At 39.1% G+C, this 143332-nt stretch overlaps 10 protein-coding genes across 21 annotated transcripts in view; 6 read left to right on the forward strand and 4 right to left on the reverse strand.

Moving 5' to 3' along the window:
- Window positions 1-34579: 34579 nt before the first annotated feature.
- LOC130913289 (cytotoxic granule associated RNA binding protein TIA1-like) lies at window positions 34580-52340 on the reverse strand. Its single transcript, XM_057831771.1, has 12 exons — window positions 52106-52340; window positions 51334-51430; window positions 51028-51126; window positions 47732-47786; window positions 44627-44714; window positions 44379-44454; window positions 41900-42008; window positions 41719-41817; window positions 40845-40929; window positions 40467-40605; window positions 38040-38188; window positions 34580-36381 (listed from the first exon to the last, which is right to left on the reverse strand). The coding sequence occupies exons 1-12, from the start codon at window positions 52132-52134 to the stop codon at window positions 36243-36245; spliced, it is 1164 nt and encodes a 387-aa protein (XP_057687754.1). The 5' UTR covers window positions 52135-52340; the 3' UTR covers window positions 34580-36242.
- Window positions 52341-52680: 340 nt separating this feature from the next.
- Window positions 52681-61465, forward strand: rchy1 (ring finger and CHY zinc finger domain containing 1). Its single transcript, XM_057831780.1, has 9 exons — window positions 52681-52845; window positions 55828-55947; window positions 56885-57000; window positions 58525-58603; window positions 58701-58745; window positions 58850-58908; window positions 59012-59041; window positions 59460-59580; window positions 59740-61465. Exons 1-9 carry the CDS (start codon window positions 52795-52797, stop codon window positions 59935-59937), a joined length of 819 nt encoding a protein of 272 aa, XP_057687763.1. The 5' UTR covers window positions 52681-52794; the 3' UTR covers window positions 59938-61465.
- A 664-nt stretch (window positions 61466-62129) lies between these two features.
- lrp13 (low-density lipoprotein receptor related-protein 13) lies at window positions 62130-69873 on the reverse strand. The gene is made up of 21 exons (XM_057831748.1): window positions 69728-69873; window positions 69451-69597; window positions 68063-68275; window positions 67769-67963; window positions 67092-67307; window positions 66786-67012; window positions 66574-66706; window positions 66307-66497; window positions 65959-66145; window positions 65475-65684; window positions 65181-65352; window positions 64896-65097; window positions 64576-64740; window positions 64265-64465; window positions 63607-64156; window positions 63375-63494; window positions 63167-63274; window positions 62859-63092; window positions 62435-62789; window positions 62252-62357; window positions 62130-62192 (listed from the first exon to the last, which is right to left on the reverse strand). Exons 1-21 carry the CDS (start codon window positions 69786-69788, stop codon window positions 62172-62174), a joined length of 4014 nt encoding a protein of 1337 aa, XP_057687731.1. The 5' UTR covers window positions 69789-69873; the 3' UTR covers window positions 62130-62171.
- A 783-nt stretch (window positions 69874-70656) lies between these two features.
- LOC130913286 (mothers against decapentaplegic homolog 2) lies at window positions 70657-81487 on the forward strand. Its single transcript, XM_057831768.1, has 11 exons — window positions 70657-70832; window positions 71526-71887; window positions 72317-72406; window positions 72563-72756; window positions 73883-74017; window positions 74306-74380; window positions 74590-74643; window positions 74754-74966; window positions 75559-75696; window positions 75934-76078; window positions 79555-81487. The coding sequence occupies exons 2-11, from the start codon at window positions 71652-71654 to the stop codon at window positions 79676-79678; spliced, it is 1404 nt and encodes a 467-aa protein (XP_057687751.1). The 5' UTR covers window positions 70657-70832; window positions 71526-71651; the 3' UTR covers window positions 79679-81487.
- Window positions 81488-83076: 1589 nt separating this feature from the next.
- si:ch211-12e13.1 (uncharacterized) lies at window positions 83077-93181 on the forward strand. Of its 7 annotated transcripts, XR_009062749.1 has the most exons (8): window positions 83077-83240; window positions 83400-83501; window positions 83567-84198; window positions 84263-84426; window positions 86752-86994; window positions 87089-87283; window positions 87382-87571; window positions 92005-93171. XR_009062749.1 is itself a non-coding variant. In XM_057831776.1 (7 exons), exons 1-6 carry the CDS (start codon window positions 83954-83956, stop codon window positions 87561-87563), a joined length of 912 nt encoding a protein of 303 aa, XP_057687759.1. In that variant the 5' UTR covers window positions 83633-83953; the 3' UTR covers window positions 87564-87571; window positions 92005-93181. The 7 variants fall into 7 exon arrangements, 5 of the variants coding, with proteins under 5 accessions (XP_057687759.1, XP_057687761.1, XP_057687756.1 ...); XR_009062748.1 differs by lacking the exons at window positions 83077-83240; window positions 83400-83501 and adding an exon at window positions 89895-89951 and having other exon boundaries at window positions 83633-84198; window positions 87086-87283; window positions 92005-93181; XM_057831776.1 differs by lacking the exons at window positions 83077-83240; window positions 83400-83501 and having other exon boundaries at window positions 83633-84012; window positions 84133-84198; window positions 87086-87283; window positions 92005-93181.
- Window positions 93182-96401: 3220 nt separating this feature from the next.
- On the forward strand, window positions 96402-105432 carry susd1 (sushi domain containing 1). Of its 6 annotated transcripts, none has more exons than XM_057831753.1 (19): window positions 96403-96603; window positions 96718-96794; window positions 96902-97102; window positions 97214-97354; window positions 98939-99094; window positions 99206-99358; window positions 99430-99609; window positions 101477-101656; window positions 101748-101927; window positions 102022-102201; window positions 102416-102562; window positions 102963-103127; window positions 103244-103338; window positions 103422-103608; window positions 103847-103940; window positions 104045-104300; window positions 104374-104413; window positions 104727-104820; window positions 105100-105428. In XM_057831753.1, exons 3-19 carry the CDS (start codon window positions 97054-97056, stop codon window positions 105113-105115), a joined length of 2313 nt encoding a protein of 770 aa, XP_057687736.1. In that variant the 5' UTR covers window positions 96403-96603; window positions 96718-96794; window positions 96902-97053; the 3' UTR covers window positions 105116-105428. The 6 variants fall into 6 exon arrangements, with proteins under 6 accessions (XP_057687738.1, XP_057687736.1, XP_057687737.1 ...); XM_057831751.1 differs by having other exon boundaries at window positions 96404-96603; window positions 96669-96794; window positions 102416-102595; window positions 105100-105427; XM_057831750.1 differs by having other exon boundaries at window positions 96404-96603; window positions 102416-102595; window positions 105100-105427.
- A 91-nt stretch (window positions 105433-105523) lies between these two features.
- On the forward strand, window positions 105524-112453 carry zbtb26 (zinc finger and BTB domain containing 26). The gene is made up of 3 exons (XM_057831770.1): window positions 105524-105601; window positions 108199-109778; window positions 109873-112453. Exon 2 carries the CDS (start codon window positions 108226-108228, stop codon window positions 109525-109527), a length of 1302 nt encoding a protein of 433 aa, XP_057687753.1. The 5' UTR covers window positions 105524-105601; window positions 108199-108225; the 3' UTR covers window positions 109528-109778; window positions 109873-112453.
- A 1250-nt stretch (window positions 112454-113703) lies between these two features.
- Window positions 113704-122486, forward strand: gucd1 (guanylyl cyclase domain containing 1). Its single transcript, XM_057831782.1, has 6 exons — window positions 113704-114120; window positions 114202-114286; window positions 117563-117728; window positions 117807-117898; window positions 117976-118217; window positions 121962-122486. Exons 1-6 carry the CDS (start codon window positions 114114-114116, stop codon window positions 122051-122053), a joined length of 684 nt encoding a protein of 227 aa, XP_057687765.1. The 5' UTR covers window positions 113704-114113; the 3' UTR covers window positions 122054-122486.
- A 1802-nt stretch (window positions 122487-124288) lies between these two features.
- Window positions 124289-143332, reverse strand: part of upb1 (ureidopropionase, beta) — a 19811-nt gene continuing 767 nt past the window's right edge. The window contains exons 2-10 of the mRNA XM_057831772.1: window positions 139599-139770; window positions 139435-139522; window positions 139266-139360; window positions 138969-139127; window positions 138720-138889; window positions 126385-126466; window positions 126274-126316; window positions 124591-124745; window positions 124289-124526 (exon numbers count right to left, since the gene is read on the reverse strand). Coding sequence (XP_057687755.1) covers window positions 124443-124526; window positions 124591-124745; window positions 126274-126316; window positions 126385-126466; window positions 138720-138889; window positions 138969-139127; window positions 139266-139360; window positions 139435-139522; window positions 139599-139770 — 1048 coding nt within the window. The 3' untranslated portion in view covers window positions 124289-124442. The remainder of the gene's footprint in view (window positions 124527-124590; window positions 124746-126273; window positions 126317-126384; window positions 126467-138719; window positions 138890-138968; window positions 139128-139265; window positions 139361-139434; window positions 139523-139598; window positions 139771-143332) is intronic.
- Window positions 126635-136897, reverse strand: LOC130913275 (uncharacterized). Its single transcript, XM_057831747.1, has one exon. The coding sequence runs from the start codon at window positions 136413-136415 to the stop codon at window positions 129966-129968; it is 6450 nt and encodes a 2149-aa protein (XP_057687730.1). The 5' UTR covers window positions 136416-136897; the 3' UTR covers window positions 126635-129965.

The raw sequence follows: 143332 nt of genomic DNA on the forward strand, positions 1-143332 counted from the left end.
CATTAATAACAGAGACGTTTAGCCTTTTCTATTCTTTTTCGGTGACTAAAAGTTGGCCAAAAATGATCCACCCGCTGTAGAAAAATATCAAGTTTCTAAGAGGCCCTGCTTAACTGTGCTTTTTTATTACCAAGCTTGTTTCTTTTTAAACCTTGTCTTTGTATGTTGATAATATTCATGTTGTGCACTGTTATGGTCATAGTACTTTATGTATGTGACAGGAAAATAAATGACTGTGAAAAAAAAAGTTAATGATATAACAACCAGTAATAAAAAGGGAATGTTTTGTCTGAATATTTGAGTGAACAACACAAATATCAGTGTCATAGTAGCCAACAAAACCAACCCACGTATGCATTCCTGGCATATACAGTAGTTGGCAAATTGAAGAAACACATATTAGTCTTATCCGTAACGCGTCATACATACTGTATGTGTTGATAGTGTTGAATAGGTGACACTCTTTGGCATATGCTATATCTGGTAATTCAGCATAGACTTATCTATGTTTTCCGTATGTACATATAAGCAGAGTAATTTCTATTATAATAAGGTTTTCAAAGAAATACTAATCTGTTTTCCATCAGATAACTCATGTTTCATGTAGAGTACTGCAATTTTCAAGGCCACGAATGCGTTACACGGTTCCCTCGGGCCAAGAGGGTACTGCAGTTTGAAACCTTCATAAAATACAAAATATTTGGTTTGAAGATTGAAGTGTACATGAGTTCATGTCCATATAAAATCGTGACGATGAGTGCTAATTTTGGACATTAGGCTACATGCATTTTCACTTTGATGAGGACCAACAGGAAAATATTTATCTTGAAATTAGAAATACTGGCAAAATTGTGGTACTTTCAGAGGTTGACATATGCATAAGTACATATGTCCACATAGACTTTGGTGAGGATTAATTGCTGTTTTCAAATATTAGGTGATGATGAACAAACATGGAAAATGATTACCGAAATTTAGGACTAGACATACTTCCTCATGTGTCACAGCCCTACGTGGGGTGGACGGGTGTGTTTTTTTTTTTGTTTTTTTTAAACAACGAGACGCAGGCGTCGTAAAGTCAAAATCGCGTTAGTTGGGTCCGTCATAACCAGGGAGACCTGTACTTGTTTTGTTTCCAAATTTGTCATCGATTATTTGGGATGAGTTTTTTTTTTGTTTGTTTGTTTTTTGTTTTTTTGCTCTATTGGTAGACGACATTGTTAATTCTGACTGTGAAAATTCTAGCAACCTTAACTTATTCACTCCCAGCCATTTTCATCGGTGCAACCCCTTCGCTCCCGGCCGTTTTACTGGATTTAAACTGATTTTGCATGGCCCACAGAAAATTCTGTTCTATTGCTATATAAACATGGAACCCACCAGAAGAAAGATTAGACTCTCTTCTTTCAGCAGGAAAAAAATAGCTCATATCTTTTTCCATGCTTTAGAAATCAGCATTAGAAAATAGCTTAGTTTGAGCAATTTTCCTATTTCTGATGAAACAATAGAGAAATTGAGCTTTTTGTGAAAGAATACATTTAAAAAATAACTGTGACTTTAACACAGCTATTTTTTGCTTTAGTTACATCCCAAACATCTGAATAATGTTTTCCTTTTAAAAAATAACATAAAAAACAAGACAAATAGAGGTTTTAATAGCAAATTAACAATTTATTTACTCATAACAAACAGAGATAACGCTGTTGTGGCCACGACAGCCAGGGTAAACTTTTCCCTCATCGCCGCCTGTCTCTGCTTGGCGAGCAGCACAGACTAAACGGCATCGTCCGCTGCACTGGTGGTCCCGGTCGTTCTGCTTGGTCGTCCAACGCCTGGCATCCTGGACATTCGGTCGTCCCGGCCGTTCGTTCCGTTGAATCGAATTGCGGGTCTTACCAAATGAGCTACTGCCCTCCAATGGCCAGTTTTATTGCTTTCAAATGGATTTTCAGCCTTGTGCTTTGGAGCTAAGCTGAATCAGAACACAGAAATGTCTCTTGTGGAAAAAAAAACGTAAGAGACGTATCAATACGTCGCTTACGTTTTTGGGGTTTTTTTTCAGTGTCAGTTTCATTGGGGTTTTTTTTCAGGGTTTTTTTCAGTGTCCGAAAGACGTATAAATACGTCTTTGGGACACTGAAACAATTAAAAATAGAACGTATTTATACGTTTTTGGGAGCAAATGAGTTAATACAACATTGCTCGCCACAAACCCTGTTAGTCTGCTCTGGCAACCTGGGCGAACACCTGATTAATTGGCTGATTGGTGGAGGGCAAGACATGCATTGTAAACACAGAATCAAAACAATAACAACTAACACGGGCCAAGTATCAACTTTTAAAATGGGAAAATCTTGTCTTAAACATTGAGAACTGCGTTAGAATTATTCCCAAAAAACATGTTTCTTTAATGTCTTATGAAATATTGGCAGGAACTAATGAAAAATTGAAGTATAACTCTGACTTATAGAATAGAATTGAATAGCCCTTTAATGTCATTAGTTGTACAATGAAATTGTGGAGCATCTCCCTTTTGAGTGCAGGACAAGTAAAAATCTCAAAAGTGACTTGCAAAAACAAAAGTATAAAATATAAATAAATCTAAAAAGTTTGTATGAGGTAGTCCTATGTTCAGACAGTGCAAATAATCAAAGTGAAGTAGCAGCAGTTGACAATGAAGGCATTGAATATTACACATTAATATTGCACGTAAATAAGTATTGCACATAGGATATGTGTGAATAGAAGTAGCAGCAGTTTCACAGTGAGGCATTGAATATTGCACATAAGTATGGCTCCTTTAAAAAGAAAAATCATTCTTACATTCATTAAAATGTATAATTTTCGAGTATTTGGAATAAAAGGCAAATGGTCGGCAATGTGTCACTCAGTGTGTGTGTGTGCATGTGTGAACAGAGACAAAAGAATGAGTGACACCCATGCCTCATATGTGTATGTGTGTGTGTTTGTGTATTCTCATGGGGTGGGGTTGTGTGCCTCTGACCCTGTGATCATTAATCTCACTTGCTGTCAGGGTAATGGACACTGATGGACAGGATTATGTTTGCTCGTTCACACACTCTCCCACACACACACACACACACCAACATGTAAGGAGTGACAAACCGACCCAAAACTAGATACATTTTAACACTGTCTGGTGGTCATCTCTGAAATAGTTCTCGTTCCATTTTGGCATGCAGTATGTGCCATACATGTGTCGTGTACGTTAGTGTGTTGTAAATCTCCTTGTAGATCAGTCAGTTATTTTCCAATTACAGGAGTTTTAACTCAGAGGTACCACCAGGCTTTTACCTGACTTTTCCATTGGTTTTTCACAAGTCTTAAATCTGTATGTTCCATTTACAAAGTCACAGTGAGGTTGGCTACATAACCCTCTCTGACCACACAGATTCATCCAGCCTGCCAGCACACTTCCTCCACATTTCAAAGCAATTACTCCATGTTGATTTAGCTGTCACTGAGGGCATGTGTTCCAACGTGATTTATAGAGCACCCGCCTGGTGCCAGTTGACTTGCGATAAATTGCACAATATTCTGAAAGGCTCATTTGCTTAGCGCTACATTAGGGGGCCGATGATTGCTACACAAAGCCATGTAAATGAGTTCTGAGAGGGGCCCCATCACTCAACATGTCATGTAGCCAATCCCATTATTATTTATGACTGGAGCTCGGCCGTGTTTCCTCTGAGGCCAGGCCACACTCATATGTGTGCTTTGACAGCTCTGCTCCAGCTCCGCTCTGTGTGCGCGTGTGTGATATAGGACCCATTTGAGTGCAGAGCAGGAAGGAGCCAGACAGTCTATGTTATCTCCTGAAGGAGGAAGATTAAATGATGGAAAGATGATCTGCTAACTTGTTAAATCTTTCTGCCATCGCCCCTCATATTTTTGTCTCTCTTATACAGCATAGTGCACACACACACGTACACACAAGTCTGTAAATCCAGAGATGTCCCCGAACAAAAGCCTCTTCAGTTATCAGACAATGAAGGCATACAGTTCATTGCCTTTATTCCCTCTTATCTGCAGGGCCTACACTAGTTGGCCTTTTTCACAGTGGCTCAGACATGTCATAACACAGCGACTGACAGTCACTACTGTCAAACATGTCAGCTCTTCAAACCCAAAAACGATAAGAGAGACTTTGCTCTCAAATCCATCGCTGAGCAAGTGAATGTACATGGGTGTGTGTGTTTGTGAATGTGCCTCTGTTGTCCATATCTGAGTTGTTATTTGATCAGAGTGATGTTTTAAGTGTCTGTGGTTATATGCATAATGCTTTTTATTAGAGATGTCCCGATCGAACAGCATCCTGATCGATCGGGTCCGATCACGTCATTTTCAAAGTATTGGAATCGGCAAAAAAATATCGGACATGCCTTTTTTGAATTTTTTTTTTTTTTTTAATTAAATCGTTTTCTAATTGTATTTAACGTTACAAACATAATATGTTACACTCATCCAGAGTCTTTAGTTTAGGCTTAAGGTAGGGTTATCAAATTTATCCCGATAGCGGCTGTAATTAATTTTTTTAAAAAATGCATCGAGTTAAAATATTTAACGCAATTAATGCATGCGCTGTACGACCCACAAGTGGACATTACACTGTGCTGTTATTTTAATCTGTTTGAGCGGGGCATGTGCGTTAAATGCATCAAATATTTTAACGTGATTAATTTTAAAAAATAATTACCGTCCGTTAACGCGATAATTCTGACAGCCCAAGTTAAGACACTTGCAAACTGTTTAAAATTCATGAAACCCACAAAAAAACCCAAAAGGATTCTCTTAAAGCAAGCATGTGATTAGCAGAATTTACCATTTTTATCTTGCTTCGGTTCATTGTTTTCACCTACATTTACACATTTCTTTTTTTTGCCCTTATTCTGTGTCCTTCATCGCCTCATCTCAACTCCCTCCACTCTTGCTCCTCATGCTCACCACTGGAGCTTTTTGTTTTTTAACGGATGAGTTATTGACTTAAGCAGGCCCAATTAATCAGGGTGTAATGGGGCTGCAGGGAGGCCCAGGGAAGCAATGCATCATAGGCCAAAGATGAGTACTGTCAGGCCTCTTATACAGCCCTCTTCCATCACTCCCACATTAATACAGGCAGAGATGATGAAATAGAAGGAGAGTAGAAAGAGGGTGTTGGAGGGAGAAAAAGCAAGATGGAAAACGGCATAAGAAATTATTTAGTTTAAATGTGTGCAACAAAGTATCTACATAAAGATGGCCTATAACTGCATGCGAGAGTATGCCCGAGTCAATGATGATGAGTGTGAATGGGTTTTAGCTTGTTGTGTCTGGGTCAGATGAGATCAACATGACTGTAATTTATACCCAAACACCACATACCAGAGGACCACATGCAAACAAATGACATATCTGTGCAATCAGATCCACCAGGTACAAAAACATAACCAGACAGGTTTGTTCTCTAATTTAAAAAAAAAAAAAAAAAAAAGATCTTCAATGGTACGAGCAAACATCCAATGAGACGCAGGAGGTTTTTTTTGTGTGACTTATTTATTTATTTTAAAGCCTGGTGACTGAATGTGCAATTTGTCGCGACCAAAATATGCTTTTCATTTTCAAGCAGTTCGTTCCAACTTTTTCAGTATGCAGCTTGTATAATAGAGTTGATTTTAGGCAAATATTAGTGGGGTATTTTACAAATAGGTTTGCCTTCCAGCTTTCCCATCTACAGTACTTATGCTCAAGAGAAGTGATTGCACACTAATTGCACACTTGCATCATTAACTTGAATATTTTCAAATTATGAATGTTTATACTCTACTTCCATATTTCATCAGGCTCACATTGATAGGATACACTGTATCTGATTTGACCATTGACTCTCTAACATCAGATTTGCATCCAAATTTTGAAAAGCCCTGATTAAAACCTGATGTTATACTAAACAATTCCTTTGTGTTGTTCTCTCTTCACTTTGCCATTTACCCATTTCCGAATTGAGCAATGAATCTCAAAAACCGTATGAGTCTACCGTATAACCGGACCATACAGAACGTCGCTCCGGAGTTTAAGTTGTGAAGGGAATAGTTACCTTTCTCGCACACACCATATAACTGTTTGCATTACTCTAACACACGTAATATAATCAATCAGGGAGTAATATCATTTCTCATACAGTATTTACTGTAGGACTGTTTGTATTACTCTAACACAGGGGTCCCCAAACTTTTTCCTGTGAGGTGTGAAGTGTGACGATTGCAGGAGTGCCTAAATGTAAAAATGTATTGTTTTTCAGAAAGCCAGAATCAAATAACCCTTTCTGGATTCTTCATGGAACCAAAGTAAATAAAATAAAAATGATATAATATAATATAGTATAATATAATATAATTAGAGCTGTCAAACGATTAAAATTTTTAAGCGAGTTAATCACAGCTTAAAAATTAATCGTAATTAATCGCAATTCAAACATCTCTAAAATATGCCTTATTTTTCTGTAAATTATTGTTGGAATGGAAAGATAAGACACAAGACGGATATATACATTCAACATACTGTACATAAGTACTGTATTTGTTTATTATAACAATAAATCAACAAAATGGCATTAACATTAATATTCTGTCAAAGCAATCCCTGGATAGAACGACTTGTAGTTCTTAAAAGATAGATTTTAGTACAAATTATAGAAATTTTATGTTAAAACCCCTCTTAATGTTTTCGTTTTAATAAAATTGGTAAAATTTTCAATCAAAAAAATTAACTAGTAGCTCACCATTGTTGATGTCAAGAATTACACAATGCTCATGGTGCATAAAATCAGTCGCACCCAAGCGCCAGCAGAGGGAGACAAAAAACACAAGTAACAAGTGGACATGACACTGCTGTCATTTTAATCTGTTTGAGCGGGGCATATGCGTTAATTGCGTCAAATATTTTAACGTGATTAATGAAAAAAATTAATTACCGCCCGTTAACGCGATAACTTTGACAGCCCTTAATATAATATAATATAATATAATACAATATAATATAATCAGGGGTGCACATAATTTTTTTGCCCAGGTTCTCAGAGGAGGACCTGGAGATGTGACTTGGTCCTCATTGAGCTTGAGAGCCGACCCACCTGATGCGATAAATTTATGACAAGCTTTACTTAGAGCCAATTAACTTTGATTAATTATATTAACAGTTAATGCTTGATTAACATCAACTGGCACAACAAAATTGCCATTACTTTGAAGTGAAATGTAAAGAAATAAACATAAAAGCACCAATTCAAAATAAAGGGCATTATGCGGCTCCCACATTAACTCCAAGCCTTTTTAAAAGTGGGATGTCCTCCTCATAAGACCTCATTGAACGTGTATGTTTAGCTTTGTAAAATGCGAGCAAAAACACGTTTGTCAGTGCATGTCGCTGTTCATTACCTTTATTCCGCCCTATTCCGCCACATGTCCATAGGGCGAGTGGGGTCCTGTTTGACATCGATAGTTTGCTTAATTGCCACATGCTCTCTGTTTTTTTCGTGCTTTTCAAAGTTTGGATGGCTGAAATTCTTTGACCCTACATAAAATGCGTTGCTCTAATCGGCGACATTGGGATTCTCACGGCACATTTTGTACCGCATTTCCGTGCGAGCATCATTCACTTCTAGCCATGGTACCTCCTGTAGCCACTTTTCAGCAAAAGTCCTTTTTTTCGGTAGCTCCGGTGACGTCTCTGTCGTCTGTCTGTCTTTTGACGGGGGTGGGGGAACACGGAAGTAATTACTCAGTGTGGCCTGCCTCATCGACATTTTGAGAAGTTATTTTCTCGTGTCCGCCGCAAATAGTGGTCAGCCATCGGTACGCAAAAGCGTATGGAAGCAGTTGAGGGCCAGCGCGTTTGTCTACGTCCAGTACGCATGTGCGGACCACTTATGTGCACCCCTGAATATAATATAATATAATATAATATCATGTAATGTAATATAATGTAATAATACTGTATTAATTAAATAGATAATAACCAAATAACCATTGCTCAGTTCTTCACAGAAAAAAGCCAGGACATAAATAACTCTATTGGGGAAAAAAAAAAAAAAAAAAAATTTTTTTTTTTACAAATTTTTTTTTTTTTTTTTTTTAGAATTTTTTTTTTTTTTTTTTGTTCAGGGGGCAGGACCAAATGTGGCTGCGGGCCGTAGTTTGGGGACCCCTGCTCTAACACATCTAATACAAAATAAATAGCACTTACACCATAGTTTAATGAAAAGAAGCAGAATAGAGGGCCTAAAAGATACACAACGCCATATTATCACAGAAGCCCAACGCGTCATGAGCAAGATTGACGCACCAACTCTTGCAATCAGTTCTCCCGGGCACTCCAGGACAAAGAGCAGGGCGCTCTGTCCTAAAATAAGTAGCATCGGCCACCAAACCAGGATAACAAGTTGATAGCGCGGGTGCCTTGGCCGTCAAGACCTGCGTCGGTCGCCGTGGCAACCACATCCCAGCCAAGGATGATGCACAAACCTGACCTGCCACAGAGGGATGATCCCAAGACAACACCCAGCCATGCCTTCGGCCCGGCCCACTCCACCACAGCTTTCAAAAAGAACTGAACATTTAGATAAAACAGTCGACGCCGATATGGGCAAAAAAATGCGCATCAGTATTAGATCGGCCAACACGGAAAAATTCTGATCCAGACTTCCGATCCAGTTTTTTTTTTTTTAATTCCGGTCCGGGTTTTCCAGCGCACCGATTTACATAATCCATTCCAGTTTTTGCTTCGGTTTCCCTAAAATCCAGTCCGCATTTTACGGCACACCTTCAACACACTACATTTACATTACCGTCTCACAATTTACTGAGACTTTATCGGTAAAAATGTCAGCTGTGCTGGATCATTTCACCTTAAAGGACGACAAAGACGAAGAGACAGAGTGCAACATATGCCACAATAAAGTCAAGCATGGTGGTAAAGCTGTAAGTTTTAATACAACCAATCTAATCAAGCATTTAGCGAAATACCACCACAAACAATATAAGAAGTATGTTAAGAAAACCGAAGACAAAAAGAAAGGTCCTACGCAACTAACACTGGCAGAAACTTTTGCTATGCGTGACAAACTGGCACTCGACAGTCCCAAAGCCCAGGGAATAACAAGAGTCATTGCCGAAGAATTCATTCTGGATGATGAGCCATTATCTCTCGTGAGTAAAGACGCACCATCCAACACTTAGAACCACGGTACAACATGCCCAGCCGTCATTACATCCTTGAGCAATTCGGCCACGGAAGATTCGAGAACGATTCACAAACATCCAAATTCCGATTATTGAAATATGTCAAGTAAAGCGGAACTAATACACAGCGTGGTCTTCGGGACGCAATGAGAAACGGACCGCATTGCTTCCCGAGAGTAAACATCATAATTTGTCATAGACCCGGGTGATGCCAATGCTCAACTCACGGCTTTAGCTCAACTGCTGCTGACAGCCGCTACAAACTACGCCAACATCGTTTTACTGTAGATAATAGATATCATATGTATATAGAACTAGATGCAAAATGACAGACTCGACGGCGTTAGCAACATTGAAGTATGGAAAACTAGATGCGTTAGTAAACGGCCGCCATCTTAAAGCAGGAGACTTCCCTAGTAGGCTGTTGTGAACCTTCCAAGCAAACCTAATTAACGTTTTAACTAAAATAATCCTAAATCGGCAAAATCATGACTTGAATCTATCTTCAAAACAGTTTTAAAACTTTCACTTGTCGAAAGTAGACAGAAGGGAAATTATGGAATAACGGGAGCAATTTTAACAACTTTAACAGTTGATTCGCAAAATTAAATGAATTGAATGTAGTTTAAAGCTGCTGATACAGAATGGGGACTTGAGTATTTTATTTACTGTTTTAAAATGTTAACTTGATACTGAAATAGTCGTTTATTTAAACCTGAGAGGCTTTTTATACAATTTTTGTAACTAATGCACGAAACATTAAAAGCATCTAATAGCTGGGGGGGATTGTGGGATTTTCCACTGAGGTTGTTCGTGTGTTTTGCATTTTTAAGACAGTTTACAATATTATTTGCACGTTTTACTGACTGACTATGCCATTTCTGTTTGTTATTTATAATGTTTTGTGTTTGTCACTGAATAAACAGGTCAGTTTCTTGTTACCATCCGTTGTGTGTTATTCAAACTCACCTAATTCAGCTGGCTAGTTGTTATCAAGAGTACTAAAACCTTTTTCAAAATGAGTTTGACAACTAAGTAAGGAGGCTAAATAACTTTAAACTTTAACACATGCTCAGCTAGGCCGGTATCGGTATCGGCCAGTATCGGTATTGGATCGGAAGTGCAAAACAATATCGGTATCGGATCGGAAGTGCAAAATCCTGGATCGGGACATCCCTAAGTCTAACACATTCATCATAGTAAAGCACTTAACCATAGTTTAAAGAAACAAGCTCCATGGCCTTTGACACAGTAAAGTGGACTAGTTTATCAGCCCTCGTCTGATAGGCGAAGAAAAAGCGTCATCAGTGCTCCGGTAGGGGTCAGGACGCTCCTGCCCTACCAACAACTTGATAGTTGACGCAAATTTCATTGTGATCCGTCAACAAATACCGGAAGAGTAGTAATTTGATCTCTGAAATTAATTAATCTAAGTAATCATACCTGAGATATTTTTTTACACCCTGCTCTGAGGATCGATATCGATACATCCCAAGAAAATACCTACCAAAATTCATTCTGATCTGTCCATGAATAACTGAGGTGTAGCAATTTTAGTTTGTGTTCTCCCCCCAAGTACAACAAAGCAGTTTCTGAAGAACTCCTGCTAGATGGTCTAAAAACTATATATAGGTCGCACCTGAGCAGGGTTGTTTATGGCAGCACTTTTAATTTTTGTCTTAGTCAGTCATTTGGACAAAAATACTTTCTAGTCTTAGTCATATTTTAGTCATTTCAAAATGTCATCGTCTTCGTTAGTTTTAGTCGACGAAATCTCATACAAATTTCGTCTAGTTTTGGTCGACAGTTACAATATTCAAATTCAAAGTTTTAGTCCAAAAATAAATAAAGGTTTCCAACGATTTGCAATGAACATAGACAGGTGAGCACAAATTGTAGCGGCTACAAGGACGATGCCGACTTTGTGATGATGATACACAGTCAGCAGGAAAAGCAGTACAATATTTTCAATTAAACCCACCGACAAGCCACGAATGGTATGTAAAAACAAATGTGTCTGAGCGTTTAACATCCGCTAGACATACTGACCAGAAGAGCCAAGTGGCTCTGGTTTAGACTGGCCAGTGTTTTAAGGACTCTCTTCATTCTGAAGCTAATGCTAATGCTAATGTTGATGCGAACGCAAATGTTAGGATTACATTTAGCGTCTGATGATCACTCAGCACAGACTTTCAAAGGCTAAAGCAACATTGCATATTTTCTCTTGCCATTATAAGAAAACAAGTCTTACAGTTTCCAAACAAGCAAGATGGAGCGCAGCTTAGCTTGAGAGGCGCAGCACATCTCACATGAGTGACACGACCCAAACACTGCCACGATGCAAGCTGACATACTCCACGTACAATATGTAAATGTCACGCATTGGGAACATATGACAGAAACGATGCCGCATTTTCGTCTTGTCGTCGTCTCATCAGACAATAACTGGCATTCGTCTCGTTATGTTCTAGTCTCCTGAGCCACGTTCTCGGCTTCTCATTGTATCGTCATCGTCATGATAAAAATTAATTGTTGGCGAAATATTTTCGTTATCATCATTGTTGACGAAAAACAACACTGCAGCTGAGTATAAGTCCCAGGCTTAGCCAAACAATGGACAAAAAGTGCCCAGATAACACGGTACAGCCAGTAAATCATCTAGTGCAGTGCCCACTGAGTTTTATTTAAAGCAATTGAATAGACTACACCATGACAGAGTTAGCAATTCTACCACAAATGTGAATATGATTGCCCAGTTTGTATTTTTTCTTCCATTTTGTAACATCAATCAGTTTATTGAAAAATAAATGAATACATTTCCAACAGAAATATGGATCAGCGTGTTCTTGCAATTATTCAAGTGAACACCTGAGTATTCAGCAGTCACAGTGGAGCTGACATCTTTACCCTCATAATGCTCAGACCTCAGACTTGTCTTGTGAGTTCACCGAAGAGCTTTTCGAACGCGTCTACCTCTGTAGCTTTGTTCAGGCACGTCTTTCTATCATATGCGACATGTAGCTACTTAAAGCAGAAATGTGAAGTAATTTGATAACATGCCAAATAGGGTCACAATTAAATTAATTAAACATTGTCCAACAAATAAAGCATGAAAAAATAATTTATATGTTGTATATTTTACAAAATAATTGCGTTCGAGCCTGAAAGGGGACGAACCCGGAAGTGATACGTCACACTGGGAACAGCAATGGCAGCTCCATACATACGGCCGCCATACAAAGCCCTTCAAACAATGATTCAAACAGCGATATAAGCGATAGATCGAGCGCAAGGGAGGAGATCCAAGTTTTTGAAGAGTTGGAGGAAGAGGTGGAGGTTGGAATTTTATGTTGGACCTAATATGTATTAGCCAGACGCTAATCAGGATGCAAACAATGTGCCTAGACTACCTGACATGGAATGGATACAAGACCCATCGAGATTACAAGATTGGTAAGATATAGGCTGTTATTATTTTCATGATTTGAAGATGCAGGCATTTGCACATAATTTTATGTTTTTGTCTATCTGATGACATTGTTGAAAATAATAATAATCAGACTTCATGTTCATTTTGGCAGATCCGGCAGCTCTCGTGCATATAAAATAATATATAAAAATGTTGGGGGGAAAGAAGGAGATGAGTCGTTGATGGCTTTCTCCACTTTATTGTGGCAACAATAAGAAAACAAAATAATAGCGGACTGCCGCCACATTCGACCGCAAAGTTTTGCTTCTCGCTGATCTCCTCGCCTCCTACTACTCCAGCATCTCTTTCGTGCATAGTGTCTTGTTATGAGCTTTTTGTTTACAAATGTATTGAACACACGATGTGCTGACAACTTTGTTTCTTTATTAACACATGGAGCTAACAGTAAGAACACAGCTTGGGGCTCTCGGCAGAAGTGGCGTCTAATGGCGTGAGGAAATGTAGTTTTTCCACACAACCAAACAGATTACAAAGCACCACTTCAGTGTTGTCCCGAGACTACATTTCCCATGATTCACTGCGTGACCTGCACGCTCGCTGAATTGCTGCCAGACATTAACCCAGTGCTTCTCAATTATTTTCTGCGACGCCCCCCCAAGCAAGACGTAAATGTTTCGCGCCCCCCCCAAACTCTCTGCCGCCACTGTAAATAGTATTATTTGTCTATAAAATTACTATCATAAATACGCATCTGCCTAATATTGTGTCCCTTTTTTCTAATAAAGAAAAAAAGTAACATAGATCAACTTATAATAAAGTATAACTTTATTAACATTGTTTTGTTTGTAACAGAAGACTTGACATGCATCAATTTGCCTGAATTAAAAAAAAGTCACATTCAAACTGTAAAAATACACTCAAGGTACATTTTTGACCATTTGATACTGAAAAATAAAATGTAATAAAATCAGTAAATAATAACAAATTCAAATTGATTAGAAACATTCACTCATGAGGACAATATGCCAAAAAATTTGACCGAAAAAACAAAAATGAATAAAGGAAAAAAAGAGTGTCCTTCTGTCCAAGGACAGTTTTTATTTTTGCTGCTCACACTCAGTATTACCTCCTTTGCAATGGTGTGGAGTCATTTTGCAATGAGTATGCTAACAATGCTCACTGGTTTACTGATATAACACTGACAAAGCAGGACGATTGTTGGCAATATTCGGCACGTTTTCGCTGAAAAACAATCAAGCGGCTTATCAATGAGATTGGGGTCGAATGTCTTTAAGTGGCGTCTTAATTGATTTGGCTTCTGGCGGTCCGCTATAATTATTTTTAGACACAGTAAACAGTCTTTCCTCATCACCCACAGTATTAAAAGTCAAAGCTAAAAGGCAAACGGCACGAACAAAGTGCATTCTCGGCGGCCGAGGTAGAACCGTAGGTGAGGGCGGTCGTCGTGACGATCCCAAGCCGAAAATGGCACTTATCGGGCGGCAGCGTGAGAACCGGACAAGACAGTGGGTCGCTGCGTGACTGAGTCCGGTCGGAAAACGGCTTTCGAAAACGGCGGCGGCGCACTGCTCTTCATATTTGTTTTCTGTGTGATGAGTGCTCTTCCTTAGTTCAAAAATACTGCACGCACTCTGAAAATGAGAGCGCCACTGCCACCCACTGAGTGGCTGCGCAAGTACACTTTATTCCAGTACGGCAGAAAAGAAAAAAAAAAAAAAAAGCATGTTCCCCGAGGTCACATGCGCCTCCCCTGGCATCGCTCTGCGCCCCCCCAGGGGGGCGCGCCCCACTATTTGAGAAGTACTGCATTAACCCAACACGCTTGTTGTTGTCACCTGTCAGCGGCTCTCGTACGTAAAACACAAACTAGAAGGCTATCAAGCGATCACCGTGAAAGAAACGCCGAACCGTACAAATGCAATGCAATGCTAGAAGCATGAAGGTGGAAATACATAATACAAATACAAATAAATGTGCACAAACTCACCGATGGTGTGTGTCTCTTACTGCAACGTGACCGTGAATTACCGCGACGCCGACCCGCTTATATGCACATCCACACCCCTTTCCCGATTGACAGTGGATTAACCCTTTCGGACAAGATCGTAGATGACGCACAATTTAAACACGCTTAACCTAGCGAACGCAACAACAACTATGATCGAGGATTGCCACGAGTTAACTTTCGGCTAACGTCGCTAGCTTATACTGTTCATTCCACAACAGTTGGCAGCTCTGCTTTGACAAAGTCATCAGTCATCTATCCAAAAATCACACTTACTTTTTGGCAAATCCTTGATCATAAGCAGACCGGTTAAGGAAGCAGGCATCTTCGAAATGTTTGCAGCAGAGAACACTACTCGATGATGGCGTGAAATTCATTCGCTTCGTGCGAACAAAAGATGTCCATTTACGTGCCCTGCTATCTTTTGGCCATTCATACAACTTTTCGTTTGAGTGAGAACAAAACATCGCCACACACTGCCATGTCATCTTACCGAGGAGCAATGCAACAAACAATCCTGTTCTATGGCGGATTTCCCTCGCACTTCCCGGTGTGACGTAATTTCCGAAGATTCCTGAAGAAAAGCATTTTCGTTGTCAAGGGCGTTGCTATGGGTTAAACAAAGAATCTGGAAGGGTTGCGTTAAAAAAAATCATGAAAATATGCTTATAATTGTTTAGCCATTGATATTATTCAAAAACATGGTTGGCCAACCTTAGTTCACATTTCCGCTTTAAAGAGGGAATGATTCATTCAGCCTTGAACTGCACTGCATTAGTGTTAGGAACAAAAGGTAATATGACATGTGAAAAGAAGCTCCACCCTGATGCACCTTGCCCCTTTTTGGATTGGAGTATGAGTGATCGATATCAATTAGATTAAAAAGAAAAATATTATGCAGGGATTTTTATTTACCACTGATTTGAAACCATTTTAAAATAAACAGCATCAGTCAGAGTCAATAAATGGCAACCAGAGCACTCCCCCTACGACTGTAGCAAGGGTTCATGTAAAATTCATCGTGACAGTGTCAGACACATGTTTCTTCACTCAGCCTGATTGACTTATCTGACTTCTAATGGTTGAGGCTCTCCAAATATCACAGACGTGTGCCAGTCAGTGATTTTCCGTGCACTAAGTAGCTGTGCGTCACATTATAATCCTCAGAATCACGAACAGTCCAAGTGCTATCAAATATCCACTTAATGTGCTGTCTATCAACTATATCAATTCATCCCTTTATTTTCTGTCTTCTATCTTTCACAATGGAAGTTGAAGTATTCCTTCCTAGACTACGATATTTTCCATGTTTAATCAAGAACAGCATGTGAGATGGGAACATAATATCTGTCATTTGTGTCCAAAGGGCCTCCCAAAGCAATTAAAGCATACATTTTTAATGTGAGTGTTGTTCCGCGACCTTTGGCAATGTTAATGACATTCCTTGGTTGTTGCCAGAGAAGCAGCTTCACTACTTGTGCTGTAAAACTATACGTATTAAATTTCTTATTCAAATACTTAAAATCTTAAGACGTATTTTGCATAAGGGGGGCCAGGGGGGTGGCATCCTGGTGGTCGAAAAGTGTCATTGACTGAAATTGACTTTCCAATATATATATAAGTTGTGAAGCAATAAAACTGCAACAAAAATGAATGAAATGAACAAAAAATATTCTTTTATAATAGCGTCAAAAAAAATTTGGGGAACAGATCATGTGAATAGCACCTTAGATGGTCATTTGCTTTGCATATAATTTTAAAAAATAAAATAAAAATTAGGGGAGGGCATTTTTATTTTTTAAATGATTTTTTTTCCTTTGATTGATTGTTTTTTTTTTTTTTTTAAATAGAAGCACCTTATTTTGGGATTGAATGATTTAGACACAAATTTCCTACCCATAATATGGCCCAAACACAAAAAGGATTGCTTCAATCAAATAAAACTTTTTCAATGAAAAATTAAGTGTTTAAATGCAAATTTTTCAATCTCAAATATTTTTTCGCACTCAAAAATGTTTTCTATGATTGAAATTTTTCTTTTTTTTTTTTTTTTTTTGATTGAACTGATTTTTCTTTTTGAAAATATATATTTTTTGAAGCAACTTGTTTTTTGATTGGATAAGACAAAAACATCCTAGCCAAAATGTGGCCCAAACACAAATCAACATTACTTCATTCAAAAAATTTGCTTCAATCCCCCCAAAAATTCAAAGAAAAATAGCTTTCACATGCATTCTTTTGAGTTTCAAATTTATTTTAACACGTTTTTTTTTTTTTTGCTTTGTTTTTGTTTTGATTGAAGAGACTTTTTCATTGAAAAAATATATTTTGATTAAAGTAACTTTTTTTATTAAACGAACGTTTTTTGGGATTGAATAATAAAGACACAAATCTACCTCCATACGGCTCCGCCCAGGGGATACAATTTTTGACTGGGCTAACTACATTGGCACAACACCGGCAGGCGTACCATATTCAATGGTTGACGATCTTGGCGAAAAGTATTGCCTAAGCATCCTGATTTAGAATTACCTTTAAGAATGATGGGAAACAAAAAAACGTTCATTGTCAACTTATTATTATAAATATTCTTGTAAGTTAATTTTATTGCTGACACTGTGTTTCGGGGTCATCAACATGTTGTGCCCCCCTGCCCAAAAAGTCAAACTCTGCCTATGTCAAATACATACATTCACACATTTCACAGCCATTTAGACTTAGTCTTAAAAAAGTCAACTGATCTTACAATTAAGAAAAATATATTGTATTGTAATTATATTTTGTCATAAAAAACAGCTAATATTATTTTCGCTTACTGAACAGCTGTGACTGCTTCTATGTAAAGCTATGTCCCTTACTATATGATGCCCCCAGGTGGGTGAGATGTGTGCAACAGAAGAAGGAGCAGTACAATGTCCATTAAACTGAAGCAAAAAAATATGTTTTTAAAAAAAAAACTGTCTTTTTACAGTCTATTTGTCATTTCTGCACGAGGCATTTGGAACAGACTAACGGAGTTTCCATCAGCTTTCAACTTAAAGAATAAAATAGAATAAAATGAACATGCAATGCTGGACTGTTTATGCAAAAAGATCAAGCTCTTCCACATTTCTTTAGTATTGACAATCCGTTTCTGCCTACAATGACTTTTTTTCTCTCTCTGTCGTGTTTGTTCACTCATTGTCATTCGTTGTTAGCTTTTTGTGCCCTTCAACTCGTTGCCAGCCCTTGCTGTCTCTCATCTACATGATGTGTTTAGTGTCCTGCTTCATTTATGTCTCACTGAGACTTTTTGACAATTCCTAACCGTTAATGATTTCCATGGTCCACCACGTAGCCATAACATTTTTCTAAAAACTCTACTGCATCCCAGTTAGGTTGAGCCTTGAATTAAATATTTTTAGCATGACTACAAAACCCCAAAGTGCTGTAGTTATGTTTAAAAAAAAAAAAAAAAAAAACTCCTTGTTAAGAAAATGTAGTGCCTGGAGATTTCTGTTGTGTTTTTGCCTGGGGCTCATATGAAAAAACAAAAACAAGTACATGTTTGTTGACATTTATATGCCCTGCTTACGGGTATTTTAAGTCAGGAATATATATTTGAAATGTTAAAACTCAAGGTATGTTAATTTTAAAAGCATCAACACAACATCAATATGTTGTGTAACAAGTAAGCTATGCATTATGCAGTAGAAGTATGTGTCTATGAGTTTTTAAGTATAAAATTCATATTTAAAGAAAGCATCATGGCTTTGTGGAGCCACCTGCTACGATTTAGAATCTCGACTGAACCCTCCGTTGTGGGTTATGCACACTCTCCAACACGGTACTCTGCCTTCCTCCCACATTCCATAAACATGCATGTAAGACTGATAAAAGACTCCAAATTGTTTTTAGGTGTGACCATAAGTGCAAATTGCTGTCTATAAACTACATACCCCGCAACTAAATCAAAGTGTCCAGTATCCTGCCTCTTGCCAGTAGGAACAGACTTAATGGTTCTAATTAGGACAATAGCCATTTGAAATGGATGGAAGGAAGATGCATGTTTTAATGGGTTTTTTTTACTATAATGGTCAGCAATACCGTACAGTGCATCACAAAAGTGAGTACACCCCTCACATTTCTGCAGATATTTAAATATATTTTTTCATGGGACAACACTGACAAAATGACACTTTAACACAATGAAAAGTAGTCTGTGTGCAGCTTATATAATAGAGTTAATTTATTTTCCCCTCAAAATAACTCAAATATAGCCATTAATATCCAAACCCTTGGCAACAAAAGTGAGTACAGCCCATAGAAACTACGTACATCCCTAAATGTCCAAATTGAGTACTTGTCATTTTCCCTCCAGAATGTCATGTGACTCGTTACAGGAATGCTGTCAGCATTGTTGTAGAGATTGAAGAGGTGGGGGGGTCAGCCTGTTAGTGCGCAGATCATACGTGGCACTCTACATCAAATTGGTGTGCATGGCTGTCACCCAAGGAGGAGGCCTCTTCTGATGACAGTACACAAGAAAGCCCGTAAACACTTTGCTGAAGACATGTCAACCAGGCACATGGATTACTGGAACCATGTCCTATGGTCTGATGAGACGGGCTGATGTGTCAAAGTGTCATTTTGTCAATAGCCACGTTTACATGCTGACTTTTATTCATACCAATTCAAATCATTCCGAATGGAAATTTCACATCAGCTGTTTACATGTCACTTCATCTATTCCGATCCAGCGTTTACATGTGACTGCCTTTATTCCGAAAGGACGTTTTACAACTGCCGTCTGACATGCGCAGATTAATCAAAACAAAGCGTCACGTTGCAAAACATGGAGATCGATCGTCAGATCAGCTGCTGTTTTAACTTTTCGAGTGTAAACAAAACTTCAGAATGATACGACGTTCATTTAAAAAGTTGTGTGGGTGCGCTGTGCGTGTGCTTGGAAGCCATGTTGCAAGTGACGTTACTTACGTCACCAAGTGACGTCACCACGTCAGTACGGAGCATGCGCAGAAAGAACGCAACCAGACACCATTCCGCTTCCCTGTTTACATTATATAATTTTCTTCTAATCGGTTTGGGAAAAGGAATATTCCACCCCTATGAATCGGAATGAAATTCCATTCGGTTTGGGCCTGTTCATTCCGAATGAGGTGTTTATATGGAACACATTTATTCGGTTTGAACAAATATTCCGATTGTAATTGGAATATTTGGCTCCATGTAAACGTGGCAAGTGTTGTCCCATGAAAAGATATACATAAATACAGTGGGGAGAACAAGTATTTGATACACTGCCAATGGCCATTGGCAGTGTATCAAATACTTGTTCTCCCCACTGTACAGTTGTGGTCAAAAGTTTACATACACTTGTGAAGAACATAATGTCATGGCGCTCTTGAGTTTCCAGTTATTTCTACAACTCTGATTTTTCTCTGATAGAGTGATTGGAACAGATACTTCTTTGTCACAAAAAACATTCATGAAGTTTGGTTCTTTTATGACTTTATTATGGGTGAACAGAAAAAAGTGATCAAATCTGCTGGGTCAAAAATATACATACAGCAGCGCTAATATTTAGTAACATGTCCCTTGGCCATTTTCACTTCAATTAGGCGCTTTTGGTAGCCATCCACAAGCTTCTGGCAAGCTTCTGGTTGAATCTTTGACCACTCCTCTTGACAGAATTGGTGCAGTTCAGTTAAATTTGATGGCTTTTTGACATGGACTTGTTTCTTCAGCATTGTCCACAAGTTCTCAATGGGGTTTAGGTCAGGACTTTGGGAAGGCCAATCGAAAACCTTAATTCTAGCCTGATTTAGCCATTCCATTACCACTTTTGATGTGTGTTTGGGGTCATTGTCCTGTTGGAACACCCAACTGCGCCCAAGACCCAATCTTCGGGCTGATGACGTTAGGTTATCTTGAAGAATTTGAAGGTAATCCTCCTTCTTCATTATCCCATTTACTCTCTGTAAAGCACCAGTTCCATTGGCAGCAAAACAGCCCCACAGCATAATACTACCACCACCGTGCTTGACGGTAGGCATGGTGTATCTGGGGTTAAAGGCCTCACCTTTTCTCCTCCAAACATATTGCTGGGCATTGTGGCCAAACAGCTCGATATTTGTTTCGTCTGACCACAGAACTTTCCTCCAGAGGGTCTTATCTTTGTCCATGTGATCAGCAGCAAACTTCAGTCGAGCCTTAAGGTGTCGCTTTTGGAGCAAGGGCTTCCATCTTGCACGGGAGCCTCTCAGTCCATGGAGATGCAAAACACGCTTGACTGTGGACACTGACACCTGTGTTCCAGCAGCTTCTAATTCTTGGCAGATCTGCTTTTTGGTGATTCTCGGTTGAATCTTCACCCTCCTGACCAATTTTCTCTCAGCAGCAGGTGATAGCTTGCGTTTTCTTCCTGATCGTGGCAGTGACAAAACGGTGCCATGCACTTTATACTTACAAACAATTGTTTGCACTGTTGCTCTTGGGACCTGCAGCTGCTTTGAAATGGCTCCAAGTGACTTTCCTGACTTGTTCAAGTCAATGATTGTTCAAGTCAATAATCACTCACATGAAATTGCTAATTCGTGTTGCTGTATGTATATTTTTGACGCAGCAGATTTGATCACTTATTCTGTTAACCCATAATAAAGTCATAAAAGAACCAAACTTCATGAATGTTTTTTGTGACAAAGAAGTATCTGTTCCAATCACTCTATCGGAGAAAAATCAGAGTTGTAGAAATAACTGGAAACTCAAGAGAGCCATGACATTATGTTCTTCACAAGTATATGTAAACTTTTGACCACAACTGTATCTCCAGAAATGCAAGGGGCGTACTCACTTTGTGATACACTGTATATTGAGGCTGTAACAATACCAGGGTCGGAATTACACAGTTCAATATCATCATGTTCATCATCACATCAATGTTGTTATGATACTTATTATCATGGGAAAGCTCACTGTTAATGCTGTAAGTTTGAAGGCATGGGTGGATGCTATAGGAGGCGGTCTACCTTCAAAACACTATTGTTAGAGCCTTCCTAAACTTGTGATGATGTAGATTATCCAAAACTAACTTTTTTAGTAACAACAGATCATATTGAGACACTTTAGTAATTGTGCGATTTTGTGAATGTTGTGACATCCCTGATTAAAAATCTTTTTAAATTCAGAGGTTACACTAATTACAAAATCAACATTGAGTTAATTACACTTATAATCACCAAGGGAAAAAATATGCTGTCCATTTGACTGGCAGGGGAAAAAAAGCACACACACACACACCTACTAAATGTAACGTTGCATGTTTTGAGTCACTGCAAATGACTGATACAACCTTTTGTTCACAAGTTGTTATGCATAGCTGAGTCTCTGTTTGGTATGCACATTGTCGGGAAATTGAGGTAGGTTTGTTGATTGTGCCTCTAGATTGGAATTGAGTGACAAGAGAAGAATGGTGCTGATTGGACTTTCAAGCAGCAGTTTTTGTTATTACAGCGCTCTAGAGCAGGTTGAAAGATATGTTTTGACGTGTGGCCCTTACCTCTAATAATACAATATGGTCTGATGTACTAAACATCAACTGTATGTTTCAATATACCGTGACAAAAAACAAGATTAAATCAATCTGACCTTTCCTTTTTCTCCTGTCATGAGATAAGGGAACACATTGAGAGGTGACCTAGGTTCAGACGATCCGTACAGGGTATGAGAAAAAAAAATCACACAATCACAAACAGTACATAATTTACATCATGCACTGTTGCCAACAAGACATTTAATGAACAACCAGCCACCTCAGAATAGAAGCTACCACCCTCAAGACACTGAGCAGAGTCAACTGAAAAACAAAGAAAATCATGACTGTGCAATACAATAGCCACATACCATTAAACTGTGTTTTAATTACACAACTAAGATGATTGGTCATAGCATGAAGAGAAAAAAAGCTTCACAAACAATGCACCAAATTTTACTTACAACACAAGCACCACATTTTTCATTGTGTCACCTTTAACCCTTGAGAGTCGAAGGACGCGCCAGCGCGTCCTCAGCGCACGTCGTCTTTGAAGCGCCCTCGCGTTTTAATTACGTCAGCCACATGCCGTTGGTTGGTCTCGTTTTAAAGTGTGGAAGTTGCGGTTTACTCTCGTTGTTATTTGAAGTCAATCGACCAACTAAAACGTGAGATATTGTCATTTAAGTTTTATTGTCCTCTCAAAAAAACATTAAAACGCTGCATGGATCATTTGTTTATGTCTATATTTCCATCATTTCTTGTCCTTTTTCAAAACGGAAGCTCCATGAAAAAAACACAAATCAAACGAACCCTTTCGAAGTCACAGTGGAAGCACAACATGCGTTTTTTTTTTTAAATAAATATAACTGCCGTGCGAGGTTCCACCGAACGAGAGGGAGGAGTGTTCTGAAGCAGCGAGGTGGCGACCGACGGCCGTTTGAATCGAGCGAGCGAGCGACTTTGTGTGACTTTGAGAATGAACGGATAACTAAATTTAGCGCAAGCAATTGTGCTTTTTGATCAACATGAGGAAGAGGATGGTCCAAATTCGTCATCATCGTCTTCTTCGGAAGAGTCCTCGAGTGAAGATAGTGACGGATTTGAACACGTGGGTGACGCCATCGACGAGCAGAGGTAAGCCAACCCACTTTTTTTTTTTTTATGCTGCTGAAAAAGTTTCTTTTGAAAGTTTCTTTTGATATTGCAAGACAAAGTTAATTTTGATGCAATATAAGTGTGTGTTTGTGTATATAATAATAAAATGTGCATATCGGATCAAAGTATAATTTGTGGTCTTCTTTCTATATGAAGATTAGGGATGTAGCACATATTCAGCTATGGTATTCTTTCTATTGTCATACATATAGATTTCCATTATTATTTATTTCTGTATATATTTTTATTTTATACTTTATTATTTTCATAAATACTGACTTTTTTTTCATGTACATTTATAGTGACAATGAAAGTAAAGTGAAATGAAAATGGAAGGGTGGAAAGAGGACCGACACCCCATGGAAGTGTGGGCTGTGTGATGTAGCCCTGTGTCTAATTCCAGGACGAAACTGCTTTTCGGAGTGGCATGCCTGAAAAAAATTTAACTTATTTATTGTAAATATTTTTGAAAATACTTTTTTCCCCAATGTTATATATATATTTTTTTTTTTCCCCACAATCAGTCTTCTCAATTTGCGTATATAAATGTGTGTTCAAGAAGCTTGATTGTGTGTACATAGTTTTCATCAGGTGATGGGCCGCAATACCTAAACTCATATAGAGATGGCCTCTAAACACTTTTTGTGTTAGATGGTATATTTTTTCACTGTTCTTCATTGTTTGGTCTGCTGTATTTAACCTGTTTTGACTAGAGCATGTATAAAGGCAAAAAACGCCTATGGCTATACCTGTTGTTTATGTTGAATTGTCAAATATAAGACTATTTATTCTAAGTTTTTTTGGTTGAATGTTCATCCTAACATGTTGAATAAATATTACAAGGTTTCAAAACGGTTCGTTACGCATGTTTGGTTGTCAATTGGACATCAATATTAAAAATTTTGACAAAACGATTTTGGAATTTTTGGTCTTTTTGGGCCCAAAATGATGATTTATAATTGGTCAGTGAAGGAAACAACAGTTTGGACATGAAGTTCAAGGTGTCACAAAAAAAGGGACCAAACCAGGCCATCGTAAACAATTCTTTCTTTGAAATATAAAGGCAACTTCAAAGGCATGCAAAATAAGACAAAATAGGCCCAGACCTTAAAGGGTTAAAGCCATACTTTTAATCAATCTGCATAACATTCATATAATTCCTTCATTCATTCATCTTCTGAACCGCGTATCCTCACGAGAGTCGTGGGGGTGCTGGAGCTTATCACAGCTAACTCCAGGCAGAAGGCAGGGTACACAGGGCACATATAGACAACTATTCATGCACACACTCACACCTACGGACAATTTGGAGTGTTCAATCAGAATACATTGCACGGTTTTTGGTGATCTGGCAGGAACCAGAAGAAAACCCACCCAGGCATGGGAAGAACATGCAAACTCCACACAGGAAGGACGGAGCCAGAATTGCACCCACGATACCAGAAATGTGAAGTGGACGTGGTAACCACTGTGCCACCGTGCCGCCTTCATACTGTGAATTATTTTTAAACAAGAATAACAGAAAAAGGCTTGTCTTTATTAAATGCTTCATTGAGTGAGTCCACTCAAATTCACTCACACTTTGTCACTCATACTGCCGAGAACAGCCTCTCACTTACACAATGAATGAGATGGCACAGCAAACTTCAGACTGGGCTGCAAGTTTAACAATGATTAACACATTTGTGCCTTTGATCGTAGAGCTACAGAGGATTCTCAGGTCAGATCAAAGCTACAAACCTGCCAATCATCATTAACGTTCAGTACCAAACAGCAACTGCACTGGTGACCAAGAAAAACAGAGAGGCTGTGGCACTTTAGGAGCATAAAGCAGAAAAACATTAATATATTTTTTTCAATTAATAACACGATCCTTTTCACCCGATTCCGAACCTCTGAAAAATGATACAATCTGCCGGATTTCCGATCACGTGATCAGATCGGGACATCCCTGATTTATATAATGCTGTTTAAACCAGGCTTTCTGTATATAAAAGGGATCCAGGATCTGCACACTTGCTGCTTCTATGAAGTAAAATAAAAGCTAACATGTTTTTAAAAAAAAAAATTTTTTAAACACTATTGCGCATGCACACTTTGCGATGGCAATGTTCAAACGATATATTGTGCAGGCCTAATTCCAATGCTCTACTACTACATCTTCTGGATTTTTTATTACTCCAGTATTTAATCTGACCAGCTGGGTCCACACTTAGTCTTTTCTGTTACGCTTCTGTGTATCTTTCTACTTCAGGCTACATGCAGTGTATTAAGTGCGGGTAAAAATATCAATGAATGATGCATTGCAGTAGTCCTCCCTCCAAATTGATATTCATTCACTAGATAGGTTCACCTTTTGGCCACCGGAGGACGCCAAAAATCGACATTGGCGCACTTACTACAGCAGCCAGAAATGCAACGCTTGTAATACTGTATTGCATAAAAAACGGTTTGCTGATGTTTGTGACAAAGTGCAAAAGATACGAAAGTTAACATGAACTTTAATATATTCCATGTGCACAAATAACTTGTAAATTTTCAGATATTTATTTCAAACCGGGTCGTGAAAATAAGTGGTACTCAATTCCTTTGTGAATTTCTACATTTTTCTGAGTCACCATCAAAGCATTCAAACAATTTACATTATCAGAATTGGATCAAAGTCAAAAGAATAGAAATCGAATTGTAAAATCCTTACCACTCACAATTTGTGGAACATCATGGGTAAGTAATATACTGAACAATTACTCCTACTTTCTAGTTTTTTTGTCATAAGTTCCCAGCGAATAGCCAATTTTCGTATAGGAATGTATTGAAATTCTGTAAATTTGAACAGAACAAAGCTAGTGGTAGCCCTTTGCACAGTAATCTACTGTATGTGCATTTTTTGTGGAATATTACTTAAACTTACAGTTCACAAGTTCATTTCCATTGCTAAATTTGTGTACTTAATGCCAGAGAATATTGAAATAAGGCAACTGACCTGACTTATTTCTCTCTCTGCTGCTTGCTTGCCAGTTGCCCTTCCTCCACTGAGTCCCTCCCTTCCCCAATATCTGTCTGTGTTGTAATGTCGAGTGACATATTTAAGCGGGGGCTGTCAGCTCTGTGGATGTGCAAGTGGATGGCACAGCCACTGAGTGCTGGTGACAGATAAAAACACACAGGCCACATACATATCCTACCCTCTATTACCATCTCACTCCAGCATTGCCTTGGTTTGGTTATCCACATTTATTACTGTCCTCTGTCCTTATATGTCTAAATGTTTATCTACTGTATTTCTAAAACCGTTGCCCTTCTTACTTCTCATTTCATCAATGCTCAGCTCTTCAGTCATTCTTCTGTATTTGCCATGAATCTGTCAGTGATGAAGCCAGGAGACCAAAGTTTATGTGGAGAAAAAGAAAAAGAAGGGGGTAAAATGGGAACATGATGCTCTGTCCTGTCAAAAATGTCCTTTTCTTTGCTGACATTTGGATTTACACGTTTCATTTCCCTGAGTGACAAAGTACATAAACATGCTTCAAGTCTAGGATCTTGGCAAGCTTCTCCCACCCAATACACAGTGCACACACAACCCTGGCTCTGGCACTTTTTTCATAAATTTAGGCAAGGGGTGGGAATGTGACACACGGTCTTTGATCCATAGAGCTTTCCTTAGTCTGTGCTGTTGATGAGAGATGATTCAAGTCAGATGGAGGACTTTTTTTTTTTTTTTTTTACATTTGGAGTATTACAGACAGTAGTAATATGATGAGTTAGCCGCAGGCTGCCTTTGTCCTACATAAGACTTCTCTGAGAGACTGCAAACTATGCGTCTGTGCACACGGGAAGTGATATTAGCTTAAGAGGAGCCGAGCAGCTTCTCTGATCAAAGACTCATCTCCTCATGTCCATCTGCAGCACTGACAGCTTCAATAATGAGTTGACACACATCTGTCAGCACAGGATTTGATGCCCATAGAAAGCCAAGGTAGCAAAATTACTCACATTCTGTTCTTAACTAATAGTAGTGTTACAAAAAAGTTTGAGTACAACTACTAATTAAACCAATTTTCTATTTACATTTTTCAATTAGGCAATGTCCTCAGTCATTTGCGTCTTAAAATCTTGACAGGTGGACATAGTAGGCAGATTGACAGTACACAATTCTGTATATAGACAAGTTTCGTGAGCGAAACATGGGCAGCGCCATCTTTGATCATTTCTGTTCCGAACTTAGGGTTTAGACAGAACAACAGTTGAAGTAAGCAGTGTGTTGAAAAAGTTAAAACTGCAAAATCAAACCAGAGGAACCCATGAAATTTCCAAAAATGGATTCAGCACGATGTAAATGAGACTCGGAGACATTCTGTGCTGTGCATGACCTCCTGGAAGCACCTAGATATGAGGTTGGAAGTGGAATATTTTGAACAGCGGCCAGCTTCAAAGCCCCAGTGTGGATCTACCTCGCCATACACCTTAAATCGAAACCGGCTGCAGACAGTAAGGCATGGTTCATAACGCAGGTCTTAATGCATTGTTCCGATTTTTTGTCATATGTTTTTTGGTGTGCCGTTCAGACTCCCTTTGTCCATTGAGCATGCTCAAGTATCATGCATGCGCACTAATTCGCAGTCCGAGATTCGCGAGCCCGCTGACAGCAAAATGACCCTCATGCCCTGGAGAATCAAAACAAATGACCACATGACGCACACAAACACATAGACAGTTTGCCCAGACTCCCAGTGTTCTGCCGAATACGTATCCCAGTCAAATTGATATCCAAAGCGCTACTGAGCATGCACACGACAACCACGCCTCTCCATTTTATAGTGGCTTTTGACCACTAAACTCTGTAAGCAATTACGTACATGCACCAAAGACTACAATAGAATATTGATGATATTGCGAGATAATACCGTTAAGACGTTGTCTGATAAGCAGTAAATATGTGGATCGCCTGGGTTTTAATAGTGCTTATTGTTCAAGAAAGAATATTGACATTATAGTGGGAGTCTAAATATTTAATAGAATATTTTTTCTATAATATATCTAAATAGACGTGTCAAAGCGTAAAGTAGATTTGTTCAACATTAAGCTGCTATCAAAAACGGGGATACTACTTCGACAAAGGATACCCTTGAAATGTTGCTCATTTGGAGCAGAGAGAAAACCGAGCATTCTCAGGCTTATCCTCAACTCATTTTATTTTTTTATGACTGTTGTCAAGCCTGTCCCTTCCCCAAAAGCAGCGTTCCAGCAAAGCGCCAACGCTAATGCACAGCTGCACCGCTACCGTAGCGCCCTGTTTCTCGCTCTTTGCTGATGTAATTGCTGCATGAATTCCGATTTGGAAGACTTGACAGTTTAGACCGCTGCCACATTCTGGAAAAATATGGCGCAGATCGGATTTGAAATGGTCCACTCCTATACGACTTGTCCCGATCAGACCGTCAAGTTAATGCCTCACTCAAGTCAGAAAAACACCAAAAAAATCTGATTCGTGCATTAAGATCTGCGGTATGAATCTAGCCTATGTTAAGGATGTGCTTTAAAACTAAGGATCTACATAAAAGATTGTATGTTTGTTCTTATCACTTTGTTGATTATTCTTGGACAAAATTCTAACAACCTGTCAGCCTGTGTTGATGTGAGGTGTAGATTGATACTTGAGTGACCAAAATGAGGTGAAAATTGCAAATAATATTACAGTTGCAGAATGCAGAAGGGCTGACACATATTTTGTTGTAACAAGGAAATACTACAAGGTATGTACATAAAAACAAAAATGTCATTCTTTTTATTGCTGATATTGATCGCAATAAAACATTTGGACAACATGATTCCATTTCTTGTTTTATATAAAATGATTGGTGCATGTGCAAATCAGGTCAATAAATCAGAATTTATAAAAATTATTAGAAAAATATGAACGAAGGTGGAGCATAAGTCATCAAAGTACAACGCACGCAGTCTCGATATATGTCCATCAACGTTGTTAGTGTTGTTGTGAGGCACATTAATTTGTTTTCCCTTGCTTAACAGCGTTTTCCACCTGTAAACAAATGAACACAAAACTTTTAACAACTCTTGCTTATAAAGTACATATACTTCCTTATGTAAAATATACGTTTACGTAATTGTGCCATCCTACACGTACTGATTAGCAACAGGCTAGGGGCAGATAGCATGTGCTGCAGCCACAGTAGTACAGTAGTTGTAGTAAATAATATTTACGATCATCATACTTATAACCATCATCATAATAACAATTTTAAAGACAACAAATCATTTCATGCGCAAGATTTTAGCTTTAGTATTTTAGGTAGATGGCGAGATAGTGTAAAGCGCTTTGGGCGCCTTGAAAGGTGGAAAAGCGCTATATAAGTATAACACCATTTACCATTTAGCACCGTACACATGAAAATGCAGGGATAGGAACAACATACTTTCCATAACATTAGCAGCAACATGGCTACATAAACACCTGGTGTTTGTGGTGGCACGGGCTTGGGTCCACATCTGCTTTCATGAACATATGGATCTCCCATGGCATTATGATGGCAGATGGATGCGGTATTTCCAAATGTCTTTTTGTGAGGGATTTTGATGAGTAATGTTACTCCAGCTTCACCGTTGTTTTGGATGGAGAAAGTCTAAAACGGAAGTCGGGAGCAGAAATGTGTAAATGCAGAAGTACCTCGGAAACTTGTCTATATGTTTGCTGTCTATTAATGACTTACATATTCAAACTCCAGAAAGCGCAATATTTAAACCTGAATTATGCATCAATACATTTTCTTTACTGCTTCTCACTGGGGTGCACTAGAGCTGATCTCAGCTTACTTTATTATCAGTTAAAAGTCAGCTGAGATGAGTTCGAGCTCGAACACAAACAATGAATCCAATATTGTTTTGTTTTTTAATCCAGAAGTCTTTGCAAACAATTAGCAACATCAATAAACATGCATTAAATTAGCTTGTTCTACTACATCCAAGAAGTGAATTTTAGGCGTCTCTACCAGGAGTTACCACAGAAAATCGCTAGCAAGATTTGGTACCATTTTGAAGCCAATTACTGTTCCTGACTGAAAAGATTTTTATTCTGGCCTGGGAACCAATGAAAACATGTCCCAAGCAACTTAAACTCATTTTTAAGATGTTTGCACACAGTATTACCAGGTCAAAATAACAGCAAGAGCTCAAAAATTAGAGTTTGTCAGAACGAACTGAAACTGTTGTAGCCCATAGACCTTAGGTTTGACAAACATGTCAGAACAAGATTATCATGAAAACAAAACTACAAATGGGTGGAAGCTGTTTGCAAAGTTTTTAAACAAGACTTTAGTGTATAACTCTGGATTATGATATTTTTTTTGGTCCATTCATTCAGGAGAATTTTCTGAGGTCACATTTATTTTGCTTTCACAAATGTTCACCTCTTTAAATGCTCCTCCTTCTGACGTGTGCACACAAAATGTTCGGTGACTGCATGGCTTTAGTGTGACAGGACGCCTTAATCATGGATTAATTGTGTCATTAGCAGGTTTCCGCTGTTGGCACCACATTGGGTCTGTCAAGGTTAATTACTGGAACATGTATATTTGCTGTCAGCTGCTGTAGCGAGCTGTCACTTCAAGTAGAAACAGAAAACACACAAGTGTTGTTGAATAGCAATTCATTGGGTACGCGGTACATTGTGTTCCTAAAATGTTCAATACTTTGTCTCTGCATCAATCAACTTGTTGCACTCAGTCAGCCATCTTAGAATTAGTTACTAACATGGTGATTTATCGTTTTATCATTGGCCCTTCCACCAAAAACTCAAAAGTGTTTTAATAACTGGAGAAGGCCACATGTCCCCTTTAAACAGATTAAAATTATCTCAACGTGACGTGAAGAAAACACTAAATAAGCCATTGTCTCTAAATTGGTTGAGTTACACCAAATCAGATATTGCCATGTACATCCAAGCATTATTTAGCCGTGAACACGTCACTGCAAAATAACCAATTCCCACCAGACCAATAATATACCGATTGACCGATCAGAGCAGTTCACGGCAAAAGAAAAATAATGCTTTGCGAGTTGTCGGTTACGGTAATTATAATCACTGCCTAGTCTATTTAATGTTAGCAGCTAATTGGGGCAAAAAAAAAAAAAAAAATCGATCAAAGTTCACTCGCCACCAGTGTTGGGAGTAACGCCGTTATAAATAACGCCGTTACGTAACGGCGTTATTTTTTCAGTAATGGGGTAATCTAACTACTTTTTCCGCCGTTACCATTACTGACGGTCAAAAGAGGTGCGTTACTTACTCTGAATAAATTGAAGAAACTACCAGCCGTGTCGAGTCGACTCTCTGCTCTGTTGATTTGTCATCCAAGACTTGGGGTGCATTCAGGTTCGAGAATAGCGCACGTACTTCTGACTCCAAGCTGTTTGTCCCTTCTCATTCAATTAGACAATGCTTTCCAAAGTTTGGTAACGTTTCTGTGTTTGCTACACCTGATGCTAGCTTCGTTCCCATCTCCCACTGTCAGCCAGCAATAATTCTGCTTCCATCTTGAGGATGGCAGACGCTTTGAAGGTGACGTGAATTGTCGGGAAACTAGCCTACCTGAATGCAGCCCCTCGAGAGATGCAATGGAAGTGATTGTGACTGGCTGAGGGTTAGAGTCATGTGTCGTGGTAAGCCAATCAGAGCCGGTGATTTCACAAGCAAACCGGAACAGCGCGTGCGGCAAACAGACACGCAAAACAGATGCACAGGGTCGGGATGGCAGAGCAGTCAGAAGAAAAATTGTCCTTTAAGAGGTGGAGATATAAACACTATTTCAAGTTTGTCGAAAATTAAAGGAGAGAACCTGCATGTAATGTGTAATTTATGTCCCGGGGCAAAGCTTTTGTCGACATCTGTGGTAAGCAATTCAAATCTGCTGAAGCACCTAACAAGTTAACTACCTATCTTTTCTTCTCTATTCCACTGACTCGAATACTGCTCAGAAAATGTCAAATTCTTTGACATACAACAAGTTCTTTTTAAAGTAACGGAAATATGTAATTTCCCTGGTAACTAGTTACTTTTACTATAGAGTAGTAATTCAGTTACTCACTTTTTGGAAGAAGTAGTAATGTAACTAATTACTTTTTTAAAGTAACGTGCCCAACACTGCTCACCAGTAATAAAATGTCGACTGCAAACGTAAACGTACCTGGATTTAGGTTCCCACTGGCGAGAATGGTCCACGGAACAGTCTTCTTTTACTGTTCCTCGATTGATTGCTTTCAGCCATTTGCTTGTCCTCTTCCTCTCACGAGGAAGAATGAACTTCAAATGCGGCTCCGAACTCTCCCTTGTGTTACAACCCGCAACACGGCAACTTTTAGTCATTCCGACGGAAAAAAGGACCGCAAATAAGACAAAAGTTCAACGTGTTTGTACTACGATGCACGACAGAGCAACTGCTTGTGACTTATGTTTTGCCCCCATTTCAATATGGTGACGCTTTGTTGTGGCTGGTGATGTCATTAATGCCCATATGTCCGACTGCGAGAATAGGCCTACATGACGTCAACAGAAGCTGCAGACTATCTAAGATACTCTCCTTTGATTGGTAGGGCTGGCTTTTTATTAAAAACATCTGCTCACAATTGTGTCTACTTCTCGGAAATAATGGCTTTTTTGACGTTTTTCTTCACTACTAAACATTTTTTTTTTTTTTTTTTTTTTTTTTTAATAATCAAGATCCTTTCTGTCGAGATACACGTTAATAAAATCTTATCGTCCATTTAAATTATTTTCATTTCATAACTGGAAGCTCAAGTTGAGGGTCTGTGCAATACTGAGATAATGTCATGTTTGTTTGTTAGGTTTACCCCACACCCCCAGAAGAGATGAAGGATGACATAACATAAGTCAAAGACAGCAAACCTCACTACTTCAATTGATTCCTCTTATAACGTGCTCATCCTTCACTCTGACAGATTCAGTGAAGCATGAGCCAGTCCAGTCCTGGCTAAGAAGCCATCAAGAGACAAACCATTTATCAGCCTGTCAAACTTTTTTAGGCCAGCCAGATTGCTAGACTGTCCTAAACCGAATATTATATATGGAGTGTTGAGGCCGTTGTGTATACCAAGTCGTTTTCCTGACACAACACATGAATATCCATTCATGTCCAACAAAAAATGTTTTTGAGTTTTCAAATTCGTCTTGAATCGGTGTTAAGAATCTGCACCGCTCAGGTTGAGGAAATAGGCTAAGGGCGCCACCTGGTGTCTAAAAGTGCATGAATGAGTCAACCGATAATATACAAACTCACATATGTAAGGGAAATGTCAGTTCCGATTCAGTGTTTTAACACTGCCCTACAGTTAAAATCATACCGGTCAACCCAAGGCCGTTGGCAATCTTACAAGTGGTGACGTATGGCCTTACAAATTGCTGACTAATCTTACAACGTTATATATAGCGTGCAATATGAAACAAAAAATGTTTTAAATATTAATTTATTGGTAATATTGTAACATATAACCTAGTGCAATTAAATAACAACCAATATCTTCAGCTACAGTGGGGAGAACAAGTATTTGATTTTCCCATTGGCAGTGTATCAAATACTTGTTCTCCCCACTGTACATCATGATTACTAAAATTTAACAGTGACTTGTTATAATTGTATGTAGCACTTTTGGCAATTTCAATCATGTCTTGATGGTTGCACTTCAGCCGGCAATTCAGTTTGACTTGAGGGTATTTAGTTAGTGTGCCCAATTATAAATTAAAAAGGTCAATTGATAAAATTAACTTACCGATGCAATCTTTGAGTCAGGTAACATTTCTTTTGCTAATTTTGAGAAGTGATCAGCAATGGTTGCAGGCAAACTGTGTCCGGCAACAAATTGGCAGAATAAAATCTCTTTCGTCACTTTTCATTCTGAAGACTTCATCTTTATGACCAGTGTTGTTAAGCTTACTTTTTTAAAAAAAGTTACAAATTACTTCTCTCAAAAAGTAATTGAGTTAGTAACTCAGTTACCTGAATGTAAGAGAAATTAGTACTTGGCAAAGTAACTGGTGTTGCCTTTCATGTTTTGTTTTGTTTAAAAAAAAAAAAAAAAAAACATAGTAACCTTTGCAATGTTTGGAAGTCATTTAATGTTGTGAATCAACTGTTAAAGTTGTTAAAATTGCTCCCGTTTTACATGAGTTCCCTTCAGTCTACTTTCGACATGTGAAAGTTTTAAACTGTTTCATCATTTAAAGAAAGATTCAAGTCAAGATTTTGCCGATTTGGGAGTATTTTAGATACTTAGGTTCACTAGGAAGGTTCACTACAAGAGCCTTTCTGAGAAGTCTACTGCTTTAAGATGGCGGCTCTTTACTAACGCCGTCATGTGATATCTAGGCGTAGATTGTAGGCTGTCGGCTACAGTCAGGAAATATTGAAGCCATCTAGCCTAGCATTGCGTTTGCTACAGCATCACCGCAAACTCTTCTCTCTCAGAGTTTTTCTCGCGTCATTCAACCAACGTAGTAACGGATAGTAACCCACATTGTCTCGTTGCCGAAACGGTGACAAAACCCGGAGAAAAAAAAACGTAATGCACGAAAAATGTAGATTTTGAACGTACGGCATACACATTTAAAAATCAGTGCTCACTTGTACAAATTACACCGAGACCGTACAACTTGACAGGTACGATAGAAACACATTGTAATTTGTGTTCATGAGCATTTTAATAAGACAAAAGCAAGAAAAGATTTATTACAGTAGCAGAGTCATCGGTTCTCAGGGCTAACACCTCTCTAGACAAAAGGGTCTGAAAACAACTGTAGGCACTGCCTAAAATTGAATAGTATCTTATCAACTAAAACATACGCGCTTCATAAGGCAACAGCAATGTAGGCCTCCCTGTCTCTGGCAAACAGAGCAAGTGTAAAGGTTGAATTCACTCGAGTTTTGTACATATAAAAAAACTGGCATCCCAACAGATCTTTTAAAAAAAAAAAAAAAAAAAAAAAAGTAATATTTCTTTACATCAGGATTGTGTCAAACTTTTAGGTGTGCACTGCATGGCAATGCTGTCGTTTTCCCTGCATGAAAGAATCATGTCACACTGTGCCAGTGTCACATTTGGCAGTACAACTTTGCTGCTCACGCACTGAGTTAACCATAAGGTTGTTGAAACAAAATGAAAGCAATCAAGTTAACAGTAGCTTTTTACATTTCAAATGGTGAGTTATATACATGGCTAAAATATTTGAGGCTGTCCAAAAGATATGAATAAAAAATGGAATGCAAAAAAAAAAAAAAAAAATCTTTGTCAAGTACAAGCTGGGCAGGGAATTGTGCAATTTTAATCTGCAGAGAAGCAGTAGTGGAAAATGAATCCCTGCATTAGATCAGAACTTTTGTAAAAATTAAGAATTCCATTCCTCAAAAAAAGTTATAATTTAGCTGAAATAAATGACTTTTTGCAACAAACAAAAAAATCAAAAACAATTTTGAGGATTTACAATGGAAGCCATTTGTAAAATCTGGAAAGAAGTTTCTCCTTTACAGTTTTGTCATTTACAGTTCACCAAAAAAGGTACAAGCCCAGGATCTCAAGACAGTTTTGGCTACCACACAGGGTGTAAATACCAGTGTGGGTCAAATAGTTCCACCCCTGGTCTCATGACCTCAAACCCTCCCACCCCCACCAAAGAAACCCCATTTACACCATCAGAAGTCAATCCCTCCAATCAAGATCCACGTCCAAGTAAAAGTCATAGTCCTGCCAAAACAAGAAGTGGTGTCCCACTGCCCCACTGAGAAAGTTTAAGCCAAAAAGGCATATTGTTGACATAAAACCTGCCCTTCCCCTTTATCAGTGTGTAGGGTATCCTGCGGCTCCCATACCAGGCTGGTTGGCTAGCATACTCCCATTCAATCCCTGTGTGGGCTCCATAACCCCACCGTTACTGATGGCGCTCATGCCAGTCCATCCAGCATTGGCCGGTAAGTGACTGCAAAAAGGAGGTAGAGAGAAAAGACAAACAAAATGCCAGCAGGTTAGAAGTGATTAGGCGAAAAGGGAGCCAAGGAGCTAATAAACATTAGAGCTATTAGAAATTGGACAAGCTAGAATTAGGAAAGCAAAGTTATTAGTTTGTCAGACAAAGCAAAAAAAAAATTAAAAACAGAAATTGGTTATGGCAAAGATGTCTATTGACTAAACATGGTAGGCAAGGTGACAAACAGCAGACAGGTTAAGCGCAGCAAGCACATTTTGGTTTCGCCCATTCTCAATTCAGAGAGACCTGATTTTGAGAGTTCACATTTCACCACAACACAGAAAACTACCAAATTCAATGTGAAAATGATTTTTTGGGGATGAATTTTAAATTGGGCAAGATCAGTCCTTCGAGCAGTTATTGTATTTTTTTTTTTTTGTTCACAATTATGAACACTACTACTGTACTACACAACAAATGCCACCCCTTTAAATCCATATTTCCCAAGAATATAAAACATGTAAACTGCTTAAAAAAATAAAAATAAAAAAAAACATTTGTAGGGGTGGGTAGGGCATACAGAAAATATCAACAAAATAGAACCTACTAACATTTTCATGTTGACATATAGTATCAAAAATGCTTGTATTCATAGATCAAGACAAACAAAAGGGGGCATGGGAAAACTGGCATTATGTGATGATAGACAAAAACCACATTTCTTATATGTTAAAATATATATATATCTGTTAGAGGCTGAACAACGTGCAGTACCAGTGATTTGTCACAAATTAAAATGAAATATTGTGGACTAGAGTTGACAGCAACACAAACCAAGGTCACCAAAAACTTCTCTTACAAACATTTCTGGTAACATTGATGCTGCCTAGTAAAAGAAATGAGCATCTATAATTAAAGATAGTGATGATTTTTTTTTTTTGATGCAGCGGAACCTCTTCTTTTAACCCAATGAACAAAAACCCCAAAAATGTTAGAATTTTTTGCTTGGAAGCATTGATGTTTTAATATGTTGCTAATCCTGTTTAGAATTGTACGTGTCTCTGCTCACTTAGGTTTACTGTACGTTGTGTACCAGGAGGACAAGAGCCACCAAGTCAGATGTTATATACTGGGTGTCTAAATGGGTCTAGATAATCCTGACGTGCATATATGAGAGTCCGAATGGACTACCAATTCTGTAATGTCTGAGGTGTGATTACGTGGGCTTCTAGTTTTGAGCAGTCACAATCCTTCAATGCAATGATATAACAGCCTTAATGTACGGACAATGAATGAAACTCATTTTTAGCATTTATATTTTTAAATCACTTATTTTATTGTTTAGAAACTCTGAAAAGTGAAATTACAATTTAAATGGCAAAACAAATTCAACATCGGAAAAACCCTTGACCATGATGTAAAATGCTCAGGCATAACACACTTGGGGCCAAAAAAAAAAAAAAAAACCAAAAAAAAAAAAAAAAAAAACCTTCTCATTTAGATGGTCAACCTGAGGGACTGATGGGAAAGTAGGTGGATGCGGAGTTGAGAAAGACATTTGTCACAGCTCCCTTCCTTAAGCCAGAGTTGGCCTTTGATGCCACAATCTTGATGGTGCTTGAGTAGCAGTAGGTGATGAAGGGGGGCCCTGTGCATGATGGGCTACTTACTTGAAGCCCTGCTGATTCCAGGCCTGACCGTAGACACTGTAGGTGGGAACCTGCCACCCATTTGGGACATACTGGTTGATTTGAGGCCCGTTGCCATACCACTGGCCCCATTGGTTGTAAGGCTGAGCTGCAGGGAAGCTCATCTTGTTCTGCGGAAGGGCAAAGTGGGTCAAGTACAGGACAGGAAAATGAGCAGTGATTGCATAGATTAAAAACAGAAGACCAATGTAGCCTGCAATTCAAAAAGTCTGAAAGTATGAAGATGCCTACCAAGTGCACAGAGGCTCATATTAATGACCACTAATGTTCGCAACGAAATGCTAGAGCGCTAATGTGGCTAACTAATAGGCTAATAGGTTATATTTTTCACTCGGACCCCCACCGCTCACCGTATCACCCCCATCCTCCGTCAACCTAACTGGCTTCCCGTCAAACAAAGAATCAATTACAAGATCCTCCTCATCACCTTCAAAGCACTCCATGACTTGGCCCCTCCCTACCTTTGCAATTTACTCTGTTTGAACAATCCACCCCATCCACTTTGTTTTTCCACTATTCTCCCCCTTTCCGTCTCTCCACCTTTGGTTCCAGAGGCTTTAGTCAGTGTGCCCCAGCTCTGGAACTCCCTACCCCCTGATCTTTGCAGTACCGTAGATCTACCATTTCACTTTTCAAATCCAGACTCAAAAAACACCTGTTCACTCTTTCTTACCCATCATGATCCCTAACTCTGTTATATCTTCTCTTTATTGTGCTTTGAATCTTTTATCTTTTGAATATCTTTTTTTTAATTATTGTTTTGTTCGTACTGTGAAGCGTCTTTGTGCGGCTTGAAAAGCGCTCTAGAAATAAAATGTATTATTATTATTATTATTAGTGTTGTTCCGATCATGTTTTTTTGCTCCCGATCCGATCCCGATCGTTTTAGTTTGAGTATCAGCCGATCCCGATATTTCCCGATCCGATTGCTTCTTTTTGCTCCAGATTCAATTCCAATCATTTCCGATAATTGTTCCCGATCATATACATTTTGGCAATGCATTAAGAAAAAAATGAATAAAACTAGGACAAATATATACAGTCAACATACAGTACATAAGTACTGTATTTGTTTATTATGACAATAAATCCTCAAGATGGCATTTACATTATTAACATTCTTTTTGTGAGAGGGATACACGGATAGAAAGACTTGTGACTTTGTATATTGTGACTAAATATTGCCATCTAGTGTATTTGTTGAGCTTTCAGTAAATGACACTGTAGCCATGCCCCAATGCATGATGGGAAGTGGAACCATGACTGTGTGTAGTGCTACCAATGGATATATCTTCTCTGCGTTGGGAAATAACATAAGGTGTTAAGAAACAGATTGTTACCTTGCTTCCCCACATTGCTTCCCATGATACTTCTAATCATAGGGAGAGGGATTGTAAGGCTTTAGCCAATTAAAAAAAAGGGCTCCAAAGGCTGCCAAAATTCACTCTACTCATTTTACGTGGCCTTTTATCTGTCTATATAAGTGAAATGGCGCCATTACAGATTGAGCTCAACAATGCGTGAGTGGCTTGTGCAACGCATGCATTAATTGCGTTAAATATTTTACCGTGATAAAGTGTTTAAAAAATTAAATACCGCCATTATAGGGATAAATTTGATAACCCTACTTTAAGCCTAAACTAAAGACTCTGGATGAGTAACATATTATGTCTGTAACGTTAAATACAATTAGAAAACGATTTAATTAAAAAAATAAAAGGCATGGCCGATATTTTTTGGCCGATCCCGATACTTTGAAAATGATGTGATTGGACCCGATCGATTGACATCTGTAATTATTATTATTTTTAGTGATACCAATCATTGATCCCCCAAAATTAATGCACTGATCAGTCGGTTGGCCCGTCAATCAGTGAACCATTACAGAAAACTATTGTTGGCTACGAGTGAAAAGGTTTACCCACTCCTGGGCAAGGATAAATGCAATAGAATAGGAATAGAATATTTCTTGTCATAGAAACATGTACAATGAAATTTAAAGTGCTGAAATATTCGAGTCATCTAAAACCATAAAATGTAACAAACATAAAAAATACCGAAATAAAACATAACAAAATGGATGTAAATGGTAAATGGTGTTATACTTGTGTAGCACTTTTCCACCTTTCAAGGTGCTCAAAGCGCTTTACACTACATCGCCATCTACCTACTGGTGATGCAGCACCAGGAGCAATGTGGGGTTCAGTATTTTGCTCAAGGATACATAGGCGAGTTCATCAGGGCAGAGACAACCTCTGGGTTGGGGGACAACTACCCGACCACTGAGCCACGCCATCCCCATGTTTGCAATGGTATAGAATTGTAAAGCTTAATAAATCCGTTTTAAACATTGTTCCACTTTTTGCTGCAACTGAAAAAAATATTTACCTGAGGCACAGGCATTTGCTGCACCGGGTTCATCATTTCTGGGTTCTCTTTACCCCAGTAGCACTTGACTATGTGGCCCTCTAACGCAGTCCCATTCACAGACACAATGGCGTGGGCTGCTGACTCATGGGCGTTGAACCTAAATGTAAAAAATATTTTAAAAAATCATTAACAAGCAACAGACTACAGGCAATCCAAATGTTCTGTCAAATAGTACCTCTTTCAACAAAATTCCACTATATTGCATTTAAGTCATTTGGGTGCTGTTAATTGAGCTACGGCAGGGGTATTAATTATCAAAAAACAGACAAGAACAAAACACAGATTTTAGGTATGTAAGCTATTTATTGATGGATTTATACAAGTGTTTTCACATACCTTATGAATGAATAACCTTTATCTGGGAAAACTCTGATTTCCATAATTTGCCCAAAAGGAGAAAATGTCTGCCTCATTAGTTGCTCTGGAAAGCAAAAAGCAAAGGTAATTATTATCAAGTCATGAAAAATTGGATTCAAACAGAAAAACGCCAAACCACATTTCTGCAAATCACACAAGAAAACGATTGTCCCTAAATTAAAGAATGCACAACATGAATGATTACATGCCCATTGAAAAGTTTACATTTTCAGGTATTTGATGGTGTGATCAAGCTCATTTCTTGTGGATAGGGCATCTCAAATCTAGCAATGCTTAACTTTCATGGGTGTGAACATTAGATTGGAATGCAACTTCTCACAGAAAGGTCCGCATTTAAAGCGTATATTGCTCATCGAATTTCAAATCCATTGTGGTGGTGTTCAAGAGCAAAAATGGAAAGTCAAACCTGACTGATTGGCAAAAGAACAAAAAACATGAATGTCAAAACTGAGGAAGGCGAACTAGGCATGATCAATTAAACACTGTCAAGATATAAAGTTTGTGCCCTGCTTTATTGGCCAGATCAACCTTGAAAAAGATGTCTCTCAACGTTTTTTTTTTTCATTTAATTTTATTTGATTGTATTCCAAGCATTAAGAATTTTTGAATAACATTAAAAAACTTATTGATTGACTTAATTGCATGTTTATTGTTTTTATTTTCTGCCAAGAATTTTCATTTTGGTGCACAACAATTTTTTATTTTCGTGACTATCAAAACACCATTATTTACCAATATGATTATTCCTTATGTACGTGTCCCCCACATTATGTGCGACCATTCTTAAAAGACTGTTCTAAATACTCATTAAAATTGCTAGAGGCATTTTCACCTGTAAGTCCCGTGCTGACGCCGCCACAATACACAGTGCAGTTACTGGGGCTGGATTGGTTCACTACTTCATCAAATGACAGGTGCTTTGAGTTACCAGCTAAAAGGTAGGAGAAAATAAATACTGTTTTTCATCCATGATCACACGAGGAAGCAACTGCTGGATATTTATAATCACACACTTTCATAGTTGCTTTTTGGTGCGGGGGGCTTTCTTGTGGCCCAGTTAGTTCGGATTTGCCTGCCTCCTAACCACTGACCCCCCATCTGCTGAATGGCGTTCTCTGCTTCCTGAAATGAAAAAGAATGTTGTGATTTCACATTTCAATAGACTGACAACAAGACGAGAGGGGGTACCAGTGTTATAATTGTAGCAAAATTGCCAATATCGCTCTTAAAGAGCATATGACACGAGAAAAAAAAGTCTTTAATGGCATTATTATGTGAATTAGAATCATATTTTGAGACGATTCGACTATATACAACAATTTAGAAAAGCACAGATGACGAGAAATTAGTCTTTTAATCTGCCTGTTAGCCACGCCAACCATTATAGGGCTTTAGCGTCCCCAACAGGTGGATGACGTCAGCGGTAGACTGGGCTCATCGGTTTTACTATTCAGCCCATTGAGGGGGAATTATTCAGAACGAGGAAAACGCGACGAAGAGAGCCGCAAAATGTCATTGTTTCAGTCTCTCTACTCCAATATTTTTACAGGATATTCTTTTTATCCAAGTATTTTTCCCCAATAGCTATATAAATGGCTTGAGAAGGACCAGTCAGCCCGTCGAGGGGGAACTATTCACAACGAGGAAAACGCAACGAAGAGAGCGGCAAAATGTCATTGTTTCTGTCTCTTTACTTCAATATTTTTACAGGATATTCTTTTTATCCAAGTATTTTCCCCAATAGCTATATGGCTTGAGAAGGACCAGTCAGCCCGTCGAGGGGGAACTATTCACAACGAGGAAAACGCGACGAAGAGAGCGGCAAAATGTCATTGTTTCTGTCTCTTTACTTCAATATTTTTACAGGATATTCTTTTTATCCAAGTATTTTCCCCAATTGCTAAATAAACGGCATGTTCATGACAAATAACAGTATTGTGCTGAATGGAATATGAAATAATAAAAATGCATTTATTCAGGACGACATGGCAAAATTACTCCATAATGGTCAAAAATGTCGACTTCACCTTTACTGTCGCACCTCCCGAACGATATTTTATGACACCTAAATCGGACATATGTCATTTCCCTTCCCCGGCTTCGGAGAATGTAAACAAACCAGAAGCCGTGACAGCTAGCCGACATGCTAACCCAAACAGAGTGATGTTTCAAAGTCTTCGAAGTGGAAAATCACACATAACTATCCTGGATTATTTGACATGACGACCCGGTTGTCAATTGTCTTAGTGGATCGGCAAACCGCCTGGCGGAGAGCAATTTACAGTTCGTTCCCCGGAGGAGGGTGGCTGGATTTGTTGTGCAGCTAACGTGGTGCTGCTAATGACCATTAGGAGAGCTTTTTACATGCCTATCAATGATCAAACGTAAGTAGTCCTTCGTTTAAAGGAAGTTTGTAGTGTTTACTTTGTAATTGCTGTATTCGTTTTTGACATAATACAAAACAAGATGTTTACTCACTTCCTCATAAGTCCAATGGTCCCACAGTAAATATCCACAGTGAATGGGAACCTTTTGAAACTCCAAAAAGGCGCATACGCCTCTCCCTCATACAGAATGATTTTTCTGCAGCCGTTTGGCTGGCGTGATGCGAAAAATAAACGTATTAATCCGCAAAATCAGCTGAATCCTTCGTCCTCATACACAACAGTACACTGTAGCGTGAAGAGGACGTCTTCTACCGTACACGTCACAGCGCCCTCCTCCTCAATGCAAGACCGAAGCCAGAAGTCACTCATTTTCATGGCGCGGGATTCAAAAAACTAAATAAAAATAGCGATCGCTTCCACACACATCCAAGCGGCCCATATCATTCAGGGGCATAAAATACCGCGTGTATTATGAAATAAACATGCTTTTTCGTGTCACAGGCACTTTAATGTGTGCAATTAGAGAAAATCTAAATCTTTCAGTTCAAATGTAAGGGATTTTTGTGATTTACAAAATGAGACCAATACGAAACATTTCTAAACCTGAACCACAACTGTGACCTTAAACTTACATAACCCAAACAAAAATAATAACTTGGGGGGGTGATGCAAAATAAACAACAAAGAACATTTTGATTTTATCAGGAAAATATTCATCTTAGACATAACAAAACACAAGACATCAGTGTTGCATTGAGTCAGCCAACTTTTGGCATCTGAAAACTGGTATTTGGGACCGGTAGGATAGGCGTTCATTCCACAAGGTTGACACAACCAACCGACCTAACGAGGTTCATTTGGATAAGGAATTATGAGAATCCCTTATCTATTGGACACATGTTCCTTGAGTAAAAATAAAAGACTATAGAAGAATGCAATACAAAGATACAATAGCTGCTGCAAGTTGTGACGGCAGCATGCTTTCTCACTCTGCACAACTGTAAACCATATAGATTACAGCTCCTTGGTAATTTTGAGGCCACAACAGCCACTCCTGGAGAGCATCACCATTTACGCATTATTTACAAGTCAAATAATTACTTACCCATTTGTTGAAGAAAGACACGAAGCCATAGCCTTTAGATTTCCCTGTTGCCATATCTTTCACAACACGTGCATCTCTGTAGACAAAAACAACTTGTCATATATTAACACCCACACACACGAAGATGTAATGCAACTACATCTGATTTTTCCAAGACGGAAGAGAAAATAGCTAAATTTCTCTTACGGGGCATTTTTTTTGGCAGTAATATGATTCAATACTCTGATCGTGCTTGAAATATTACTTACGATATTCTGCCAAACGGTCCAAAGGCAGCTTTGACGTCTTCTGTAGTTATTTCTGGACTGAGGTCTCCAACGAAGACATGGAAGTGATCTTTTCAAAAAACACAATAAGAAATATTAACGTTCAAAATCAATTATTGTTTGCCAACAGACTGAACTCGAACATAAGGAAGGCTATGGAGTTGGTTGATTTTCCTCTCATTTTCCAATGACGTAACACCAAGAGGCTTTTTTAAAGGTGTGCCTCCAAATACAACCACAGGTGTGTGTTCAGTTAATTAAAATGGCGAGAATGTGTGATTTAGCAGCTTCCCAGGACATAACAAAAGGCATGAACTCATGTCAGACAATGATAAAAAAGAAGATGTTCTTATTATTCAATGTATGTAAACCTCTGGTTTCTACTGTGACACGCAAGTGACTTTCTGACAGATATAATGCCAGATATAAATCTATTCATTGTTCTTGAGCAGACATTTATTAATTTCTATCTAAACTTGTGTTATGAGATTTTAATGCAGTGGATTCTTTTACAAGAATCCACTGCATTAAAAATTACTATACAAAATCTAAGTTATAAATAATGAGTTCTATAACTGGGCAAAGAGAATTACATCAATAAGAGCCATTACAATTTGTCGCCAAGGACCAAATCTCTCGCTAAAGTCCTACCTACACAGTATACCTCTCATACTGTGCACCGTGACCTCAGATGATTGATAAAACTACGGTAATTTATCTAATGAAAGTAGGTACATAACATTCATGTTACATGGAACAAATGCAGCATATAACTCACAAGTGATGCTTAACCAAGGCACAAACAGCTATAAGTAAACTGTATTGAAACCGTCTGTAACTGACAATGTCATTTGCGTGACCACTAATATATTTTAGGGCATTTTAATTACTCATATTTTAATATACGTAAGAAGATAAATTTAAATGTGTATTTATATCTTAATTTAACGGTCAATAAATAAGACTTTATTCTCAGAATTCCCGATTTAAAGTCAGAGAAATTTGACTACACCCTAATCTCTTGTTTTAAGATCGCACTATCCATTGAGCTAAATGTCTCAGCTTTCACTTTCAGCATTGGGTTTTGAAAGCATTAGGAGTGAGGTCTTCCAGACTCGTACGGCACAAGTTTGCATGCATTACACTTGCTGGAGGCAGACATTTGACTTTTGTTGCATAGCTCCAACCAGAAAACCATGCATCCTGTTGTCAGGAGGCAGATACGCTCACTCGGCGTGATAACAAATTTTAGTAGGCGATTTGTTTCGAATTATTGCCAATATGCGATATTATTGACATTTTTTTCACCAATTCAGTAAGTACTAATTTAGTTACAATATGTCCTGATAAGTCACCCATTCTAATGCAATAAAGGTTTATTCTTGAAAAAAGAAAACACAAACTATATTAAAAAATAATATTAAAAAAAAACACACAATGCATAACGAGTCATTTGAAAGCTAGCTATGTGCAGAATACGAAATAGGTGAGAAACCCAATGCCATTTTGTTCTCTGCCAATTAATTAGAGCCAGAAAAAAGTGATCATTTGATCTAAAATGACTGTTGTCTTGTCCTGCAAAGTGTGCATGTTAGCAAATTAATGAAGCCAATCAGATTTTTCCATAATCTGTGTGAAACTATTCTTAGTATAGAATCTAAAGTATGTGAGATTAACTCCAGAAATCTTTATTTACATCTTGAACATGACGTGCTTTTATTTTGAAATGTTCCCCGGAAGTACGTTCGCTAAGCCGCTAACCGTAAGCTTTACACTCAGTAAACAAAAAAGCGAACTTCATTTTTCATCATGTATGTGCTGTCAGCAATAGATTTTTTTCTGTTTTTCCCGCTTCGTTTGCAAATGCTGTAAACCAGCAAGTTTTCAGGTTTGAAGTGTCACCTTTTAATAGCAGGTTTGCATTTTGGAGAAGACAGCCAATGTTTTATAGCAGGCTAAAGTGGTTTGTACAGTCTTTTTCCATTAGCCTCAATGTAGCAATGCTAATGCTTTACAATGTTTAATATAGACATGCTTCCTTATTTTGTATCTCTAAAGATTAATTGTACGGTGTGTTGGTGACCAGACTAATTAACATCTATGAATGGAACTAGAGTTACAAATGCAATCAACACGCACATGTGCCGAATGACTGCATTTTTACGCCTCTTTTTTATTTACCGTGCGATTAATTGAATTATCGAATGTCACGACAGGCTTAACGCTGACATATATCCACAGAGTTTGACAGCTCATTCAATACAAACCGTGAACTGACTGCATGTTAATCACAAGCGACGCAAATGACCATTTTAAAGTGGTACATGCACCGACACGAGGGTTGGTCTATGAACTTGACCCATGTGCCGTTGCCAGACCCATCACTACTAAGAACTAGTAATACAATAGCTGTCAAAGTTAGCTTGGCATATAACAACTGCTGCATACACTATGACCTTACGACGTCATGAGATTACATCTACAAAACAAGCTGGAGTAAAACTATTTGGCCATAGCAAAGCACCACTAGGTGGCGAGAAGGAATTATGAATACAAGCAAGTATGGATGTCACGATCACATATTTTTGCATCAGAGTCCGAATCACATGATTTTGAGAATCTGGTGAGACAGAGTGCCGATCCGATACCAAACAAAAAATATGTTGTTTTTTTTGTTTTGTTTTTTTAAACAAAAGTTCCAACCATGCTACAGTACTGTACTGTTTACAGTACTTCATCTTCCGCTTTTTCCGGGTGTGTTGCAGAGTATAAAACGTGTATGTTTCTGTTACTTTTGACAATGCCATTATATTTCTGGATTATTTTGTTACTTTTTAACCCTTAAAAAAATATGTATATTTATTTATAATGAAAAACACGATCCTTTTCATCCAATTCTGATCCTCTAAAAAATGTGCCCGATCTGCCTGATTTCCAATAACGTGATTGGATTGGGGACATCCTTACAAGCAAGCAATGAGAGGAAATGGTACAGGGGTTAAAAAAAAATATATATATATATATATATATATATAAAACAATAAACAACGAAAACAAATAACAATCCGTGAAATCACTTGTACTTACTACTTGTGTCTTTTTTCTGGCTTGTTGGCGTTGTGGCCCAGTTGACTTTAACTTCCTGCAGAAGGACAAATAAAAAGCCAGATGGGGTGGGATTTACAACAAGAGACCTGTGACGGAATCACACCGGTTGACGTTCTGACATTTGATGAATAGACATGGATTGACCGCACTAATATGTGAAATTCATTTCTCAAGTTTATTGGTCACTGGATTTTATAATCAAAGTGGATATAAAATACAGAAAAACTTCAAATTCATGATTGCATGATTTAACAAAAAAAATAGCCCTGTCAGGGGAAAATAGTGTCTACTAAACATTCAGCAAACAAATATATAAAATAAGGACTATGCAAGAATTGACCCTTCACAAACGCAGACCTCCAAACGGCCATTGAACAATCATACGTCCTAGCAAACATTGTAGAATGGTACGTCAAGCTCTACGCATGCCTCCATTGTCTAATTAGTTCATTGGACGGTTACTATAAGCCTTAAGAGAGTCAATTGTAAGGGAGTTCGGGAAAAAAATAAAAATAAATCGATTATTAGATGCATCGCGACTCGACATGTGACAATTCGATTACGATTCATAAAGGTTCAAAAACGATGATTTCCCTCATAACTTTATGACAGCCACTGTAGCGAAACGAATTTGCAGACACGTCTGCTGCCCGGACACCTTTGACGGACGCACGCACAACGTTATGATGGATGCTGCAGGTTACTGAGCGAGAGATTTACTCCTTTTCAAAAGACTGGAAAATAAATTTGTGTATGAGACAGGCAGGGACCCGGCGGTCATGCTTCTGTGCGCAAGTTATTTTTTAGAGCGAGAGGGGGAGAGAGACAGCTCATTGCTCCTCGTCTTTCAGATCTCCAGCAGTAGTTTCAAGTCATGTCAATTGAAAAATGTCCTGAGTGCGTTGCTAAATGGTAAATGGTGCTACACTTATATAGCGCTTTTCCACCTTTCAAGGCGCTCAAAGCGCTTTACACTATCTCACCATCCACCTACTGGTGACGCAGCACCAGGAGCAACGTGGGGTTCAGTGTCTTGCTCAAGGACACTTAGACGTGTTCATCAGGGTGGAGAATCAAACCCACAACCTCTGGGTTGGGGGACAATTACTCTACCACTGAGCCACACCACCCCAAGCGAAGGCCCATCTGCGTCTATAAGAGGTAAGTACACAAACCCTCTTGTACTGTTTAGCCTTTATTGTTGTTTTTGAGACGTTAACAGTTAGCGCCGAGCGTTAAGCTAATTTGCTAACGTGTATTTCATATCCAGAACAAACATGCAAAAAATACAGAAATCTGTGAAAACAAAGTGCATTGGCTAACAAAAGTCTTATTTCTAACGACACTTTGTTTCCAGAAAATTTGGAATTCATTCCACCTGTGTAAACTGTATTGTTGAGAGAAAAGTACTGCCTTTAAAATGGTTAATGTTTTTGCACTTTCTTGCAAAAAATAAAAAAATAAAAAAGCAGCTTAAGGGCAGCTTTTTGTTGCATGGGCACATTTCCATTATTCCTGTTGAATCATTAGGATATTTTAAATAAATAATGGACATAAATTTGGTTGTCTACTTTATTAATTAGTAATGTACGATGCATCGATAATCGTGATAACCGTGATCATCGTCAATACCGTGATCATCGTTCAATAAGCGAATCGTAGCACCCTGAATCGCAATCGAATCGAATCGTGGGGTGCCTAAGATGGCACACCCCAAGCAATTGTCTTACAACTTTACAGATGAAGACAAAAATATTGTAACTAGAGCTGAAACGAGTACTCGAGCAACTCGAGTTTAAAAACTGATCCGAGTAATTTTATTCACCTCGAGCAATCGTTTATTTTGACAGCTCTAAACATCACGTTTTGCTCGGACTACTTTTAATGCGGGACAACGCGTTGTCACGTGTGGAGAGGAAGAAGGGGAAAAAAACTTACTGCAGCCGACACAAACGACGCCGACGTTGCTAAATACTAGCCCGCACGATGCTACGTTGGTACAGGTAGCGTCTGAGTCTCATAGAGATCACATGTATGTTGAACTAGATGCGATTTGACAGACTCGGCCGCGTCTGGGCAGCGTTAGTAAACCGCCGCCATCTTAAAGCAGTAGAGCGCTAAGCGCTAATAAAGAGCGCTAAGCGCTAATAAATAAGATTAACGTTACTGTCGCTACTAGCTCACATAACGTTACCCCTGGGGAGGGCTAGGTTACAATTAATTATGACCACTGTCGATGCTTGGCTAACATGTCTTACATTCAGGTTTTAACATAACATAGCATTGTGGAGTGATGAGGGTGTAAAATAAAAACTTAATCATGCTAACTATCAATTTTAGCTCAGTAGTCATTGCTGGATAAAACACCAAGTAGCACTGGTCCCTAATGTTCTCCAATACAGCCTGTATCATACATTTATTTTGAACACTGCAAAAACTCCAAATCCTATCAGGACTTACAGTTTAGACTAACTTAAAACTTAACTAGAACTTAAAAATGGCTTGACACAAAGAGAAATTCAATTGAAACACGTGGGAAAAAAATCCTAACTTTTAAGTGATGTGTGTTATCAAGCGTAACGGCATTTTTAGGTAAGATATATATATATATATATATATATATATTTTTTTTTTTTTTTTTTCTTTAATAAGATCTAAAAGTTTTTTGAGTGAAAACAGTGAATTAGTCTTTTTTATTCTAGTTACATCTGAGATGCAATTGTTGACTGTTTTCAACAATATACATCGAAAATAAAAACATTGATTGACTGAAAATGGATCAAGATTAGATGAAATGTCTTGTTTTCTCATGTATATTTATAATTGCTCTTCACCTAAAAATATATTTGTTTTATCCGATTACTCGATTAATCGATAGAATTTTCAGTCGATTACTCGATTACTAAAATATTCGATAGCTGCAGCCCTAATTGTAAACCTTTTTTGTTTGATGTGGAGGATATTCTATTGGTACAGCTGCAAAATAAATCACTAACACACTCCGTTATACGTCTCCCTCCCATTCCTTGTGCCATCGGGAGTCAAGAAACTTGATGGACTGGCACCAGTAACTAAGGGGGAGCAAAGCTTTTGCTACAGGTCAATTGGGAGGGCCAATATCTATCATTTAAGTGTTAGGGTTGATGTGTCACATATAAACTTTTACCTAGCCTATATGGTCAGTCCACTGTTTCTGTGTGTGCATATAAAAATAGGCAACCTTGCAAATCCCAAGCCCACCCATCCCCACTCACCCTGTAGTTACGATAGCTTACCTTACCCATTATTTTCCTTCCATTCATGGCTGCCAATGAGGCAGCAGCATGCCTGTGGTCATAGAACTCCACAAAGCAGTACGGATCATTTCCAGCTGTCTGTTGATTGGAAAACAAGGCTGACATTAAGTCAAAATCCATGGTGTCATGTACTTATTGATGAAACGGCCTAAGATAATAATACTCATAATTCAACAAGATACACCTGTCATTGGAAGACCTCTATAAGCCACAGTGTACACCCCTTGTTCCCTGCTATGGCCTGCTCCCCAATGTCAACACAATACTTACAGGGCAAATACTCACATCAAAAATCATTTTACAGCTTTTGCAGGGTCCTATCTGTGAGAAGACCTGCAGAATGAGGGGCTCTGTTACATCCCTGGACAAATTCCCCACATACCTACAAGACAGGGTAAAGGTGGAGAGATCGAGGCTTGGTCAAACAGGAAGTAGCATGCAAACAAAGGCGAGGAACCGGGCTAGCTTTAGTGAATTTGATTTCAATGTTGCGGTATGGAAAATGGTAGAATTGACATTTTGCACGTGCCCGAGCACTGAAACAGGGCTGCCCCTTTACTCGAGTTGTATCGAGCTGTCTCGACAAGTGTTGACGTGGCTCTGCTTTTAGAGAACGCTCGCCGGCTTGAACGGGCCTCGTGCTAAGTCCCAAGGCAATCGTGGTCGGCGTTCATTTATTCCAGACATTGCTTCCAGATAGGAATATCTTGAAGTTAATATACTTTTTTTTAGTTATTTAAGATCTAAATCGCTGTGTATTAAATTAAAAATATAACGCTTGCTTCGTAAGTTTACATTGGTTAGCCATTCAGTAAAACGTTCAAACCCTCCTTCCTTTCCTGCGCCTCGTGCGGTTTATGAAAACATTTTCGTCAGATACGAATGATTTATCACAGCGTACGACTAAACGCTGTGAGGATGTGTTACAAATAGAACAAATACTGCGTTTGAATTTCGGCGTGGTAAATCTTCCCGAAGTCACAACGTGGATGTTTCCGACGCGCCATAGCAAGCAGCCTTGCCATTCCAGGACATAGACGGGGCCGTTTGTACTCACAGTGTTCGAGGTTGGTCGTCGTCCATCATCAAGGTAGTGGTCGCGTCCTGAGAGGTCCTTAATTCAATGACATACAAACTCTGTTGTGCGACCTTAGCGACGGAGGTGGATAGTTGGGAGCGCCAAAACTATCCGTAAATGTCCGTGGCTGAGTCCGCTCGCACACACAGGACATTCAGACAGACTCCGTCTGATGCAAACAATAGGAAGTTGAAGATGGCGGAAGAGCGGCGCAAGCAGCGTCACCCTGCGCGCTGTAATAAATTAAAATCAAGCGCACCCAGGCAGACGATAAGACATTAAATGAAATGCCCCCGCGCAAATAGAAGCTTCCTACATTTTGGAATGGAATAAGGCAACTATAATTTTGATCTGAAATTATATTTTTCTGAAATTTTGTATCATGCTCTATTAACTGAAACGCCTTGATGTCCATCACTAATAAATATGGTCAATCTGTGACTGTATATATGTATTGGTCGATTTTTTTTATGCAACATCTTTTTGATATTACCTAAAGTGACTCCCGATGATGTGACAGTGGCGGGTTGTATGATTGCATCCAATGTGAGGCGATATAAAATAAAAGTTGTCGGATACTATTCAACTGCAAAGACAAAGAAGAAAGCGTCGCAAACTGTCGCAATTGACTCGGAGAAGAAGAAAATTGGTTTTCGGTGAGAAAAAACATGGCGGCACGTTTGGGTTGTGAACACTATGCGCGGAACTGTTTATTAAAAGTAAGTCATTTTGTCACCTGCTCTATTGATCAGACACTGAATGTGCCGTTAAAGTACAAGAATGCACTCTTGTTGAAATAGTTATTTCCGTTGGAAAGATGCAAACGATTATCCCTGTAAGCTACGTTTGTTTAAGACGGAAAGCAATGCACGTTTCATAAATCAGGTGCAAAATACCTGAATCGCGTAATATTGTCTAAATTAAACAACCCCCCCCCCCACCCCGATATTTGGTAATCAGTAGAAGCGGTTGTAAATGTTTCTGTTCATAATGTTGTTGCTGCTGAACTCGTCCATGGATGTTTGTCGAGCGTTGTAGGGTTGGCGGATAAGCAGGACGCATTTCCTGTTTTGTATGTTTTGCTGAAATGTACTTTCCAAATTAATGAAAGACTAACATAGCAGTGATCGCGCTGTTTGTTAAAGTCTGTCTAAATCATCAAATCTGGCTGCCATAAAAGAGTACGCAAATGACAGCCAGATCTAAAAGACATTGGTTTTTCTCCAGACTTCAGAAACGTGTTGCAACTAGGGGTGCACAATATCTATTTTTTGAAACCGATATCGATAACTTCCTGCTCCTCAAGGCCGATACCGATACGATAACCGATTATATATATATATATATATATATATATATATATATATATGAGTTTTAAATGTATATTCACCTGAGTTTTTGAAGACCTGTAGGTCTAAAATACTAGTGGTGGATTCAGCGTAAATTTGCCTTTTACCTAACTAGAATTTTCATGATGACGTGACCATTATTATAATGAACAAAACAAAGACAAGAACAGTTTTGATTTCAAGTGCCCATATTTATTTTTCAAATAAATATAATTTGAGTCAATCACAATCAGTCAGTCAATATCATTGACTATGTGTTCCCCCTTTACAATGAGCACTGAACTAAAACAAACATAAACCCAACAGGTATTGTGCTTTGTCAGCAGATAAAACATTTGGTGTAACAGGAGAGGAGACTTTTGTAGTCTTAGTCCATGAAACTTCTTTCTTAACCTGGCAATTATAGGACAGCAAGCCTATCAATAACCAAAAGGCCTCTGAAGATCTTGTAAACATAACACTGTAAAATGCAAACATTTGCTAATTGCCATAGTAAAGTTTATCACTTAATGATGGAAAAATATGCCCTCTAGAACAGTAACAAAACTTTGCATACTGCCAAAACAGGAGTGGAAACAAATGCACACATCCAAATCCACCGACACCGTGCAAAAATATCATGTATTATTTGGCCTATTAATAATGTTATCGGATTTATTGGGATAATGCCATAATTCCTATTATCGGACCGATAATTATCGTGCACCTCTAGTTGCAACCCTAATAAGAGACATTATTCAGCAGGACATTTACAACAGGATTGCAATGTTCAAGTAGCTCATTCAAAATCGGGTGGCACAAACCACTTTTGAGGCATTGAGTGCTGTACTTTTGCGGTTAAAAAATTACATTTTGACCAAGTACTATATGATAATTCATGTTTCAGGCTCATTTAAAATAGACAGTCAAAAATAATGATTATAATGTTTTATATTTTGCTGAGATTACATCTAGGGGTGCTCAAGCACCCCTAAAAATGACCGGAAATGTCAATGGTAGAATTTATTACTTGATAACTATCAAAGTAAAAACTATAACAATACTGTGTATTAGAGCAGGGCGGTAAACCGAAAATTTACCGTCACCGAAATTCTTAACGATGACCGACGTAATTTTGACCATGTCGGTAAATTCGGTAAATTAATAAAACAAGAAAATATAGTCTTTTTTCATCCCGCTTTGATTCTGTTGTTCGTCTATGTTCATTCCCCTTTAAGAAAGCAGTCAATGGGCTTACGTAGAGAGTCACGTGATCATCAAGAAGCCAATCAAACAAAGGCCTGGTAAGCTAACGCTAGCAGCTAACGCTACAAGCAAAACGTGATGGAGTGTGGCTTAAGGGAGGTTCACCAAACTTTCACCCGACATTTAGTAGACTCTTGGTGGCATCCAGACGGACTTTCACCCGCTGTCCTCCCTTGTTCTCACGATTTCCAGAGATGGTGCTTTCGTGGCTTTCTACTGGTAGCCAGGCTAACGCTAGCTAGCGGCTAACGCTACAAATGAACGTGATGGAGTCGGATAGCGGCTCTAACCTTGTCGAAACGCCTGAACTTAATGAGTGGATTGGGCACGGACAGCATCTAGCAACTACTATGTGGCGTTATTTTGTATCTGTCTGTGTGTGATTCCTCTGATAGCTTTTGTGATGGTAAAGCATTCAGCATAAAGTACAATCCAACGGCGAAACTTATAATGACCGAGAAATGGCCCCAGCTATTTTTCTGTATGTGCTTATTTCTGTGTCATTATTGCTATCATAAAATCTTAAGCGTTTCATTTGAAAAAGATCAATATAGCTTTAATGTGTGTGTGTGTCTCTGTTTGTTTGGGGGTTCATTTGTGCGTGCATTTATTAAAAAATGCACTGGGGGGGGGGGGGCTGAAACCATAAAGTAAACACTTGTATTTAATAATCATGTCACAGCAGCCATTAACAATAAGTTGTCTTTTTAAAGTGTACTGTTCAAGCTGCAAGTCATTTGTGTTACAATGACATGTTTGCACAGGCATATTGATTTTGATAATGTACATTGTTCAAGTCATACACGCTGTTATAAATGTTCATACTTGAATTCTTATTGCTTACGATACATTTTTATAAACTTAATGTTTAGACTGCATGTACAATTGTTAAATACGGTATATGAAATTGAATGCTGGTAAATAAATCAACAAGAAACAGTTAATCTGTATTTCATGCATTGATTCAGATTTTCAAATTATATAACAGTACGCTTGGGCGAATTTATCGTCATTTATCGTTATCGAGATAAATCTGCTCAATTTATCGTGATACATGTTTAAGACCATATCGCCCAGCCCTACTGTGTATATATTTTTGTTCTCCAGGCACCATGCTGTGGTAAACTGTATGTGTGTCGGCTATGTCATGATGCAGAGGAGAACCACCAAATGGATCGCTTCAAAGTAGAATGGGTACAATGCTGTAAGTGTGAAACATTACAACAGGTAAATTATTTCAAGATTCTCTACTTTTATCAACACATTATTATTGTAATATGGCCTGTTTGCACTTGAACAGAACATTATTTTTATTTGATACATGCCATCATTTTCAGGAATTAAATTTTGTTGTATAGTATTTGAGGTTATTTTATTTGAGCAGATCATAGACTTCATTATGTATTGACAGGACACGAGGCCAATTCATAGGGGGCCTATCTCTGTCAAAGCTGACCGAGTGGAAACACAAAGAGCTTTTTCCGTTTAAATTTCTTGTGAATAAATGCTTAAATCCCTGAATTCTTCATAGATATATATAGACGTAAAACAGTTTCAATTTTTGGTTAAAAGCTTTTTTAAAAAAAATCGTGCAGGTAGCATTTTATGTAAATATTGCAAACTATGAGGCTAGTCAGTAAGGAAATTAGCGGCCACCATATGTAAACAAAGAGCTTTGTCCGTTGAAAATTCCTCTGAATAAATGCTAAATCCCTGAATTTTTTTTTTTTTGTAGATATAGACTTTAAAAAGTCTCGATTCTTGGTTAAAACCAAAAAACCGTGCAGGTAGCATTTATTTTACGTAAATATTGCAAAGTATAATGCCAATGCTGTAGCGGTAATTTCTCCCGTTGATTTTTTTTTCTCCATGTTTCAAAATGCATGCGTGGTACGAAAAATATAATAATTACCTTGAATCCTCGAACAAATCACTCCTGAAACAATAATTCCTATGCAGTACAGCTTTCGTACTTTTTCAATCTAAATCCAGTGTTAGATCGCTGCATGTGACCGACTGCTAATAAATGAAGCGGAGTGTGGGAAGGCATGGCGCAGTGAATGGCGACTGTGTCACGTCAATACATTATAAAGTCTATGACCAGATTTTTAATTGCTTTGCGTTTATTAGGAACACCATATAAGACCTCTTTCTCCATTGTTAGGCACAACAGGCATGTCAGCAGTGTCATGTGCAGTTTGGGGAGTATTACTGTGATATTTGCCACTTGTTTGACAAGGATAAGAAACAATACCACTGCCATCCTTGCGGCATCTGTAGGTGAGTTAACACTAAAGTCATAGATCCTATTTTTATTATGTATACCTTCATGTTACCATTCGAGGCAAAAATGTACACTAACGTTCAAAAGTTTGGGGTCAATTAGAAATGTCCTCCTTTTTGAAAGAAAAGCACTGTTTTTTTTTTTCAATGGAAATAAAATTAACCTAATCAGAAAAACACTCTATACAAACGTCCGGTTTTAATGCAATATCTACGTAGTTTTGTAAAGAGGCCCATTTACAGCAAACATCACTCCAGTGTTCTAATGGTACATTGTGCTTGCTAATTGCCTTAGAAGGATAATAGATGATTAGAAAACCTTGTGCAATTATGTTGGCATGGCTCAAAACAGTTTAAGTGGTTAGAGAAGCTATAAAACTGATCTTCCTTTTAGCCAGTTGGGCATCTGGGGCATACCATTAGGATATTTTAAATAACGGACATACATTTGTTTGGCTACTTTATTAGTTAGTAAGGCACGATGCATCGATAATCGTGATAACCGTGATCATCGTCAATACCGTGATTATCGTTCAATAATCGAATCGTAGCACCCTGAATCGTAATCGAAGGGGTGCCTAAGATAGCAGACCCCTATATCTGAGATAGGCTAATAAATGGAAACGATTAATATGGGCAAAAGAACACAGACATTGGACAGAGGAAGATTGGAAAAAACTTTTATGGACAGACGAATCAAAGTTTGAGGTGTTTGGACTGGATTTAAAAAAAAAGAACATTTATGAGACACAAGACACCTGAAAGATGCTGGAAGAGTGCCTGATGTCATCTGTTAACAATGGTAAGAATAATGTGATGTTCTAGGGTTGCTTTGGTGCTGGTAAAGTGGGAGATTTGTACAAGATCAACGGGATTTTGAATAAAATCGGCTATCACTCCATTTTGCAATCCCATGCCCTGCCCTGTGGACAACACTTGATTAGATTTAATTTCATCCTACAACATGACAATGACCCAACGCACACCTCCAAATTATGCAAGAACTATTTAGGAAAGAAGCAGGCAGCTCGTATTCTATCTGTAATGGAGTGGCTAGCACAGTCAACAGATCTGAAACCCATTGAGCTATTGTGGGAGCAGCTTGACCGTATGGTACGCAAGAAGTGCCCATCAAGCAAATCCAATTTATGGGAGGTGCTTCTGGATGTGTGGAGTGAGGTTTCTCCAGATTCCCTCAACAAATTAACAGCTAGGATGGCATAAGTCCACAAAGCTGTAATTGTTGCTAAGCGAATATTCTTTCATGAAAGCAAAGTTTGAAGAAGAAAATGATTATGTCAAATAAAAATTCTTATTTCTAACCTTGTCAATGTCTTGACTATATTTTCTATTAATTTTGCAACTTATTTGAAAATTAAAAGGGTGATTTTGAAGGGAAACACAAAATTGTCTGGGTGACCCCAAACTTTTGAACGGTAGTGTAACTTCAATTGACATTTTCATCATTTGAATAATATTAGTTTCTCTTCTTTGTAATTATTTGCTAATTTACCTCTTCAGGATTGGTCCGAGAGAGAAGTATTTTCATTGTGATAAGTGCAATCTGTGTTTAGCGCATGACCTGCAGGGGAACCACAAGGTGAGTATCAGTGTGCATGTTACATTTCAAAATATAAATACCTTTGTGTGATGAGGAATTGTATCTTAACGGTTTTCCTCAACTTTCCACCCTTCAGTGTGTTGAGAATGTTTCCAGGCAGAACTGCCCAGTGTGTATGGAGGTAATGATATTAAAATTGATGGGTATAGTAAGAAGAGAAATGTTAGATACTGTATGTGACTTCCATGTTTATTTACGCACTGCAAATTGTGTGTGCACGTACAGGATATCCACACATCTCGAATTGGAGCGCATGTTCTTCCCTGTGGTCATCTTCTCCATAAGTATAGCTCTCAATCCTTACGTGCAATCTCTTTTGTTCTCATTTAATGCATCAGTGAAACGCAGTTGTAGCCAAAATCTACAAAATAATCTTTGTTCCTACAGAAGCTGTTTTGATGACATGGTCAGAACTAGGTATGTATTGCACAGTGATTGTTTTTTCTTTTTGTTTGTTTTTAAGTAGTTCAATGTACTGTGAAGTAAATGCTCCCTTCTGAAAATATGGTTGGGATTTATTCTGTATTCTCTCTTAAATGTTTTAGATAATCAACCATGTAAATTATGAGTTTCAAACAAGTAAACAATAAAATGTTTAATGTTAACATTTTGTAAGATCACTAAAAGCTGCAACAACAAAAAAAGCCACATTATTGAACAGATGAGGGGGGGAAACAAGTGACATCTATCTGTCCAGATAGGGTTAAAAGCTATTTCTAAGCGACATCATCTACAAATGGAGATAACGTGGAACATTGGTTTTCCAAGTTTATTCTTCACAAAGGATTTCTTCTAAATGATTTTTTTCCCCGTTCCCCCTTCCTTTTTGTTGCAGTGCTTACCGCTGCCCACTTTGCATGCACTCTGTTTGGAACATGGCCGAATACTGGGATCAGATTGACAAAGAGATTGCCATGTCACCAATGCCAACAGAATACCAAGGCACCACTGTCAAAGTAAGGTGCATGCTTTTTAACAGAATTGTGTAATTGGGAACTTGTAATTTAAAAAATTGGAGCACACCGATCAGTATTGACCGTATGTCATTAAAAATTGATGTGACAAGTTTCTTTGGCTTCTAATTCAATCCTTTGTTTTTTTTTCCCTTGTTCAAGATCATGTGTAATGACTGTCAAGCCCACTGTACGGTGCCTTTCCATGTCCTGGGGATGAAGTGCACTGGTTGTGGCTCATATAATACCGCACAGGACGGAGGTCTCATCCAGCAGCCTCTGCAGCAGCATCCTGAGGCAGATCATAACAATGAGCCAGAGACAGATGCTGAGCAGCAGCAAAATGATCAATCTGAGTGAACTATGCCATATTAGAACGTATTAATAGACTTTTCTTTTTTACATTTACTTCAAATTAAAAGATGCAGTTGACCTTTCACTAAATCTTTGCGCCCCCCCCCCCCCCCCCTTAGTTATGGTTGCTACGCCGACAAGATGCATCACTCCAACGACATGAGCCATTGCAGGCAGACGTATGCCAAAGTGCCAGAGCATTACCAGTGCAAAATCTTCCAGATGGAGGCAGAAGGGTTCACAATATGCAGCGGAGGGTTGTATTGACAATATTTTTTTAATTGTATCAAGCTATCAAGGCAAAAGCATACAGTTTCAACACTTACAGCAAAGTTAAGGATTGGAATACAAAAGTTTCCTTTCACAAAATGTTACATGAAAATAAAGTGCTTATTAGGACGCTATTTAAAAACAAAGCATCTCTTTACCAAAGACATGAAGTTAACTGACTTTAGCAGATAACACAACTATACTTACAGCATTACAGCGATGACATCCGGGTAAGATATAATATTCACTAACAGCTACTGCAGTTACTGAAACGTACCTTTTTACGGTTTCTATGGTTTGACTGCATCTCTTCGGCGTCGGAAGTCATCTCCACAACAACACAGATGGCGAACGGGGGAGCCGAAAATATGTTCCAATCTGCAGTAAATTGTTTTAAATGACCAAAACACATCAAGTCACTAAAACCAACAGTCTCTCACGCTAGCCATGTTGAATAAACTTCTCCATTCTCCTCATATGTTTATTTCCTCGCGCTAGAGTTTGTCGCTTTTCCAACGTCATCTCTGCCCGCCGCTGTCTGTTTGCTGTGGCTTGCCCCGCCCTGGAAATTTGATCCGTGGAACGGTTGCCAGACTCGATCGCTGGAACAGCGGTGGGTCTGGAGTACCAGGCAACCTCAATAGTGCTCTCTGCTGCCATACTACCGATATGTTGAGGTCAATTCAGTGGTCATTTGGTGTAACTGCAAGTAAATATCCTCAATCCAAGATAGCCGACAACCTGCCACCCATGTTGACTACAACTGGCATATCAATACTTCTATGCCCAAAGAGCTACAGTTGTGAAAAAATATATACAGTAACTAGGGAAAGATGTTTGGACCATTAAATGTGTATAATATAGAAATATCTGATTAATCTTAACACGTCACGTTACATAATTGTTTGATTTGGGTAGTTATACTAAATTTTTGCAGATTAGCTGTAGTTTACAAAATAAAATGCACACAGCAATGCAAACTTCAAAAGCAACAAAGAATAGTTTATGGAATAGCCCAGGAAATTCCATTCAACTTCAGTGATTGACTGTAGTGACAACAGTGATGAGTGGCTGCCAGACAACAGACATCGGTGCTTTGGTGTAGGAGTCACAAAGAGGTTTCATTGGTTTTGTTATTCAGGCCTATGCATTGTGCGTGAAGTGTCATTTCCCAAAAATTGAAATGTTTATCAAAACATGATTTATGTTGAGTGTGCAGGTGTATGGAGACAACTGGAGTGAACATGTCTACATTAAATATTTTAAAAGTGAGAAATTGTTTTCATGTCCTAAGAAAATGTTCAAACAAATCTTGACCAAGGATTTCATAGTTCATGTATCAGAGGGTTAAATTCGTTTAAAGTCAATTACGTGCAATGAACTTTTTCGGCCACCAAGAGGCACTGTCACCCTCAATCTCCGCGTATGCACTAACTGCAATGGAACTTTGAAGGCAGCATGAAGCAAAGTCGGCTACAACATTGAGGACGTGACCTTTTTTCATGTTTCTACCGACTGCATGAGCTTAACCAGAGAATATTTGGAGTATAATTGATGGATACCATACTTGAAGTCAAAGTTCTCGTTTATGTGCATGACCAATCGTGCTGAAATTTAGGGACTGGACACCAAGTATTTGCACATTTCTCAGTTAATAGCTCAACTAAAGCAGTTTTGCATTTGATAAGGCCTTTTTAAAATATTTCACTGGATCTACACAGAATTATTCAAGTTAAACTGCATAAGAGGGGGAAAATACAGCGATATCCAGATGCAACCTTAGCTTAGGCATTAGTGTGAATCCGAGATCCATTGGTCACCATTTAAAGTTGAACCCCAAGGACTGCATGAGTTGGCTGTAGGCCATTGCAAATTGGCATTTGGTATGTTTTGAATTTTGACCAGCAAATCAAGCAAACTCAGACACAGGAAAACCAATGAAGCAAACTTTATTCCAAACATTTAGCAAGTTAGTCCCCAGCTGCAGATACCTGCAATATATATATATTTAGTCATGTTAACCAATGTCATGTTTCAGCTTTAGTGCTACCTCTTTTTCATGGCTTGCTACCGATGTGTCTGTATGGGGAGCTGCTGCAGTTTTGCCCTCTAGGTCAGTCATGCTCGTTTCCTTCACGGTGTCTGTAGAAGCCAGGCTGCGGTACAGAAGCATGGACAATAGATGGTTATATTTTCATTTTTTGGTCAGTGATCTGTTAGACTTAAATAAAACCTTGCATGGGACCTATTCCGCCTTATAATCAGTACGATCACAACAGTGACCACCACTGCACCGACGGCAGATGCTGCAAACAAAATGCCAACTGGTGGGGAATAGACCAGACATGAAGCACCACTGTACCCCAAGTTGCAAAAACAAATATTTTCCCCATGTCGAACAGCACAGCGTCCATTTCCATTGCAGCGCTTCTGGCTACACGTTTCAGCATTGACATCTAAAAATTCTTTGTTGACATTTGCAGTAGTGTTAAAGTTGGAGCTGGTGTGAGTTGATGGTACAGTGGAGGAGATTGGAGAGACTGCGAGATCAGGCATCTCGACTCCAGTGGAGAGTTTTAAATTGGCACCTGAGGGGACAGATCGAGTTTTGCATAGTCATCCAATGTGAGCAACACTTTCAACTAAAAATTACTCACAGTTCTCATCTGAATGGTCCGAACAGTCTACATGTCCATCGCAGAACTTTTCATCAGATTGACATGAAAGTTGATTCAGACAAGACCGACTGCCAACAGGACAGCGCTGTTCTGGGGAGCAGTGGGTAGCATTCACATTTATGTGGTCATTGGCACATTTGCATGTTCGACCAATCGGGGTGGCCAAGCACAGGTGCTGGCAGTTGCCATTCTTTACTTTGCACTGGTTAGAGCCTGTCAAATAGAGGACTACTTAAAAAGGCCACCTTTACTGTCAATTTCCGCTCATCGTTTCAAGTCCCACATACCGGCCTCACTAGATTTACTAATTGCCTTCATGCTGATGACTGCTGTGCCAACCTCAAACCACAACTTGTTTTCCTGTTGGTCATCAGTGTACCACAGCCTGGTCTTATCTATTTGAGAGCAAAAAAAACAAAAACAAAAGTATTAACAGTTACACACTTGCTTTGATAATCGAAGCTGGGGAGAGGGCTGTTGACATCAAGTCATTACCACTGACAGTCATCCAGAGAAGTGTATCTTCACTGACAGCAACTGCAACTAATCCATCTGCTACCTTCAGTTCTTTGTATCCAGACCCATCAAGTCGAACAGACCCAATCACAGAGAGACCTACAAAAAGCCATTAGGGTTTTAATTATACTGCAGTCAACATCTTAAATTCGTGAACTGAATAAATCACATATTAGGCAACAACTACCCGAAACGTGGACAAAATGCTTACTAGTGTCAGCCCAGAAAATTGTTTCTCCGTCACTGGAGAAGACCAGGGAGTTTGGTTGGACACCATTCTTCCACGCTACTCTTCTCTCTGCACCATCCATGTTGGCACACTCAATAGTAGCTACAGTGCCAGCATCCTGCAGAACCTTATTGGTGAAACAAACACTGCCCCTTGGTGGGTGGAGTGCAATGGATTCTATTGCACCAATACCATCTTTTATCAAAACAGTAGTATATACACCACCATTGGAGGTGACATGCAGGCGGGGTTGCTTATTGCTGCTCCAGTAAAGATTGAAGGTTATCCAGTCCAAGGCCATAGCAGTGATTGCGTCGCCAAGGAGTTTAAGAAGTTGACCTTCAGAAATCAAATTAAAGTCTTTTAGTTTGAATGAGCTGAGGGAAGTTGTGCCATCATCAGCTATGAGGAGGGTGTGCTCATGAAGGCTGTAGTCCATTATTGTTGCTTCATTGACGCTTGGTATCTGTAACACTTTGTGTTCTGGCCAACCTTTCAGTGCTTCTGAAATGTGTCGGGCTTGCAGGTAAAGCTGTCAAACAAATAAAAATGGTCACAATTATGTTCATTAAATCACAGCATATATGTTGCAAATACCTTAACTAGTAGGTGGGAGGGAGGAACAGAGCCAAAAACCAACCTTGGTGACAGTGGAGGAAGATAAGAGCAGCAGGAAGGCTGTATCAACCAGATTGGTGCAAGTCAGACCATCATCAGAAAGTACAAGATCTGAGGGACACTTGCACACAGATTTGCGCCCTGGGGCCAACACACATAAGTGTGAACACTCCATCTTTTTGCAGGGATTCCCTTTGCTTTGTTGCAATATTTGGTGAACAATCTAAAGAACAGAAACGGGTAAGGCATTAGGGGAAAAAATTGGCTAATGAGTTACAAGAACTTTTACTGTGTAAAACGTTTCACTTTACTCCATTCTAATAATATACTTGCCTTTACACCAAAAGGTTGTCTTAGTCTCTTCAACAAAACACGAACATTTTTGCCAGTTACTTTATGTGCAGCCAGAACCACTCTTCTCTTAGCATCAGACCAGAAGAGCATGTCATTGAACACAGCAAGGGAGAACGGGTTGGTGGTCTCTTTCATCTGTAGAATCTGAATTGGAAAAATGTGTGTACTTTGTGGGGGAAGGGGCATCCAACTTTAACATTTGAGCACCGTTTATATATATATACATATATATATATATATATATATATACATACATACACACACATACACGTATATCCGGAATGTTTACTAAATTTTACCTGAATGTCACCGCCATCAAGCGTTGCAGACCCTATTGCCTTTAGCTTCTCATCAGTCCAATAGACTCGATCAGTAAGGGCATCTACTGCCACACCACCAGGCCAGCCTAAGCTGGAATTAACCAGCAAACGCCTCTCTGAACCATCCATTCCAGCCCTCTCAATCTTTGGTACGTTTCCAATTTCAGTCCAGATCATCAATCTGATCACGATGAAAGTAGGCAAACAAATTTAAGTATTTTATTATATTTCAGGGCTTCTCACATTGAAATATTAATAGGCTACCCCTTTTCTGGTAAGAGTGCAAGGGAGCGAGGCTGATCCAAGTCTTCATCCAGGATAACGCAGTATGATGAACTACCAGACAGTTTAATGGCAACAATTTGACCGTCCACACCATCAATCCAGTACAAATTTCTTCCAAACCAGTCGAAAGCTAAAGAATCTGCCCGCACACCTTTGAAAACAAAACGATTGAAGGGGTTTTTCAATGGGTCCAAATTCATTTCCAGCATGTCATTTAAGTTTATGCAGTACTCTTCCTTAGAAAATAGGGAATGTTCAGTAAAGATACTGTACCTGTAATCAGAGTTCCTGTGGTCTTTTGATCCATTGAGGACCACCTGATGCTGTCAGTGTCAAGACTGACCCAAAACACCATCCTTTCGTGCCAGTCGTAGTCCAGAGATAAAATTGCCTTTTTGGCAGAAGACAACACATTCAAGTGGCCAGTGCGCAACCCAAACAGGAATAGATCAGTTTGGATTGACAACAACAGTAAAGGTTCCCCTGCAGGACAATATTTTATTGAAACAAATGTGGACATTAAGAGACTTAACATGCAAGAAATTACTTGCACATTCAGCCACCAAATTCTGGTATTTGGTGAGCATTTAATCTGCTTGTGTGCCAAGAATGCAAAAGTCATGTAACTTGACAAAGATTAAAGTCAATTTAACATTTTTGTTTTCCTAAATGAGGAATCAAAAACTCGCAAGCTTCAGGGAAAGGACGAGTAGAATGCACAACTCACATTTCCTTGTAGAGCAACAAAACATCTTACCCTTGATTTTGCAGTTGTGTCCATCTGTGTCTATAATGTAGCCCATATGACAGTCACACTTGTAGGAACCCAGAGTATTTATACACAATTGACTGCAAACAAGTGATTGGTGGCCTTCACACTCATCAATATCAGCACAGGTCATTCCATCTTCTGCGAGTCTGTAGCCCACTGTACAGTGACAACGCTGCACAGATATTGAAATGTTAACAGTTCCTTTTATGTCCACGAGAAATACATTTGTATTTTTTTATTTTTTTTTTAATTGTCAATGTTATCAGAGCAGGTCTTGCTTTAAAGCAGCCTACGTTTTTCTAGCACCTAGGCCTTTTGTGTTGAGTTCCTTACCGGACCAAGTGGTGTGCTGAAACAGCCCTGAGAGCAGCGGCTAAGATCTGCTTCAGCACAGTTTATCTGGCAGCTCCCATCCTCGTCTGAACCATCTGTGCAATTTCTAATTCCATTGCAAACCAGAGATTGCTCCACACACTCCAGACTGCCACATTGGAACTGATGAGGAAGACATGCAACCAACCCGCCTGGAATGCACAAAGAAGTTACACAGCGAGCGTTTACAAACATTAAGACACACATTCAAATAGTTTAGTCACTCACAGTCAGTTTCATCACTTTCATCGGGACAATCTTTTGTGCCATCACACCTCCAGGCAGCAGGGATACACATGGTCATTGATTGGCATGACCACTGAAAATCACCACAACTCAGAGGAGCCAAAACCGGACAGTCCTGTAATAGGAACTTACATTTGTGATAGGAACCAGGCAATTTCAGGCAGTTTTAATTCATCATTGATTGTGCACTCCACCTTCTCATCTGTGCCATCTTTGCAGTCCTTTTCCCCATCACAGAGCCACTCCTGCACTAGGCACTCTTTGCTCTGAGGACAACGTTGCTTTGTTATACAGACTGGTGTTTTAATACAACTTTCTTCGTCCGATTGATCCCAACAGTCTGGGTGACCATCACAATGCATTGTAGCCAATATACACTGACCACTAGTGCACCTAAACTCACTGGTACTACAGTCAGTAACTACAGAAAGAAAAGACCCGTTCCTTATCCTAAACCAGCCAAATAAGTGAGCTTAATGTTTTTATTGTGCACAACATACCACAGTTTGCCTCATCAGTTCCATCATAACAATCGATCTCCCCATCGCAAAGGAAACTTTTAGGAATGCAGCTGTTTCCACCATCACAGTAGTGAGCGCACCCCTCCATGTCTTTAGTGCATTTCTGTTCATCAGACCGATCCTGACACTGAGGCACGCCATCACATACTTGATTCTTTTCTATGCACTTTTTACCATGGGCACACTGGAACTGGTCTGCAGAAGACAATAGTCAATCAGGATTCTGATGTTCTAACCAAATTGGAGTTTGGGCACAAAGTTTAGAGATTATATATTCTGTCAATGACTGCTTCAGTTTCTCAAAATCTGTTCTTGAAAATTTTTACCACAGTTTAAAAATGTTTATTAGAGTAAGCATTTGCACAAAAACTGCTCATCCATTTGGAAGGTGATTGTTGAACCTATACGGACTTATGGATATTCAAAATGCTCCACGTGGAAGATTATGCTTAGCGAACTAAAGTGTACAGATAAAGCTTCATTACTCTAAAATCATTTGTTAAATTAAACTTTTGTTGGTTTCCACATAAGAGGATGCTCCAAAATCAGTTGGCAAGCAATGACCAATGGAACACGCTTACAGAAATTTCTGTGCCTCATTTTTGTCCAAATACCTGCAATAAAATGAAAAACACTGCAGCGGAAAAGACACTGACCCTGTTCACAAGTAGATGAGCATTCCTCCTCATCCGAGCCATCATTGCAGTCATTTTCTCCATCACAGAGATGGCTGAAGAGGACACACTCACTGTTGTCTTTGCAGGGTAGTGAACCCAAGGAGCACTTGATAGGTTTAAACACAAACTTGTCTGGCTGCATGGTGGTTGTCTTTGCCTCTTCATTCACATTCTCTGATTTGACATGGGTAAATATTTGGCTTCAGAGTGAATATTCGCCACAGTCCAGAAAGTGACATGAAAACAATTTGACCGTGTTCAGTTGAAGCTTACCGCAATTTTCCTCATCTGATCCATCTAAACAGTCTCTTTCTGCATCACACAGCAAAGTTTCAGGTAAGCAGCGGTTGTCATTGTCACAGAGGTGAACACATCCATCTGGTTTTGAACAATGTAATTCATCTGATCGGTCCTGACATTGAAGTACACCATCGCACACTTCATCCTTGTTAATGCACTTCTTCCCATGTGCACACTGAAATTGGTCTGAACACAAGAAACTTCATATTAGCTCCACAGCTTGAGGTCATCATCGCATGCGTAAGTTTGCGAACAGTCAAGTGACTTAAGGAACGTGTCAAAATAAAAATAAATTGTTTCCAATCATCCATTCTGCATGCTGGTGCAAAAACATCCTTTCTGATGGTAGTAACACCCCACATTAAGCCTTTCAATGCCATTGACGAGAAGTCCAATCACACACCTCTTTTCATCCTTATGCTGTGAATTTAGATTAGTTTTTCACTTGTGGATGTCCAATCCATTTGTACTGGGAGGGACAGCAGCAAATGAACAGTACAAATGAACTGGATGTCTATTGCAATGGCAGCCAGTGAGTTAATATGTAAAATGTGTACAGTGGTACCTCTACTTAAGAACGTCTGCATACAGGATTTTCAGGTTAAGACAAGCCTCAACGGGAAAATATTGCCTTTTGTTAAGAAAAAAAAAATCAAGATACAAAATGCAAAAATAAAGTACACCTGTTACTCGCAGCTCCCGGAGTTTACTGAACGTAACATACTTATAGCTGATCTGCCATTGGCCATTGCCTAGCATCCAATTGGCTAAGAGGGACCTCTACTGTATGTGTAAGTGTGTATCCCAGTGTCCTCTTCATTCACCCCTCGTGTTCTGACAGTTTTACATGACTACCAATTTTAAATATTATTTACTTATATAAAATTATATTTATATTTTATACGTTTTGGTGCATTTTTATGCATTAAAAGATTTAAGAGTTAATTTACATGGAAAATGAGTCTACTTACAGAGTTTTCAAGATAAACTGGTTCTGGAAGTAGTTTCATATTTTCTAAGTACAGGTACCGCTCAACTTTGTATTTAAATTATAGGCACTTGCCTGGACAAACCCAGTTACCAGAAACCATGCAGTGTTAGTTTAAAGATTAAATATTCCAATTCAATCCAGTCAGCCACCAAATGAGAGTGTGGAAGTTTACAGAGGCAAGAAAGGAAAAAGACCAGCTCATATATCCCAGGAAACTGTCCTTCTGTGCATTTTTAACCACAAATTGCCTGTCAAACCCGAAATAAAATCATTTTATAAATAAAACAAAAATCGATGAAATAATGGAGGGGCAAAATCATAAAAAATAACGTCATGCATCACAGCTTTAAAGCTAAGAAAAATGTGGTACCTTCAGCACAAGCTACTTCACAACCTTCTTCATCAGATTCATCACTGCAGTCAGGCTCCCCATCACATACATGGCTGTGGAGCACACATTCCAAACCATCCTTGCATTGCCTGGAACCAAGGTTGCACTTCACAGGAATGCGTTCAGCTAAAAAAAAAAAAAAAAATAACAAGTTAATTCTTGGGGAGAAGTCCAACGAAATTCAGAAATGTTTGACAATTCTGCATTTAAAAAAAACATTTTGGAATTTCAAAATAATTCAGTGCACATAATTTACCTGCTTGCAAGGGGGTTGTCAAATGCAATAAAACTGCAAACAAATATAAATATACAGCCATCACAACAATTAAAAAAGCAGTCCAGACAGCACAGCGCACGAAACAGAAGTGTTGTGCAGCGGTCAGGTGTTATCAATAAATCCTAATTGACCACGTGAGTTGTGGGTGGAGCTAATAAACAATTTATAATCAAATACTTCGTTGTAGAAAACGTAGAGATCACTCACGTATATGCCATTTTGTCAGTCAAATTCAAGAAACAACCTTAGTGAATGGAGTGTGTACTTTGAAAAAGCAACAAAGGGCTCCATTTTCAAACGAGCTGGTTTTTCATAAAAGCCATAGATACCGAAAATTATCTGCATACTTATGATTTTTTTTTTTTTTTTTTTTCCAAAATCCAGATTGAATTGTAGACATAATCCGTGGAGAGTCTGCAGATTTCAGAGTATTTTAGTGGAGAAAATGATTCACCTTACATTCACTGCAGTAGAGCCTTCCCGAGAACTCCACTGCTGTAAGATGGCCGCCTGGTACTAACGCAACTGACTCCGACCTTTCGCATTTTAGCTCCATATATGTGATACCTATGATGGAAAATAAGCACGTATCTGAAGATCATGTGTGATTTACAGCAATTTTTTGAAAATAAATAAATAAAACAGTGAACCTGCATGATTTTGTCAGTCTCACATTAAATGGACTATCTGATAGGCGCATCATGGTTTTGCCTCGTTTTATTAGAAACTGCTAAATTGGTCCTTGTGGACATTATTAAACTGCTGAGATCCCAAATCAATCTTGACGACAAAATTCTGACATATTTTACATTTAGAAGAAAAATAACCAAATTCTGCAGTCGTCCAATCATGTAGCAGTGGTGCTTTAAGGGTTCTTGTGTACCAATCAAATGTGTCGTCTTCTTCCGGTCTACCTAACATGGCTAACTCGCTCCAGTAGCACTGGTAGCAACTTGAGAAAAGCCGTCAAGCTTAGTCAAATTCAACGCTGGTATCAAATTCCCCAGACTTTTTAACACATTTGGTGTTTATTGGACCTTCTGTCGTTTTACTACGACTGCGGGGCGTCGGAGTTTCACACTTGGTGAGTGACTGTACCGCTTTCGATGTTTTCTCGTCTTTAAATGATGCTGTTTTGTGTGGGCGCTGTAGCTCCGCTAGCCAGCGGGATCCAAAGCCCAGTTTGCAATAGTTCGTTCTTAGGGCTGACCGATTTTGGAACAGATTCTGTACTTCAGCAATAATCCTAAGCATTTCATAGCTTGCCTGAAAGGAAACTTTTATCATAGTGTCGTTCGCACGACATTTTATATTAATGACCGCGTTTCAATTAGAACAAGTTCCCCAATTGACTTTAGGGACGAAGCGAAGAAATGGACCGCTGCGCAGTTTGTTTTTCGTGGATGACAACAAAAGGATTTTGATAACAAGCTGGCAGCTAGGCTAACATTAGCTCACCCAGCCAGATGCCAGCCGCCATACAAAATGCTTCGCTAACAACTATTCTACGGCCACGCGTACTTGTCGTTTTCTTTTTCTTGCGGAAGGTTGTTCTAGTTTTCACAATTTCATAGTTTGTGCTTTCGTCGAGTTTAATGTTGTGCTTTGAGTCTAGCGCCCCCCACCCTCCCCTTTCCAGGTAGGCTAGCTGTCGGCCTTTTTAAGCCAGTTTGTTTTAACTGTGGAGGTGTTCTCCTTTGAGAGTAGTTGTACTTTTTGCGTATTGTTACACTTTTACTTAATAAAATTTACCTTTTTGTGTCCTACATCCTCATAGAGCTGGCTTCATCTGGTGACACTTTTGTTGTAAAGGGGCTCCACCGAGCAGGGGCTCATAGTGTAGCAATAGGTCCCACATCTTGTGTACGGAGTTCTCTGGAGACTTCTAGGTTGTCCGGCCAAGATGTCCTCCATCTTGCCTTTTACCCCTCCTGTAGTCAAGAGGCTTTTGGGCTGGAAGAAATCTACCAATGTACCAGGTGGAGCAGGTGGGGGAGAACAGAATGGCCAGGAGGAAAAATGGTGCGAGAAGGCCGTGAAGAGTTTAGTCAAGAAGCTCAAGAAGACAGGGCAGCTCGATGAGCTAGAGAAGGCCATCACTACGCAGAACTGCAACACCAAGTGTGTCACCATCCCCAGGTATGATATCAACCATACAGTGGTTTGCTGCCATCATTAAAACAAAGTAAAGATATTGGGGAATAGAAAACACGTTGTTTAGGGGTGTTCCTTGCATCAGCCTGCAGCCTTGATGACCACGCTCATGTTCAGTGGGAACACTGATAGGCTGGCAAAGAACATTTCAGATGTTTTTATGTTTTCCCAATAACACTTTGGTTATCGCCTGAGAATTGTTCGAGACCTTACTCTTATCTTTTTGGAAATACAGCGGGTGTCTTGACGTGAATACATTTCTTGTGTTGCTGTAGAATTCCTACTATAAGCATCAATAGAATGCACCTTTAAGTTGGCGCCACTAGGTTACAAATATGAGGGTAGCTGGTTGGTTGAATAAAAATATAGAATAGAAAAAAAGTTAATTCTATGTTTTTATTTTTTTATTCACAGCAATTGCTCAGAGATATGGGGACTGAGTACACCAAATACGATAGAACAGTGGGATACATCAGGCTTTTACAGCTATTCCGACCAAACAAGGTGAACATTCTTAAAGACACTGTATGCATCTTTGCCACGTAATTATCTCAATACTTGAGATGATACACAATGAAAACTGTTTCATTATCATTTAGCAATCTGGTCTGGTGTTGTCTTGCACCTTTGTCATCCCTCTGTCCTTTTCCATCCATTTAGATCCCTTGATGGCCGCTTGCAGGCCTCCCACAGGAAGGGGCTCCCCCATGTTATCTATTGCCGTTTGTGGCGGTGGCCAGACCTTCACAGCCACCATGAACTACGTGCTATCGAGGCCTGTGAGTATGCCTTTCACCTCAAGAAGGATGAGGTCTGCATCAACCCCTACCATTATCAGAGGGTCGAGACCCCAGGTAAGAGGGCTTAATGTACCTAATTTCTATCACCTAAAATGTATGGACTAAAGTCATTTAATTATTTTTCTTATCTTTGATTAGTTTTACTTGAAGGAGTTATTATTTTTTATGAACTACTTTCACTCAGTGAAAGTGCCGCTGTAACAATTCTTTCACGCTGTGAGCCAAGTGTTAGTGCATTTTCCACATTATTTAAATATCTTTGAAATTACAGTGGTACCTTGACGTATGATCGCTTCAGCATACAATCCTTTTGACATCCGGCGTAAAATTTGACTCGTCGTTTGTCTTGACATATGACGACATGCTCAAAATACGACGATTCATGGCATCGCAATTTCATAGTTTTCCCGCAAGACGGATGCACGGCGGATTTTCTTGTGGGAGAAATGCAGTGGTCCCACGGAGGTTAGTGCAGGTGATGAAAAAAGGAAAAAGGTGAGGCTTACCATTGAAATTAAGAAGGAACTGATAGAAAAATATTAGAGACGTGTGCACATCAGTGAAGTGGCTCGACAATACTGCCAGAATATGTCTAAGATCTCGAGGACAACTCTCATTATTATTATTATTATTATTATTATTATTCTAGCATGGGCAAGGAAGTCGCCAGCTTCGTCAGGTTTTTAAATAATTTATCTCAGAACTTGTGCAACACAATACGTCTACTGTCCGGCGGCAACAACAAAAGAACGTGAAAAGAGAAAGTAAAAGCTTCCCACTGTAACGCACCTCTTTCACTCTTGCGTCAGTCACATGGTACGTTCAGGAACAGCATGCAAAACACAACGGCCACATTAGAACCCATATTGTTACATTATTATTTCGGTGTGTATTTATAATGTATTTGTTTTGTTATTTGTAATTGCTGTTTGTAATTGTACCTACAATATTTCTTAAGGATTTAGCGCAGGTTTTTGTGCTGTGGACGGACTTGATAGAATAATAATGCATTCTTATGGGAAAATTCCACTTGACATACGACCATTTCTACTTACAAACCAGGTCCTGGAGCTAATTTAATTCTTATGGAGAGGTACCACTGTATATTAAAATGAAAGCTGTTCAATGTGTAGATGCTTAAAGTGGGAATTAACTGATCCCTAATAAAACTTTCCCACAGTTCTGCCTCCAGTTCTTGTGCCAAGACACTCTGAAATTCTGACAGAGCTGCCACCTCTGGACGACTACACCCATTCCATACCTGAGAACACAAACTTTCCTGCAGGAATTGATCCTCCAAATAACTATATACCAGGTGAGGTTATGATGTTTTAGAACATATAACCCTAACTAATCCCATGGGTGCCCCCCCCCTTTTTTTTTAAATTAAAAAAATATATAATATATATATATATATATATATATATATATATATATATATATATAAATCTAATGGCGTATGATCTATAAATACAAAAGACTGTTGTCATTTCAAATGCAGTACATTATAATCTAATTGAAGTCACTATATTTTGCTTTTCATAATAAGAGTCCTAGTCACTGAATGTATTTTCATTGTTCTTTCATCCCACAAATTGAACAGAAACTCCTCCGCCTGGCTACATCAGTGAGGATGGGGAGGCCAGTGATCAACAGATGAATCAAAGCATGGATACAGGTAGGTTTTTAATACTTGCTGTTTGAACTATTTCGGATCTGTTGTATTCACTACATTCGATTGGTAAAAACAGATTACAAATTTTAAGTACAGCATGATAGTTGTAATTTCATCTTTTTTAAATCCATTTTTGGAGTCGATTAATTAAGTTTTCAGTCATCTTCGCCATCACAGATAAAACATGCTTTAGATTTCATATCCCTCTACAGGTTCACCAGCAGAGATGTCTCCCAGCACTCTGTCACCTGTCAATCACAGCATGGGTAAGAGAGATCTATCTTGACTGAAAATGTTTCAATTTCTATATCTGAACATTGTGAGGTGGGAGGTTTTGACCCTTTTCTCTCTTTCTCTCTCATTCTCTCTTCTATAGACTTACAACCGGTGACTTACTCGGAACCGGCCTTTTGGTGCTCAATAGCGTACTATGAGCTTAACCAACGTGTAGGAGAGACGTTCCATGCCTCACAGCCCTCGTTGACGGTGGATGGATTTACAGACCCCTCAAACTCTGAGCGATTCTGCTTGGGTTTGCTCTCAAATGTCAACAGGAATGCCACTGTGGAGATGACGCGAAGGCATATAGGTAAGGACCCAGTATCAGGCATGGCAGTCAGTTGACTTTCCAACAATTACAGTGGTACCTCTACTTACGAAATTAATAGGTTCTGGAAGTAGTTTCGTGAACTGAAAATTCTCTAAGTAGAGACACATTTTCCATTTAAATCCCCTAATCTGTTCCAAGCCCCACAAAATTCAGACATAAATGTTTTATAAAGTATAAAAATGCATCAAAACATGTAACAAATCTGTTACTATTAGATTATTGCACAATAACAATAAAATGAGAGTTGTGCATAATATAAAGTTAATACACTCACGTAAAGCTGTCGGAACACGAGGGGCGAATGAAGAGGACACTGGGATACACTCATACAGTAGAGGTCGGACCTGCGAGTAGCGGCCCATACTGTATTTTTGCCTTTCATATCCTGAAATTTTGTAAGAAGAGGCAATATTTTCCCGTTGAGGCGTGTCTTAACCTGAAAATTCCTATGTAGAGACGTTTGTAAGTAAAGGTACCACTGTATTTGATATTTGGCAAACTGAACAATTTAGGTCACATTATTATTTTGGTAACCTTTGGTAGTTTAATTTTCTGATATTTGTGTACACAGGAAGAGGAGTTAGGCTCTACTACATTGGCGGGGAAGTGTTTGCTGAATGTCTAAGTGATAGCGCCATTTTCGTCCAGAGTCCAAACTGCAATCAGCGGTATGGATGGCATCCAGCAACAGTGTGTAAAATTCCGCCAGGTAACATGCAAAAGCTTGCCGTCTTATAAACATTTTTAAGTTTTTACTGTATATTTCCGTTTAAATGTTGGTCAAAATACAAAACAACCAGGTTGAAAGAAAACCGCTGTGAAATTTATAATGGTTTATAATGTCATAATTTTTTTATTTCTTTTGTCATAAAAAAATGTCTTGAGATTTTTCTACCAAATGCCTGCTCGTTAATATTGACCATGAATGTCTTCTTTACCCCCTCAGGTTGTAATTTAAAAATCTTTAACAATCAGGAGTTTGCTGCTCTGCTGGCCCAGTCCGTTAACCAAGGCTTTGAAGCAGTATACCAACTCACTAGGATGTGCACCATCCGCATGAGCTTTGTCAAAGGTTGGGGAGCAGAATACAGGTGATCATATCACTTAATTAACGAATGTTTAAGTGAATATGGTTAATGACACAATTGTTTTAGATTAAGTAGTCATGTCTATCTTTGGCAACCAGTCGGTTTTCTCCACATTATTGTACCCAGACGGAATTGCTACGTTGATATGTCAATATAAGTATCCACCAGTGTTGTTTTCGTCAACGAAAATTTTTTTTCATGACAATGACGAGCTAAAAAAGTGTCTAGGAAGACTAAAACATAACAAGACAAATGCCAGTTTTTGTCTGACGAGACGACAACGAGAGGAAAACGGGCCATAGTTTGCATCATGTTCAAAATGTGTGACATTTTCTTATTGATTTTCTTATTGATCATTATCTCTTAATTGTTCGTGTAGTGAGCCTGTGTCGTAGCTAGAGGTGGGAATCTTTGGGCACCTAACGATTTGATTACGATTCAGAGGCTCCGATTCGATAATAAATCGATTATTGAATTCAAACCAAACTACTATTTTAGTATCAAGTTAACAGTTAAAAACTGTAATTAAAATACTCAAGTCCCCATTCTGTATCAGCAGTTTTAAACTACCGTATTGGCCTGAATATAAGACGGCCCTGATTATAAGACGACCCCCTCTTTTTCAAGACTCAAGTTTGAAAAAAGAGAATACCAAATTATTTTTTATACAGAAAATAATTACAGTACATCTGAAACATGATTATAACAATATATTTAAGAGAAAAAGCATGTTATTTTGCCTCATTCAACTCTTAATACAGTGGGGAGAACAAGTATTTGATACACTGCCGATTTTGCTGGTTTTCCCACTTGCAAGCCATGTAGAGGTCTGTAATTTGTATCATAAGTTCTCTTCAATTGTGAGGGACGGAATCTAATACAAAAATCCAGAAAATCATATTGTATAATTTTTAAATAATAAATTTGTATTTAACTGTATGAAATAAGTATTTGATACATTACCAACTTGTAAATATTTCGGCTCTTAGTTCTTTTTTAAGAACCCCTCCTTTTCTCCACTCATTACCGGAAGTAACTGCACTTGTTTGAACTTGTTACCTGTATAAAAGACACCTGTTCACATGCTCAAACAAACAAACTCCAACCTCTCCACAATGGCCAAGACCAAAGAGCTGTGTAAGGACATCAGGGATAAAATAATAGACCTGCACAAGGCTGGGATAGGCTACAGGAAAATGAGCAAGCAGCTTGGTGAGAAGGTAACAACTGTTGGAGCGATTATTAGAAAATGAAAGAAGTTCAAGTTGACGGTCAATCTGCCAATAAAACAATGCAAACTGGTTAAACTTGAGAGTAGCTGAGATCTATCATGACAGAACATCGCTTCAATGATATCTTGCGCCATCTAGAGTCGTAAATGGGTATAATGTCTAGACCGCGAATATAAAACGACCCCCACTTTTTCAGTCTTATTGCAATGCAAAAAACACAGTTTTATATTCTGGCCAATACGGTACATGCAGTTTAATGTTGTGAATCAACCGTTAAAGTTGTTAAAATTGCTCCCGTTATTCCATAATCTCCGTTCAGTCTACTTTCAACTTGTTAAAGTTTTAAAACTGTTTCATCATTTAAAGATGGATTTGAGTCAAAATTTTGCTGATTTAGGGGTATTTTAGATAAAAAGTAATTAGGTTCGCTACAACGGAGCCTTCTCGAGAAGTCTACTGCTTTAAGATGGGGGCTGTTTACTAGCGCCGGCAAGTCTGTAATTTCGCATCTAGTTCTTCGTACATGTTCTAACACTGCCGTCGTCTGTGATTTTGCATCTCGTTCTACATATATATGAAATCTACCAAAGCCGTTTGTTGCCGTATGTTTGTAGCAACTGGGCGCGGTTTGTAGCGACTGTTGGCCACAGTCAGGTATTATTGTTTTTTTTTTTTTTTTTTTTTTTTTTTTTTTTGTAGCGGCATGAGTTGAATGTGATATTTACTCTCGGTGTTTTCCGCATTGTTCCCTGAAGACCGCGCTGACTGTGTTTTATTTCCGCTTTACCTGGTATAATTCAATATTCGGAATTTGGATGTTTGTAAATCGTTCTCGAATCTTCCACGGTCGAATCGTGAAGAATCTAAGAATCGTAAATTTTGCACGCCTCTAGTCGTAGCAGTGTTTGGTTTTGTCACTCATGTGATGTCCTGCCCCACCACCCCTCCACACATAGACACACACTCATGGTTGCGCTCTCCAGGATTCAGGCTTGCTTATTTTGACGCACATGGAAATATTTGCTTGCTTATCTTTGAGCGAGAGAATATGCAATGTTGCTTTCGCCTTGAGGTCTGTGATGAGTGATCATCACACACTAAATGTAACTCGTAGTGTTAGCATAGCATTTGCATTAGCATAAACTTTAGCGTTGCACGCGTCATTTTAAACTCTGGGACAACAGTTTTTTACATAAAGTTCACGGTGCCCCCTAGGGTATAATGAATTGAAAATAATGTACTATTTTCCTGCTGAGTGTGTATTATAATTCTACAGATGAAAACGGTTTGAGTATACGTAGACTAAAACTGGACAATTTTTCTGAATTTTTGTTGATGAAGAACACATTTTGAAATTACTAATAAATGACTAAGACTCAAATGTAGTTCCATCTTAAAGACTAATGGGCTTGACATATGGGAGGCGACGTCGCTCACGTTCAATACATTTTCTATGGCACGAACGCAAAAAGGTAAGGATCACCAAGCCTCTTGCGGCAAAGCGACGTTTGTGCATGTGAAATCTCGCACAAGTGACACGATATTAGAAAATAGGAAATGGTTCTATTTCTTTTGCTCTGCGTGGCAATACAACCAATCAGCAACAGATTTATTGATTGACAAATCACCGGCGAGGGCACTGGCCAACCCGAAAATTGATATCTACATGCAACACTTTGTCAACATGGAGAAGCGGATCATTTTAGCAGTGTGCACCTAGCACATACTTTATGATACCTCTCGGCATGATTTCTGGGACATAAATAAAAAAGATGCAGTTTGGGAAATTAATAGATGATTCTCCATTGACCATCCTAGTCTTTAAGTCTGGGTGCATCCCCAGTTGTTTCTTTTTTTCATAAAGCAAGTTTAAAATCAGTAGCTCGTTAATTCCAACAAAACCTTCTGCCTTCGTAAGGTTGCAATCAGGAAAGACGGGAAATTTTAAAATTCCCTCCAAAATCATAGCCAAACAGACAAGCGATGATGCACAGACAGAGGGTGGTGCGTGTCGCTGTTGTTTCCAGCTGCAGTCGAATCGCCCCGCATGTTGGCGTTCAGCTCAACAGCGATGACTTACGCATTTCGCCATCACCTCCCGTGTTTCGAGCCCTTAAGACTATGACGAAAATAAAAAGGACTGCCAAAAACAATACTGGTATCCATTTGTGCTGTCAGAATACCTGTCAGAATACAGGTCTCCGAACTGTAAACCATATTTTAATTCATTGTTTTTTACTTTTACAGAAGGCAGACTGTCACAAGCACTCCATGCTGGATCGAGTTGCATTTGAATGGTCCTCTACAATGGCTAGACAAAGTGCTGACCCAGATGGGGTCCCCTTCTGCACGCTGTTCCAGTATGTCTTAAACAGCAACGGAACCCAACACTCCCTAAAAAGAAAATGATTACAAAGAAAATTCAGTCCCATCATGGAAATCCCAGCAAAACTATATTTTTTCATTTCCTAGTATTTGTGATCCTGCTCTACTTACCTCAAAACAACACACACCCTATACAAAAGTACAGACTACAGTAAAGAATTTGGCACTTTGTTAGTCATTTTTGTCATGCACCTTTTTAAATTGCTTTACCCCAAATCATTTATTGATATAAGATCTATTTGTGGTATAAATGAAATGTATAAAAAAAAAAAAAAATGTCCAGGAAGTAGGGAGAATACCAAAAATGTCAGACTTGGAATATTTTCCAGTTCAAGGCTTGTGACCTATAAGATAATTTGCTCTGGCCCCACCAATCATTGTTCTGAGTGTATGTTTTCATTTCTCAGAGAAATATTGCCCAATTGTCAGGCGTCAGTTAGCTTTTTGAAGTTGGCCATGAAGTGAACCATTTATTAAGTGAACCATTTATTTAAAAAAAAAAAATGCATCAACCTCACTGTACGCAAGACTTGAACCCCCCTTTTTATTATTATTTTTTAAATTCTTGTGTCGTTATAAGACATACTACTTAACTGACGAATAGGAATGTTGGTTTGAAAATCCAAAAACCCTAAACAAACTGAAAGCTCAGTATGTTTGTTAATTTCTTTGTCATTATATGGCAGTATTTGTGTCCATGGTGAAGTTGACTTGTATCCCGACATACAGCCTGGTTTACAAACTAGGCTCTGAGGGAACCTGAGAGTATCAACTATTAGCGAGAGCTTCTTTTGTCTTTATGACACAACACTCTCCAAGGAGAGGCATTTAATAGTCTCGTCAGGATTAATTGAAGGTATCAATGAGTATTCATCATTGGTTTTAGCCTATATCCCAATTGTTTTGCTACTTTTTTGTATTCTCATGTATTTTTATATATAAATAAAATGTTCTGTCATTCACACTTTCTATTAAAGTAATATTTTCAAAACCACCGCTGTCAGGAAAAACTCACCTGGCGGGCGTAGATCGTTTGATTTGGCCCAAAAGGTTCAGCCGAAAATCATTTTCATCTGCAGCTCAGTCTCAGTTTAAAAAGGAAAAAAAAAAACGAGAGAAATAGTTGCAATTTGGCAATGCCTCTTCTGTCATCTCTACACAAAGACCCTGTTAATAGTCTCTTTGTGCTTTGTCAAGATTTAATGTCAGCTAGCTTTCAAAGTGTTTTTTTTTTAAAGATGGGAGATAACTTCTTCCTTCCTAAAGAAAAGTGCTAATGTGCCCCCTCACTGGGACATTTGGTGTTACGTGTATTGTATTTGTTCTGTCTATAAAATATGGTAATACAAATTATTTGCTCTTCCCTTATTGTCCGTAAATATGTTGCCGGTGCAAGTTGAACATGTCCCCTTTCCCCTTGATGTGAAAGTGTTCACCTTGAGGCACCAGTGATTGTACTTTAAGTGTACCTAGTGACATTTGGATTTGGGAAAATGCACCATGTGTTTGGAGGTTCCAGTGTTCCATCGTTTTATCTTTGGCCTACAACATATGAATGTGAAACCATACCTTACAAAAAATGATGTGGACCATGCATACAAACACAAGATAGTAGTACAGTATGTGTGTATTTAACAGTTCTCTTTTTGCAAAGCAGTCAGTACAGTAGATGTTGCAATTTTACCAGTAGAGGGCGGTATTATTAGAGCATTTTTTTCCATGACCATAAGCGTCTCAGGCGTGGGGCATATTATGCAGACTTAATAAAACACTAATAATAAAGTTTTTATTCTCATGACTCATGTTTCTGTGGTGGAAATAATAATGTTGGGCAAATTATGCTGTAGTGACCATTTGGGCTGGACATCTATTGCCTTCAATGGCAGCCACTGGGTTAATTTATGAAAAATGTCAAAGCTGTTCGAACAATAGGAAGGTTGTTGTTCCGTTTTCTTAGTTTGAGAGTTGCAAGTGGTAATTTGATCAAGAGAGGTGGGTAGTAACGCGTTACATTTACTCAGTTACATTTACTTAGTAATTTTTTGAGAAAAATGTACTACTTAGAGTAGTTTTACCTCACAATACTTTTTACTTGAGTAGATTTGTGAAGAAACACTACTTACTCCACTACTTTGGTATACACTAGAGTCGTTACATTGTGTTTATTCTACATATTGACTTTATTGTTGCCAGAGAGGCCAACAGTGGCCGTCCCAGTTTCACCAATGAGACGTCAAAACAATAACCACATAACTTCATTATACCAATCAGAGTTAACAATGTTTTTTCTCCACTAGAGGGTACTCATGCTGTTTGGATGGGTGATGTTTAATATTGTTTTCCTGGTCTGAATTCGATGATTTTTGTGTCATCATTTTTGCCTAATTTGATCATGTAATGGGTTTTAATACAGTAGCCTATAATAACAGTTCATATGGATAAAGTGCTGAGAAACAAAATATAAGTACCGTGATTTAAAACGAATCAAACATTGTAAGCAGTTACTCACAATGTTACTCATTACTTTTGTATTCTTTTAATCAAATACTTTTTTACTTGTACTCGAGTACATTTTTGGACGACTACTTTTACTTGATTAATATTTTGAAGTGACACTTGTCTTACTTGAGTATATTTTTTGGCAACTCTACCCACCTCTGCAAGTTACTATGTGGTCAATGTAAAAACATTTAGAACCGTCATGTACAATAGAGGCTCCTGCTCGGGGCCACCTAAGATGAGCAACTTTACTCAAAATAGCATTGCATACCAGAAGGGCTGCAGCTATCGATTATTTTAGTAGTCGATTAATCGTTGAACTAGTTAGTTTGAATAATCAAGTAATCGGATAAGAAACATAAAAAACTAAAATACCTGAGCTGAGCCTCAAACGGTATAAAAAATTAATAAATAAGGATCTAAGTACAGTACAACAAAAGAACAATTGACTAACTTGCATAACACAAGTCCGCTAGCTAAAATGCTATAAAATGCTAACTTTTTTTTTTTCAATGCTCTTAACAAATGGTTCAGCCAATATACCTATAAACTAAATTATGAATGCGTTAAAAAAAAAAACATTCTTTCAAACAAAAACTTAGCTTACGTTGGTCTTAACAGCGGGCAGCTGGATTCAGCTATGTGAAATGAGGCAGACCTTTGGGCAGTGTATCCACCCTAATCAATAAAACAAAATGCAAATACTTGCAAAATAAACCATTAAAATGCCACTTTAAATGAATACTCAAAGCAACAAAATTTAATTCGAAAATTTTTTGTCTATTAATACTCGAGTTAATCGATTAATCGTTGCAGCACTACATAACAGTAGGCCCTACATATATATATATTTTTTTTTTCTAACATGCGGGCTTTACAATTTTTTAATGTGGCCCTCCTAGGACACCATAGCATACGTCAGACGTAAATAGTATTGCCAACCAGGCATTGAGTTAACATGGCATTTACCCTTTACTCCCTCATTCAAGCAGCAATTTTGTGCGTGAATGCGGTGGCTGTACTACACGAAGAGCGGTTTTTGAGTAGAAGTAAGTTATGGTGAATCCACATAGCATTTTGGTACTGAAATCCCCTTGTTTTTGTCTATTTTGCTAATGATAGCAACATGGCTAGCACCCGAACGATCAGCATTTACGTTCGGTAATATTTTCAAATGTGAGAATGTTGCTATTCATGCATGTGTGTAGTTGGATGGGGAGTGGACCAGGGCGTTGGTGGCTTCGGCGATGAACCAGGCATCAAAGTTCAGCTGATGAACCTGATTCGTTCTGTGCGAACCGTCATGAGAGGTGAGCCCCATCGTTCAAGATCTCCATTTTCCAGGGTAATTACACTTTTTTGTACTTTCTTGCAGTGCCTTTGATCGCAGTGAATTCCGTGTGTATCGTTTTGTTGCTGCTATTTGGATAACGACAAAGAAAGGACAAAGCGGAACGCCTCAATCTTCACAATCTCAGGAAGCTGTGAACAATAACATGCAGAATATCCAATGCCGTTACAAATGATTAAAATAAAAGTTGTCTTATTTTTCCTTGAGTGCACTATTTTATGATGCGTACATGTAAAATAATGCCACAAAAAGTTATTATCATATCAAAATTCCAAATAAAATTGGGTTTATAGTGTTCGAGCTTTCGCGTTTCTTTGTTTGTCCCTTTACAATTGCCGTACACGTCCCCACTTTACTTCCTGATTGGCCATATAATTAAATAAACAAAGGTGTCGGCGGGTAAAAAAAACAATGAGAAACTTTCAGAATTACATATTGGCTTCTCTGTCTTTATTCTCCATATATTTCGGGTATGTGCACTTCTACTGTTCTCATAAATTACTGCAAACAAAAACGTTCATCTGCGGGAGACTTCCAAGGCTTTCATATTTGTTTATGATATATCTTACCAAAGCTATTACTCTGAAAAGGGGCTTCTTATACAAGCCAAAAAGCAAGAGCAAATGCGACATTGTTTATGCTGTCAACAGCTGCAGGTAAGACTTACTGTTCCACAATTGTACAAAACTGCGGGTGGGAATGCATTAGTTCTACTTTCAGGCTGGACAAAATGCTTTTGAGGAGATTTTGCAGTGCTGCTGGTTATGGTTGGGACTATCCAGACAGCGAATACAGAGACATTCCTCTGTGCTTCCCTGAGGTTCTGTGCAGTACACTTCTGCTTATGACCATTACTGATCACAACTTCCGACTCAGCCCAGCTGGTAATAATTTGACGATTTCACACTTTATGAATTATAATACCTGTTGACTCATTAGGTGCCATTGACAGTGATAGGCGTTTAATCCATTTGACCAGGGCCGTGGTGGGGCTCATTTTAAGCCCGGGAGTTTCATGCCACAGACCGGCCCAATTTATATCATGACCGAGGGCATATGTTTGGCCTCAACATTGGTAGGGACGATATTTGCTCTTTTTGTTGGGGACAGGACATTAATAAGACCAAACAGATTGGGTGAACAGGGGTCAGGGCTACATTTCTCATGAATATGAACCTATCTCATGGATAGGCTAAATCAGGCACGTCCAAAATCCGGCCCGGGGGCCAAATGTGGCCCATGGACAAATTTCATTCAGCCCCCAGCCTCTGTCATAAAATCAATAACATCTGGCCCACACACAGACTTAATAAATTGGTCAGCAGTACGGCTACCATCATATGAAGTCGCTTACACACTAAATGCTGCTCCTCATTTACCCACTAAAAGGCAGCAGCACTCTAAGCAACATTACCCCGTGTGACACTTTACTCCAAATTTTCTAAAATGGCGACAATTAACAAAAAAAGAAAGTTGACTGCAACGGCCGTCGCTTCAAGGATAGGTGGAAATTGGACTGTTTCTTCTCTAAAATACGCATTCATGCATGCCTCATTTGCAAAGAGACAGTCGCTGCTTTTATTAGTTCAATGTGATGCGAAATTACCAAACAAGACACGCTGACATGTACGACAAGATTACAGGGTAAATAAGTAGCGTTAAATTGAAGCAACTTGAAGCTAGTTTAATTTCACAGCAGCAGTATTTCGCAAGAGCCCGAGATTCGAAAGAGTACGCCACAAAGGCTAGTTGTGAGATTGTTGAAATCATTAATTTGATCAAATAATAAAGCAAATGTGACACACAGAATGGCTTACTAAAATTTGCTTAAATATATTGTTCTACGTAAAGGAGGTCAGCCAAGGTCGGCCCCCCACATTTTTACCACACCAAATTTGGCCCCCTTTGCAAAAAGTTTGGACACCACTGGGCTAAATGATCAATGCAAAATAAATCCGTATTATCCTAACTTTCATGTGTATTGGTTCAGGTGGTAAACCGGTCGATTCAAACCTTTGTTTTTAAAAATTACAAAAGAAATATTTTGAAAACTTTCAGAATAAATGTCTGGATTTTACTAGCAAATTTAAATTGCAATATTTGAACATAACCTCAATTATATTAACATACACAATAAATACAAACTTGTAAGTAATCTATTAACTATCCAGGATTCCAGAAAAAAAACATTTGTCTTAAGACCACTCAACACTGTCCGTCTAAATCAGGTGTGGAAGATATTCTATTGGTACTGCTGGAAAATAAATCACAAACACACTCAGTTATAAGTCTTCCTTGACGGGCTAGCAACAGTAACTAGGGGGAGCAGAGCTTTTGCTACAGCCCAGGTCAATTGGGAGGGCCAATATCAATCATTTAAGTCAGGGGTCTCCAAACCAGTCCTCGAGGGCCGCTGTGGTTCCTGGATTATGTTCCAATCTTCTGTCCTTGTGCCCAAAAATGGTGAGCTTAGGGCGGCCGCGACAGAAGCACAAAGTGCCCGGAGTCTCCATGTTACATTCTTTCATTCTGTACGTTCATTCACAATTTACTGTATCTGTGAATTGCAGTAATAAATGACAAGAGTGCCACATTTTGGTCTAAAAAGGACAAAGTTATGTTTCGCCGGCCAAGGGGATTTCACCCCGAGCCTCCGTGTGCTTTTGCCCGCCAATAGGGCGTGTCGGGCGGCCATGACAGCTGCCCAACACCTGGAGGTTCATCGCTGTTCTTTCATCCAAATATGCTCAAAAACAACCATAATGGGTTGGGCCAACAGCCAGACGGATTCACGCTCGTTACGCTGCCTCAACGTACCTCATTTCGTCCATTAAAACCCCAAATTAGGTTTTACCAGGATCAAATCAACAGGATGATGGTCACTCCTAGAGCTGACATTGGGAGCATGTTGCAGGGTCTTGAATTCCAAACTACAGGATGCTACAAGGGCAATTATTTATCGCGCAAAGTGGGGTTGCGTTAATGCCGTTATTAGCGAGTTTATGTGGCAGCTTTATTAAAAATGTATATTACAACTGGCTAGAATGTCAGGCGGTCCACCCGATTAGCCACTCCGGGCCTGCATTTGACTCTGAGCCCTCCCAGTTCAAGTAGATTTAATTTGATCTCTATTGCCGTCAATGGCACTGAAACATGATCATTCACTCCTGAGTAAAAGGTATAATTATGTTCTATGAAAACCTCTCCAGGTCTGGTTTGTGTGCGTCAGAGCATTAAAACGCATCAGCCGGTTGATGAGTTGAAGAAAGGTCCGTTCACATTGCAAGCTCAAGTCCTCGTGTACAGAACGGTGGATGTCGGCGTGGAGGTGGACATCTTGCTGTCTGCTACTTCCCGTCATGAGAGTCTTGTGTGGGAGAGCATCCTAACACTACTCTCGGGAAACAAGCACCAACACGCTATTAGATGTGGAGCCAAGAACGGGAATGAATGTGAGTTGTCTGTCGGTGCACCCACACACTGCAGAAATGCTGGTGATTGTCTTGCTTTGCTATCAGTTGTAATTTTACTGATATGGTTCAGCAGGTCTAAAGGATGAAACTGCACTTGTGAAACAAGTGGAGGTCAGAGTTCCACTAAGTGCTGGCCCACCACGTGCCCTGTCATTCTTGGACCATTGGTTCTTCTATCTGCCAGCCAGTTTGTTTGGCTTCAAGTTACGGCCCATTTCAAGTCTGTGGATGTTGTCTGTGTGCTTGGCTGAAATAGAGAAGCACAATGGTAGTTTATGATACTTGGCGTTATTATTGCTAAATTGTGTAAATTAATTTTTTTTTGTTTTGTTTTGTTTTTTTGTTTTTTTTTTGTTACATCTCTAGGCGTTGGAGTCATTACTTCTCCACTGAACATCATGGCCAGGTTTAAGGAAAGTTTACTGGCACCAACCAAAGTGACCCTCTCATTTTGGAGATGTCAGTCCTCGACCAGAGACCTCGGCTTCCAAATGCAGCAATTTGGAGGCAGCAAGTTTCACTTGATGGGAGTGATATCTAAGAACTGACTTAAACAGTAAGTTGTTATATCAGTGTAGATATACAACCCCTAGCAAAAAGTATGGAATCACCAGTCTCGGACGAGTTCTCACTCAGACATTTTATCATGTAGAACAAACTCAGATAAAAAGCTTGAAAAAATAATGAATTAGTTCAAAAGTGCAACTCTTAAGCATTCAGAAACACTAAAAAATGAATAAAAAACATTGTGGTGGTCAGTAAATGTTAATTTTATAGAGCAAGTGCAAGGAAATATATATGGAATCACTCCATTCTGAGGAAAAATACATGGAATCATGAGAAACAAAGAAATAACAAAACGCATCTGTAGTATTTAGTGGCACCACCTCAGGCTTTTATGACAGCTTGCAGTCTGTGAGGCATGGAATTGATGAGTATTCCTCATCAATTTGGTGCCAACTCTCTTTTATTGCAGTTGCCAGATCATCCTTGCAGGTCGGAGCCTTGCTGTGGACCATTTTTGTCAATTTCCACCACAGGTTATCAATAGGGTTGAGATCTGGGCTATATGCAGGCCTTGACATTGACTGGATCAGTGTTTCTCCAAGGAATGCTTTAACAGTTTTAGCTCTGTGGCATGATGCATTGTCATCTTGGAAAATGACAAACATATTTTCAATTGAAGGGATAAGAAAGCTGTCTAAAATTTCACTGTAAACTTGTGCATTTATTGAAGATTTAACGACAGCCATCTCCCCAGTGCCTTTGGCTGACATGCAGCCTCCTATTATCAAGGACTGAGGGAATTTTGATGTCTTCTTCAGGCAGTCATCTTTGTCAATCTAACTAGAACAGCACCAAACAAAAGTTCCAGCATCATCACCTTGTCCAATGCAGATTCTTGACTCTTGACAAGGTGAGAGCCAGAGGTGGAGCTACTAAATACTAGAGATGTGTTTTGATTGTTATTTCTTTGTTTGTTTCTCATGATTCCATATGTTTTTCCTCAGAATGGAGTGATTCCATACATACTTCCCTGCACATGCTGTATAAAATTAACATTTACTGACCACCACAATTTTTTATTCATTTCTTTTAGTGTTTCTGAATGCTAAAGAGTTGCACTTTTGAACTAATTCATTATTTTTTCAAGCTTTTTATCTGAGTTTGTTCTACATGATAAAATGTCTGAGTGAGTGCTCGTCCGAAACTGGTGATTCCCTACTTTTTGCTAGGGATTGTATTGTAACCCCTTTCTGTCTTCTCTTACTCTGTATGTTTTGTGTGTCCTCATTTAGTCATCTGCTCTCTTCTTTACAGCTTCGTTGGTGCTTGGGCGGAACATAAACACACATTTTTACGGTCAAAACTGATAGAACAATTCCGCAAGACCCACACTTCTCTGGCTATCCCATTTACGTTGTACACTGTTGAAAACTGCAATCCCAATTATTTTATCCTTTTATAATATCTGACAGTGTTTGTGTATTTTTTTCCCCTTGTGTAATATTGTGCCAAATAGTTTTGCACTGGGAAAAAAAATCACTTAATATTAGAGATGCACGATAATATCGGTCACCGATAATTATCGGCCGATAATGGCAATTATGACGTCACACAGATAATCCAGATAAAACGAAATTCAACCGATAATGCAATCCGATAATTATATACTTGATTTAGCCTCCAAATGTGCGCAATCAACAGTTTTGTCCAATTCTGCTAGTTTTAAGGAGGTGTTTTTGCAGTGTAGTAATGTGGTATATGTTAGGAATGGCTTACTTTTAAAGGCATTTTGTGCAACTTGGGTGTTTTGGTTACTCTCTAAGTAATTGTTGCCAAAAGCTTACCATTACACAATGTCATTGCCATTGTTTAGATGTTGGAATTTACTACTTGTTCACATTTGATGTGGAAAAAAATAGCACTAAATTACATTTCTGCACAGTAACATTTGATCTTTGTATACTTTAAAATTTTACATACATATTTGAATAGAATTATCGGCATGACATTATCGGTTATCGGGTGGATGGGGCAGGAAATTATCGGTTATCAATATCGGTTGAAAAATGTATTATCGTGCATCACTACTTAATATAACGCAGCAAAAATCATTATACACTGGACTATTCTAATATAGCACTCATTTCGTGTTGGATGGAAGGCATTTGAATATTTGATCCCTCACATAATGCTGTTTGCATTTTTCATGTATGTAAGGGACTCTCTTCCTTTATTATTTATTGTAACACCTTCACTGTGTAGAAGGGAAATAAATGGCTTTTCATGGTTTCTTGCACTTTTCTGACATTTCCTGAAATTGTTGTTTACTAGTACAGAATATATCACGAATATTGCTTGGTTGTTTTTATAAGAACCGTACAGGAACTGGATGAAGGAAGGATTCACTCAGACAGGGCAGCACCAGGGCAGTGAGTACATATACTACTTTATATCTTCACAACAACTACGTTAATAACAGATAACCACGTGAGAAAAGCAATTGAAGTATTTCTTTTCCATTTTTAAAAGTTCACATATATTGGGTGAGAAAAAAAAAATCACTTCAGTACTTGTAATTGAGATATATAAATTTCTCTGTCGTCCTTATTTAAATATACCGAATGCCGCAATTGTACTAATAACACGTAATGAAAGATGTTAATTACAGAATAGTGACTAATGTGATCACCGTCAGTCAGTTAATCATTGGAGCTTCTTACACTTACAACGCGGGGAGTTGTAATTTAATGGGATGTGGTGAAGGCGGGTACAGTAGAGCATCACTATTGCCTGGACCGCAAAGTGATGATCATCTTTGGTACTGCAAGAGCTGCACAGCATTCTCCCTCCTGTGCCATGTGATTTTTTTTGGGAGGGGGTGGTTCTACAAAAACGGCTAAGAGCTTGGTTAGGAAAAAGGTAAGGGAACATTATGTTGTTCTTATTTATTATTTGTTGTTAATAACTAGATGTCAGAAGATCAGCATTAACAGAATTCTTTTTCAGAATTCTTTCTATGATTTCGTTAACTTTGTTTTTAACATTTGTCATTTTTTATGTTTGCAATTGCATTGGATATTGAAGTTGAAAAAATGAGATGTGGAGAAAAACACTGCTTTTTGCATAATTTTGTTAGAATTTGTAAACGTGAGTAAGAGTATTTTTCTACCATAATTAATTTTTGGTGTGGTCCAACAGATCAAAATACAATGCATTCATTCATATTCTGAACCGCTTATCCTGACAATTTTCTTTAAAAAAATATAATTATCTAAATATTCAACTTATCAATGAAAGGACATGCAGAGTGATTCCAAAAGACAGTGCAGTCAAGACACCTTGTATTATTTTCTGAGACAAAGCAGACTTAGGGAATTCAAAGTGGCGTAAGCTTTGAAATAATTTCTATTGTTCCCATTGCTTTTCAGCCAAAAGCACATGGTGTGGATGAGCAAGCTTTAACATGTACATGCTCGTTATTATTTATTCATTGAGTCCTGATTCTGTCATGCTTATGAGTCAGTCATGTGAAAGAAGGTCAGTGTTGTGCTCCGTCACAGAATGCTGTGCTTTTGGCATGCACAATGGAAAATGCTCTTGTGTCAAATATGAACCGCAAAAACATGCAGTACGTGCCACGGCTGGAGCGAACATCTCAATTATTGCTCACATTGGTGGAGTTCAACTGTCTCCTACTTGCAGAGGTTATCCTAAGGGACCTAAGTTATTTTTACTTCTCTCAAGAGTACCACTACCATTTATTTATTTAGAGAAGCCAGTAGTAAATGAAAGTTATTCTGCTTGAAGTATCTTTATTAAGTTCTACTGTTTTATAAAACAACATAAAAAGATATGGATCCTCTTTTCCTTTCGGCTCTTCTCCTCAGGGGTCGCCACAGTGAATCAGTTGTCTCCAGCTAACCTAGCTCTCACACCAACTACTGTACCTTCATGTCCTCTTTAACTACATCCATAATAGTAATAAGAAACAATAATAAAATAGTATAAATTGTATATGCTGTAAAACTACACTAAACACTAGAAATAATGGTTTAGTTGTTGAAATATACGACGCTGTCACAGATCTATTGTATACTGTACATCCAAGTAATTGCAAGTATTTTTGCAGTGTTTCTGCCATCTTGTACACTATAAGAAATAGGACATGTTCCTCAATGAAAAAAAATTGCGCTTCACACAATGCCCAAAAAATTGGTTTCCAAATTATAATTCTTAAGTGAACAAATGTACAAAAAAAGCTTTGAAATTCAAAATGATGTACATTTTTGGTTATGTGTTGTATGCTGAGATCAACGCTGTCCTGTAATATATTTCTAAAGAATTGGTTTAAAGTCTAGAACAGTCATGAGACTTTTTTTCCCTCTATTGTCTAAATCATAATAATTTTCTTCCACCTGCTTTATATCTTTCTAAACGTATCACAGAAGAATAACTTTTACTTGATTTTCTGACATTTTGCAGTTTATAGTACCAAAAAAGTACATGAAGACACAAGGAAAAGAGGAGATTCCAAGCACCTCCCTCTCCTCAGAGTGCAGCAGCGTGCAAGTGTACCATGACTACCAGAAAGTGGCTTTCAAGATGCACCCTGAAAATGGCCACGCCAAAGACAATGGCTCTCACACCATGAAGGAGCAGTTCCCAATCAAAGAAAATTCATCATGCAACAGCTTTGACCTAAAGATCAGTATGAAGGATTCCAGCACTCAAAGGCTCTCAATGTGGACCATTGATTCCAGCACACAGGCCTATTCAGGTCCAGAAGACAACTCCACAGACCCTGCAGAGACCCCGACAGAGACATCCACTTTGAACTTTGTTGAAGAGTATCACACTCTCCATGGGACGACAATGGTTTACCTCAAGGAGTTTGTGCTTATTGATGATGACGATGATGGGGACATGTCCCTAAGAGAGAAAACAGTCCATAACTTGACCGTCATGGATGGGAAAGCTGCGGACCTAGTTTGCGGGAGATTGGTTTCCACTTCAAGCGTCTCCCCTGAATGTAAGCGTGAATTCTCGCCACCCGAGGGTCAGGGCCCTGAGCTCGATCAACCTTCTGGAAATCAACATTGCTGTACCTGCTCCATCCTATAACTGACAGTATCAGAAGGTGCACTGTGGAGCAATGCTGAGTGCCTTGGTGTCATATAAGCACACTGCCACAGACTTAGAGCAAACAGGACAAAAGTCAGGAAAAGGACCTGTGTCTGAGTAATTTCTTTCTTATTTGTGTGTGTGTGGGAGGGGGTGGGGTAGTTATTTCATTTATAATAGAAGGAGTCTATGGACTAGAATGTTACAAAACCTTTTAGATTTTCAATATAAGCCCATTTGTAAACCTTGCATTTTTACATCTTTGATACTTCAAAATTGCATGTACACGTAATGGCAGGTCGACAGTCCTGAAGGTGCCTGTACTGTTAAGGGTGTTGAATAATTTGTATTCATAGAGGCAAATCTCACTTTTAATATATGGATGTCGTGTGGAGAATTGTGAAGCAGTCAAAATATACCTGGGTAATATGTTTGGTAAATAACGCTTTGCCATTGCAGGCATGTACAGCACAGTTGGTGCTTTGTAATACTGTACAGTCTTTGTTTCAATACAGTCACATGGAATAAAGAAAATGTTAAATACGCAGTAAGGCATTCTGGTTTTTTTTTTTTTTGTTTGGTTTTTTTTTTAATGCGATATCAATATATTCAGTATTTGCGACATATTGTCACCCTCTTCAAATAATTGACTACCTATTCTTATACAAAATCGATTAAAATTGTTCAATTTTTTTTTGTTTCCTGAAAAATCTGGGGTAAAAAATACTTAGAATCGAATAGAATAGAGCTTTATTGGAACTGCAAGTAAATATCCTCTGAATCTAAGATAGCCGATAACCTGCCACCCATGTCGACTACAACTGGCATATCCTGTCAATACTATGCCCGAAGAGCTAAAGTGGTTAAATAAAAAATGATTATATACAGTAACATCTAGGGAAAGATGATATCTGTTTGTAATATGAATTATTTGTGTATGATATATGATTAACCATACAGTGCCTTGCAAAAGTATTCGGCCCCCTTGAATCTTGCAACCTTTCGCCACATTTCAGGCTTCAAACATAAAGATATGAAATTAAAATTTTTTTGTCAAGAATCAACAACAAGTGGGACACAATCGTGAAGTGGAACAACATTTATTGGATAATTTAAACTTTTTTAACAAATAAAAAACTGAAAAGTGGGGCGTGCAATATTATTCGGCCCCTTTACTTTCAGTGCAGCAAACTCACTCCAGAAGTTCAGTGAGCATCTCTGAATGATCCAATGTTGTCCTAAATGACCGATGTTGATAAATAGAATCCACCTGTGTGTAATCAAGTCTCCGTATAAATGCACCTGGTCTGTGATAGTCTCAGGGTTCTGTTTAAAGTGCAGAGAGCATTATGAAAACCAAGGAACACACCAGGCAGGTCCGAGATACTGTTGTGGAGAAGTTTAAAGCCGGATTTGGATACAAAAAGATTTCCCAAGCTTTAAACATCTCAAGGAGCACTGTGCAAGCCATCATAATGAAATGGAAGGAGCATCAGACCACTGCAAATCTACCAAGACCCGGCCGTCCTTCCAAACTTTCTTCTCAAACAAGGAGAAAACTGATCAGAGATGCAGCCAAGAGGCCCATGATCACTCTGGATGAACTGCAGAGATCTACAGCTGAGGTGGGAGAGTCTGTCCATAGGACAACATACAGTCGTACACTGCACAAATCTGGCCTTTATGGAAGAGTGGCAAGAACAAAGCCATTTCTCAAAGATATCCATAAAAAGTCTCGTTTAAAGTTTGCCACAAGCCACCTGGGAGACACACCAAACATGTGGAAGAAGGTGCTCTGGTCAGATGAAACCAAAATTGAACTTTTTGTCCACAATGCAAAACGATATGTTTGGCGTAAAAGCAACACAGCTCATCACCCCGAACACACCATCCCCACTGTCAAACATGGTGGTGGCAGCATCATGGTTTGGGCCTGCTTTTCTTCAGCAGGGACAGGGAAGATGGTTAAAATTGACGGGAAGATGGATGCAGCCAAATACAGGAACATTCTGGAAGAAAACCTGTTGGTATCTGCACAAGACCTGAGACTGGGACGGAGATTTATCTTCCAACAGGACAATGATCCAAAACATAAAGCCAAATCTACAATGGAATGGTTAAAAAATGAACGTATCCAGGTGTTAGAATGGCCAAGTCAAAGTCCAGACCTGAATCCAATCGAGAATCTGTGGAAAGAGCTGAAGACTGCTGTTCACAAACACTCTCCATCCAACCTCACTGAGCTCGAGCTGTTTTGCAAGGAAGAATGGGCAAGAATGTCAGTCTCTCGATGTGCAAAACTGATAGAAACATACCCCAAGCGACTTGCAGCTGTAATTGGAGCAAAAGGTGGCGCTACAAAGTATTAACGCAAGGGTGCCGAATAATATTGCACACCCCACTTTTCAGTTTTTTATTTGTTAAAAAAGTTTAAATTATCCAATAAATTTTGTTCCACTTCACGATTGTGTCCCACTTGTTGTTGATTCTTGACAAAAAATTAACATTTTATATCTTTATGTTTGAGCCTGAAATGTGGCGAAAGGTTGCAAGGTTCAAGGGGGCCGAATACTTTTGCAAGACACTGTATGTCCAATGAAGTGGGCATCATGCATATGTTACATAATTGTGTCACTGTTTTAGTTATAAATTGGTTTGTAATAGTTATATTTATAAGCAGTTAATTTAAAATGTAAATTTTTGTGCATAATAGCTCTTGTTTGCATTACAATTTGCATTTATCTTAGCTGTAGTTTGCATTATCATATGCATTTTATCTTATTTTCAAAAGCAGCAAAGAATAAGGCAGTTCAAAGAATAGCCCAGGAAATTCCATCCAGCTTCAGTGATGATTGTAGTGACAACAGTGATGACAAATGGCTGCCAGACAACAACAGAGACATTGGTGCTTAGGTGTAGGAGCCACAACTAAAAGTTTTATTGGTTTTCTTACTCACCCCTGTGCATTGTGCCTATTGAGTTGTAAGTGTTGAAATTTCCCCAAAATTGTTGGAATGTTTATCAAATCATAAAAGGGTTGAAGGGTTTCTATATTCACAATTGGACACAATTAATTTTTGATGGTAAATTTACATTGTTTTATGTTGAGTGCGCAGGTGCATTGGGTCCACTGGATTGGACATGTCTAACTTCATGAAAAAAAATCATATTTTTGAAAAATAAGAAATTGAACATTATCTTCGTCCTAGGATGAATAAAAACACATCAGAAATTTTTCACAATTCATGCAACACAGGGATATTTCATTTATGTGTATACAGATATCCTAATGTATGTTTTTCTGCCTTATGGACGTCGATGTGTCTGTTAATCATCATATGGTTTTACTTTACCATAATCACTCAATTATTCTATGTGATACTTTTTTCCCTGAAGAGTGTTAGTGATGTATGAAATGGTGCTCAAATGGCCTTCCAGATACTACATTGGTCTTTTCTGAAACATTCAATTACATGGACTTAATCCACTCAAACTATTAATATATATTTTTTGGGGTGACTCAAATGAACAATGAACATCAAGTTAGTTATTGCTTGGTGTTTCTATTCTCACTGGATGTGATGGAAGTGATGACATTTCCAATCTGAAAGGTCAGCTGCACAGCTGCGCCACAGTCGATTAAAAAAAGAAAAATTCTTCTCAGTGTTTTTGGGTGTTTATTTATGTATTTGTAGATTTTTTTTAGACAGCTGGGTTAATCAGTCAAAAGCAGGCGACACTGGTGTAAGGCAGTAGGTAACTGGTTTGAGTGACAGACACCAGTTAGGCAAACTCAACTGAATGTAGAGATAACAGTTGATGCAACTTATCTCCTCTTTCCACTGCACATTAACTGACTCCCCCAGCCCCTGTCACAAAAAGTTTGTTGATGGATTCATTTACTGAAATGTGAAATGACGGACAGCTGCAGAAGGAATCATTGGGTCACAAAGTTATCAGGTAAATTTCACTAACTTATTCTTTCATTCATTTGTGGAGTAACCTCAATTTATCTTGTATTTCAGTGTATTTGGGCGGGGTGTATGGATGATTTTCATGTTTTGAATTTTCCAGGATTAAAAACTAAAAAATCCTAAATGATGCAAAAGATTGCCCCATTGTGAGAATCCTGTTATCAGCTTCCACACCAGGTGTGTGCAGGAGTGTATCCACATGTGAAGTGTAACTGAATTAATCAGCATTTCAGATGAAACCACAAAGCTAAAATACTGCTGACATTTTAAAACATTTTCCTCAGGAGGACCCTGTTGCCAGCATTATCTAAGCTCTGGTTATCTTAAATATGCCAAGTGTCCTTAAAGTGCTTTCACCATGAATGTTGAAGAAGTTGAGGTGACAGGATGACTTTCCTATGCAGTGAAACTACAGCAAGAGGGCATTAAGTAGAAGATGGAGGAAAAACGTGCATTTATGATTCTTATTTTGTGTGTGGCTTCAGGTAAGCATTGGGGGGGATTATTTTTACAGACTTTACAGTATGTGATATTTCATACAAAGTGTTCTTCCTTCAAGACAGTAAGTGAGTCATTGATGTGCTTTTTCCTTTCAGTGACGTCAGTTGTTGCAAACATTCTGGATGTATGCGCGAGCTGCCACAAAAATGCCACATGTGATGACAAATCTGATAACTCTGGAAAAGTTTGTAATTGCAAGTCTGGTTTTTTAGGAAATGGAAGAACCTTGTGCTTAGGTAGGAAATACACAACATCATAAATTATATATTTAATTTGCATTTAACTGTTTGCAGTTTGTGCACAAAGATCAATAAAAATCTGTCGTGATAGTCAGTATTCAATTTATATAAACCACATTTTTGTTTAAAAAAAATACTGAAGAAGGTTGCTTGTTTATTACTAAATACAATGTTTGTGCTGTTTAAAATTAAGCAGAACAGAAATTAACGTCACTGGTTTTTGGTTGTAAGGTAGGGTATGGGGTTTGTAAATTTGGATGATCTCTACAAGTGGTATTGCGAGTCATCATTCTTTTCTTGCAAGTTAGATAATAGTTTTAGTAAATTATGCGTATTGGTCAAGGGCGTAGGTTTGCATAGGGATGGTAGGGACACAACACTACCAGCTTTTCAGGATGCTCTAATTGTCCCCACCAACCTTATTTGCATTATAGAATTAGTTCAGTTATATAGGTAATTGAGATTGTCTTCCCATATGTTGTAAGGATAGAATAAACCCCAACATTATTAAGTGATTTTTTAAAATTATGTTCACTTACATTTCCTCCTCCGCCCCCTTCGAAGAGGAGGGATATTAGAAGTTTTTTTTTCAGCAAACAGCACCCAATGTAAGTAATGTAAAAAGACACTGTTGTGGAGATGGGGGAAACACTACTAATTCTGCAACTGAAAGTCCGACCTGCATCAGAGTTGGTATACCATTAAACTGTCTGTACTTGCTAACCTGCAAAACTACTGCAGTTAGGCCAGCCTCTACAAGGAACAACAAATTCAAGCTATCCGTCCCTCATATGGATCATTGTTTGCATTATGTGCATTACGGTAATGCAACGCAGCAGCTTCAGAGTACAAGTCCCTTCATTAAAGAAAAAAACAAAAACGGGGTGCTATCCAAGAATGGGTCCACTTCAGGGGAACACTGATATGAACATGAACTGACATGAAAAAAAATCTGTAAAATGAAATCACACATCAGAATTTCATGAAAGTACTTTGGTCTGAGTCCTGGGGCAGTCTTGTGTGACTCAGATGTAGATCGTTCATTGGATAGCTCTGATTTTGTTCCTTAATTTTTTTTTCCCAAACCACTTTTATATTACAATACTTTAGTTTGAGTCTAGGGGTGCTCCAGTGTCCCCCAGAAGTCGACCCATTCTTGAATAGCTCCCCATTTTTTTTTTTTTTTTAAATAAATGGACTTGCATTTCAAAAAAATTCTTTACTAGGTTTTGAAAACAAAGGTTTAAATCCAATGTTTTATCACCTGAACCAATACACATAAAAGTTAGTATAAGTCAATATAGATTTATTTTGCATTGAACATTTAGCCAATCAATTAATTAGGTTCAAATTTGTGAGAATTGTAGCTCTGACCCTTGTCCAAAAAACTCTTTGGTCTTACTAATGTCCCGTCCCCAGCAAAAGCGTGCATACAGGTTATGCTGTTATATCGTCCCTACCAATGATGACCCCAAACCTACATCCTTGGTATTGTTGTTCGATATAGCTCTTTGATTTAATAGGACTAGATTGTGCAGTTCTAGTGAATGCTGATATACAATCTGGTTTTGTTGAATCTAGATAAAGATGAATGTCAGATAGCAGCCTCAAATATCTGTGGGCAGCACGCTATATGCCACAATACATATGGCAGCTACTACTGCACCTGTCTGTCCGGATACATGGCTTCCAACAACATGCCATTCTTTATCAGAAATGATGGAACCCACTGCCAAGGTGAGTTTCTCTGCAGAGACCACAAAGTGAAGTCAGTCTACCGGTACACCACTATATTAGGCATATGTGGATAAACTAGAAAATGTAAGATTGCTGATTGTCATCCAACAGACATAGATGAGTGTGTGGTAAACGGCCTTTGCGGTGAAGGAGGTCATTGCAAGAACCTGGATGGCAGTTTTGAGTGCAGCTGTCATCTGGGATATCGAGTCCATAAAGGGGTTGAACCTTTCCACCCCATCAAAGACCAAACTTCTTGTCAAGGTTAATTGCATTATCCAAAGTTGATGGCTGGCATCAAAGTCTTGAATGTTTCATGGTGTCTCCCAATCCAGTGGTGAATTGTGGCCAGCTTACATTGCAGCAGAACTCACTATTGCGATCAGCAACAGGGACAACATTTGGCAGCATGGCAACATTTGAGTGTGACGAAGGCTTTCTATGGAAGAGTGGAAACAACACCTCACAGTGTGGGGCTGACGGACTTTGGAGTAAGCTCACCATGATCTGTGAAGGTAACAAAACACTAATAAAAGACCCCACAATGATAATGCAGGTAAAGAAGTGCTCTTTGGAAACATTACATAAGATTGTAAATTGAGGAAAGAGATTTAAACAGCTAAGATGTACAGCAAGCCTAAGAAATTACTAGGTTGTTTTAACTGACGTCGTCACAGTAATCATTTTTACACGCAGGAAATGTTTTTGATCATTTGAATCAACTAACTGAATCGTTAAAATCCCCAGTCCTGTTCCCATATTTGTGATCCACTAGGAAACAGTCAGTAGCCCCTTTGCTAACAAACAGTCTTGTCACAGATTATTTAAAAAAGTAATTTAATTACTGTTTACTGTTTATGCCTCAAAAAAGTAATCTGGTTACTTTACTGATTACATTATTATCAAAGTAACTAAGTTACTTTAAAAGTTATTTATCGGTTACTTTTTTTCACTAATTTTTCTCCCTTTGCCACCTCAACATAAGAATGACAACAGAAATATGTAATCGCATGTCATTGACGCTCAGATAATTGAATTCAAAGGGGAAGATCAGAATTTTCACATAAGGCTTAATCTTCGAGTTAGCTCAGATTTAATCAGTCGATGGAGTTGATTTCAACCACCATTGACTCGCGCTACCTAGGCCATTCCGGAGCCCTGAAACTAACAAATACCTGACAAACGGCCTGGAATTTGTTTAAATCAACTCCGCCGACTAATTAAATCCCACATACACGAAGATTAAGCCTAATGTCAAAAATTCTGAATTTCGGATTAGGCTTTAGATGTTAGGGTTAACAGCATGCAAAATGACTGCACAATAATCAACAACACAAAACAAATGAATTGCACAGTGCATTAACACAAAGGTGGGGGCGGGCACGGATTCACGCGCACATCCCGGAAGTATGGCGTACACACACACGGTCAATTTGGCCACAAAACGTGCCAGCAACTAAGCACTATACACGCAATTGGATTTACAACACATTCCAAACATGCTAAACGAATATGTCACCTCACAGCATAAATGTGCAACACAAATATGATGTAAACAATGCTCGCAGATAACTACTCACCGTTGCAACAGCAAAGTTACGAAACAGCCGCACATGTAGCAGCTCCAACCTATCCTGGAACCCTTTAGAATGAAGGAAAAATACGTTCATTTATCTGGCACACGCATTTCTCAGTCCCAAAACACTTAGCGCGTGTGACTCGAGACCAAAACAGGAAGTAACTGTGAGCAGTTACCATGGAACCGAACATGAAGTGCGAACCGTTCTTACATTTTCTATTCAAAATGCTCTTCGTACATGACTACAAAATTCTTCATTCTGCATAGATTATGAGGCAATAACAAAATAGTAACGCACAGACACTAAGGAAACTAACTCTAATCAGATTACTAATTTGGAAAAATGAATGTGTTAGATTGCTCGTTACTGAAAAAACTCAGATACTGTAATCAGATTACAGTAACGCTACTAGTAACGCGTTACTGACAACACTGCTAACAAATAATTGCTATTAAACACATGGCTCGTGGTAACAGTTTGGCCTGGGAAATGCTAATAGTGAATGCAATCTGTAGTTGTGTAGTGTGGTTACTGTACGTTGAATCTCCACATATTTGCTATTTGACATTTTTAAAGGTCTTTTGTCCTTCCTAAAGTTCCTAAGTGTAAACTACAATGTTCTCTTTTTTTGGGGGGGGGGGGGGCAATTTCGTTGCATTTTGGTACCCTTGAATTCAAATTGAGGGTGATTATTGAGGCAAATGTACTTCTCAAATGAATTTTGTTGTACAGTATATTACATGTGTGTAAGTAATCGTTTTAAAGTAATCGTTTTAAGTACTGTGTGTGTATAACTTCCTAGAGATATTATGTGGAAAACCTAATAATGTGCCACACACTGGACATATTTGGAATGGCATTTCCACCCCTGGAAGCGTGGCAAACTATTACTGTAAACAAGGACTTAATCACAGTGAAGGCAGTGCCATATCACTGTGCACACCTAATGGTAACTGGACAGAGCCAAACATTTCATGCAAAGGTAACGACAGAGATTTAGCTGGTCTTCAACTCTGCTACTGGTGCACAGAGATGATGTCACATTCAAATAATGTCATTGTTCTTCTGTGTAGAAATTGACTGCGGCTCGCCTCCTGACATTCCACATTCAGTCTTGTTATGGGATCACATCTCCACTGTAGGCTCTCAGGTTGCTTATCAATGCCAATCTGGATTTTACAGTGTTGGGGAAAAAAATAAAACAGTATGCAAAGGCAATGGGAAATGGGAAACGCTCTCTCTTCGCTGTCAAGGTGATAATGTAGCCAAAAAGGGACTTTCATTACAAAAAATGAGTCAATTTCGGCTTAACTCCTGGTATGTAATGTTTTGTCTTTTTTGTTGTAGAAATTAAATGTCAGGATCCTGTTTTCATACCACATACTAAAAGACAATGGGATGGCACGTCACATGTTGGCGGTGTGGTTATTTACGAATGTAATGAAGGCTATGGCACAAGGAGTGGGAAGAACTTCTCAGTGTGTGGACAGAATGGACTTTGGGAGGAATCTGATCTTTGGTGTGAAGGTGCAACACTTGAAGATCAGAAGTCAACTTATTTGTACATTTTTTCTTCATTAGTGTTACGTTTTGGAAATATAACATTCATAAAATTCCAACATTAACAGTTGTATATTACTGTTAGTTTTGGGGTTCTGGGATTAAGAAACATGACGTCAATGAATGGTTGGAGCCTTTTGCCTAATATGCTTTTGTCTCACTAATTGCTGTCTGTGTGCAGAAATAATATGTGGGCCCCCACAAATCCTCCCCAATACTAACCTCTTGTGGAACAACTCTACTAAACCTGGCAGTGTCGTGCTGTATGAGTGTATAGATGGATATTACCAGGAGGCTGGACATAATATTTCCACATGTCTAATATCAGGCGAGTGGGCAAACGTGTCATTAAGCTGCAAAGGTATCGCAATTACGTCTTCAAGCAGATTAAAGTAACAACAGGAAAAAAAGAGAAGGGAAATTGAATTTGACTGCACACTCTTTTGTGATCAACTACAAACACCCACAAAGTAATAGGCAGTTTACTGTTAAGTTTTCATTTAAGATATTTGGATTGCTTTTTCGATAGGATAAAAGTGAAATGTATTGCACTGAGAGCGGTTCTAATATTTCACTCCTCACATAAAAAAAAAACTTTAAAAAACAATTTAATGAAAATATTAAAAGAAAACACAACATTATTTGTTGCTTTTTTGCTGTAGAAAATAGAAATTTGACAAACCTATTTTATTACAATCTTTTATTAATCAGTGCTGGTTTTTTCCCAGCAATGTGTGGCCCGGTCCCATTACTTGCCCACTCTGAGGTAGTGTGGCGTAACGGAAGTGTAGTGACCCATCGTTGTATGAATGGCTATCACAGCTGGAGGGGCAGCAATGTGTCCGTGTGTGGTAACTCTGGAGAGTGGCAGAGAGCTACGCTCAAATGCATAGGTGAGTAATTCATCTGGAGTTTGGCTGTAAATGTTCAACAAATTATTGCACTGTTAATGTTGTTGGGAATATTCAAAGGTGATGTAAAAATGTGTCAATTCCCGTATTGCTTCTAGAAGTCAAGCCGCCCATCCATCAACTACTTGTTTCAAATGAAAAATGTTTGCAGTGGAGAGCAGAAAAGTATGAAGAGGAATCAGAAATGTACAGGGTAACGTAAAATCTGTGTAACCCCAAAAAAGAGGGATGTGGGGTCAGTTTTCCAAAGAATAAATTTTAACCTTGGAATTTTAGGTGATCTACACAGGATCCAGAAACTATCAAAAGGCCTTTCTTGATAAAAGGAAAAAGTTTGTAAACTCAAAGGCAGACTGGCTGGAGGTCTGCCTCAATCTGCTTCCAGCCACAAACTACACCGTCTCTATTACCGCATTGTCTGCTGGATTCACATCCACCACCACTATTAACACCAGTTTGACAGGTATCACTGAATAACCTGTGAGTTGGTCAGCAAAACTGTTCCACCAGTGGTTTAGTTTGAGTGTCATACAAAAAAAATAAATGTGGATATCCGTGACCTCAGCTTGGCCCGATTTAAACATAATTAAGTGTTTAATATTTGGCACAATTCCCAAACCAATTTTAATCTAGAACTTAAAACACTCTTATTGTGATGTGTAATGGATTATTCAACATTCATTCATGTCCCCATTTGACAGTACCTGCTGTACCAGTTGTGCACTACAGAGAATACGAGACTTCAGTACCAACTCTGAGGCTTAAGAGATCACCGAATACTCTTGACCCAATAAGGTAACAACCAGCTGAGAATGAGACAGACCTAAGGTGTACTTGGTGGCTTTTGGAAAAACTGAATAAGCAAACAGTTGTTCATTTCCCCCCCCCCCCTCTGATAGTTTATACCAAGTGTACGTACTTCCTGTAGAGGGAATGATGGTGTTTGACTGTTCCTCTCCTATGAATGGGGAGGCCTTAGGCACCAGTGGTTCCTCACAGGGATGCATTGCAGCCCAGATGCACGTTAGCCATGTTGGACCAGAGATAGAGTTTACTGTGGGAGATGGTTTCCATTATGGAGGCTTTTTCAATGCTCCTCTGGAAAAAGGCAGAAACTATTATGTCATCTTACGGGCTGTTAGTCAGTGGAAAAAGGTGAGTGCAACTATAAAACAAAATGGAAATGTAACTTAGGAACTCAAAATGGATTTCATTTTCTTTGTTGTAGGATTCAAAAAGCTCATGTGTCCTGTGGGCTAAAGTAAAAGGTAGTTACTACTTTGGCAAAATTATGTAATAAATGAGCACTATTGATACAGTGCAATTTAGTTTTACATAATTTTTCACCAGGTTTTTTTTGTTTTTTTTTTAATATGCTTTTAATATTTTGGAAATAAACATTATTCTATTCAATTGAAAGTCAAGTATCATCAATGTAAAAGCAGCTACCATAAGTAAGCCACTACAGTTATTAGTAATTGTTTATCAATTAGTTTTGAATAATTGCTGAGAAAGGTGCAGAGTTTGGGGTTTCTAAGAGTTTTGATGCAAAAAGTTTTTTTTTTTTTTTTTTTTTAATAGGTACATCCTACTTTGTCAAAATTTCATCACTGTGTGCTGCTGCATTAATAGGACTAATTGCATTAGCAATATTGCTAGGACTGGCTTACTTCCGGTAAGAATTGTGCACCCGTATTAAAGTTCATTACCTTTAAGATTACATACTTACTTGAGTATTTGTAGAATTTTGAAGTTTGTGTCTCTATTAAGTTCATTTTTACTGCAATAGCTAAGGTTCTGATGTTGAATTGAAATAATGTTAGTTGTGTGTCCTTGTTTACTTTGCTGGAGTTTCATAAGCATGTCTCTGTTAAAACAATTATTAATAATAGTAATAATAATAAAACAGTTCCCGCTAAATGTAAAACTGAATCTATTTTTAATTCTTTTTCAGGTTTTCCAAGAAATAATAACTGTCATTTCATACACGTTGTAAATGAATCATTCATCCTCACTTGTAACTAATTGCACTTATATTGTTGTTACCTTTCATCCATGTTGTTGTTACCTTTTCTCTGCCTGTTCATCATTCATTTGATTTCAAAGTTGACAATAAAAAATGTCTTGGAGGAAAAATGAATGGGATATAATACATATATTCACATGACTAATGTATTATGTGCTATTTATCAAATGAAATTGTAACTGGAGCAATTCCTGTTCAAAATCAAGAAACAGTCATTGTTCGTAAACAATCAATGGTCAATAAAACCACATGAAACGCTTTATTTTTTTGACATTTGTATGGAGCAATTCTACTCCAATGCAGAGGGAGGCGCTGTGCCCATTTAACGTTGAACCCCAAATTTTGCTTAAAAGGACGGCAGAAAGTAGAAACGGAGACGAGAGGCTAGGAAACGCATTTTGTTTACGAGGCGACAATCCTAAAAACCACAGTGAGTGTCTCTATGATTCACACACTCAACACATAAATAACGAGCCATGCAGCCCTTTTGCGTAGTGTTCTATTGAAATAGTGGTTTAGGATGAACGCCAAGGAACAGCACAGCACGGCACGTACAGTCAAACACTTTCATTGTTAGCATTTTGCACAAACTGGCGTTTTATCGTTGCGAATCCATTTGTTGTATCAATTAAACTATTTTTTACATAGTCAAATAAACAAATAAGCCTTCATCAGCCTTGAGTTTGTTTCATAAAGCATCGCAGTGCCATTTTATTTCGGAAAATTGTATGTAATTTGGTCCCCTCCTCCATAAAAGCCTCATTCGTTTCCAATGGCAACAGCTTAAAATTAAAAAATGGATATCGTCCTACATTTTGATTCAAATAATAATAATGAAATAATAAAATATACATGATAATCCCTATTTATTCCCAATGGCCTTATTCATTTCTAAGTAGGGGTGTGACAAAATATTGAAATGGTGATATATTGTGATACTTTGTATCCCAAATGGTTATCGATATGCTCCTGCCAAGAATCGAGATATCATTTTTTAAATTTGTCGGTGTTTAAATAAAAAACAAAAAAAAGGTACCAACAAGTTGCTACCAAAACTTTCCACTATAATAGTGTCTCAGCTAACTCTACGGCTGCCATTGATGGTGCTCGACGCCCAATCCATTTAGACTGGGAACGTTCGTTCATTCGAAATAGGGCTGCAGCTATCGAATATTTTAGTAGCCAACAGTAGTAATCGATGAACTATTTATTTCGAATAATCGAGTAATCGGATAAGGAACATAAAAAACTAAAATACCGGAGCTGAGCCTCACACTGTATATGAAAATAAAGAGGATCTATGTACAACAAAAGAACAACTGACTTTCTTACATAGCAAAAGTCCGCTAGCTTTAATGCTATAAAATGCTAACACTTTTTTACAATGCTCTTAACAAATGGCTCAGACACATATTCCCACAAAAAATGGCTAAATATACCTTTAAACTAAATTACGAATGCATTCAAAAAATCATTAGCTCAAACAAAAACTTAGCTTATGTTGGTCTTAACAGGGAGGAGATGGATTCAGCCATGTGAAATGAGGTGGACTAGAGGGCCGTGTATCCACCCAAATCAATGAAAATAAATGCAAACACTTTCGACACAAACACAAGCTGCCACCCTCTTAGTTCAAACGGATTGGAGGTCTACTAGTGATAAACTCATTCCAATTCACAGCAGAAGCTTGTTTTTCTGTTTATTAGCTGTTTGTAGAATATCCTAGAATGATTTCCTGACCAATGTACCGATAATCATTGTATCGCCATTAGAGGTGTGCAAAATTTCCGATTCTTAGATTATTTGCGATTCGGCCGTGGAAGATTCGAGAACGATTCACAAACATCCAAATTCCGATTATTGAAATACGGCAAGTAAAGCGGAAGTACAACACACCCAGCGCGCCGCGCGGTCTTCTGGGCGCAACGAGGAAGAACGCAGCGAGAGTAGCTAAACATCATGCTTCTCATTACCCGGCCCCTCGGGTAATGCCAATGCTCAACTCACGGCTCTAGCTCAACTCATGCCACGAGATAAAAAAAAAAAAAAAACACAACAACATACCTGACTGCTGCCGAAAAGCTGCTACAAAGTACGTCATCCACATAATGTAATGGTAGATATCATTTATATAGGACTAGATGCACCATTGATTCGGTAGTGTGAGCATCACATCTACAAAAAGCTAGATGCGGACGTTAGTAAACGGCTGCCATCTTAAAGCAGTACACTTCCCTGCAAGGCTGTTGTAGCGAACCTTCCAAGCAAACCTAATTAACTTTTTATCTAAAATACTCCTAAATCGGTAAAATATTGACTTGAATCTATCTTTAAAATAGTTTTAAAACTTTCACATGTCGAAAGTAGACAAAAGGGAAATTATGGAATAACGGGAGCAATTTTAACATCTTTAATAGTTGATTCACAACATTAAATTAATTGAATGTAGTTTAAAGCTGCTGTTACAGAATGGGGACTTGTGTTTTTTATTTACTGTTATTTTTGTATATTTGTTTACTGCTATATGTTAACTTGATATTGAAATAGTAGTTTGGTTTAGCCTGAGAGGATTTTTGAACAAGTTTGGAACTAATGTACAAAACATTCAATTAAAAAAAAAAAAAAAAGGAGGTGGGGGTGCATCAATAATCGTTTTATAATCGAATCGGAGCCTCTGAATCGTAATCGTAATCGAATCGTTAGGTGCCCAAAGATTCCCAGCTGTAATCGCCATATCGTCAGATCGTCTTTATCGTGAGCTTTGTATCGCAAATCGTATCGTATCGTGAGGTAACAAGAGGTTCCCACTCCTAGTTTCAAGGTATACAGTGGTATGAAAATGTCAAGGTTTCAAAACCGCTAAAATTTTTCGTCATACCGTCCCTACTGTATTAGCTATTTTTTATGTCCCAAAAATGCAGGGGTCAAAAGATGTTGGTTCCACCTTCAGTTATTGCTGTTGTCTCTGCACCATATCTATATTCATAATTTCCAATCTGAAAACAAAAAACGTAATTTCTTCAACAGGTACATTGTTGCCGCCCATTGTTCACCATGGCCCAAAACCAGGTCATCCTGCAGTTCCACTTCGCTACGTTTGGAGACTCCATGCTGCAAAAGATGAACCTCCTTCGGCACCAGCGGCGCTTCTGTGATGTCACCGTACGCATCAACCAGCTTAAAGTCCCCGGTCATAAAGTGGTGTTTGCTGCGGGTTCGTCTTTCCTCAGAGATCAGTTTATCCTCCAGCAGGACTCCAATGAAGTGCAGATTTCCATGATTCAGGAAGCAAAGGTTGGCCAGCAGCTGCTGCTGTCCTGCTACACGGGCCAACTGGAATTTCCTGAACTAGAGCTGGTCAATTACCTGACAGTAGCCAGCTTCCTCCAAATGGGTCACATTGTTGAACAGTGCACTCAAGCGCTAAACAAATTCATCAAGCCGCAGGCTCCTAACAAAATGGACATAGACAGCGAGTTGCGGAGGGCTAGCAGGGAGGATGCTTTGAGAGAACAGGAGACCATCCAGACGGCTGAGTCCGTAGAGGAAGATATCAGTAGTGACGATGACGACGACGATGACGATGTCATTATCCAGCCGAAATCCCCACCGCAGATCTTGGACGCGCAGCCTAGGCACGACATGGGAGATAGTGACATTAGCATTGTGAAGGTGGAGAGCGTGGAGGCTAACTTTCCCACCAGCTCTCCAGCTGCCCTGCGCTCACCTGAGCCCCAACATTCTCTCATCAATTCTACCGTGGACAGTCGTGGAAGCGAAATTACCGCACCCCCTAGTGTGCCAGACAACTCCTTAAGTCCCGCTTCTCCGTCCAACCCCGTAGAGAAACCAAGCGGGCACCAGCGGAACTACGACAAACCTCTCCAGTGGTACCACCAGTGTCCCAAGTGCAGCCGAGTCTTCCGGCAGCTGGAAAAATACGCCAACCACCTCAAGATGCACAAGCTCTTCATGTGCCTCCTGTGCGGCAAGACTTTCACTCAGAAGGGCAACCTGCACAGACACATGCGCGTCCACGCGGGCATCAAACCCTTCCAGTGTAAGATCTGCGGAAAGACCTTCACGCAGAAGTGCTCTCTATTGGATCACCTGAACCTTCACAGTGGAGACAAACCTCACCGCTGTAACTACTGTGACATGATGTTCGCTCACAAGCCCGTGCTCCGCAAGCACCTCAAACAGATTCACGGGAAGAACAGCTTCGACAACGCCAATGAAGGCAGTCTGCATGATGGCGGGCCTGAAGAGAACGACACTAACGGGCCCTTTTTTGTTCACTCCAACAATTATGAGACGGACTTGAAGGATACATATTATGGAAAATTGACTTTTTAAGGTTCGTATACAAAACGTGCGATCTGTTCTCCCATAGAGTGTGAAATTCAAACACAGTAGGGATGTCCTCGATCACTGGATGGGAAATCGTGCCCAATCTTGTCATTTTCAGAGGAACGGAATCGGGTGTAAAATATCAGGTTTTTTACATGTTTGTATTTATTTTTAAGTATTAACTCATGATATCTTTAATTGTCAATGGCAGTGAATGATTTAAGGACTACAGACAATATATACACTACCGCTCAAAAGTTTGGGGTTGCTTTGACCCCAAACTTTTGAACCGATCGTACATAATGAAAAATCCCATGTGATACACTACGGTTCAAAAGTTTGGGGTCAAAGCAACCCCAAACATTTGAACCGTAGTGTATGCTGACCTCCAGTTAAATCCAGGTATTTAAACAGTTATCCCTTATGTCTGAAAGCAATTTCCCGGGTCGACTGACACAAGATGACAAGGAAATTAACCGAGTCGTGTCCAAGTGTAATGTCCGGACGCGGCATACAGTGCTGGCCAAAAGTATTGGCACCCCTGCAATTCTGTCAGATAATGCTCAATTTCTCCCAGAAAATGATTGCAATTACAAATGCTTTGGTAGTAATTTCTTAATTTATTTTGCTTGCAATGAAAAAACACATAAGAGAATGAGAAAAATAATTATCATTTTACACAACTCTCGTCAATTTTTCTTTTCTGTGCCAATCTAGGGAGGTTAGCCACAGTACCATGGGCTTTAAACTTATTGATGACACTGCGCACGGTAGATACCGGAACATTCAGGTCTTTTGAAAATGGACTTGTAGCCTTGAGATTGCCCATGCTTCCTCACAATTTTGTTTCTCAAGTCCTCAGACAGTTCTATGGTCTTCTTTCTTTTCTCCATGCGCAGTGTGGTACAAACAAGGACACAGGACAGAGGTTAAGTCAACTTTAATCCATTTTAACTGGCTGCATGCGTGATTTAGTTATTGCCACCACCTGTTCCACAGGTAAGTAACAGGGACTGTTAATTACACAAATTATAGAAACATACATGATTTTTCAAAGGGTGCCAATACTTGCACTACCGTTCAAAAGTTTGGGGTCACTTTGACCCCAAACTTTTGAACTGTAGAGTATCATATGGGATTTTTCATTATGTACAATCCGGTTCAAAAGTTTTTTTTAATCTAAATATTATACATTAATTAATGATTCTAAGCTAAAAATGATAGACACTTAATGTAATAAATATAATTACTTTTTTTATGGCTGGGTTAAAACAAAAGAGTTTGCTCGGTGTCTGTAAACGGGGGTCTCCAGGGTAAAACGGACAAATTAAAAATAGTTTGGGGGCTTACTACGCCATGCAAATGCTATCGCAGCTTATAGACATATTGTTCTATCAAACACAACCGTTCTTTTGCCTTAAAATACAGCAGTTTATTTTGAAGAGGGGTGCAAGAGCAGAAACCGCTTTTTCAGCCTTGTCTGTCTTTTCCGCCATATCTATGTCAGGATTAGGTATCAATTTATATATATGTATATACATCTTGTATACAGATAAATATTATTTATTAATTTTTATACATATGTATTTAAACATCATTTGCAACATCATATTTGATCTTTTTAATTTTCCACTTCTTGAAACCACTGCTGTACTAATCCATTTATAAAGTTGGAATAGCTTTGTGCAAATGGAAAAAAAGACATTTGGATGTGCTTTTTTCCCCCCTCCTTCTCAATACATTTCCAAGGGATTAGATCGGTGTTGGTTTTCGTCAGATCTTCAAAATCAGGTGACTCGTTAGACTCGCTTGCAAAAATATGATGTTTTTGCACGCGAGTCTAATGAGTCCCACATCCCTAAAAATACAATACAATAAAATACAAAATCAATTTGCAGTGGATGTAGCACTGGCCGAGGAAGAACATTCATCACTGGGAAATGTAACCTTTCACTGTTTTGACTTATATGTCATAAATCAGCACTGCTCTTGTACACCCACCACCATTTTAAATAGCTATACCGATAGAAATGAAAAATTCATAGTTTTAAACTGCCGAGTATAATCTCATATATTACATTGCACTCATAGAAAAGGAGACTTCTATGTCTATTGTCCATTGCACCATAGTTTTACATTTAAATGCCTGTATATTAGGGATTTAATCTTGGACTGTCCTGTTGTAAATACACTATCTGGTGTATGTATTCAAACAAACCTAATCTGATTTGAAAAGCAAGCACAGGTAGATCTTAAATTCTAGTCAATGCTTTAGCCCTCAGAATAGCTTGTCTAACACATGTTTTAGGAGGCCCATGTTTTCCTCAATGGTGGTAGTAACAGGCTTCTGCTTTGTGGCTTCCCATGAAGATAGTTTTGAGAAACCTGCTAGGGATAGCATGAAATGTACTTCTCAAAGTGGCACTATATAGTAAAAAAAAACAAAGTCTTGTCGCAGCTCTTGCTTCATCACAAAGTAAACTGGTTGATGTTTCAATATTACTCATTTCATCATATTGTTGATGCCATCGTTTTGCACTTACTCAGTGCCGCAAAGTAAATTGTAATAGTGATCGTATATAACACAAAATCTTTAATGTATCATTATGTATATTATATATACACTGTATTTAAACACCATATATGTATGTGTTGCTTTTGATATGTACAAGTATGTGAAAACAAATATCGGGTGCTGCTCTTAAATTTGAGAATGAATGGCATGCCAAACCTACTCCGTTGCGTTCCTTCTACAGTATAAAGAGCCTTTCATCCACGAATTTTTTTTTTTTTACCCTTGCAGGGCACTCATTTAACTTATTGGCTGCCATTGGCGGCACTAGACGTCCAATCCATTTTGACTGGATGGACGTCTTGTGCCATCAATGCACTGAAACATGAGCATTCACAGCCAGTCTTACAATAAACAAAAATCTTTGGAATGTTACTTGGGGCAGTAATCGGTGTGAATTTCTGTTTTTAATTAATTTTTTAAAAATTTAAATTAATATTGTATTTATCTAAAATTACTCAAATAAAAAAGGGTTTATTTAATTACAAAAAATAATCACTTTATAAAGGGCTGAAGGTCTTTTCAATAGCTGTCCTTGAAAGGGTTAAATTCTTGTACTTTGTATATAGTTATCCCTGGAGTTGTCATTCCTTACTCTACCCATTGTTGATGAAAAATGTTTTTTTCGTTCAAAGTGACAATACTTCATACCATTAACTGGTTTAAGATATTTTCATGTTGGAGTCAGGTGAAAATACTCTGAAGATTTTTAAAATGTTAGGCATTTTCAGAAAAAGACATGAATATAATGGCAAACACTTGGGCCAGTAAATTATGGTTCATTAATAATATAAGTCAAATTAATTTTTTAGATATTTTTGACTACTGTACTGTCAATTTTGGAGAGACTTCGAGAACCAAAAGTGGTATTTGCCATGTGGCAAAATTGATTTTGCCATGTGGCTTTTTTTTTTTTTTTTTTTTGTCGTGTGGCAAAAAGCAGATTTTGCCATGTGGCTTTTTTTTTTCTTTTTGCCATGTGGCAAAATGGATTTTGGCGTATTTTTTGGTATGTGGCAAAGTGGATTTGAATTTTGGAAAATTTGGACGTGCATAGCCCTCAATGGCATAGCCTGACTTGGTTGCCAGTTGAATGTCAATGCGCTGTGATGCTAAGTGTATGGTCAAAAATCACAGCCACACGTTTTTCTGCCATTTAAAATGAATGGAAAATTTGGACGTGCGTAGCTGTCAATGGCATAGCCTGACTTGGGTGTCAGCTGATTGTCTAATGTGCTGTAATGTGATGTGTATGGTCAAAAATCCCAGCCACACGTTTTCATGCCATTTAAAATGAATAGAAAATTTGGACGTGCATAGTCGTCAATGGGATGGACGTGCATGGCCTTCAAAACTGCCATATACCCCACAAAAATGCCACATACCCCCCGACCCCGAAAAAAAAATGCGACAAACCAAAATCCATTTTGCCATACACCTCAAAAAATCCTCATATGTCAAAATCCATTTTGCCACTGGCAAAAAAATACCATATGGCAAAAAAAAGCCACATGGCGAAATAAAATTGCCACATTACACATTTTGCCACATGGGAAATACCACTTTTGGTTCTCGGCCCTGTTGGAGCAATTTCGTGCACATCATATCACAATGACGCCTATCTAAATCCCCTAGATGGCGGTATAGGCTGTGTTGTCGCGTGTGAGTCGTGAACCCTAGCAATCGGCCGAAGAAGAAACTACGGCAAGTCAGAAAATTCCGAATTCTGGAATCGTCGCTCTGATTTTTATGTTTTCTGCGTGACAGATGCGTGTTTTCGCGCTTCACTTATTGCAATTTTAATGTCAGTCCATAAGTGAAGGTACTAATAAGTGAACGTTTAGTCTTCCAGCGAACACAATTTTAATACTGTTAGCCTGCCATTCACGGTAATCTCGAGGGTTTTCTCTCGACGAGATATCTAAAATGAAAAACCCAGCGGCTAAAACGCGATTGTAAACACCAAATCCTGATTTGGGAAAGCTAGTTGGCGGGTTTTCGTTCGTGAGACGTCAGCAGAATGACAGGTGAGTGACATCAAATGATGTCAACAAACCGACGAAGGTGACGACGAACATAGGTCACAATAAATGTTTGCTTCCCTCCAGATGATGCCGTCCTGCTGGAAGTGCCTGTCATTCAGCAGTTGTACCACTGGGATTGTGGTTTAGCATGCTCCAGGATGGTACTCAAGTAAGCAAAATAAGCGGTGTCTTTGTGTGCTTGTAATATGTATAGTATAGTCATATAGTAGAAATACTGATTTTATCACATCTATGTAAGTGTGAAACAGAAATTTACATTTGGGATTAGAATGTGCCATTGAAGGATTTAATTCTAATGCATTAACAAATTTAATTCTAATACATTAATAAATTTATGGACACGCTTATTCCAGAATTAAAAAAAAACATTACTTGTAAACAAAAACTAAAATGTTTTAACTTGTGTTGCGGTATTACCACACTATCTCAGCATTATTACACCGGGGAAAACATTTTTTTGTTTAGTCTGACAGCTGTTTTTAATTTTTGGATGAATAATCCAAAACTGCTTTCAGTTTTGCTCTATGACGTAAACATTTTTTTAACTACAGCATTTAAATTTTCTTAATATTTTTACATACATGCGTAGAGGTGCAGCAGTTAATTGAACAATCGACAACTAATCAATTGGCAAATTAATCTAAAACTATTTGGATAACAGATTAATCGTTTAGGACCTTCTTCACCTAAAACTTGTCTAAATTTTTGAAATTATTACATATACATAACTTCTCAGTGGTAAATATAAGATTTCTTCATTATATTTTTGTTAAGTCAAAGTAGGACATGAACAAAAATCTGCCTTCGGAATACAGTAATTCACATTTTTGCAAATTTTCTACACATCTTATTGTATAACCTAGCTCCTTAATAATGCTGCAACAACTAATCAATTAAATTGATTTGATTGATTGATATTTCAATACAGAGGTAGACTAAAGTTAAGTCAGGAAGCTGTCATAAAATATTATTTTTTTAATGAAATGGTCATCCATTTTGTCTTCATTGCTACTTACAACATGCCGAAAACAATTTCATTATGAAAATAATCATCAGTTTTAGCCCTATACACACGTGCCTGTTTTTTATTTAATATGTGCATATATACATACAGTGCCTTGCAAAAGTATTCGGCCCCCTTGAACCTTGCAACCTTTCGCCACATTTCAGGCTTCAAACAAAGATATAAAATTTTAATTTTTTATCAAGAATCAACAACAAGTGGGACACAATCGTGAAGTGGAACAAAATTTATTGGATAATTTCAACTTTTTTAACAAATAAAAAACTGAAAAGTGGGGCGTGCAATATTATTCGGCCCCCTTGCGTTAATACTTTGTAGCGCCACCTTTTGCTCCAATTACAGCTGCAAGTCGCTTGGGGTATGTTTCTATCAGTTTTGCACATCGAGAGACTGACATTCTTGCCCATTCTTCCTTGCAAAACAGCTGGAGCTCAGTGAGGTTGGATGGAGAGTGTTTGTGAACAGCAGTCTTCAGCTCTTTCCACAGATTCTCGATTGGATTCAGGTCTGGACTTTGACTTGGCCATTCTAACACCTGGATACGTTTATTTTTGAACCATTCCATTGTAGATTTGGCTTTATGTTTTGGATCGTTGTCCTGTTGGAAGATAAATCTCCGTCCCAGTCTCAGGTCTTGTGCAGATACCAACTGGTTTTCTTCCAGAATATTCCTGTATTTGGCTGCATCCATCTTCCCGTCAATTTTAACCATCTTCCCTGTCCCTGCTGAAGAAAAGCAGGCCCAAACCATGATGCTGCCACCACCATGTTTGACAGTGGGGATGGTGTGTTCAGGGTGATGAGCTGTGTTGCTTTTACGCCAAACATATCGTTTTGCATTGTGGCCAAAAAGTTCAATTTTGGTTTCATCTGACCAGAGCACCTTCTTCCACATGTTTGGTGTGTCTCCCAGGTGGCTTATGGCAAACTTTAAACGAGACTTTTTATGGATATCTTTGAGAAATGGCTTTCTTTTTGCCACTCTTCCATAAAGGCCAGATTTGTGCAGTGTACGACTGATTGTTGTCCTATGGACAGACTCTCCCACCTCAGCTGTAGATCTCTGCAGTTTATCCAGAGTGATCATGGGCCTCCTGGCTGCATCTCTGATCAGTTTTCTCCTTGTTTGAGAAGAAAGTTTGGAAGGACGGCCGGGTCTTGGTAGATTTGCAGTGGTCTGATGCTCCTTCCATTTCAATATGATGGCTTCCACAGTGCTCCTTGAGATGTTTAAAGCTTGGGAAATCTTTTTGTATCCAAATCCGGCTTTAAACTTCTCCACAACAGTATCTCGGACCTGCCTGGTGTGTTCCTTGGTTTTCATAATGCTCTCTGCACTTTAAACAGAACCCTGAGACGATCACAGACCAGGTGCATTTATACGGAGACTTGATTACACACAGGTGGATTCTATTTCTCATCATTGGTCATTTAGGACAACATTGGATCATTCAGAGATCCTCACTGAACTTCTGGAGTGAGTTTGCTGCACTGAAAGTAAAGGGGCCGAATAATATTGCACGCCCCACTTTTCAGTTTTGTATTTGTTAAAAAAGTTTAAATTATCCAATAAATGTTGTTCCACTTCACGATTGTGTCCCACTTGTTGTTGATTCTTGACAAAAAAATTAAATTTCATATCTTTATGTTTGAAGCCTGAAATGTGGCGAAAGGTTGCAAGATTCAAGGGGGCCGAATACTTTTGCAAGGCACTATATGTATATATTGACATACAATGAAATATGAAAGTAAACGGGCATGATGGCAATGTTTAACTTTTTTTTTTTTTTTAATGATAAAGATAAACTGTGGGGGCTGGGGGTGGATCGATGTGTTGGAATTTATATTCATTCATCTTCTGAACCGCCTATCTTCACGAGGGTCGCGGGGGTGCTGGAGCCTATCCTAGCTAATAACTGGCAGGGGACAGGGTACACCCTGAACTGGTTGCCAGCCAGTCATAGAGACAAACAACCATTCACACACACACTTACATCTCCAGGCAATTTGAATTGTCAGCTTACTATGCAGGTTTTTTGGATGTGGGAGGGAATTAGGATACCAGGAGAAAACCCAAGCAGGCACGCACGGAGGAAAACATGCAAACTCCTCACAGGGAGGCCGGAGCCGGGATTGAAGCAACATTCTCAGATCTGTGAGGCAGACGTGCTAATCACTCTTTTACCATACTGCCTGGATTTGATATAAGCATTCCAATTTGGATTTTAATAGGCATAAAAATCTTAACAGAATTTTTTATTTTTTAAATTTTCCCTCGGTGTTATTAAAATTTTAAAGTATAACAATGTCAAAACTGTGAAAAATGTCATTGTAATTGTGTCTAACTCTAAAACAAATTCAGCTGTTATGAGCTGAGCATGTGTATGTTTGGCCTGGCAGGTACCTGCACCCCATTAGTGATGAGCAATTTCGGAGAGCATGCTGGGAGCTGAAAATGACTGAGAGTGTGTGGACTATTGACCTGGCCTACCTCATGTGCCATCTAGGAATCAAGCATTGCTTTTACACACAGACCCTGGGAGTTGATAAGGGCTTTAGGAGTCAGGTACCATTCTTCAAGACAAAATAAAAACATGAAATTTTACATAATTTCTGTATGTAATACCTGTGCTCCACATTGCAGTCCTTTTATAAGAAGCATTTTGATACCGAAGAAGACCGAGTGAATGAGCTTTTTCTTAAAGCAGAAACGAAAGGTGTGGTTGTTAAGAAATGGTAGGTACAAATCCATTCAAATACAAATGGCCGTTTGTCACAAATCGCTGAGGAGTTTTCTAATATCCTTCCGACAGCTCTGTGAGCATTCAAGAAATCGAGTCTCACCTAGAGGAGAGGCACGTTGCCATCGTTCTCGTCAATGCGGTCATCTTGACGTGTGAACTTTGCGCCGCACCTGTCAAGTACTGCTGCTTCCTCCCTGTGGGCCAGAAGTGTTTCTGCCGGAAACCCGAGTATCAGGGACATTTTGTGGTGCTGCGTGGCTTCAACAGGACCACTGGATGCATTCTGTACAACAACCCTGCGTATTCTGACCGTGAGTAATATATCTTCAGATTGCAATTATCAAAAAGCTTTTACATTGGTATACAAACTTTAACAGAAATAAACAAATAATAGTGGTTCTGTATTTTTTGATTAATTATCTTAAAAACCCGGTCACTTTCACTCAATTCCGACCTTCTAAAATGACATAGTGGTTCTGTATTTTTTGATTAATTATCTTAAAAACCCGATCATTTTCACTCAATTCCGACCTTCTAAAATGACGTGATCGGGCCCTATTTCCGATAACATGATCGAATCGGGGACATCCCTTACTTAATTTTACTTGTTTAAATGTTATTTCCAAGGCCATGGAGTAAACACGGCTGGTTTGGGGTACAGAGCATCGTTGGCGTGAGATTAAGAAGAAGTGTGATTAAGAAGTAGTAATGTTATATTTAATATAGTAATCAAACCTGTAAAATAATGATTGGAAATCATCATTGATATTGAAGTCTGATTTTATTTATGAATTTTTATGTGTGTTTTCATTTGAATTCATTGTTCCCAAATTCATTGCTCCTCTACTATTATGTCTTTCTCATGCATTCGTCTGTACCAGTTGCAAACAAGTCTGAATGTTGAACAATGTCTGAATGGAAATAATAGAATGCTGGAGTTGTACCTGTCGTACTTATTTTTTGACAACCCTTCAGAGGGAGTTAAGATCAAAATCAAATCAGCTACAGACAACTGAACAGTTTTACATTGTCAACAGAGCTGAGCAAAGAAAACTACGTCACTGCGACAAAATAACCGAATTTGGAATCTAATGCTGACTTGGCAATGCCACTATGGCTGAGCTAAGTTAACTAGTGCTGCAACGATTAATCGATTAACTCGAGTATTCGATTAGAAAAAATATTCGAATTATGTTTTGCTGCTTCGAGTATTTGTTTAATTAAAGTGGTGGTTTATTTAGAAAGTGTTTGCATTTAGTTTTATTGATTTTGGTTGGATACACCACCCTCTTGTCTGCCTCATTTCACATGGCTGAATCCAGCTGCTCCGTGTTAAAGGCCAACATCAGCCAAGTTTTTGTTTGAGGTAATGCATTCGTAATTTAGTGTATTGGTATATTTAGCCGTTATTTTTTTAATCATTTTTTGTGAGAATATGTGTCTGGACCATGTGTTTAGAGCATTGTTTAAAAAAAAAATTTTTAAAAAAAAGCGTTAGCGTTTTATAGCATTTAAGCTAGCGGACTTTTGCTATGTAAGTTAGCCATTGTTGTTTGTTGTACATAGATACTTATTTTATTTTATTTTTTTACTGTTTGAGGCTCAGCTCCGGTATTTTAATTTTTCATGTTCCTTATCAGATTACTCGATTATTCAAACTAACTAGTTCATCGATTAATCGACTACTAAAATAATCGATAGCTGCAGCCCTAAAGTTAACAGGGCCTTTGATAAGTTAAGAGTATTTTCCAAAACCATACGTAAAATTCTGTACATGCCCTGAAAATTGAAGTAAGATGACCAAGTGGCCGTTGTTCACCTGAAGTGCTTTTATTTTGTAGCTTGCTAAGCTAAACGAAGCTTACATTAATAGGGATGTCCCCGATCCGATCACGTGATCGGAAAGCAGGCGGGTCGGGCCATATTTCAGAGGATCGGAATCGGCAAATTCTCAAAATGAGGTGACTCGGGTGCGAAAACATAATCGGGACATCCCTATTAGCACTAGCACTGTATGGAACACAACTGGCTGCGAAGGTGGTTTCAACACTTAAGTTTCACAACTATTCAATTCTTTTGAACGGTTCTTTCTAGTGACTGTGTTTAGCTACTTGGTAAAGACCAATTTTGAATGACATACATACAGGGGGTACTCGTGTTACGAATGCGTTCCTATGCCAGCGATTTCACCGTGAAAGTCGTATTTTACGTTAAAATACTTTGTGTAAGAAAACTAACATACATTAAATTTTTTTTTTAAAAGATGCTTTACTTTACCATTACTGCTAACAGGTCAATGAGAGCTAGAGTTTTCAATGATTTATTTGCAACTGAAAGCATGAAACACGACTACTGTAGGCCATAGTTAATGCCATCAAAAACAAACCAGCCTATATGCTCTGGCCAACTCGTCCACCCATCTCTCTCACTTTAGTCAGAGATGTGGAAAGTCCAGAGAACACAACACTAAACATATCAATATTGCAACCTGAACCATTCATGCTACCTGATTCATTACATTAGTGTCCTTACTTTAACGCTACGTGAACTGGAAGTTATTTGGTTTTGCCGACTTCGACTGTTGGCGACGTAACGTCTGTGTTAAGCGAGTGCCAAAAAATCGATTATTAGATGCATCGCAATTCGACACGTGACGATTCGATTATGATTCATGAATTTTCAAAAACAATGATGTTCCCTAATAACTTTATGACAGCCGCTTGTAGCGGAACGAAATTCAAGACATGGCTGCCGCCCAGACACCTTTAACCAACCCATGCACAAAGTTATGATGGATGCTGCCGGTTACTGAGCGAGAGATTTACTCCTTTTCAAAAGACTGGAAAATAAATTTGTGTATGAGACAGGCAGGTACCCGGCGGTCATGCTTCTGTGCGTTGTTTTATAGAGCGAGAGGGGAAGAGAGATAGTTCTTTGCTTCTTGTCTTTCAGTTGTCCAGCAGCAGCTTTAAGTCGTTTTAATTGGAAAAAGTCCCTAGTGTTTTGCTAAGTCAGTTTAGCCTTTATTGTTGTTGTTTTTGAGATGTTACTAGTTAGCGCCGAGCACTATGCTGATTAGTGACTTCGCTAACATGTATTTCCCTGTCAAATTGTGCGTTGTTTGGTGGTATACATCAGTTACTCCAGATGCAGAAGGTTTAAAACCAGGATTAAGTACAGCGGTAACACTACAAACATGCGAAATAGTACAGTGTGAAAACAAATATTGTTTAAACAATGAACAATATTGGTTAAAAGAAGTCTTATTTCTAAAGACACTTTTTTTAAGGGCAGCTTTTAATTGTATGGCCATGTTTCCATCGTTCCTGTTGAATCATTAGGATATTTTAAATAAAGAATGGACATAAATTTGTTTGGCCACTTTATTAATTAATGTTAATTAATTAGTAATGTACGATGCATCGATAATCGTGATAACCATGACCATCATCAATACTGTGATCATCGTTCAATAATCAAATCATAGCACCCCGAATCGTAATCTAATCGAATCGTGGGGTGCATAAGATGACACACCCCTTGCCTGTGTGAACACAAAACTGCTTTGGGCGACAAGTCAATTGGGCATATCTTTAACGGTGTCCATCAGGGTCTTTCCTTTCTCAAATTTTTTAATGATGTAAGCTTCGTTTCCATGGTAATTGCTTTTCTTTTGGCTGTACCAGCATCGCTGAAGGACCCAAGCTTTCTTCTTTGGGGCCATATTGTGAAAAATGCAATGATACTCCCGGCACACAAACACAGACTAGCGCTATGCACTAGCTACGCAGAAACTACAGTGCTGGGGTCTATAAGACGTACGAGGCACAGGTGTCGTAAAGTTGAAGTGTCATAAGTTGAGGACAACATAACCCGAGGACTCAATGTATTCCCGTAAAGATGAGATATGACATTGTTTTTCTTCTTCGTCATGAAGCGTTTTGAAGAGCTCAGCTTTATGTGCAAGAGCGATTTGTTTTGGTCTGAAAAATACATCAATACCAATGGTGTTGGTTCTGGAGAAGCAAACTTATATTGTCTGTGTGCTCATATAGGGGTCTGCTGCACCACTGTCAGTAACTTTGAAGAGGCTCGGCGGAGCTACGGGACAGACGAGGACATCCTCTTCATCTTTAAAACAAGCTGATAGGCACTTTTGGATTTTACTTCGTATAATGAACACTATCATGATTAAATATAGGACTTCAATAGATCCATTCCCCTATACCTTCACCCCCGCTGGTGCTAATGAGTTCAGTTGCTCATGTGAAAACAAATTTCCTCATTTTCAGTTTTCAGAAAGTGGTGCACATTATTCAGGTCTTATAGTTTTATTCATATTTGTTTTTTTTCCAAGTGAACACAATTTGTTTTTGCAAGTAGTCCTAACACGATGTGTCACATTTTGGTCACATGCTTATTGCAACAGGGAAACTAGTCGGGGTTTGAAAGTCTCAGGTAATTAAAATCTGCCTTACAATGATGCGTTCAGAGATGTATTGATTGAACATGTTTTTTGTTAATTATTACTAGTCTCTGTGTAAATTTGAGTTGCATTATATTAAAAAATGTGACTCCCATATTTTGTCTACATGTGAGGCTGATCTTACAGATGATTATAAACTCCAACAGAACTTGGGTTCTGTGAAATATTCTGAAACAAGAACTAGTTTGAGTTTCCATGTCCTTGGGAAATGATTGTCAAATATATATATACAGTGCCTTGCAAAAGTATTCGGCCCCCTTGAATCTTGCAACCTTTCGCCACATTTCAGGCTTCAAACATAAAGATATGAAATTTAATTTTTTTGTCAAGAATCAACAACAAGTGGGACACAATCGTGAAGTGGAACAACATTTATTGGATAATTTAAACTTTTTTAACAAATACAAAACTGAAAAGTGGGGCATGCAATATTATTCGGCCCCTTTACTTTCAGTGCAGCAAACTCTCTCCAGAAGTTCAGTGAGGATCTCTGAATGATCCAATGTTGTCCTAAATGACCGATGATGATAAATACAATCCAAATGTGTGTAATCAAGTCTCCGTATAAATGCACCTGCTCTGTGATAGTGTCTCAGGGTTCTGTTTAAAGTGCAGAGAGCATTATGAAAACCAAGGAACACACCAGGCAGGTCTGAGATACTGTTGTGGAGAAGTTTAAAGCCGGATTTGGATACAAAAAGATTTCCCAAGCTTTAACCATCTCAAGGAGCACTGTGCAAGCCATCATATTGAAATGGAAGGAGCATCAGACCACTGCAAATCTACCAAGACCCGGCTGTCCTTCCAAACTTTCTTCTCAAACAAGGAGAAAACTGATCAGAGATGCAGCCAAGAGGCCCTTGATCACTCTGGATGAACTGCAGAGATCTACAGCTGAGGTGGGAGCGTCTGTCCATAGGACAACAATCATTCGTACACTGCACAAATCTGGCCTTTATGGAAGAGTGGCAAGAAGAAAGCCATTTCTCAAAGATATCCATAAAAAGTCTCGTTTAAAGTTTGCCACAAGCCACCTGGGAGACACACCAAACATGTGGAAGAAGGTGCTCTGGTCAGATGAAACCAAAATTGAACTTTTTGGCCAAAATGCAAAACGATATGTTTGGCGTAAAAGCAACACAGCCCATCACCCTGAACACACCATCCCCACTGTCAAACATGGTGGTGGCAGCATCATGGTTTGGGCCTGCTTTTCTTCAGCAGGGACAGGGAAGATGGTTAAAATTGACGGGAAGATGGATGCAGCCAAATACAGGAACATTCTGGAAGAAAACCTGTTGGTATCTGCACAAGACCTGAGACTGGGACGGAGATTTATCTTCCAACAGGACAATGATCCAAAACATAAAGCCAAATGTACAATGGAATGTTTCAAAACTAAACGTATCCAGGTGTTAGAATGGCCAAGTCAAAGTCCAGACCTGAATCCAATCGAGAATCTGTGGAAAGAGCTGAAGACTGCTGTTCACAAACACTCTCCATCCAACCTCACTGAGCTCAAGCTGTTTTGCAAGGAAGAATGGGCAAGAATGTCAGTCTCTCGATGTGCAAAACTGATAGAAACATAACCCAAGCGACTTGCAGCTGTAATTGGAGCAAAATGTGGCGCTACAAAGTATTAACGCAAGGGGGCCGAATAATATTGCACGCCCCACTTTTCAGTTTTTTATTTGTTAAAAAAGTTGAAATTATCCAATAAATGTTGTTCCACTTCACGATTGTGTCCCACTTGTTGTTGATTCTTGACAAAAAATTAAAATTTTATATCTTTATGTTTGAAGCCTGAAATGTGGCGAAAGGTTGCAAGGTTCAAGGGGGCCGAATACTTTTGCAAGGCACTATATATATATATATATATATATATATATATATATATATATATATATATATATATTTACACAAGAATGTGTAAAAACAGGACATTTTTTTAAACAACATGATTCTTTAACAAAGGCCAGAACCTAATGACCAAATGTTGACACCAGTTGAGAACTTCTTTGGTGAAGTTTTGTTTAATTTTTGATTTAATCTATTCCTTGACTATTTGAGGCTGGAAGTCATGTCTTACAGCCTTGGTGAGAGCATCGGCATACTCGGGGTAACGCCCAGTCATCTACAGAAAAAACGGAAAAATAATTACCTATCAGTGAATAGTTTCCAATTTATAGTTTGTTTACCTTGAAACTCCACTTGTCACTGATTTGGCGGTTCAGGTTGAGGTCCATCTCTACCACCAGCAGTCCATCACGAGTTCTAGAAAGCCCTGGGGTGCGGCTTCCGTCAGGAGCGGCTACATAACTGGATCCATAGAAGTGGCCAAAGTCATGGTGAGCTGCAAACACCACCAAAGGCAATGTACGCTATGAATGGAGCCCATTGATTTTACAGGATTCGCTACAGAGTTCTACAATCTTCTACCACAATATGAACATGAAAGGCTCGTGCAGTCTTCGGGTGAATGTCAAAATCACAATGTCGACGTCATGTAGGCTATTCTGGTCATAGGCTGAGTATGACTTTTGGGCCGGGGGGGCACAACATGTTGATGACCCCAAAAAGCAGAGTCAGCAATAAAATAAACTTACAAGAATATTTATAATATTAAGTTGAAAATGAGTGTTTTTTTTGTTTTGTTTTCATTGTTGAGGAGAATTCAAATTCAGGCTGCTTAGGACAGCTATACTTTTCGCCAAAATCGTCATTCATTGAATATGTTACGCCCGCTGGTGTCGTGCCAATGTAGTTACCCCAATCAAAAATTGTATCCACTGGGCGGAGCCATATGGAGGTAGATTTGTGTATTCAAAAGAAATGTGTTTGAATGCAAAAATAAATTTGAAACTCAAAAAAATGCATTTGAAAGCTTTTTTTCTTTGACATTTTTTTTTTTATTGCAGTCATTTTTTTTTTTTGTTGTTGTTTTTTTTTTTTTTTTTTTTTTTTTTTTTTTTTTTTTTGATTGAAGCAACTTTTTTGATTGAAATAATGTTGTTTTGTGTTTGGGCCACATTTTGTCCAGGACATTTGTGTCTTCATTATTCAATCAAAAAATAAGTTGCTTCAAACAAGAAATTTATTTTTTCAGACAAAAAAAAAATCACTTTAATCAAAAAGAAAAAAATTCAATCATAGAAAAAAAGTTTTTGAATGCGAAAAAATATTTAAGACTCACATAGTTGCATTTGAAAACTTATAATTTAAAGGTTCTTTCATTTTAGCAATCCTTTTTGTATTTGGGCCATATTATGGGTAGGACATTTGTCTCTAAATCATTCAATCCCCCAAAAAGTTGCTTCAATCAAAAAAAAAAAAAAAAAAAAAAACTATTTTCAAACAAAGAAAAAAGTCCTTTGAAAAATAAAATTGCCCTCCCCTATTTTTTTAAAACTAATATGCAAAGTAAATGAACGTCTAAGGTGCGAGTCACATGCTCTGTTCGAAAAATAATTTTGACCTATTATAAAAAAAATTTTTTTTGTTAATTTAATTCATTTTTGTAGTTTGCTTTATTGCTTTACAACTTTTATATATATAGGTAAATCAATTACATGGAATGACACTTTTCGGCCACCAGGGGGGGCCTGGCCCCCCTTTAAACTCCGCTTATGATTTTGGTTACAGAACAGCACAGTATAACTATAAACTGTCAAAAAAATTGTTGTGTATATAATCAATATAATAAGTTTATATCCAATGTGACTATTGGTGAATATCCACTCAGTTGTCCTTTCATTGACAAATACAATAAATCCCTTTCAAATTACATTTAACATAGCGGGTAAAAGTGTGATTTAAACTTATTGCCAGATTTTGTGGCCAACATTGATATTTGACCGTTAATTTCAATGAATGTTATTTACCTTTTTTTCCATCACCAGATGTAAATTCACTTTTGAAATGCTCCTGCATGAAACAAAGCATGTCAACTCATATCAACAACAAACACAAGATAGCAACTCATGCTAACTTACTGTCCCAACTCGATTGATAGCGCAGGTAAAACAGTGGTTTGCAATGGCTGCATTCCTGGCCTCAATAGACCACATAGGTTCACTAGAGCAAAAATATACAGTAGTATTATAAACTGTTATGACAAACTGTAACACAGTAGTAAACTACAATAACAAATGTTACTCTAGAGCCGTGCTTCTCAATTTTTTTGTTACGCCCCCCCCCCCACCAGGAAGACGTAAACATTCCACGCCCCCCCCAAATCTCTGCCGCCACTGTAAATATGCTATAGTATCATTTGTCTATAAAATTCTTATTATTAGTAGTACACCTCTGCATAACATTTTGCCCATTTTAACATAAAAGGAATATAGATCAACTTACAATACTGTAAAGTGTGAAAAAAAAAAAAACATCCGTACTGGAAAAAGACACTCGATACATTTTTTGACCGTTTGATGCTGAAAAATAAAATTTCATAAAAACAATAAATAATAATAAATTCAAATTGAGTAGCAACATTAACTCAAAAGGACAATTTGCCAAACAATTGGACCGAAACAACAAAAACGACAGTGTCGTTGGACTGATGGGCAGTTTTTATTTTTGCTGCAGGCAGTATCAGCTCCTTTGCTATAATGTCAGGTTATTTTGCATTGAGCAACTTGTTATGCCCCCTTATATGATGCTAACAGTGCTCGCTGGTTTACTGATGTAACACCGAAAAAGCGGGACGATTGTTGGCAATGTTCGGCACATTTTCGCTGAAAAAATATTCCTGCTGTCCACTGCAAACATTTTTAAACAATGTAAACAGACCTGCCTTCCCTCATCTCCCGCTGTATTATAAGTCAAAGCCAAAAGCCAAATGCTACATACGCTTCGTCATATTTCCTCATTTTAGCATTTCATATCTTAATTGCTCTTTGCTGTGTGCTCATTTGGTTAAAAAATACTGCACACACACTGAAAATGAGAGTGCCACTGCCATCCATTGAGTGGATGTGCAATTACACTTTATTCTAGTACAGCAAAAAAATACACTCATTGACCACTTTATTAGGTACACCATTTCAATTCTTCGTGGCATAGATTCAACAAGGTGCTGGAAGCATTCCTTAGAGAGTTTGGTCCATATTGACATGATGGCATCACACAGTTGGTGCAGATTTGTCGGCTGCACATCCATGATGCGAATCTCCCGTTCCACCGCATCCCAAAGATGCTCTATTGGATTGAGATCTGGTGACTGTGGGGGCCATTTGAGTACAGTGAACTCATTGTCATGTTCAAGAAACCAGTCTGAGATGATTCGAGCTTTATGACATGGCGCGTTATCCTGCTGAAAGTAGCCATCAGAAGTTGGGTACATTGTGGTCATGAAGGGATGGACATGGTCAGCAACAATACTCAGGTAGGCTGTGGCGTTCCAACGATGCTCAATTGGTACCAAGGGGCCCAAAGAGTGCCAAGAAAATATTCCCCACACCATTACACCACCACCACCAACCTGAACCCTTGATACAAGGCAGGATGGATCCATGCTTTCATGTTGTGGACGCCAAATTCTGACACTACCATCCGAATGTCGCAGCAGAAATCGAGATTCATCAGACAAGGCAACGTTTTTTTCAATCTTCTATTGTCCAGTTTCGATGAGCCTGTGCAAATTGTAGCCTCAGTTTCCTGTTCTTAGCTGAAAGGAGTGGCACCCGGCGTGGTCTTCTGCTGCTGTAGCCCATCTGCCTCAAAGTTCGACGTACTGCAGTGTTTCCCACAGGATTCTAGGAGACTGTGGTGGGAGGCTCTCTGACCATAGGATTTTTCGAAACTGTGGTGGTGGGCTGCATCGGAGTCGGACAGCCACACCATGTCGTGCCACGGCGAATTTTTTTTTTTTTCATTATTTTTTTCCCCCAAGAAGAACCATAACAAAGATATATTTGAAATATTTCATTAGCTAGGCTAATGTTATAGCTCTCAGCTACTGTACATGTATGTAAAATGCGTTGCTGATTACAGCTACGTTACCCTATGTAATAATGCGACTTTTTTTCTCGTAGCAATAGTACGACTTACATCTCGTAGTGACTCAGGGTTGGCAACCCAAACTGTTGAAAGAGCCATATTTGACCCCCCCCAAAAAAAACAAAAAAAAACTGATACAGTATGTCTGGAGCAGCAAAAAATTAAAAGCCTTGTACAAGCCTTATAATTATCAATACTAGCTATATTAGCCTACTATAAAAATGAATAAGTTGGCTAGAAATACATAATTAGCCTTCATGATTAAATGTTTATTTTCCCTGCAGTGGATCCTATAGCGAACCACGTGACTACTCTGTTGTACGATGACACCACAAGTTTAACTTCATTACAATATTAATGAATTGAAAGAATGTTTGTATCATGTTTGTCCTCCTAGAAATCCTTTTAAAACAAAAAATATATTTCCCTTCCCCATCTTTTTCCATTTAAAAAAAAAAAAAAAAGCTCCGAAGCAGCACTAAAGAGCCGCATGCGGCCCAAGAGCCGCGGGTTTCAGACCGCCGTCGTAGCCCTCCTTTTTCCTTTTTATTTGACCCTCATAAGTACTACATTACCACAACAATAACAGTCCTTCTGTCAACTGACCCATTTACAGGACTGGGGGAATGGCCGTGTAAAGTTTTTCTTGATTCGGTGAGAAGGTGGATAGTTTTTTCCCCGTTGTTCGTGAACTAAATTTCCACACAAACGCACATCGAGGTACCATTAACTTAGCAAGGAGAGGTATGAGAGTCATTTTTCGAGTGTCCCAGAGCTCGCGAAATTGGGGGGGCGGGGGGGGCGCATTTATCCAACTTTCGTCAGCCGTAATTGTCTGAAGTTGGCGCGTCGGTGTTGTGCCGAAAAATAGCCACTCCACGCGAAATGTCCCCCCGACGGGAGCGCCCACACGTCACTCGTACAAACAGCCTTTTCTTACCAATCGATGGACACGGAAACGACGTTCTTGTACCGTGAATATGTATCATTTTACTCTGCTTGAACTAATAAATACTTTACTGTGACTGTACTGGCATTTTAGCAAACTCAAAATCAAGCCAATACTGAGTACACCTTCGGAACCTGAATGTACGCATAGGCTATACCGGCAATGAACTGCCCACATGGATGGTTTTAGTTTGGTGATTTATTCCAGTCATTCAGCAAACAGTCCACTTTCCAATGCAGCTCATGCTACGGCGTGCTATGGTCCTATGGTAAAAACCGTGTGTCCACCAGGTGCACTAATTAACAGTGGCTCTCTAGGCGCACCTTTATAGTAAAATACCTAATGACATTGGTGGTGCCCCCTGGTGGCAAAAACAATAACACAGTTTCAAAATAAACGCATTGATGCACTCAATTGTGACAGTGAATATGGCTTCTACACTCCGGCCCCTAATTGTGCGTTACACTCCACAATTACCCGAAATATTTAAAGAAGCCATTTAAACTCAAAATAATATATTCAATGAAACCTAACACCCCTATTTTTTTTTTTTTTTAATTTTTCTTTTAGCTAAATTGAGTTTTCTTAAGTTTTTGATCAACTCCTCTGCTCTTGCATTCTTAATCAGTCCTTTTCATCTGTTGCCTCCAATAGTAGACACAGCTTTGTTACAGGTCGTTCCAATACACTGGTCTTCGTCTGCAGCCGCACAGTACGTACCAGCCCTCTGGCATCAGGTTTGGCCTCCACGACCCTTCCAAGCATCCACGAGCCTCTGGGAGCAGTTGCATCCGCAATTACGACAATATCTCCCGGGACTAGATTTCTCCTTTGCATGGACCATTTCTGCCTTTCTTGCATCATAGGCAAGTACTCAGAAATCCATCTGGTCCAGAAGAGGTCAGCCATATACTGCACCTGCTTCCACCGCCTTCTGATGTATAGATCTTTCTTCTCAAATAACCCAGGAGGTAAAACTGGCTTTCCTTTCAAGAGAAGTATGTGGTTTGGTGTGAGGGCTTCAAGATCGTCTGGCTGCTCTGAAATGGTAGTGATGGGTCTGCTATTCAGGATGGCTTCTGCCTCACAAAGGACTGTTTGCAAACCTTCATCATCAAGGATTTGCTGATGCAGAACAGACTCGAGTACTTTCCTCACCATGCGTATTAGACGTTCCCACACCCCGCCATGATGGGAAGCTGCAGGGGGGTTAAAGTTCCATGTTACACCTTCATGCAGTAAGGCACCTTGCATCTTGTTATGGTTAAAAGCAGTCAGAGCCTCTTTTAGTTCTCTGTTGGCTCCTACAAAGTTTGTCCCATTGTCAGACCGAATACTAGACACTGGTCCTCTTCTGCAGATAAACCTTCTCACAGCATTTATACAGGAGTCTGTATCCAGACTGTACGCCACTTCAAGATGCATGGCTCTGCTTGTCAGACATGTGAAGATCACTCCGTACCTCTTTAGAATATTCCGTCCCCTCTTGACGTTGATTGGACCAAAGTAGTCCACCCCCACGTTGGTGAATGGGGCTACGTCAGGTAAGACTCTTTCCTTTGGCAGATCAGCCATTTTTTGGTCACCGATCTTTCCTCGTTGGCGTTTGCAAGTGACACACTCAGAAATGACCTTTCTTATTGCAGAATTGGCGTTTGTGATCCAGTATTTCTTCCTAAGGTGGCTCAACACATGATTCCTCCCTCCATGTGCCAACTGCTGATGGATGTGGCGAAGAATGAGTGTAGATACATGAAAATCTTTGGTCAGGATAATCGGGTGCTTGGTTTCCTCCGGCATTGAGGATCTCCTAACACGGCCACCAACTCGCAGGAGTCCATCGTCCAGCACAGGATCCAACTTATAAAGCTGGCTGTCCTTCTTGAGAGTGATACCGCTCTTCAGCGTGGCAATTTCTTTCTCAAATTTCAGTCCTTGTACAAAGCACAATATCGTCTTTTCTGCCTTGGCGAGGTCTTCGGGGTGCAGGTATTGCCCACCGAGTGTCCTCTTGAAGACTTGCATTCTCTTTGTGACTTCTTCTGTTTGTTTATGAAGATCCTTTTCAACTTTGCAGACAGCAGCATGGGTTTCAGTCCTCTTCTGATGCAACAGCCTCAGACAATGCCTGACTCTTAAAAACCAGGCTACTGCAGTTTTCAGCTTCCGCCATGTCGAAAAGTAATTCATTAGCTGGTAAGTGTAGTTCTCATATGTCTTCATGATAATGGCATTGGCTGTCAAGTCTCTTTTAATCTCCGGATCATCCTCAGCAATCGGTTGGAGCTTGGAGTCAGAGTCTGGCCAATCCTCTTCTGACGTTGATAGAAATTTTGGTCCATTACTCCACCTTTTGTTCATCAGAAAGTCGGCGCCTTTCATGCCTCGTGAAACATCATCCGCTGGATTGTCTTTGGTACCAATGTACCGCCACTGTTCCACACTTGTAGCCTCTCTTATGGCCGCAGTCCTATTGGCAACAAAGGTGTGGAAACGCTTGGTTTCGTTGCTAATGTACTTAAGCACTGTAGTGCTGTCTGTCCAAAATGTGGACTTCTCCAACTTGAGTTCCAACTCCTTTTGCAGCATTGCATCAAGCTTCACTGCTAGAACAGCAGCTGTGAGTTCCAGCCGAGGGATTGTCGTCTGTTTCAGTGGCGCGACTCTGGCTTTGGCCAAAATGAATGCGACGTGCAGCCTTCCAACAGCATTCTCTAGCCTCAGATAAGACACTGTGCCATAGCCATCTTGACTAGCGTCAGAGAAATGATGCAGTCTTGCCTTGATGGTCTTTCCAAAGTTCTTGGGCTTGAAACACCGATTCACCTTGAACTCTGTCATCCTCTCCAAGTCGTTGAGCCACTCTGACCACTGCTGAGAGAAATATGGAGGAATGTACTCATCCCAGGTGTGGCGTCGTTTGCACAACTCCTGCAGCAACAACTTGGCTGACAGAGTGAAGGGTGCTAGAAATCCCAGCGGGTCATAAAGTGAACTGACCACTGATAGGATTCCTCTCCTGGTCTGTGTTTTTTCCTTGGTGGTGGTCCTGAACATGAACTGGTCGCTTTCAACACACCATTGCAATCCGAGAGCTCGCTCCAATGGTAGACTCTCCCGTTCCAAATCCAGCTCCTTTATTCCATTTGTTCTGTTCTCTTGTGGGATTGTTGTCAGCACTGATCGACTGTTGCTTATCCACTTGGAAAGATTAAAACCACCTCTCTGGCAGAGCGCAGTTAGGTTCTGCACCATCTGAATTGCCTCCTTCTCAGAAGACAAGGACTTCAGAAGGTCATCAACATAAAAATTGTTTTTGACTGTAGCAACCACTTCTGCTGGAAACTGACCTGCATGATCATCTGCAGTTTTCCTCAGTGCATAATTCGCACAGCTTGGCGAGGATACAGCACCAAACAGGTGGACAGTCATTCGGTATTCAACTGGAGGGTGTTCTGTATTTCCCTGGGGCCACCACAGAAACCGAAGGAAATTGACGTCCTTTTCTGACACTTTCACTTGATGGAACATTGCCTGGATATCAGCCATCAACGCCACAGATTCCTGTCTGAATCTGAGCAAAACTCCAATTAGTGAGTTTGTGAGATCAGGTCCCTGTAGAAGCTGGCAGTTGAGTGACATCCCCTTGTACATTGCTCCGCAGTCGAACACCACTCTCAACTTTCCTTTTCGAGGGTGATAAACTCCATGATGTGGAATATACCACTGCTTTCCATCCTCTTGTCTCAGTTGACCCTCTGGTACAATTTCAGCATAACCTTGATCGATGACATCGGTGAGAAATGCTACGTACTCCTCTCGAAAGACCTCATTTTTTCCAAACTTCCTTTTCAGGCTCATGAGGCGCTGTTCGGCAATGCTGCGATTGTTTGGCATGATGGGGTTGGCATTTCTGAAAGGTAGGTCCAAGTAATAATGACCATCCTTCAACACTGAGGAGCTGTGCATTATGTCCATGAACTTGATGTCTTCTCTTGACATTTCAGGTTGTTCCTTTAAAGTTGTCTCATTAAAATCATGGTTATACTGCTGAATCATCATTTCCTCAATGTGTACCAGGGATATTCGATTCGCAGTAATTGTGGAACTAACATGGCTACTCCTCCTGTCATTGCCAGCTCGAAGTGGGCCATTGAGCACCCATCCAACTTTGGTCCTTACAGCATAGGGACCATCTCCTTGACTGTTTATGATTTCCCATGGTTCCATTACTTTTGATGCATTAGTACCAATGAGAAGGTCGATATTTGAATCAATTTGTTGGAGCTTGACATCGCTGAGATATGGCCATTTATCCACATCATCTTGCCTGGGAATATTGTGGTGGGACACAGGCATGCGTGTCTGGGTAACAACATCAGGCAAGTCAATGAAATCATTGTCGTCCAATCCTGACACCTCCAGGCCGGATACGACATGACTGGCAATTATTTTTTCCTGTCCCAAGGTACGCAGCAACAAATTAGTTCTTCGTTTCCTCATGTTCAACCGCTGAATGAGGCTTTCTGTACAAAATGTTCCTGAACTACCAGGATCCAAAAAGGCATATGTTTGTAGCACAACATCACTCTTTTTGGCTTTAACTTGGACTGGTACAATAGAAAAGATGCAATCATCCTCAAAACCGGCCCCAATATGACCACATGTCTGAGATGCAACAGTTTCAACGGTGATTGCTGGTTCCTTGGGGTCATCCTGTTGTGGCTGCGTGTCTTTTACTTGTTGAACTGTTCTTTTAACGAGCTGCTTGATGTGCAGAACTCCAGGATGCTTTTGACGGCACACATCACACTCCAATCGATTATTGCAGTCTTTGCTAACATGTCCCTCCTTGAGGCAGCCAAAACAGATTGCTTTCTCCTTGATGAAGCTGATCTTGTCACTGTGCAATTTTCCTTTAAAATGAGTGCACTTGTCCAATGAGTGACCACTCTTTTTACAAAACATGCAGCATTGGGAAGTACGAGGGGAGGTTTGTGACGCAGACAAATTTGTGGCGAAACTGCTTTGTTTGCGCTCCTTCAGATCCTTTATCTGGTATGGAGTTGAGCTTTTACTCGAGGCAGCAGTGTGGGTATCTTGAATGTTGCCAAAAAGTGGATCTGTGGCTGTCCTAACTTGCTTTTCAATAAATGCCACCAAATCACTGAACATAACCCTTCGCCCAGAGTGCTCCATCAAATCACACGCAGCGTTTCTCCACCTTTCCCGCATATTGTAGGGCAACTTCAGCACTATGGTCCTCATATTTGACGGCATATCCAAGTCTTTCATGTGCTGGATCTGCTCCGTCACATTACAACACCCACGAAGAAATAAGGCAAAAGCCTGTAGAGCCTTGATATCCTCCCGTTTGATAGGCGTCCAGCTGAAAGCTTTGTTCATGTAGGCAGAGCTGATTTTATACTCATTGCCAAAGTGCTCCATAAGAAGATTTTTTGCCCTTTGGTACCCCTGGTCAGGAGGTAAATGCTGGCAACTTTGCACAATTTCCCTTGGCAAGCCTCTTGTGTATTGCTCGAGAAAATGTAAACAGTCACTGTAATTGTTGGACTTATCTTTGACTCCATTTTCAAATGCTCGCATGAACGCATGATATTGAAGGGGGTCCCCATCAAAAATGTGAATTTGTCGTGGTGGGAGAGCAGAAGCTAGACTTTGTTGTATCATTAAGGTAGTAATGTCATTTTGCCTTTGCATAATGTTGAAAATGTCATTTTGATTGACAGCTTGCGGAGAAGAAGATTGATTAAAGGTTCCCTGTGATTGGGTATGAACCATGGGCTTCAGCTGAGTGTCATGCCCCACAGAATTACGACTTGCATGTGTTTGAAATGTGGGCATTTTCTGCCTGTGCCCTCCTGACTGGGCTGGAAATGCAGGGAGACCAATAACCTGAGAAGCATTTCCCATATTATATACATTATGCGGCTTTTGATCAATGAATGGCCCATCATAATTTGGCTGTGAGAGCTCTATCTGGTCATTTATGTTGACCGCCAATGGGGGCGCTGCAGCACAATCATCAATCATGGCTGTCCTCCTTTCCTTTGGACGAACGACCAACGAGGACGCTACAGCGCTATCATCAGGCACAACTGTTCTCCTTTCCTTTGGACGAACTACCAACGGGGGCGCTGCTGAGCAATCAATAACTGACTTCCTTTCCTTTGGACAAAATTCAGCCGCACCGGGATTTAAAATGTTTGCGTTGGCCTTCAGAACTTTGGAGCTCCTTCCATACGAACTTCGGGAGCTCAGTGATGCGTTCTCCTCAAAAACATTGATTTTAGCATTAAATGCTGCCAATTCAGTCTCCAGTGCCAATTGTTCCTTTTGTCTCCTCAAATTTTGTTCCTCCACTTCCAATTGATGCATCCTCTTCAAAGCAGCAACACGTTCAATGAGAGCTGCCTTCTCAGCTTCAGCTTTGATGCGCTCCTTCTGTGAAGATGTTGTGGATGAAGATTTGGACTTTTGACTTTGTTTTGAAGATGTAATTGAAGCCTTTTGTGAAGATGTTGTGGATGAAGATTTGGAATTTTGACTTTGGTTTGAAGATAGAACTGAAGCACTGTCTCCTAGCTTGAGAGAATCTTGGACTCTGGCTCCTTCCTCTTGATCTGTAATTCCACCATCTTTAATTGGGTCGTTATGAAATACTTCCTCACGTGGTTGCCCAACATCGCAAAGCCAAGCTTTCACTTTTTCCATGAATCCAAAATAAAGTGTTCTTTTTTTCTCAAACCATTGATTTTGTAAAGCAGCTTGATCAGGAGGAATATTTAATTTCAGTAGTGAGTCATGATTTTCCTGAGCATCTTTTAAGCACTTCATCATAATGTTCAACTGCGTTTGAACTTCAGAAACATTCTCAACTGCGTCCATTAGCACTTTGAGATTTTCCATTGAAGCAGTTGCCTTTTTGCATTGTGACTGCCTTTCTACCTGACATTTTTCAATAAAATTAATAAGAGCCTTTTCTGTCATTTTAGGAACCCTTTTTTCATGCTGTGGAGCGTGTTCATTTTGTGTTTTAGAACCCTCAGACATTTTGTGCACTTTCCCTTTAACACACAATCATGCATGAAAATGTACCATCAATAAATATTGGATGACATTGCACATAAACCACATAGCAAATGCAATGAAAAATAGTACAGCAAATGAACAAAACCACACTTAAATGCATTAAATAATCGCCCAGCACTAACACGCATTAATGAATGACTCAACAATCAATATGAATGAACACCGGAACAACTCCGTTAGCTGTCATTAAAACGCTCATTTCGCGATCTGCGCCTAAATGTCCAGCTATTGTCCTTGTGAACAGCCCGCGCGATGATATTAACGCGGAAGGAAGGCAATCCGTAAGTCTACCAATTAGACGAGCGGAATGTCAACGTCAAAAAAGTTCGAAGCAACACAAAGCACCGTAGAATGTCAATCAAACGGGTGCATCGCCACACGTCAAAGTCAACTCCAATAGTTGTAAGCCGTTTTCCAATACAGCCGTATTTAATTTCGGTGTACGTTACCCCGTCTTGACACTTTGTTGCAAGTGTTGCGCTGATAGTTGGTGGGTTCGATGTCCGCGAATCCTCCTTCAAACAATTGTGACGTCAGCAACGCGAATCCCCTTCGAAGACTTGATTTCCGGGATTCCCTCGTCACAATGAATGGCGATCAAAAACGATCTTCGTGCACAATGAAGTTTCTTGCTTCTCTCCTCAATCTTAGAGGTTCGCAGGACGTGGGTTTACTTATTTCCTTAATCTTGGATGTTCACAGGACACGGTTTTTACTTAATGTACTGGCATTTTAGCAAACTCAAAATCAAGCCAATACTGAGTACACCTTCGGAACCTGAATGTACGCATAGGCTATACCGGCAATGAACTGCCCACATGGATGGTTTTAGTTTGGTGATTTATTCCAGTCATTCAGCAAACAGTCCACTTTCCAATGCAGCTCATGCTACGGCGTGCTATGGTCCTATGGTAAAAACCGTGTGTCCACCAGGTGCACTAATTAACAGTGGCTCTCTAGGCGCACCTTTATAGTAAAATACCTAATGACATTGGTGGTGCCCCCTGGTGGCAAAAACAATAACACAGTTTCAAAATAAACGCATTGATGCACTCAATTGTGACAGTGAATATGGCTTCTACAGTGACCAACGCTCTGAAAATAGAGCAAGGCTTTATTTTGGGCCCCGCCTCTCTGCGCAAGTTCAATCAAAGTTTGCTTTCCGTCCAAGACGGCCGTCCACCGCTCACTTTCGCCGAAAAGTCCGATCCAAACTATTGTAATGCCCCGGATATGGGGAAGAAGGAGAGAAGTCTGTATTTGCTTACCCACTTGATTGTTGTAACAATAATAAAGAAAAACAATAACAAAATAACAGCGGGCTGCTACGACATGCGACCGCTATCTCTCGCTATCTCGCTCGTTCTCCCATTCTTCCTACTCGTTCCCCTTGCGTCTCTTAAATGAATAAATAAATAAATAAAATACTACTCTAAAATGCTGCTCTCACTCGCGCGGGTAGTAGAGTGGAGTGGGCTACAGCTGTGTAATCGCCTGACTGACGCATCTGATTAGTATCTTTTTTTTTTTTTTTTCGGCGGGGGGGGGGGGGGCGCAAACGAGACTGTGGCGGGCCCAAACGAGACTGTGGCGGCCCGCCACAGTCTCTTTCATTGGTGGGAAACACTGTACTGTGCGTTCAGAGATGCTCTTCTGCCTACCTTGGTTGTAACGGGTGGTTATTTGAGTCACTGTTGCCTTTCTATCAGCTCGAACCAGTCTGGCCATTCTTTTCTGACCTCTGGCATCAACAAGGCATTTCCGCCCACAGAACCGCCGCTCACTGGATATTTTTTCTTTTTCGGACCATTCTCTGTAAACCCTAGAGATGGTTGTGCGTGAAAATCCCAGTAGATCAGCAGTTTCTGAAATACTCAGACCAGCCCTTCTGGCACCAACAACCATGCCATGTTCAAAGTCACTCAAATCACCAACTGTGTGATGCCATCATGTCAAGATGGACCCAACTCTCTGGGGAATGCTTCCAGCACCTTGTTGAATCTATGCCACGAAGAATTGAGGCAGTTCTGAAGGCAAAAGGGGGTCCAACCCGTTACCAGCATGGTGTACCTAATAAAGTGGCCGGTGAGTGTATATTCCCCAAGGTCACATGCGCCACCTCTAGCGTTGCTCTGCGCCCCCCTAGGGGGGCCCGCCCTACTATTTGAGAAGTACTGCTCTAGAGCCAGAGCTTCTCATCTTGATTACTGTGATATTACTTAATATGAACAATTAGATTCTCAGATATTCTTCTGGCTTGCCTACCTTAGGGCACCAACAGTAGCTGACGGGTTAAAGATAATCTCAGCTCCATTCATACTGTACATAAACCAATTAAGGGGGTGATGGCGCCCGTAGCAGATATTGATGGCTATCTTCCCAAATTGCGTCTGGAACACCGTGTGGCCAGTGTCACCTTCCATATAATATGTTGACTAAGAGCAAAGAAAAAAAAGGCAGTTTTTGCAAAAATGTACATTGGAACAGGGAAAGTAAAAGAATGAGCATGCTGACCTCATTGAAGTCCCCAATTCTGGGGATGTGATTCTTCCTGCTCTTCCCTAGCACATTTCCAGAGTTGGATATCACCACTGCCGTGTTCCACAGAGTGTCATGCATTTCGTCGCGCTCCAGAATTGGAGAAACAATCACCATGTTGTATTTTTTGGCCAACTAGCAAGAGAATTATCCATTACGCTCACTGACTGAACCAAACATACACGTCTTGTAGCATCAATTTCTGGTTAATTAATCAACTCTGAAATCCCAATACTGTTTGTCAGTAAATATGTGATCAATCTGTTGGGTCACCTCTTGGCAGAAATGTGTTGTATTTCCATTTTCAGCAGACTCTGCAAATTCTGTCCATGGTTCTTTCTCACGGGTGCAGAAAGCAAACGGCATTGCTGCAGTCAGCAACATCATCAGTCAGGACAGTTGAAATTATAAAAAGGATGCACAAATTCACAGTCAGACTTACTCCAAGTTTCCTGAAAGCAGATGATGTTCACGCCACACATAGCTGCCACTTCGACTATTTGACCAATCCTGTTGTGCATAGCGTTGACCTGTTGGAAAGGAACTGTGATGTGTGATTTCAGTGAAATGCAGTATGTGTTGTGGTTATCCCTTTTACTCCCTGACCTGGTCCAGAATGGGCGCATCTGTGGGCAGAACAATGTGGTGCTGAATAAGCCCCACTCGGATCCTTCTGGGGAGCCTCAGCTGCTCCTCAGTAGCTTCAAAGCTGTAGCCTTTCAACTCAAAATCAGCTGCTTGTGCAGCCTCCAGTGCACATGATGGGAGGTCCAGCAACCTGAAATATAGAGGACATTACACATGGTTTCTTTGGCCCTTAAATGGTCTCTTAGTCCAGGTCAGGAGGAATCATGGGGAAGACCTATGACTTAACAAATGTCCAGAAAACAGGCTACAAAATTTTAGGAAGAAAGAAAATAGTTAAGGAATGGTGAATCCAAACGTATAAGCAGAAAATGTATTGGAAGTTGAAAGTGGTAATAGCTGCACCAGCAACATGGATAATGGCATCTTTGTGAGGATTGTCAAGGAAAATCTTTCAAGAATTTGGGGGGAGCTACACAAGGAAGTACTGAGGTTGCTTGAAGTCCAGGGTTAGGTTTCCAAAGTCAGTTATTTGGGGTCATGTCATGGGCTAGTGCTACTGTTTTCTGAAACCTGCATTTAATACATCTATCGAAAAATTCTAGACGACTTCATGTTTCCCTCTACTGACAAATTGTATAGAGGTGCATATTTTATTTTCCAGCAGCAACTTGCAACTGCCCATATTACTTAAAGTACCAAAATCTGATTTAATTACAATGCTTTGTTTGATTAGCCAGCAATCTCTCTTCACCTAAACGTCATAGGAATTTTACAGGTCCTTGTCAAAAGGAAGATGAGAGACCAATCAGATCCAACAATTTAGATGACCTGAAAGCAATTTAATTTTTTTTCTATTCTAATGGGAATTTAGGTTTTCATTATGTATGAACCATAATTATTCAAATCGCAAAAATACAGGTTTGAATGATTTCTCTTAATGTGTAATGAATTTACACACGTAATTATACAATGAGGAGAAGAAGTACAGCATTTGCACCCCTTGTGAAGGTTCTGGAGTGGCCTAGCCAGTCTCCAGACCTCAATCCAATAGAAATTCTTTGGGTGGAGGGGATTTCTCAACGAAAGCACCGAAACCTGACAGATCTAGAGAAGATTTGTGTGGAGGAATGGGCCACATTCCCTGTTACCATAAGTGAAAACCTGTTGAAAAACCACAAAAAGCGTCTGAGCACTGTAATTGCTAACATGCTTCTGCACTTAATATTAGCACTGGTTTTCTCAGGGCTAAAAGTACTTCTGAACCCCAGTAAATTACAAATAAATGGTTGAAAACCATACAATGTGAGTTCTGGATTTTTTTTTTTTTTTTTAATTAGAGTATGTCTGAAATGCATCTATGATTGAAATTTCAGACCTCTACCTGTTTTTTAAGTGGGTGAACTTGCAAAATCACAATGGGGGCAAATACTTCTGCTCCTCACTGTATATATACCGTAATTTTCGGACTATAAACCGCTACTTTTTTCCTTCATTTTGATACCTGTGGCTTATAGTCCGATGCGGCTTATTTGATGATTTTTTTAGGTGATTTTATTTGACAGCGGTGTCAGAAGACTGTCATAAGATCATCAAAATTATGACATGACACTATCATGGACATTACTGAATGCTTATGTCATTAAGTGTCATTTGGCAAATTATGTCACTAACTCAATTTTTGTCCATCTTGGATCTTTTGCATTCATTCCATTCAAAAGTGAGATCATTTGCCGGATAACACTTAATGACATCTGTTATAAGCATTCATGAATGCTCAGGACAGAGACATGTCATAATTATGATTGTGTAATGACAGTCTTATGGCACCACTGTCAAATAAAGTGTTAGCAATACCATAACTAGCAATTGATGAAACAATTGGAACAGTAACTGAAGAAATATTTAGCACAGAACATGATTTTTGATTGTTATTTACATCTGTAGCGCTGCAACGCATGCTAAGAGGCATGTTGGATGACAACAGTCAACAGCAGGTGGCAGCAGAGGTTGACTGTCTCCCCCAAAGGAGCAGTGATGGCCAAATGAAGCTTCTTGAAGCGATAAAGCTTTGCAGTAATTAGTTCAAAGTTTAATGATGGTTCATTTGGTCTTATGACAGTCGGTCGTATGATGCAGCTGTCAAATAAGGTTGTACCGGTTAATTATCTTTTGGTGTAAATATCCCATGATACAGTGAGGACAGCTGCGGCTTATAGTCCAGTGCGGCTTATCTATGAACAAATGCTGTTTTTGTGCCAAATTTGGTGTGCTGTGGCTTATAGTCAGATGCGCCTTATAGTGCGAAAATTAGAGTACATGTTAGAGCCGTCTGGTCGAGGTCATCGATGACGTAAATGCGTCAATGAGCACAACATACCGTTGAGTCCTCCCATGAACAACATTCTTGGCCATAGTTTTACATGTAGTTGATGTGTGCACAGAGATATTGGACTGTGCCAGTGATTTCTTTAAGTCTTTAACAGACACTCTCGGGTTCTTTTTTCCCTCTCTGAGTATTCTGTACCGAACTCTTGACATCATCTTTGGTGAACGGCCATTCCTTGTGAGAGAAGCAGCAGTGCCAAACTCCATTTGTAGACAACATATCTGTCGATTGATGAACATCCAGACTTTTAGAGATGGTTTTGTATCCTTTCCCAGCTTTATACAAATCAACAATCCTTGATCGCAGGTCTTCAGACAGCTCTTTTATCCAAGCCATGATGCACATCAGACAATGCTTCTCATCAAGACAATTCTTACCAGGTGTGTGTTTTATAGTGGGCATGCAGCTTTAAACCACTCATCAAGTTATCGGGCACACACCTGACTTAAATTGGTCGGTAAAAATTGGTTTCAATTGCTCTATAAGGCCAAGTCCACATGTAGCAGGATATTTGGCAAAAACAAGACATTTTTCTACAGTTTGGCCTATCATCCACACGCACGCGTACATTTAAACCAGGGTTCTTCAGAACGACGGGGAAAGTGAAGAAGTGTGAATTCTGCGTTTGTGGCGCCATCATGTGGACACTGATAATCGAAGATTTATCTGGAAACGTCACTGACTGCAACAAACTTTGTCCTCAGGTCACATATGAGACCAATGTTTCCATTTGGAGTAAATTAGTCAGGCGCTTTTTTGCTTCTATTTTTTGTTTTTTATAAACTCTTGCTGTGCCTCTTATTGAAGAATGGTATTATGGATAATTATTTTATTGTTATAAATGTACTTAAAAATGAATGAAATTGGTTGGCTGTGGAAATTTTTTTTGTTTTGTTTTTACAAACGTGCAGGTGTGAACGCAATGTTTTTTTCCCAACGTAATAGGGCAGGATCCTCGGTTTAAAAAAAAAACAAAAAAAACTGCTTGGTGTGGACATTGCCTAAGTCTCCTTAGGCAGAAGGTGCACTTACTTATTTTCCCCCCTGATGTCATTGTTGCATGCTATCCTCATTAAAATATGAAAACCTATAAATGTTTGGGTGGTTTTAGTTAAAGCAGACACTGTTTTTACATCTGTGTGATTTTGACATTTGATGATTTTATTCAAAATTCCAAAAGATTCAGATACTTTTTCATACCACTGTAGGCACGTTGCTTAGACCTGCTGCTTTACATATTAATAAATGGAAACGCGTGACATCTATTTATCTACTCTTTTGCTCCCGAAAGCTGTAAGTCTCATCATCATCTCTGTGACGGTATGCGGCTTACATTTGTTAGGATGATGGCCTGCTGCCGCTTGGG

This window comes from Corythoichthys intestinalis, chromosome 3 (assembly GCF_030265065.1).
Source record: "Corythoichthys intestinalis isolate RoL2023-P3 chromosome 3, ASM3026506v1, whole genome shotgun sequence".
Classification (NCBI taxonomy): Eukaryota; Metazoa; Chordata; class Actinopteri; order Syngnathiformes; family Syngnathidae; genus Corythoichthys; species Corythoichthys intestinalis.

Excerpts from the sequence above, each read along its gene's own strand:
- susd1 (XM_057831751.1), top strand. The coding sequence starts at position 97,054 with ATGGAGGAAAAACGTGCATTTATGATTCTTATTTTGTGTGTGGCTTCA. Across the intron at positions 103,609-103,846 it reads TATTAACACCAGTTTGACAG|TACCTGCTGTACCAGTTGTG; the intron begins GTATCACTGAAT and ends CCCATTTGACAG. Across the intron at positions 104,301-104,373 it reads CTGTTAGTCAGTGGAAAAAG|GATTCAAAAAGCTCATGTGT; the intron begins GTGAGTGCAACT and ends TCTTTGTTGTAG.
- lrp13 (XM_057831748.1), bottom strand. The coding sequence starts at position 69,788 with ATGGCTGTATATTTATATTTGTTTGCAGTTTTATTGCATTTGACAACC. Across the intron at positions 69,598-69,727 it reads GACAACCCCCTTGCAAGCAG|CTGAACGCATTCCTGTGAAG; the intron begins GTAAATTATGTG and ends TTTTTTTTTTAG. Across the intron at positions 66,146-66,306 it reads TCAGCACACCACTTGGTCCG|CGTTGTCACTGTACAGTGGG; the intron begins GTAAGGAACTCA and ends ATATCTGTGCAG.
- si:ch211-12e13.1 (XM_057831773.1), top strand. The coding sequence starts at position 83,954 with ATGAGAAACTTTCAGAATTACATATTGGCTTCTCTGTCTTTATTCTCC. Across the intron at positions 84,199-84,262 it reads TATGCTGTCAACAGCTGCAG|GCTGGACAAAATGCTTTTGA; the intron begins GTAAGACTTACT and ends TTCTACTTTCAG. Across the intron at positions 87,284-87,381 it reads TGAAATAGAGAAGCACAATG|GCGTTGGAGTCATTACTTCT; the intron begins GTAGTTTATGAT and ends TTACATCTCTAG.
- rchy1 (XM_057831780.1), top strand. The coding sequence starts at position 52,795 with ATGGCGGCACGTTTGGGTTGTGAACACTATGCGCGGAACTGTTTATTA. Across the intron at positions 55,948-56,884 it reads AGTGTGAAACATTACAACAG|GCACAACAGGCATGTCAGCA; the intron begins GTAAATTATTTC and ends CTCCATTGTTAG. Across the intron at positions 59,581-59,739 it reads ACCAAGGCACCACTGTCAAA|ATCATGTGTAATGACTGTCA; the intron begins GTAAGGTGCATG and ends CCCTTGTTCAAG.
- LOC130913289 (XM_057831771.1), bottom strand. The coding sequence starts at position 52,134 with ATGATGGACGACGACCAACCTCGAACACT. Across the intron at positions 44,455-44,626 it reads GGACCGTTTGGCAGAATATC|AGATGCACGTGTTGTGAAAG; the intron begins GTAAGTAATATT and ends TTTTGTCTACAG. Across the intron at positions 41,818-41,899 it reads ACCAAAAAGCAACTATGAAA|CTGGTAACTCAAAGCACCTG; the intron begins GTGTGTGATTAT and ends CCTACCTTTTAG.
- LOC130913275 (XM_057831747.1), bottom strand. The coding sequence starts at position 136,415 with ATGTCTGAGGGTTCTAAAACACAAAATGAACACGCTCCACAGCATGAA.
- LOC130913286 (XM_057831768.1), top strand. The coding sequence starts at position 71,652 with ATGTCCTCCATCTTGCCTTTTACCCCTCCTGTAGTCAAGAGGCTTTTG. Across the intron at positions 71,888-72,316 it reads AAGTGTGTCACCATCCCCAG|CAATTGCTCAGAGATATGGG; the intron begins GTATGATATCAA and ends TTTTATTCACAG. Across the intron at positions 74,967-75,558 it reads GATGACGCGAAGGCATATAG|GAAGAGGAGTTAGGCTCTAC; the intron begins GTAAGGACCCAG and ends TTGTGTACACAG.
- gucd1 (XM_057831782.1), top strand. Across the intron at positions 114,287-117,562 it reads TGCTCCAGGATGGTACTCAA|GTACCTGCACCCCATTAGTG; the intron begins GTAAGCAAAATA and ends TTGGCCTGGCAG. Across the intron at positions 117,899-117,975 it reads GGTGTGGTTGTTAAGAAATG|CTCTGTGAGCATTCAAGAAA; the intron begins GTAGGTACAAAT and ends TCCTTCCGACAG.
- zbtb26 (XM_057831770.1), top strand. The coding sequence starts at position 108,226 with ATGGCCCAAAACCAGGTCATCCTGCAGTTCCACTTCGCTACGTTTGGA.